Below are 144179 nucleotides of genomic sequence, written 5' to 3' on the forward strand. Positions count from 1 at the left end.
TTGCATCCCCAATAGACAATGCAGTCAGAGCAAGAAAAGAAAATACATAAAATTATGAAAACAGAAAAAAATCATGTAACTCTATGCTCTTATTTAAAAAAAAAAAGCCAAATTTTTACCTTTCAAAAAACCTTTTTGATCCCAATAAAATAAAAGTCTCGTGTATGAATGGTGGAAGAATCAATAACCATTAATTTTTATGATAATCTTCATTATATGTGTTAAAAAAGAGTAGTTTCATTTAAGTTTGCACTGAAGTTTTTAATTAAAATGATTTTTTTTCTTTGATAAAAAAAATTGCGTTCCTAAATGCATTGAACCAATAGAAATAATATCTACAATGGAAAATATGATGTTTTTCTTCAAACCTACTTGTCCTGCTTCTATAACTGTTGGCACTAATTCAAGGGCGCCCATATAGGGGGGGTAAGGGGGGCTCAAGCCCCGCCCCTTTTAGATATTTGAAGTTTCTTGCTTTTAGTGCTTTTTTCTTAGCAAAAATATAAAAACATTTCTGCTCCAGCCATTAATGAATAATTTGTTAAAAATGTCAAACTTTAATAACTCTAATCTGTACTAAAATCGGTTTCTATAGGGAAAATATCCTGCTAAACCATGGGGAAAATATCTGAGCCCCCCCCTTAAAATTTTGCGTATGGGCGCCCATGCACTGATTGGGTAAATAAATTACATGATTTGTAACTTTTTTTAAAAATCTTTAAGCAAAATATGCGTTGATCTTTTGATTTTTAAAGTTATGTTTGTACATCAAACTTCTGATTCATTTGTAGATACAAAATATTTTCCATGCTTAAGAAAGCGTGATTTTAATTTCACTTTTATTTTTTTTATTTATAGTAGATAGCTATGATTATGAGGAAATTAATTTTCAAGAATTTATTCTTGGTTGTTTGTAATTAATAATGTCTGAACTATCACAGTAATTTTTTTCTTTGATTATTTCCACCAAAATCCATTTACGTATTGTATATTTTATAATAGTTAAAGATTTTCAAACAATATTCTCCTATAGAAATCTCAAAGTATAAGAAAATGAAATTACAAGATTTTGCTCTTAATTACTTAATTAATTTCGAAGAAAATAGGTACTAATATGAATATTAAACATTCTATAACAATTAATTCATAAAATCTTCATGACTATCCTAAAATAAAAATGTTTTTCTTGCAAGTAATGTCCAAACCAAATAAACCCGGTTTAAACCAAAAAACCATTTTTTCCAAAAAAAAAAAAACGGTTTTTATATCAACCTTGCCGTCCAATGAGACATCTGCATTGTCCACCACAAATTGAGACGTTTTATTCTTTGGTTAATCTTTTTAATTACCGCAAGGTGGCGTATTCAAGCTCTAGAACTGCGAATTTAGTTATTCATTCCAGCTTAAGTTCAAACGATATTTGATAAGTTTGACAAGTGCATTGATATTTCATCACGTAAAACGAACAATTAAGGATTTTTTTCTTCAAGAAATTAAAACAATGACTTATTCATCTTAATACTAGTTAGTAAACGTAAAGTAAATACTGCGAACGAAAACTGAATGCGAATGCCGGAAATGCAATGAAGGTGTACGAAACATGTCAGGCAGGGATTTTATGGCTTTCATTTATTGATAAGGCATTATTTAAAACTATCCGTTTCGTGAGGAAAACGCGGGAGCTGTACACGATTCCTGAAAAAGGTCAAAGGCCACAAATGACAAGAATGATAAAAGACTTCTTTGTTGCCTTCCTCGTGAGAAAGGAAAGAATGCTTCGAACTCTTGCGGAACATTGCGAAGCGCAAAAGTTTCTAATTCACACCCGGCATTAGTCATTTCTGTAATTTTACATAAACTTGGATCTTCGATGCAAGTGAGAACTTCCCGGCAGTTTGTTTTCATCAAATATCAAAAAATGAGTTGGTAAAGTATCATACAGACGAATAAAGGAAGTAGATTTAGCATTTTTTAAATCATTCATTTGAATGTTCTATTCTGGGTTTTGCTTATTATTTCAAATCGGTTAATTTTTTTTCTTTCAATTTAAATACTTGTTTTTCCGCACCCTCTTTCGAGACTGGAGCCTCCCCCTTCAAAGCACAACTATTTTCTCTTGGATAAAATAAAAATTGGTCAACTAACAGTGAGCAAAAATCAATTTGCTATCAAAAAAAGAGAAAATAAAAGAAAATGAAGCAAAACTGATGTAATTATACATTTTATGAGAAAAGCACAAAATTAATCATTATGGAAAAAGAAAAATATGCAAAAGAAATATGGATGAAATGAAGATTTTTCCCAAATAAAATTGTAATATTTCTCAGTTTAAAAAACTTCAAAGTATTTCACATACAAAACCATCAACCGGCGGCGAGTCATTGTAACAAACTTTTTAGTAGTATTAGTGGGAGTTAAAGAAAGTTCTAAAATTATCGTTTGTACCAAAGGAAACGATGGTTTCACAAGCGAGTTCATGCATCAGTTAAAATGATTTTCCTGTAATGCGCCATATGCTACAGTTCTTAACGATATTATGAATTTCAGAAAATAAATTTGTGCCTAAGTGTTCATTTACTTGTCGGTGTATACCCGATATACGTTTATTTTATTTCAAAGCCGCTCCCGTTTGTAACGAAGACGAAGAGACTCAATATAAATCTCGAGTATCCACAAGTTCGTTATAAAAAATTGATGCATGAACAGTAAAATGTGTATAATAGTAAACCTCAAATATTTTTTTGAAAAAAAAATTGAACAATTTTAGACACTTTTGATTAACCAAGAAAAGTTTGGCATTTTTCGTGTAGCAGAATGCATAATAGTGCGCCTCTCTAGCATGTTGAGTGACCTTTGAAACGTTGATTTTTTTTTGAGGGGGGGGGGAATTTAGTGAAAAAAAGGACGTGTTATAGGCGCAGATTTGAGTGGGAACACTTTTGTGTTCCTAGTTTTTGTTTTTGTTTTTGTTTTTATCGACTGGCACTGAAATGGCCCCGATGGACGCAGATTTTACTTTTACGCCCGGACACAAAGGTAAGACTTTTGATTTTTGCTGGCGGTACGGTGGAGGGACATTATTGATAGCCTTGGCTTCTAATGTCCTAGACGAAACCCCAGTGCTTAGTTTTAGGTTCTTAGTTCTAAAAATCTGCATTCATTTTTCACATGTGGTGCTTTTGCCCAATGTAATCCTGAATGCTGATTTTTTCGGAATGGGACATCCCATTCTTAGTTTTAGTTTTAAAATTTTTGGTCTTTCGACCATAGGATGAAGTTTCCACTGCTGAAGAGTACTGGATTCATCTCTGTCATTTATCTGTGTTGTAACCTTGTCTGTTTATTATTCTATTGATATTTATATTTACCTGGCTTATTTGTTTGGCTGCTTTGCGAATCTTTAGTCTTTTGGTTTATGGTACTTACTCTATTTTTTTCCTATTTAATACGTTTTCAATATATATATATATATATATATATATATATATATATATATATATATATATATATATATATATATGTGTGTGTGTGTGTGTGTGTGTGTGTGTGTGTGTGTGTGTGTGTGTGTATCAATTGAATGATTTTTTTCTACCTTTGTTTAAACCCTTGATTTATTTGTTGAATGCTTTTGCTCCAGACGAAAGCTCTTTGAGCTCCTCCAAGTAAGCATTTGTTCGAATTTTCTCAGAATTTTATAACGTTCATTCTTTTGCTGAGCATGGCGATGCTTCTATCAGAAAAAGAAATTTTTACTTCACTATAATTGAGCAGTTTATTGCAAATATATCTTAAAAACAAGGGGAAATCATTATGTAAAAGCCCAAAAATCGCTGTGCACCAAGTGTTATAAACGGGAGTCACTGTATATGAAAAAAAAAAATAATAATAAAAATAAAAATAACAAAATATAAAGACTCTGGTCTGGTGTTAATGTAGTGTTATACCTGCTCCAAAAAGAAGATGTCGACTTTAAGTTTTAAAGCAAACGTAACTTTTGCTTTGCATGCACGGCAAAAAAGCAACTGCTAATTGCCTGGAAAGCGACTTATTTAATTTTATGAAACACCTTCTGGACAGAAAAAACACGAAAATGACTATTTCGTCAAACCACGGCCGGCATTATCTTCTCACGTCGTATTTCATGAGAACAAATGCAAATAAACGCTGATAGTTGGGAATTTAACAAAGTACTTATCTGTTGTTATCTGTTTTCAAGTGTTTTTACACTGCCCCTCTCTTTGTCCGCCGAAGGATTTCCGCAGAGATGGCATTCTCCGATCATAAACACTTTCAAGTGTTGGAACGATTTTCGAACAATAGAGGCTGCTTGAAGTAATTCCTTTATTCTCAGAGGCTCTATTCGAATTCATCCATAGGCATCGAATGCTATGAATACTTATTTTGTCTCTGTTGATGTTAGATAAATTTTTTCTACATAAATAATTTTAAATTAGGTGTTTTTAGTCTCATCTGGAAACAGTAATTGCAAATGGAAAATATGAAAGAGTATGGAAGAAAAGTTGGAAAGGAATGCAATACAAATAGGTAATTTTCGTTATAAGTCATTGTTGGATTCAAAAGTTATAAACTTGTAGGAATGAGTTTAAAAATTCAAAGAGTTGTTAGTGTTCTTCTTCTTCTTTTTTTTTTTTAAATCATTACCTTCCTTCCAGAAACGAATCCTAAGCAACGAATTTTAGAGTTAACACGAATTCTTCGCCCACAGCACGAAAATTTTCTGCAGAATAATTTCGGCAGAGAGCAGAACACACACACACACACAACTCATAACTCTCTCTTTCTTCTTCTTCCTTTTCTTCTGACAAGTTGGTTCGTGTATTGATGAGCATGCGCTGTCAAGAGAACCCTGATAACAATTTGATCGCGCAGTATAAATCATGATCATCATCTTCATATTTTACGTTATAAATATAATTACTGTGTCTAATACGCTAAAATCATCCTTTTTAAAATGACTGTAAGGTTATCACTTCGTCTTATAAAAAAAAAAAAAATAGACAACGTTTAAGAATATTATTTTGAAAGTTTATCAACTTTTGTTTAATAGACTTTTCTCTCTTATTATGGAGCAAAATTATCGCATAATTTGTTGGAAGAGTGTTTCGAAAAAGAAAAAAAAATAATAATAGAAAGTACAGGTTGCTGTTGTGAAACGATATTTTTTTCGAACTAATACTGCGATTTATTTTTTTGTTTATTTATATATTTATTTTTTATTTATTTATTTTTTTTTCTATGGAAAATCTTTTATAACACGCTTTACGAAACCAGTTCAGTGACTATTGGTGACCAAAATCGCAAATGTGTATCGATTATCGATTTAAAGCCAATCGATATTTTTTAACGAACAACCATGGAAGAATACGGAATGAAGAACCACTTGTTTGTGATAAGATCTTCAGATATTCAAAGATTATGTAATTTGTTATCATAAATGAGACATTATTCATTGGCATTTTTTTCCTTTCATTTTCGATTGGATTCAACATTACTTTGTTTTCTAACATGCAGACCCGGATCTATAAATTTTGGGTTTGGGCCCCCCTGGAACAACATCTGTTGGGCCCCTCCTCAGAGGTCAGCAGTGTACATCTGCAACGTTAAAAAGTCTTAGTGCTAGTTTTTGTTTCAATTTCTTGGACCGTTGGGCCCCTTAAGGACTTCTCATCACGTTATTTTACCACTAAAGTAACCAAGTAATACATGTAGATTCATAAGGAGAATGCAAATGAAGTAATTAACCCAGCCATCACCTTAGGATTAGCAATATATTTCAACAAATCTTAAAATAAAAAACCATTTTACCCTCAGTTGTTGATGAAAAGGGTACATTTTGTGACAATAGTATTCATTGGAACTAATAAACTGGGAAAAAAGGTGGGCGTCATTTCCAAAAAGTGGTGGGTGATGGGGGAAAGCGGTGGTTATATTAGGATTCAGGAGTTCATTTTACATAAGTACCAGCAGAAAAAGTGTCAGAAGCATTTTTTATTCCTCTCAGCGCAATTAATTTGTTTATAATGAAAAATTTAAACTTTTAACTTTATAAAATCCTTGTTTTTGAGTACTATGTAGGGGAGACTTAAATATGGTCTAAGGGCAAAAGTTTTTTTTTTTTTTTTTTTTTAGCAATACTGTTCAACTTCATTGTTTACATCAGTCAGTTTTTTTTTTTTTTTATTTCCTTAAATTTAAAAAGGATATATTGAAAAAAAAAATTTTTGTGTAAAATAATAAAATTTAGCCCTTTTGCAGCACACCTAAATATTTTTTTGATTTGAATTAAAAAAATTTTGTGGAATATGTGGGTCCAAAAGGACGACTTTTTTCAACTTGAAATTTTGAATTTAAAAAAAAAAAAGTTTTTTCGATACTCCCTACTGTTGTACATAGATATGGTCCGATTTAATAGAGCATATTTTGAATTTTACTGTCGGAAAGAAGTGGTATATTACTGATTGACACTGGTCATTTTTTGAATGTAAATGGTCAATAACTAACAAATCTCCTTTTATAAACTATTATTGAAAATAATTTGAATTATAGTAGTAAATAAAACGGAATAACGATTAATGATTATTATTCCTAATATATTTATTTTCAACATTTTCAATTTTTTTCCCCTGTGATTTTATTAGGAAAACTGAATAAAACTTGTAAAAGCTTTCACTAAATGGAAAATTACCGACAGTCCACCTTACAATACATTTGAAGCGTAAAATTATTTAAAAAAATTTCACAATTCCAATCTTGTAGATCACATCTATCTTGATTAAAGTACCGCGTCAGGTGTAAAAATCAATATTCGCTAGATCGTGCAATTTTGGAAAATGAATTTTCCATTAATGAGGAAAAGAACTTCGTGATGATGAGGAATAAATGATTCGTGGTTTTAAAGTGGAAGGTTAATTATAAAGTCCTCAAAGTAGGAGATTTGGGGAAAATAAAATTCACTTTCGAAGAAAAGTATTGTCATACAATTTCGTTTTAGAAAAGAATTATTTAAAGAGTCTAAAGCTCTTTATTACAGAAACTAGAGCCCTAGGCAGCATCAGGGGACGGATTTTAGAGCTTCAGTGGAGTGTAGGATGCACCTGAAGCAGGGGTGTCCACCTAGGGGAATTATGGCGCAGACTGCGCCATTGACATTTTTAGGGTGTGGGGTGTTTTGAGGGGCATTTTTCTCATTTGGAAGGCTCTTTCTTTGGGGGGGGGGGGGGGGGTCTTCAAGATATTTAGGGGGTGCCCTTGCTCTTGGGGGGGGGGGGGCGCACCCCTGCCTGAAAACTGAAATTATAATAAGCAATGTAGAGTCGGAAATGTTTTTTCTGACGCGGTAGATGATGTGAAACGAATATTGTAGAACAGGGACGGACAATATGTCTATCATTAGAATCAACTTTACATGTTGGTAAATATGATGCAATCTTTTGTCGAAATTTGCATTTGATAGGATAGGTGGTTCGTACGAGGTGGCAAGGGGGAAAACGGCCCCCTTAATTTTAAGATTGAAGTGGCTTTGCCTCTTCACTCTTCCGAGTTTAAAATCAAATAATAGATAAAATAGATCTGTACACGTGTTTAAAGTAAGACAAATTGGCTTCATAAATAGTGTTTTATATTTGAGGTAGTAGAAGCAAAGCGATGCAAGTGACAGAATTAAAAATTTGGAGATAATCAGTACAAGTGTTAGATGAACCCTTCCTCTGTCTTGGGGCAAGAGGCAGTACTAGTAGCCCTGGTAGATGCTGCTGTTATGCGTGATTTAGGAAAAAAAATCAATGAAAGCCTACCTAGGACGTAATCTTTATAGAGTAAGTGCTCCAGTAGTCGGACACAAGGACATAAAACTGCTTAGAAATAGAATATGAATAACTCAAAATCGGATATGATGCATTCCCACATTTCTTTATCTGTCCACAATTACCATCCAATAACAGTGAAGTTGTAAATACGTTTTATTAAGTAGTAATGATCATTTTATTTTAAAAGGTGTGCCTATCACCCTAGTTTGCGATTCTGCTTATTTTTTTTCTTAAGAAGACACATCATCTTTAAACGTAAAGTACATTTCTTTTTTCCGTTCTAATGTAAATTTGCTTTTACTTATGTTTTAATGGATTTTATAACACTACGTTTCAATTAAAAAATAAACTTCTTCTTCAACTCAATTATTTTTAGAGGAGTGGCCGACCACTGGTTACTGAATTATTATGCATTTCCAATAGTCGGTCATGGCACATTGACCACTGGTTCTGTACTGTTTGGTTGATCTACCCAGTAGTCGACTGCGTACGTAATATGGATTTTCTAATATTCGTCAAATAATAATTAAAATAAAGTATTGACAGTGGCAATTTAGCTGTTTTGAGTAAAAATTCCCTTTCTAACGTGTTTTCTTCAAACGAAAATGTTTAGATATTGTGCCTTAACTTTTTTTGACAAAAAGAGTCGTTTCATCATTTTACTGCTTCTAATGTTTCAAACACATTCTATCAGAACGCAGAAAAAAAATCACTTTATTTTGGTTTAAAAATTTTAAAATTTTTAACTATGTTTTCACTGCAAAAATCGCGAAAAACCTTTTAGACGTTTTTAATTAATATCTTCGTTAATTAATGTCATAAAAAGATGCAACCTAGCTAAGAAAACTCTCCATCAACTCTCCTTTCAAACATTTTTTTTTTTTTTCAAAATCGGTCCCTCCAAGACGATGGACGAAACTTCGAACACCATTCTTATGATTTCGTTCTCTTCCTTTTTGTTCGTGTAAATTTATCACTAACATGAATAATCACTTGTTTGGCTTTTTTTTTTTTCTTTTCTTTCTTTTTTTCTTTTTTTTTTCTTTTTTTTAATTTTCTTTTTGACGTTGTTTGGTACACTACAGCGATAAGTAGTTGAAAAGGAATCCGTAACGCAAACTGAGCAAATTCTGGTTGTATTCCTTTGGATTTGTTCTTAATCATGTTCTTACCCCTGAAGTCAGAATTTTATATTTCCAAATTTGGTAGGTATGAATTTGCCGAACTTGACCAAAACCAAGCATCATGTTTTTGGCCTTTTGCAGTAAGAATTTATATCTCAGAATGGCCCTCACGCAAAAAAAGATCTACAAGCAAAAATCTCAACCATTCCGAAGGAGTGCAAGTTCACCACTTAAGATGATGAAACTATGAAGCATACAGACCAGTTTCAGCATCAGAAAAAATTTTACTCCGAAGACTATATAAGGTCACTGAAGCTTGAAACGATTTTTCTGAAAATTCTGTTCTTTTTTTTTTTTTTTCAATCGATTACAGATTTAGCTTTAATTAGATACTTCCGTACTAGTTATTCAATTTCAGTTAGCAAGTTTACGCAAATTTACTTTATTTTGAATTTTAAACGTTTCAGAAAGAAAAAAAAAATCATACAAATTTCCTGCGCCTATTCAAAGTACACTAACAAGTGGTTTATTTACAGCGCAGACACTTTTTTTTTAAAATGAATTTACCTTTTAAACGATAGCTTTTGTATTCGAGTTGTTATTTCTGTATAGTTGTTACAACTATACTATACTTAAACTCTTAAACGGCGCAACACCTCTTTTCCTCTTTCTTTCTTTGATAATAAATTTTAAAAAAAAAACAGCATACATAGACATTCCACACAAGTCTGGCTTGCTTCGTCTCTTATGTGCAATTTAGGTACCCACGCAGTGACTACTTTTGTTTCGAAGGCTACCAACAGGAAAAACGAGCTTCATTTTCAAAAAGTTTTTTTTTTTATCAAACATTTTCTTAAAATAAATAATTTAAATTATTAAATAAAATTAGAAAATAAAATGTGAGCAGACGTGGGATTTTTCAAATCAAAATTTTTACTTTTATAAATCTATTTCTCAAATTTAAGTTACTGGTAAATATTACGTACTTCAGTTGTTACTATTCGAAAGAACTATTTCGCAGTAATTTCATGATCTTCACTGTCGCAGCAACACATTTATTTACAAACATAATGCAGCCAGATCATCGTAAGATTACAGATATCATGAATTTAATTCATTCGCTTTAACTTTCTTTTAATATATAAATAGATATTTTCAAGGATTTGTTATTGATTGTTATTAAATGGAATATTTTTAAGCTCTTGCAGGTTTAGGCTTACTTATCTATGAAATAACAAGGAAAGAAGAAAACATGTTTAACAGAATAACTATTAGGATGTATATTACAAAATAGCTCGTAAGCTAGAAGAAATAAACAAACACATTAAAAAAAAAAAAACAATCAATGAAGCAAAGATACAACATTTGTTCGTCCCCCATTTGCCCCCGTGTGCTCATTGTTTAATAGTTGAGCCTGAAGCAATTAAAAGTTACTAAAAAAGTGTTGTGAAATAAGAAAGTAGTGGCATATGTTTTGTTATGCAAGCTACAAATGAGATCAGAAAGGAACCAATACCGTAAAATGGCCCAACTATGGGCCACTTTTCGATGTTTTTATTGAAAATTCTGTGTACATCTTTGATTTACAAATTTGAGGATTTAGCAATGGTAGCTATACATCTCGTTTTTCGAATGAAATACTTAAAAAAAAAAATCTAAGTTGGAAAGAAGAGGAAGGAGAATTTTTCCCCCGTGGCCCATAGTTGTATCCCTACGGGTATAACTATGGGTCATCTTATTTTAACCTAGAAAATACATTGAAAACTTGATCTGGTCTATTGTTGTCTGAGTCTACACGTTGTCCTCTGCTTGAAACTGTTAAAAGAGTTTTTTTAGTCCATCATTTACCTTTTTTTTTTTCAATTTTTTAAAACTTAATCATCACTTGTCGTCTCGAATGATTAATAAAGTTCAACATGGTAAACGTAGGTAACGTTCTTTATTATTTGCCTAGGTTTTGATATAGGAACATTTGAAAACTAGAAAAATCTCACCAACTAAAGGCTTGGTACCTATACTTAGGTCTCAGAAAATACGTAGGTCTGACAAATTTTAAGCGAAATAAAAAAATAATAAAAACGAAAACTAAAATGCGAAATCTCACATTTCTTTTATTCCAAATCTCATTAAAAAAAAATATTTTTTTAAAAATTATCTCAGTTTGTATTTGGTCCGGATTTCAGTCAGCACCTTCTTCAAAAACTCCTATGAGTACAGGCGATAGGGCGACCCCCAAATTTTCTTCTATCTTTTCTTGCCATTATTTACAATAAATAACACAAAATATCGCGAAAGCATTCCTACAGAGAATAAAATAAAGCCCCAAGCCACTAAAAACCGTGAAAAATAGGTGGACTATTGTTGTACCCCAACGTTCCCATTTTCGATAAATGTTGAGAGCTTGTGAAAACTAGGAAGCATTTTAAGTCAACAAGCGGCTTAATTCATAACTGACAAATTAGTAAAGCACATCCGAACTTACCAGACCTTGGAAAACAGTATAAGTGGTCTGCTCAAAAGGAGACTTATGTCTCTTCCACGAATGAGTCGAATCACGCACTAAGAACGACTAAGTTATCTAAGGTTACAAAAACAATGGCAATCTCTGATAAAGCGTCTTTAACTACCTAAATTGTTACACTACCTGGTGTGTTTTTTTTTTTTTTTTGAACACGTAAGTTCGAAAATGATGCCACTAGAGAGCAAAATTATCGGGATAGTAACAGTGGCCCATTGTTGCCCCCTTGGCGCAAAGTTGTACCGTTTTACGGTAATGAATGATGATGGTTAAAACTTGCTGCAGTTGGTTGTTTCAACAAGCTGAAAAACTAAGTATATTAGGAATGCTTGAAATACACCGCCAGCTCAGTCATTTCCAGCCGAGGACTGCAGTTTCGTGCTTATTAGCACTCATCAGCCCGACATAGGAAAGTGACTGAGCTGGAGATGGAAAACCTCTTAAGGAAGCCAAGAGTGCCAAACAAACTGGTAGCTGAACTAGATAGAATTAGCACGGACCCAGACGAGTGACCGAAACAATGGTTCGGTTCAACTCGAAGATTGATGGCAAGGTATGGTATATTTAATAAATTACCGCCCATTAGCATTGTTTCGGTCACTCGTCTGGGTCTGTGCTAATTCTAGTTCAGCTACCAGTTTGTTTGGCACTCTTGGCTTCCTTAAGAAGTTTTCCATCTCCAGCTCAGTCACTTTCCTATGCCGGGCTGATGAGTGCTAATAAGCACGAAATTGCAGTCCTCGGCTGGAAATGACTGAGCTGGCGGTGTATTTCAAGTATTTCTGCTTTAGCCCTGGCTAATGGGCGGTAATTTATTGAATATATTAGGAATGATCTTATTTTAAGAGATAACTCTTTCATTCAAAAACTGTTATTCTCCTTTAAATAATTGAGCATTTAAAACAATTGTATGTCATTATATTATTGAAGAAGTACGTAAAAAGAAGACATAAATTACGCAACAGGAAGTCATAGGATTACGTAGTAGGAATTCGTAATTTACGAATTCCTAATCAAAAAAAAAAAAAGAAAGATTCTGCAAAAGGGCCGTTCCACGAAAAAGTAAACCCTTTGTCCCGCAAGTGTCGGTTGATATATTTCATTAAAAAGTAATAATTTTGAAAGGTAATGACGAAATATTTTTATATTAAGATATCACAGATAAGTTCGCAATTTGTTAAGCAGAAAAAAATGTGTTCATTATTATTTTAAAGTATTATTTTTAATGAAATATATGAGGCGTCACGTGCGGGAGAAAATGGCCGTTTGCCGGAGAATAGCTCGAAAGAGGTTCAATTTAACTTTTAGCAAACTTCTTTGGACGAATTTAAGAATGTGGCTAAACCGTGGCGCCCTTGTTTTCCACCAACAGATGCGAGTTATTTCTGCAGCGGAGATAACAACTAGGGGCATGGTTTGCTCGCCATATACTTGAAAACTTTTCCTGAGGCTTTATTTTTGAAACCATATGCAGAGGTAGAGAATTTCTGTGACGTCAGTGCAAAGCTCAGATCGATGGAATTTTCCCGTTCTACATTTTTATATCAATACCTTAACTTAAACTATAAATTTGACATCCGAAAATGGGGGTATATTAGGATGCAAAATTTGTAGTTTAATAACCTATCTGTCATCTATTATTTACAAGAAACCATAAACCAGATTTCATAAATTTAAAATTAATGACAAAAACTAATTTCAAACTGCTAAGAATCAGTTGCAAAAATACTAATAAAAAGTGATTTATACAGGTGCTCAAACTTTTTTTGCGATAAAGCAATGGCAAAGAAATAAATTATTGATAGCTATTATAGCAGCAAAGAGTATATTGGCAGAATTATAAGTATTATATATCATTTGAAAGTTCGAACGATTTTAGTTCTGTACCAAGTAGTTTTAAGTTATAAATTGTTTTATTAAAAAAAGCCATACGTCTATCTCCTTCTCGGACTTTTTTCTCGGACGTAAGATTTTTCAAACCCTTCTCCTCTATTCTTACGTAAGATTCCATTTCGTTTTTCTATAGTGCCTAGAAAGAGTAGTGTGCCGATCGACGGGGGAAAGTGAGGTCAGATCTGAGGAAAATCCAGATCGCGCTGCGCTCGAGGAGTACGTTATATGTTCCTCAATCAGACAGACTCGTTTTAAATCTGCGATTGCATGCTGATTTCGCAGTAAAAGCCCCGTTTTTCGGATTGAACTTATTTCTGCGCAAAGGACAAATTCTGTATTAAGTGCTATTTATTACATGGGTGTTCATTTATTTTTTGAAGAATATAAAATTACCTTATGCTAATTTATCTTCAATGAAAATAGTAGAATATAAGGGGCCATTCATTAAATACGTAAGGGTCCCGAGGGGGAGGAGGGTTGGAAAAGCCTCTACGTACCTTGGGGGGCGGGGGGTCAAACTCATTTTTACATAATATTTTCCAAGTCGGTATTTCACATTAGAAATTGCGCGGTCAACAAGTGATTTGGCAGAGATTATGTTCCATTTGCGTCTGGAAGGTAAGAAACGTGTTAGGATAAGATGTTTTTTTTATATGTTTTACAAAGAATGAATAGTGTAAAATATACTAAAAGAGTCGCATTGTGTATGACATGTTTTATTTTTAATTAATATTACATCAAAAAAAAAAAAAAAAATGTCGAAAAAAAACAGTTTAGATTCTAACTTTTCAGTAACTATTTCTTTACGCAAAAGGTTTAATTTAATAATGTGAATTTAATAACGATTACAGTGATGTAACGACTCCAAGATTTGTTATTTTATCATTTTGAAAAACAAAATGGAATCTTACGTAAGAATAGGAGGGGGGTTGGTGAAAAATCTTACGTATCCTTACATGGGGGGAGGGGGATCAAAAATTGCCAAAATCATCCTTACGTAATTAATGAATGGCCCCTAAGTATTCCAATAACTGCGCGTCTCTTATTTCTCTACTAATAATAAAGCTGAAAGTCTCTCTGTCTGGATTTCTGTCTGGATCTCTGTGACGCGGACAGCACCTAAACCGTTTGGCCGATTTTCATGAAATTTGATAAAGTTGGTGTGTAGCTCGGGGGTGTGCACCTCGAAGCGATTTTTCGAAAATTCGATTTTGTGTTTTTTTTTTTATTTCAATTTTAAGAACAGTTTCCGGAGCAAAATTACCATAAGAGGGACGAGTTAATTACGAAATTATCATGACGTAGAACCGTAACATGGGAAGAGCGAATGAACATAACCAATTGGCGAGAAATTCGGATTTTAAAAGGCTGAAATTAAAAAAAAGAAAAGAAATTTTAAATATAACTTACGTGCTCGTTGATTCCTTTTGTCCGAAAGTCTTATGGTCGGTCGCTAACAGTTACCAGGCTTAGCGTTGCTGGAGATTTCCAACCTATTCTCCAGACCTATAAACTGTAGAGGTGGTGCTACCATATACCGTGCCCAAGTCGGGCTCTTTCTCATTTAGGGGCCTCATTGACTCAGGAGTCGCTCCTTTCTACTTTAAACTCATGCTGGCTACATGAATAGGGCTTGAGTCTCCCAAGTGGCATTAAAAACAACAACAAACTGCGTCCTTAGTCATCTCGACTGATAATACATTTGCCTTAAAATATAAGCATCAGATTTCCAGTCAATTGTGTAAAATTTTGTTTTGAAAACATCCTTGTCTTTGTGTCTACTTCAATAATGATCTTTTTATCGTTAATATTATTTTCCACATAATTTACATTATATACAAAAACTACAATATTTGGAGATTTTTTAAATTTTATACAAACCCAATATTCGTTAGGCAAATTAATATGAACAATTTCATTTATAATAGACTAGTTGCAAAACCCGGCATTGCTCGGGTTAAAATACATTGCATGTTTAATGGTACATAAAATATTTAAGAATTCTCTTTTTAACATAGATAATATAGATTTCTATTTTAAATATTGAGAGACTTAGTCGACCATTAAACATGCAATGTATAGAGAGTATAACAAATTAATTAACTAATTAATTAATTGAAATTGAAATAATTATAAGTTAAAATACGAAACATCTTAGTAAATTGAAAAGTTATGTTTTATTTTCATAATTATTTACATTCTATATTGAACATACAACATATAACAAATCTTAATATATATATAATGCTAATGTGCGTACGTAAAGACAGGATTTTCTCTATCACCACCAATTTTGACCTTGAACCTTAAAAACCGGACTGAAATTTTCTTCATGGCATATTAATGAAGCTCCAAATGAAGTCAATTGAAAACAACAGTTGTATCGACATATATTTTGTAGAAAATGATTAGAGTCTGGTGTTTTTCCAGTCATATATTCGACTAATTGTGGTGGTAGTGCATCTAATGCCGATAAATTGACTTTACCACTAGAGCAGCACATACCAGCAGTTTCGCCTTTAAATTTCTGAGCATGGCAATACTCACATATCGTATTCATTTTTTCGATGACAATGTTTGGATGTTCACTGTACTGTTTTTTGCAATCATAACTGGAAGCCTGGAGTTCTAAACTGCTTAATTGATGTGTAGCAGCTCGTCGTTAGCGTAAAGCAGACATTCTTTCGTTTTTTCTTCTATTTTTCAGTTCACGTTGATCGGCAGATTAACGATTTCTTAGTGATCTCACTCGAGATCGGGTTTCTTCATTAGTATGTGCTCTTTCCTCTTCAGTTACATTTTCTCTATTTTTTTTACTCCTTTGCGAATAGTCGAAAGACGTTGTTCTCCTGTTTCTGTTTGACGCGCTACTTTTTTCTTTTTGAATCCAGTTTAGGTTTTGAAAATACTTTCATTCGTCTTGGCATTGTAAATATAAACAGTGTAATATGATTACTCAAAACTCATATCTGGATTGGTACACGAAGATAAAGCTACCAAAAAGTCACTGACTTTCGGTTTATATACCATCGAATATTGAAATTTCTAGTACCAGAACAATCTGGAATAACCAAATAGTTTGTTATTTCTCACTTGTCAAAATCACTTGAATTTATATGATCACTGTTCACTCTTGACTCAATTAATCTTTGCGCGACTGTAAGCACGATTCAACTGACGAAAAGTTATTGACTTTTGGTTTATATACTATCGAATATCGAAATTTCTAGTACCAGAACAGTCTAGAAGATTACAAATAGATCTTAGCAGTTGTCCACGTTTTAGAACTACCTAGATCATTCTAAATTTTTTTAGAACGTTCTAGATCATTCTGGATATTTCTAGAACCTTCTAAGTCGATTATAACGTTCATAGACGTTTTGCAACTTTCTAGATCATTCTAGAACCTTTTAGAACTTTCTAGATCATTCTGGAAATTTTTAGAACCTTCTAGAACATTCTAAGTCGATTATAACGTTCACAGACGTTTTGGAACTTTCTAGATCATTCTAGAACCTTTTAGAATTTTCTAGAACATTCTAAGTCGATTATAACGTTCACTGACGTTTTGGAACTTTTTAGATCATTCTAGAACCTTTTAGAACTTTCTAGATCATTCTGGAAATTTCTAGAACTTTCTAGAACATTCTTAGTTGATTGTAGCGTTTGCGCATGTTTTGGAACTTTCTAGATCATTCTAGAAATATTGAGAATCTTCTAGAACAATCTAGATCGATTGTAACAGTTGCACACATTCTGGAGTTTTCTAGACTATTCCTAAAATTTTATGAACTTTCCCGTAGTTCTCATAAGTTAGAAAAGGACAGATATACTTTTTCACATTTTTGCCACCCACAACCACCCACTTCCACCCACAGCGACCAAACTCCCTTATTCCTACCAGGAGACCAAGGGGTGCTTACCACCCCAAGCAGAAGTTGATTGGTATTGGTGGTGATAGAGAAAACCCTGTCTTTACCTACGCACATTAGCATTTTATATATATATATTAAAATAAGATTAAGATTTATACGTGGTTATTTCAGTTTCATCTGCGGAATGATCAAGTTTTATTTTTTTGAAACAGGGAACATTTTTCTTAACTGCATAATTCCTGATGGACCTTTTCTTTGGTAATTTTTTTGTAAAGTATGTTGGCAGATTTGGGAAAATTGTCGGAATGGCCTCATCTTTCAAAAAAGTTTTCCCCGAGGAATCAAAACTTCCTCACCATTTATAATATGCTTAAAATGCGTTTCATTAAAATGTTTTTCGAAATGCAGAGCACAATTGAGCAATATTTATCAAAAACTTTATCTAACCTGGGAATTAACGAGTTCCACTTTAGTTTTTCTTCATCTGCTGGAGCTTTAAAAAGCGTAACTTTTTCCTTATGTGTTTTGTACTCACTTTCAACTTTGATGCCTCTATTAAAAGCCTTGAACGCTTGTTTCATGAAATATTCACGAAATAAAGGTAAAAAAGAGAAACGCGGAACTAAATTGTAACAAAATCCCGCGTCTACTAATGTAAACACCGCGAAATTGAACGTGCACCTCGACTGCACTGCCATCTAACGGTTTCATACAATTCGTCTTCAAGAATCGCAGGGAAAAAAGCGCCGGTCGGCACACTACTCTTTCTAGGCACTATAGTTTTTCAAAATGCTGTTAGAAAAGGATAAGTTACACAAAAACTCCCAGTTTGACATAAATCAAAGTGTATTATTTCTCAAATATATTATATGATGCAATACTAATTAAAAATAAAAAATACCATACAAAGCGCGATTCTTTTATTATACTTTACACTATTCATTCTTTGCAAAACAAGTAAAACGTAATATTTTTTTACCTTCGAGACGAAAATAAAATATGATCCCTGCCAAACCAATTGACCACGCGATTTCTAATAAAAAATATCAACTTGGGAAAATATTGAAAAAAATTGGATTTAACCCCCCCCCCCCCCCACCCTCACCCAGCCAAAGTAAAGGTATGTAGAGATTTTTCTAATCCTCCTCCCCTTCGGGACCCTTACGTAATTAATGAATGGTCCCTTATTTCAAAACAGTAGTGGAAAACATTTTCTACCGACAATGCAGTCAAGGCACAAATTTTTAATCTCACAACTTTAAGGGGAAGGGGGGGGGGGGGACAGAGAAAATTAGGAACGCAGGAAGTGACTATGTTAAAAAATTTTCAATCGAGTTTCTTGTGATCTGCCATATTTTGCAGGAAGAGTAAAGATGATGATGCGGAAAAGGTTAAGGAGAAATTCTTGAAAAGTAAAAGAACTTGTTCAATTATATGAGTGGCCAAGATCTGATGATGTAGAACATGATGATGAACAACTTTGTTTTACCCGACGGCCGCACCTCATCTTAACTAGTCTTTCAGGCCAGAGTACATGCAAAATTTTAATGTTTCAATTTATCTTTTTTCTGCGGAAAACGAAAAAAGATGGAAAAGAGAAGACAATTACAAACAAAGATTTGTTGCTGACATTGCTAAATGCTTATTTTAATACAGTAGGGTCCTGAAAGCCCGACCGAAAGTCAACCAAAAAGTGGCCAAGTTTGTAAATGCCAGGTGATTAAAAATGCGTATGTGGTACTATTTTGTGTCCGACAGGAAGTATATATACTCGTCTTTTTACCTTAAAACTTAATTTCTACTCGTGCTCCTCTTTTTTTTTCTTTTTCTTTTCCATTTTTAATCTTTTAAAATGATCATGACTCCTCTCTGGATGGCATTCATCATTTGATAGTCACGGTGCGGCTGAGCGAGGCATATATTTTCAAGTTCCTAATTCACCAATTTTTTTAGGCAACACTTAACCACCGTTAAAATAACTCGACTCACCGGTGGTTCTCTTCCCCTAACTGCGGGGGCGTTTAAGAAATGGAGCATCTTCGGACGTCATACGGGAAGTTATTTATACGCCTGCGAAGCGGTGCCGTCAACTTTTCGGGAAAATAAAATAATCTTGAGAGTGGGGGTGTTTGCTTAACCTGCCTCATCTGCGAGTAAGATACGAGGGGATCATGTTAACCAGAGAATAAGAACGAGGGGATGCGAGTGGATGAAGCATCAACGACTTGCGCCACAAGCACAGGCTAAATACAAATCCATCGTTTCAGAAACGAGTGAGGTAGAGGAAGTGGTGCAAATATGGAAACCCTGTTTTAATTTTTGGTGTATCTAGTTTTTTCATCAATGAAATTTGTCTAAAATCTGGAAAACACTTCAAAAAAAGACTATAACAATAACCGTCAAGCGCGGATCCAATGGGGGGTCATGGGGGTCATGACCCCCCCCCCCCTTAGCCAGACCAAACATTACACAACAGGGCCTTTTTAATCTTCCTGTTACTGAATTTTTCGAAGGAGAAATTGAGGACCACCCAGTTTGTGAACAAATTTAAATTATATCCAAGCACAAAATTATGGGAAAGGGGGGGGGGGGACAAGTGTGGGTCAAGAGGGAGGTCATGGGGTCATGACCCCCCCCCCCCCTAGCTAGACCAAACATAACCCAACAGAGCCTTTATAATCTTCCAGTTACATATTTTTACGAAAGAGAAATTGAGGATCACCCACTTTATGAACAAATTTAAATTATATCCAAGTGCAAAATTAAGAGGGGGGGGAGGGGCAAGTGTGGATCCAGGGGGGGGCATGGGGATCATGAGCCTACTCCCCTTAACCAGATCAAACACTACCCATCAGATCCTTTTTATTCTTCCAGTTACAGATTTTTTCGAAGGAGAAATTGAGGATCACCCAGTTAGTATAAAAAATTTAATTATATCCAAGCGCAAAATTTACGGAGGGGAAAGGCGTGGGTCCAAGAGGGGGGGGGGATCATGAGGGTCATGACCCCACCCCCCTTAACCAAACCAAACATTACCCACCAGATCCTTTTTAATCTTCCAGTTACAGATTTTTTTCGAAGGAGAAATTGAGGATCACCCAATTTGTGTATAAATTTAAATTTTATCCAAGCGCAAAAATAGGGGGTGGGGGGAAGCGTTTTTGTATTTAAATTAGAAAGATTTTCGTGCTGAGAGCTCTGGCTTTAAGCAGTTTTGAAGCAGCATATTGCAGTTATATATAGACTGCAATGCATATCTCAACACAAAATACTTGGTACCTCTAAAAAACGATGTAGAGGCTTTGCTTGAAAAAAAAAGTAAAGAGGGGGTGGAGCAGGGGTTAAAGTAATTTTTATTGGATATTTATAAACAAATTCTGGCAAATAGGTTTTTCTTTAAAAACCTGGAATTACTTCTTGGATTTTTTTTTAAATTATTTTTTTTTTTTTTAAGTGGAATATATTGTTTGAACAGATCATTGATAAACCTCTATTGCGGTTACATCTATATTTGCACATAAACAATTAAAATATTCGCAAAAGAGTTGTTTTGCGGAAAATAAATTTCTTTAAGTGTGCGTAAAACAGTGAAACCTCGCTTAACGTACACTCCTCATTTCGGACTTTTTTTTTTTTAATTTCCTCCATTTTCTAGGATTAAAACATTAAATTTCCCTTTATTAAAGTGGAGACTCTCAAACTCGGTCACGGATACAACTTTTCTTGTAAAAAGGATTTTTACTCTCATCAAAACGAACACTCTTCGACAATTTTGGCTAAATGTGTTTAGTTTTCTATCTTAAAGCATTTTTGCCGCAAACTCTGCTAGCAGGTAATAATAACGTAGTTTTATACAAAAGTGAGGGATTTTTATAAAGGACTTTTGCCAGTTAATACATCATCGCTGCAAGTTGAATATCAACTGTGGGTCGCGAAGTGGAGACGGGAAAAGAATCAAAATCCAGTTAAAGATTTCCCTCCATGTATCATAAAACTTATCGAAGAATGTGACAAGGACATGTATCCTGGAATAAATTGCCTTCTTCGACTCATAGCTACATTGCCATTTAGTATTGTCACAAGTGAGCGAACCTTCTCGACATTGCGGCGTTTAAAAACCTGGTTAAAAGCCTCAATGTGTGAGGAATGCCTTGTGGGACTTTCTCTCTTAAATATCCACAGAGACATTGATGTAAACATTGACCACATAATCACTAGATTCGCAAAGAAGTCGAAAAGGAAGTTAAACTTTGTCTTGTGAGAAAATGTGTGGAAGAAAACCGTTCAAAAATATTAAAATAATGTTTGGAGGGGACCCCGGAAATTGAAAAGCGCTCACCTTCACCAATGTTATTTTTCATAACAAAATTTTCATGAATTTATTTTTCAATGTTTTTTTAGGATCCCTTAAGGTTAATTAAACTACTTTTTAATGCATAAATATTACACACTAACACACTTTTGATGTGGAGGTAAAATATGTTTAACATTTCAAGCCAATTTAGTAGGGGAATGTGGGGCGAAGTGAAATAGCAGGGCAAAGTGAAATGGTGAAATGTCTACTCCGTTTTTAGCGCTACTTAACTAGTAATATTTTAACTATGTAGTCAGATGTGTCATGTGTAGTCTATTCCAGTCAAGAAAAAATTACAGTGACTTCTCACTTATACGCGACCAAAGGGGACAACGAAATTTTCGCGCATAAGTGAGATTCGCGAATAAGTGAAAAACCCAAAAGTCCACTTAAAAGCAATAAGTTCACATCTGTTATAGTTATACTAATAGTTCACTACTAATACTAATGAATAAACACGCACATAATTTCTGTTTATGCATTGTAATTTAATAAAAAGGAAAAATTTGAAATTGTACGTTTTGACATTTTTTATGCACTGTACAGTACGTAAGCGAATTCCCCAAAAAACCTAAAAAATGTCACGTGATCAGAGCTATAGTCTACGAGGATGTAAAAGATCCTGGATAGGCTACGTCAGGGCTTACCGCTTGACCACAACTTTTAGTGACGTCAACTTTTTCTTATGTAACCCGTTCTCCCCTCTCGATGTCAATTACAAGATTAATTCTACCCCCAATTGCACACTTGTGCCAAAAAGAACGCGTTCTTTGAAGTATCCGAACAATAAAATAAAGGCGTGTGAATGCATTTCAAGAGACAGAACAAGAAGTGTACAGATCTTCCGATAAACAAAGCGTAAATATACGTGATTTAACTAAAGCTTGAAAAAAAATTATCGTGCATAAGGTGAAAGGTGCGTTTTAGGTTTCGTGTATAAATGAACAAGAGTTAACATTGTTTTCCTATATCACTTGCCGGGCCCGTGAGAAAATCGCGCATAACTGAAAAACGTGTATAACAGAGGTCGCGTACAAGCGAGAGATCACTGTACTTCCAAAAATCTAATCGTATGATAATACAAGCAATTTTTAAAAAATCATACTCAAATTGTAATATTTTGTTGTAACTCAAAAATTATTTTGATATTATCGACATGATGAATTGGGACCTTCTAATATTCGGTGCGGTATTTATTTAGTTAATCTTTAGTTTACTTGTGTTTTTAATATTTCTCACAATTAGTCAAAGTCACTCATTCAATCATCTAATAAATCACCCGCGTTTTATTTACTTAGTAATTTGATCAAAAATATTTTTCACAATGGAATAGAACATATTTCATTCGAAAAATATTTCAATTTTCTCTTTGCCCCACGGAAAAAAAAGTGAACATTTTCCACTTTTTTATTTGAAGAAACAATTATACTGCCAAAAATCAAAAATAAGGTTTCAATGCAAGTTTTGTTATAAAATACAATGTTTTTTCTTTATGTACTGTAATTTTCAAAACAAATTTCCAATTTGTTCATTTTGAAAAAGCTTAGTCATGTTAACTATTTCACTTTGCCCCACATTCCCCTACTAAAAACCCTGTATAATTTCACCGAGATGCTATAAAATAAGCGGTTTCAATTAGAAACATTGTCATAATGATTATAACACGAGACTAAGGTTTACCCATACTTCATTTGAGTTTTTATAAATTAATTTATGTGTTAACTATAAAATATTATGTAACTAAGAAAATCATACCTTCATAAAGGGTAAGTTTTATTGTATTTAGTTTATAGTATATTTACATTAGTAGTATTGTATTATATTTAATTTTATGTAGAAATTATTTCTTTCAAAGTAGTTGTCGATTTGTTCTTAATGCCCTGATACAGATGACATACCATTTTGATACTAAATGCCGTTTCTATTAATATTATATGGCTTAGCCAAGAAACTACCATGCGATTTTTTTCATTCTACATTTTTTATAAGCTAAAAAATAAATCTATTGTTTCCAAAATAGCTTCTTGGATAGAAATGACTCTTCTAGGCTACACATTATTTTAAAATGTTAATAGTTGATTCCCTCAAAAAGGAATTAACAGACGAAACGCTGTATTAGGTTCTTCGATGAATTAAATGTATTCTGCCGCTCTGGCCTCTGACTCCTGAAGTACAGTTGACTCTTTTACCTGAATATCCAAATATCCTGAACACATTTTGATGGTCCCGGGAACCACGTATGCATTACTTCCGTCTCCCCCTATACTGAACACCCTCTTAAACTGAAGACTTTCGTTCGGTCCAATGAGTGTTCAGAATTATTGTACTTCCTTAGCAAACAAAATACTTTTAATCAAATATGCTTTCTGTGTTTTGTGTTCTTTTTCATGACTGAAAGTTTTTTATTTATGTAAAAGAGAAGTCAATTAAAAAATTAAATGAAATAGTTGCATTAATTTATTTCTTTGGGGGAGGGGCCTGAACCCCCTGGACTTCCCCTAAAATCTGCTACTGATTATTCAGTATGGTATTTGTACAATTTGAAATTCTTGTTCGTTTTATAATTTTTTCATTTTCATTTTAGTATAATCTAGTGCGTTGACCAACATAAATGACTGCTGCTGCTCCTAGTTCAAATTAGAAAAATCAGGTCTCCACAAAGTTTAAAAATTGTAACATTTAGAATATACATAGTTTTCTTAGAAGCATACTGTATTTTTTGTTTTATGTATGCTAATAATGCAACAACGGTTTGTTGGTAAGTAAGAAACAAGCAAAAGATTTCAATATAAACGTTTTCAGATTCTTCATACATAACGAAATATGGTAAAACTACGATTTAGACTGAAGAACCCCCCTTTTTTTTTGACGAGCATGTCATAACCCCCCCCCACCAAGATACCGTTGTTTGTGGGTACAAGTTTGATGACCCCCCCCCCCTTAACGGAGCCTGGATCCGCCCTTGATAACCGTTTTTGGTTTTATGTAAAACATTACGTTCACATCGTATTAATAATGGTTAATAATAAATTGAATCTTTAACCCGATTTTCAAAATGTGCTGGTAATGTGGAAACATTTGTTTTCTGGATAAAAACACTAACTAAAAAAATTCATACTTAAATGTGTATTTATTATACATAGCGAAACTAATACAAAGGCTTAAAAATTAAACTTTTTAAATAAAAAAATAAAATAAAATAAATAAAATAAAATGTTCACTTGCAAAAGTCACAAATGTAATGATCATTTACACATCCAGCGCACAAAGTATGGCACCAAGACTCGCAAACCAAACATCTGATCCAAAGTTCCCCTTGAACATCATTTGAAAAAGCCTCCCCGCAAAAAATGCAAATGGCTTCCACATTACCAGCATAGCCATATTGAACTATGAAGATAAAACTACGCTATATTTTCAAGCTAGGAATCCACTTAATTGTACCAGATTGTAGAGTATTTTTTGCTTAACCAATAACTGCCTAAGTACTAAGAAATAGCTTAATGGATTGTGTAATTAAACCAACTTTAAAGACTTACCTCGAAAGTTTCAAAAATCAAGAAAAACTGAAAACATCAACTTCACTGATAATAAACCACGACTTGACTATCAACGCTCCTACAGGCTTACTAAACAAACACTGTAACAAGTTTATGCGTTTACCGTAAAAGTGCAACGCCTCACAAACCGTACAAGTTATGTTTCCACATTACCAAACACACTTCCTCTACTAATAGCTCTCCAACTTCTTTATACCGTGCTTCGAGTAATCACGATAAACTTAATTGTGATCAACTCAAGAGCGGACCCAGCCACAAATTCTTCAAGGAGGAGGCGATTCGTTACTTAGCATTACCTGATTTGATTTATGCACACACACACACGCACGCACACACATGCACACATTTATGTATATATACGTTATTATTATTATTATTTAAAGTCTCACTCGTAGGTAGCACAGTGGCAAGTGTACTACAACAAGAAACTCAAAAGAATATTTACAGTGTAAATCAGAGGTGCCCCCCCCCCCAGCTCAATGGCGCAAATTCCACCCCAATTTTTTTCTCGCTTCCGAATCGGGTTAAACATTTTAACCCGATGTTTAATGTTTAATTTCCAGTCAAATTCCGGAAGGGGGGGGGGGGGGGTACCGCTAACAAATACCATTTGAACTCAAATATTGTTGGATTGTTGATCCGCCTCGCCTTCCCAAAATTTACAACTTGAACCTTGAGTAAACAAGCATTGGAGACCCCTGAGTTTTGGTACACCTTTTTCTTTTCTCTTTTTTTTTTTAAACGTATGAATAACTACAGGGAGAATGGATTCAACTTTCCGGTTTTGGATGGAGTTATTACTAGATAGATACAATATGAACCTTGAAACGGAAATACAATAGTCATTTAGCTAGGGAGTCCGGGGGTTTCTCCTCCGGAAAATTTTCGAAATTGTAGCTTTAAAACCAGTTTTTGACGATCTCTGGTGAAGCTAGGGGAATAAAAGGTTCGGCGGCCCCTTCCCAATAATTTTTCAATACTGAAACTTCAAAAACGCAATTGTAGATACAGATAGCCTACCGTTGTGTTAGGGAGAGGGGACGTGTTCGGAGACTCTTCTCCGATAAGTTTTCAAAATTGTATGTATCTAAAAAGGGAGTTTTAGACTATCCGCTAGAGATTCGGGGCCTCTCGCTCCGGAAAATTTACGCGATTAAAGTCTTAAAAACGCTATTTTAGGCTATGGGTTGGGGGAAAGGCAGTTTTCTGAAATTGATCCTCTAAAATTGCAATTGTAACCGAACTAAGTGACGTTAAGAAAAAGGGTTTTCAGAAGCTCTCCCGGAATTTTCTTGAAATTGAAGCCCCGAAAATCAAATTTAAGACGATCTTTACTATTGTTAACGAGAGTGGGAGAAGGGAGAGGGGCGCTCCACTTAAATTTTTGAACTTGTAGCTTTAAAGACGCAGTTTTACTAGATCTTGATAATGTTAGTGAAAGGTGAATTTCGGTGCAATTCGCTCGGAAATTTTTCGAAATTGATACTTCAAAAACGCAATTCTAAGACTGTCTTTGATTTTGTTAAGGAGATGGGGCGGGGGAATCAGGAGCTCTCTCCTACAAAATTTTCAAAATTGCAGATTGGACAAGCAGTTTATATGACTCTTGATGATAAAGAGGGAGTTATTTGGGCATTACAGTGGGGGCGCTCGCCTGGAAGTTTTCCAAAATTAAAGTCGCATAGCCAAAAAAGATGGATCACGCACAGATACCCTGTGACAGATATTTTTCGGCAATCCTCAGAAATGGATTCAGCTATTCAGCATGCATCGAAAATCAATGCTCGAAAATTTTAACGAATCAAACATTCTTCTATGCATATCAGATATAGAAGAAAGTAAAAATGATTTACGAGAAATAATTAAAACACCTTAAGAACTGACTGTACTGCTTCCATCAGCGAAAACCAACATCACTGAAAGTTTTAATAAAAATCATCTAATGATAAATTGAAACAATCAGTTTAAAAATGGTAGAGAAGATGATAGTAAAGTGAAATGAAAAATTCTACATAAACATAAGCTAGTTTATGAAGAAAATATAGTAATTGTCGATTGGAGGGATTAAAAATATGTTATTCGCAAACTTCATAACTAGTTCTTAACGATTGTCAAGGTGCAAACGAATCATTGAAAGACTAAAGCATAGTGGTCAGAATTATTACATACAATAAATAAAGAAGAGGAAAAAACTTTTTATTTTAGTCACTTTCGATCTCTCTCCCTCTCATCACTGTTACACGTATTCATCATGCAGAATTGTGTTACCTTCCAGAAAATTTATGATAAATTAAAAAGGAAGCAAATCACCTGATCCAGCTTTGAAACGGACACTAACTCCATCCCGTCTCTGATGTTCCCTTTATTGAAAAAGAGACACGTCATTAAATTTTGGAAAGAGTACGTGGAAAAAGTATTATTGATGCATCTATTTCTTGTTGAATAAATTTATATATTTTTTCCTTCCAAAAATAAAAAATTACATGTTTTAAAGAAAAAAAAAACTTCTGGAAAAAAATCCCCCCCCCCCTGTGGGCATCCAAGAATGTAAATTGAAAACCATGTAAATATGAAAAGTTGAACAATATGAACATTAAGATAAATAATAGAATGGGCAGTAACTGCTACGTTATCAAAGAGCTGGAGCAGTTGGCATATTATACTAATTTGCAAAGGTTTCTATAGAGGTCGGTAACGCACAAGTCTGTGAGTATTTGCATTTTTATCAAATTAGTAAGAATTTACTTGCTTATTTCAACTGTACCACGCAGTTGACACGCACAAATATGTGTAAAGTTTATTTAACTTGAATTTTTATGTTAAACTCATTTTTTTTCACCGTTTCCGACACTTTCTCGAAAAACCCAAAGTTTTCTTCCCAACTCCCTCCCACCTTTAGCTCACCCCCTAGGGGCGGGGACTTTTAGTATAATTACTTACTAACTACCCCTAACGATATTCTGAAGTCAAAAATTATCGCATATTCCATGCACGCTCCACCCCTGTTTTGAGCACTCATTGACTGGACTAAAAAGTTATTGAAGTTTGACTCATCCGCTGATAACTTTCTGAATTTCTAAGATATTGAACTGGTGTTTTTTTATAAGTTGGGGAACCTAGTTGGGCGGTGAATTATGAAAGTTAAAAATTGCTATCTTTCGCGCATGCGTGGTGAACAATTAATTGCTTTAAACGTTCATATTTCTTGAAATCTTCAACACTTTAATTTCAAATTTTAGTATTAACTCTTGTGTACTATGTGTTTTTTGAATGTTTGGTAAGCTTTGATGGAAAACTTTGCGTCTTATGGGCCAAAAACTTACAAATAAAGTTTGTAGTTATGAAAGAAATACTTATATCTCCGTCAACGTCAGTGATACTTTCTCAAAAGTATGTAAAATAAATGTATATAGTTAGCTAACTAATTTCTGACATTTACAGCTTATTCTCAGCTATTTACGATGAATGATGATCAAAAAACATTTTTTTTTTGCCTCAATCTGTAGCTGATCCCCTAAACGCATGGGGAATATAACTTTTATTCGAAAATGACAAATGGATCATACCTTTTTTTTTTGTGATAAAAATTCCAAAGCAATTGGTCTCTTATTTCTTGAAAAATCCATAAAAATGTGAATTTTTGAAAGTGTCCAGATACTTTTGGTGATATAGTGTGCACGTGTCAAATTGCACTTTCATAATTAAAATCAAACGTGTTTAATATTTACTACACTGAACATCAGTAGGTCTCAATATTTGAAATAGTATTAACAAAAGCTTTTCCGTTACAAAAGCAAAATTTTTTATATTTTTATATTTATTCACACAGTTTGGTAACACCAATTTCAAAACTTAAAAACTCTTTTTTATCATGTACAGTGATCTCTAGAAGTAACTTATTTTTGACTGGAATCTACAACATGTTTAACAGAATAGTTCAAATAGCACCCAATTGGTGGAGCGCAAACAGAGAAAAATATTTTGCCATTTCATTTCCCACAAACTCCCCTACATATGTCTCCTCAAAGAAAATTTTCTGTTCATAAAAAAGTCATTTCTTTTTGAGTGCAGTAGGAAGAACTGCGCTGAAAATATTTTCAAAGGAGTCTGTACTTCCATATCGTGTTTTTGGAGTAGAAAAGAATAAAAACACAAAAATTATACCAGACTATGAATGACGTCAAACTGACACCCGAAAATAGAGCCGCTACAAAAGAACCGCGAATATTCGACTTTATCGGAAGATGCAAGCAGCTGCTTTTGCTCTCGGAAAACAAGCACAGCACATTGAATTTTTCCTCCGAAGCTTTGGAATTTCCTGCGAGGACAGTGGCGAATCTATTTCAGAAGAGTGCGAAGATCACTTCTAGATCAACAGAGGAAGAAGCTCTTCAGCTCTAAGTCGCACACATATCATTCATTTCAGAATAAGAAATGCAATATTTCTTAGTAAGATGGAAGTAATGCATCAGGGATCATAGCTTCAAATAATATGTTTAAATAGCTGTGTTTAGTTGTGGTTACATAAATCTGCGTTTCTCAACCTATTATTTTGACCCTCGCCGCGGCAAAACCTTTTGGGGGGAAAAAAAATCGCCGGTCGATGTTTTTTTTACTTTCTTCTACATCTAATATATAGAAGAAAGTATTGGATTCGTGCAAATTTTCGAATTTAGAGTTTTGACGGATTTGAACGTTTTGAGGTGTGCTGAGTCCATTTCGACCCACTTTTGGAAAATGTCTGTCTGTGTGTGTCACGTATGTGTGTGACCAGGTTTTTGTGGCCGCTCTGCAGCAAAAACTACCGCATGAAATCGAACGAAACTTGGTACACATACGTGAATTTGTGCCATTGATTTTTCGCGCGAATTCCTCCAAGGGGGGTGGAGCAATGGGACGTTTCTTGAGTTATGCGTACTTGCTATTCCTCAAAAAGTAACTGGCGGAATCAAACAAAATTTGGTCCATATATTGTCCCTAACAGGTACAGGTGCTGATTCAATTTTGGTGTCAATAGCTCAAACGGAGGTTGAGCTATAGTACTTTTTTTATCGTCAATTGTGACTGCTGTATCTCAAGAAATAATGGACGGAATCAAACAAAAATTTATCGACAAAGTAGCCCTTAAGGGTATAAGAGCTGAATCTATTTTGGCGACAACAGCTGAAAAGAGAGTGGCGCAACCGAACGTACTTTTTTTTTTCCATTGTGAGTGCCGTATCTCAAGAAGTAATGCTACATTTTGGAAGAAATTTGGAATAAATGCGAATCCATATGTAAATAGGCGTTGGAAAAAGTTTAATTAGGATGGGCTAGATGGTTTTTGCTACTTCTGGAGGCGGCTCAGTAATGGTCTGATCAAAGTTTCGCAACGGACGGAAACTATACCAATATTTTTTTGTGCAAGGCAGAATGAATTCTGTGAGTATGTTGATGTATAACGTGTTTAAAACATTTTTTCTGGAAGTTTGTGGCGGAACACCAATCGGTCCACGGACTAGTTTGCGAAGCCCTGCTTTACATAATCACAAAGGCGGATCCTACTTCTGATTTTGGAGAGGGTAATAAGCGTCAAATTTAAGAGTACAAAACGCAACTTTTAGGCTATCTTTGGTCACGTACAAAAGCAAGGCCTAATCACCGCACAGGCCGGCTGGGCCTGGGGCCTCATCTTCCTAAGAGTTCCCGAGAGATCGTGTTCTTTTAAGAAAATAATAAAAAGGTATTTTATTGATCGGAAAAAAAACCTATTTTGAAACTTATGATTATATTCAATAACCAAATTAAATTCTCAAGAAAATACATTACATTTTTATACTTAACAGTATTTTCCTTATTTAGTTGGTTTTATATGAGAAGAGAGCTTTATTTTTTGAGAATTTCATGCCAAGTTACGTATAGTCACTCCACCCCTCCCCCTGCCCATAAATAAAAGTATTTGTGAGAGGTGGGGGGGGGGGGGTCTCCTCTATTTGAGCTATTCAAGTATTAAGTTATAAAAACGGATATAAAAAACAATGGTGATGTTAGGCCGATGCTGCGTCGTATGCGGAGCAGTGAGATGATGCGGAGGCTAGAAAAAGGCGAAACCCCCAAAGTACACCACACCAACTCGCAGCAGGCGACTAGTGGAGCATTATAATGAACTACTATATACTGCCAAAATATAAAAAGCGCATTAACTTTGGTCTCGAGAATTATAAAGATCTCTGAAACTGTTCAACACCAAGAAATTCATCATTTTCAGTGGCGGCTACTGGGATTTAAAACTGCAGGGGTACACAATTTTTGGAAACTGAATACTTGATTTTCGGCTATCTTTGGGACTTCGGGTGACTTAGGAGGGGGGGGGGGGGGCTTCGGAGACTCTCTTCAGGAAATTCTTCGAAGATGTACTCTTAAAAGAAGCTTTTGGGCTGTATTTCGTAAAGTAAAGATTGGGATATGCTCTTCCTGAAAAAAAAAAGTATCCAAACTGGTATCTTAAAAACGCTAATTCAGGTCATCTTCAGCAAACTTAGAGCAAGGAATTCTGGGATTCTCTTCCGAAAATTTTGCGAAACCTAAAAACCCAATTTTAGTTTCTTTGGTGATTTCCGAGAAAAATTCAGAGAGTAACCCATTCCCCCCCCCCTGAAATGGAGTCTTTCTTGGAGTAACTTTAAAATTGGAGAACTTTGTAAATCTTTGCTGGTGAACGGCGAAGGGGATTGATTCACTTCCTAAAAAATATTCTAAAATTGGGGATCTTTATAAAACAAATTTAGGTCATCTTTGAGGTTGGGGGAAGGAGAGAGTGTGTTTGGGGGTTCTTCCCGAGATATTTTTTGAAATTGAAGTCTTAAAATTACAATTTTAAGCTATCTTGGGCGACGTTAGGGTTTTTGTTATCTTCACTAATTGTTTCGAAATTAAAATTTTAAAAGTGATTAGGCGATCTATGATGATGAAAAAAGGGCGAGTCGGTCCCCCCCCCCCTTCTTCCGAGTCGCCGCGACTGGTCATTAAGGGATTTTCCTATGTATGTAACAGAACTAGAGAGGTAGCTAGGAGGGATGTGTGTGATATATCCCTTCCCAACACTAATAGTTTTTCCTTTAAAAAAAATAATAAATAAATCTCAAGACTATTTCAAAACGCTTGGTTCGTGCTCAAAATAATGAAACAAAATAAGTACATAATTTCTTGATTACAACACTCAAAGATTGCAGTTGATCTTAATGTCTTTATATTAATAATAAAGGAAAGCATTAAATAAGGGAAAGGCTATGCAGAGTAGTTTCATTAGATCTGTCAGGCTGATAGGCATCTTGAGATAAATAGAGGAATAGTGCTTTCAACACAGTCTTCCTAATTAGTTAGTTCATTAATTGGTTCTAAAGTAGCCTTTGAGAAGAAAGAAGTGAGACAAATAGGTCTGAAGGATTTGTCCACATATTATCTTTGCCAACTTGTGGGATGAAGATAACCTTAGTCGGCCTCTAGGTACTCGGAACATTCTCTAAAAAGCCTGCAAAGTATATGGGAGCAAAAACTTTTATTCCCTTCAGATTCCAGAAGATGGGCAGGAACTTGGATATCCACACCAGGAGTTTTGAATGAGTTGATTGCCCAAATACCCCGCTCACAGGCAACAATTCTTTTAGCAGTCCTACTTGCTGCTAGCACACCCGCCTGTTAGTATGGTAATCAACAAGAATGGGCCATCAATGACACTAGAATCTGGGAAGTGCACCTTGATCATATTTGCAAAAGTATCTGCTAGATTCCGAAAAGCTGCCACTTGAAAGGTTGATGAAATTTAAGCCACTGTTTCTGTCCTTGGAATAAATAAAACATCAAGTTCAAACTTGTGCAAACTTGGAAACTACAGGACCAATATCTTGGAGATTTTCAGTTTGTCCAGGTTACTGCTGAGAAAGTTTACACACCATTTCAAAAAAAAAAAAAAAATCGATGAACAGTTCTTTTTTTTTATTCGAAATTTAAATTTTTTTGACCCAAAAATGCTGAAGTCTCTGCTGGATTCTTAAAAGCTGTTTCTGTCCTTGGTCGTGAATTTCATGATTCTTGCTGTAGAAGAAATAAATAATTAATCTTACTACAGAACTGCCTCTAGGGGTAATTTTTTTTTCATGTCCCTATCACAGCTGGTGAGGGCAATTTTGTAAGTTTTTAGAAATGATTAACTTTAACTATAAACAAATTTCCCGTTCCTGGGTTTTCCATGCAGTACCTAAGAATATTAAGATGCTTCTTTGACACTAAGAATATACGTTTTATATTCTTTATGGCATATTAATATCAATTAATGTACATATAGTTACAAAAATTGATAATCAGATGACACAATGAAAAAAACATTCCGACTTGTTTCACTTTTTAAATATTCTGGTTCAAAACTAACTTCATGTTGTACAATATTCACATTATGTGGACAACTTCAGCTCCATGTTTAGTTTACACTGTCATCTTAACTAAAAATTCAAAATATAGATTATGGATTTCTGAAGTATAACTTCTTGCATGTATATGAGTCTTATTTTTTTTATAGGAGAAAGAAAAAAAAAGATCAATTATTTTTTAGAATTTTGTAAAAATGAAGAAGTTGGTTTTTATGTTCATGCACAATTATTAAATGAATACATGACAATATTTAATGCAACAATATTTGCTTTATTAATGTGCAAAATAGTAAAAAATGACAAAATTTCTAAATTGCTATAATTTTTAAACAAATAATAATACTATACATATTCTAAGCAGAACATCAACAAAAAAGGAAATCACAAACATAATTACTTCAAATATAGATGTAAATATATTTTCTTCTTATATCACTTTCTTGAGACCTAGATAGGTCAATGACATTTTGACTCATCTTGGAATCGATCAAATAATTAATGCCCTTTTAATTCAATAAAACTTATGTTAGAATCTTCAAGCACAATTCAACCTTTCTTTCCAGAACTACTGAATCTTAATACATGATGAAACTTTTTTGCCTAGTATCTGCTTTTAATTCATATAAACACTGTTGATATTTTTTAGTTCAATTATCTTTTTATCATAGCTATTCTATGAGTTGAAAGAATCAAAGCTTCCTTTTTTTTTCTTTTTTTTTTTTGCAGTTAGAACTAAGCATAACACAAAGTAGACAAAACGAGCTGATATGTGCATCACATGACTTCCTTTTACGCCAATTTAATAATAATAGTACCTTGGAGTAAGCAAAGAAACTTTAAATATTTTTAACTCAAGTTTGTTGCGAACTGAAGCAAAAAAAAAAAAAGAAAAAACGTTTTATACAGATTAATTTTTCCAATGTTGGTCATTTTAATGTGATTCAATGGTTAACTCTCTAATTGTCACCAATAGTGGCCAAAATAAAACCAGATTTAAAAATTAAAAACGCCAAGTGGGCGAAAAAACTTGGTGACCAAAAGTTTGGCGATGTATTGCCAAGTGTTTGACAAATTATTACACCACTTGAGTTTGCATTGAAATTAACAATGATTTCCCCCCCCCCCAAAAGTGCAAAAGACCCCCTTAGGAACATCCAAATGCAACCAATAAGGGAGGTGCACAACTAGACTTCACTAGGAGTCTACATACCAAATTTCAACTTTCTAGGACATACCGTTTTTGAGTTATGTGAGACACACATACACATATGCACATACATACTTATATACATATGGACCTCACGAGAAAACTCATTGTAATTAACTCGGGGATTGTCAAAATGAATATTTCTGGTGTCTATATGTCTTTAAGCATACATCCACATGTGGTCCGGTTGAAAAAAAAAAAACTCATATTAATTCGGGGGTGAGTGAAATGGAAATAAAGCCCAGTTTTTGAGTGAAAATTTTTTCCCGAATACAATACTTACTTTATTATGTAAAAGGAAGTAATAAAAGCATATTTAATAAAAAAAAATAAAATTGACTTTGTAAAATAACAGAAACAGTTAAAATGTTTTACATTCATTTTGAAGGAAAAAATAGAAAAAACAAAAAAAACCCCAAGATTTTCAAACACAAGAGAAAGCAAACCTAAATATATTGCTCGTGTATGGGTCAATCTCACAGGATGCTACAATTGCAAAATTTGATACCTCAAAAACATATTGGGGAAAGCTCTATTTAAACAGGGCCATAAGTGAACATGGTATGTTTTACTAAAATAACATAATTAGAAGTTAAAAAATCTTGACAAAGTCTCAAGTGATGATATAGTACCAGTCCCACCTCTCTTTGTAAAACTTTTAGAGCGATGAATCATTTTGTGCATCTGTGGTCACAGGTTTAGCAGGTGTGGTAATTTTATCACCGACTTCTATAAATGGAAATAGTTTAAACTAACTAATAAGCTAAACTTAACTGTTGCAAATCATTATACGAACATTCGGATAAGTTGATGACTATATTCAATTCAAATTTCTTAATTTCTGCAAATTGGTCCAAAGGCAAATTAGTCCTGATGAGGCACTTGGTGAAAACACAGCACCAGGAAATTATTTTATTTACTATTTTATTACTATTTTATTCTTAGTTACATAACAGCTAAAAATAAATAGAGAAAAATAGTGGACACATATTTTGAAGGACAGTATTTTGTAATATTATCTGAGAATGACTCATATGCATACACACACTTCTGTCAAAAAACCAAAGTCAAAAAGCGTTAGAAAAAAATACCAGTTGTTTAGTTAGAGAAAAAAAACCAAACTGATCAGCTGTGCATGCAAGTAATTCACATTTAGTTTCAATGACAAATTTTCAACTGTGTACAGAAAACACTAAACTATTAGCAGATATCTTTTTTAAAGGGGACAATTTCATTTTTACTATATGAATAATTTTTGAAATGTTTTGCTTATGCAACAGCAGATTACTCACAAAGGCAGCATAAACATCCCTCAAGGTGATGTCTAGGGCCAATGAGAATTCCAATTCGTGTCTGGAGATTGAAGTAAATGCAATCAAAATTTGATTTTAATATTAAGTAGATATTCAGCCAAACCTAAAAATGCTTTGATGCCAAATATTTTACAAAGTGTGGGAAATATATTCATTTTAATGCAACAATTTAAGATTTTATAGCACACTAAGAGTGGTTCTACCTAGAGATCAACATCACTTTCCCAATGATAATAACTGTACGAGCCTCGGGTATTCAAATTGGCTTTCATAACTGTTTGTCTTAACACAGAACTATTTTGATGACTATACCAACATTAATATATAGTTTTCAGACACACATACACAAGTATAACAATGAAGCATTTCAGTGGACCACTTAATGGAATGCCCCTCGCCCAACTTATGCTATGCTCCATTTGTCATGAATAAAATATAAAACACTCTCGAATTAAAAACATGTTTTCACTTTCCCTGAGTTGATAGAGATCAGTCATTTTGCTCCACTTTATCAGCCCTAGTAACAGGAATGTACTAAAAACATACCCTCCACATCGAACACTTAATATTAATTACATATTTTGACTGACACAACATAAACATCATCCACATCTTTTAAAAAAAAAAAAAAAAAAAAAAAAAAAAAAAAAAAAAAAAAAAAAACCTTTTACAAATACGGATGTCATAAAATTTCAAGTCCTTTTAGTTTTGGTATTTCCTAACTATTTTAAATATTTAATATTTTGAATTTGATTAATTTCAATAGCAACCGTAAAAATTCAATAGCAGTTGGAGGGTATGGATACAAGAGCGCCCATATAGGGGAGCATGGGGGGCTCAACCCCCCCCCCCAGAAATAAGAACTTCCTTGCTTTTAGCGCTTTTTTCTTTGTAAAAACGCATAAAAATTTCTTTTCAAGCCATTAATGCATAAGTTATTAAAAATGTCACGGTTTAACATCTCTAATCTATACTGAAATCGGTTTCCACAGGGAAAATATTCTGCTAAACCATGGGGAAAATTTTTGAGCCCCCCTCTTAAAATTTTGTACATGGGCGCCCTTTGTATGGATACAAAAAAAAATCATGCACATCAATTCTTATTTTACAGCACTTTTCATGGGTTGCACAGAAATAATAGTGTCACAAAGAGCACCTATATGGATGTTGGATTTAAAATTTAAAAAAATGCCAACAACCACTGCACTAAACTTCAAAAATACTTTCTCTCTTATCACTTAGCAAATCAATAATACTTCTTAGGCACAACTGGCTTTCAATAGGAACTCATTTATTAAACTCAACCAATAACGTTTAGTTTTTCTAGAAAAGAAGAATATTTTTCAAATTAAAAAATATACCATTTTTTATTGCTTAATAAATTATGTATTTGGAAATCTCATTTAGAAATATTTTTTAAGCATAAACAGTTCGACATTTTTAAAATTTATATTATCATTTTGGTAATTAACTAAGAGTAATGTTCAGGCTTTTTACAAGCTATAATAATATAAACTGAAGTAAAATTTAAAACTGCACACTTATATATAATTCACATATTGATTGCATATTTCGTAAAATTATTCTGAAGCACAAGTTTAAATTTAACTTAATAGACAACATTAAAAATCATGAAAAATATTGAGACAGTTTAAACATACATAAAGGCATCTTAACTAAACATTTGATAACATTTGAACAAAACAAAATAATTTCTATTACTATCAGAAATATTAGTAATAATAAAAAAGAGCATTATCTAAGATTCATAAAATCGTTTAATAGAAATTACTTTTTAGCTCTAAGTTCTGTGTTTCATAAATATATTTTTAAAACCAATATTCTTTAAACTTTTAATAAAAGCATTAATCACATTGAGAAATACATTGTTATTGGTTTGTAAACACACATTCATGCAATTCATTCATTCCTTTAAAACAAAAACAAAACTACATGAAATACACCGCCAGCTCAGTCATTTCCAGCCGAGGACTGCAGTTTCGTGCTTATTAGCACTCATCAGCCCGGCATAGGAAAGTGACTGAGCTGGAGATGGAAAACCTCTTAAGGAAGCCAAGAGTGCAAAACAAACTGGTAGCTAATATGGAATTAGCAGACCATATGCCTTGCGTTCAATCTTCGAGTTGAACCGAACCATTGCTTCGGTCACTCGTCTGGTCTGCTAATTCCATATTAGCTACCAGTTTATTTCGCACTCTTGGCTTCCTTAAGAGGTTTTCCATCTCCAGCTCAGTCACTTTCCTATGCCGGGCTGATGAGTGCTAATAAGCACGAAACTGCAGTCCTCGGCTGGAAATGACTGAGCTGGCGGTGTATTTCACGTATTTCTGCTTTAGCCCTGGCTAATGGGCGGTAATTTACTGAAAATACAAAACTACTTTCAAAGCAAAAAGTGGCACCCAAGACAAGCAACAATATTTAAAACAGCATTGCAAATTTAACAAGTAATAAATTGTATATTTAACAAGCCTACTCTATTTATACCATAAAAGACACTTCTAACCCGATGCAACATTTGTAAACATTTATGCTAGAAAAATTATCTACAATAGAAGCAAGTCTTTTTAATGTCTTTCAAAAACATTTAAAATGTCATGATTCAGAAAGAAGTTTCACCTAAAGCTACATTTGGCATAGCTTATTAAACATACATAGTTTTCAGAGCACACCAAGAAACTTTTTTGTGCTGTTTCATTTTAGCAAAAGTATGATGAATGCAAAATGCTGAATTTTATATTTAGCATTGACTCAATTAAAAGTATTAGCTGTACTTGTAAACACAATGCATAAAAAATATCACACATAAAAAATAAGTAAATAGTTTTTATTTCTAATAGACATTTGTTCTGGGTATTAGTTCCCCCTAGCACAGGGAATTCCAAAATATATTTTGGGAGAAGGAAGGAGGGGGACAGCTTTTTTTTGACTCAACCTTCAAAAGTTTTGGATTCACAAAGTTGAGTCAAATAGATTTCAAGGACTTGATTTAAAAGCACTTTGCAATAAAATTTTAAAACTAATTCTTTGGCATTGAACACACTTTTTCATATTATACAAGATTTGTTGATAAAATTTCAAGTCATTAGAACACGATGCATAAAGCATTCATAAAATAAGAGCTGTTTTTCATGAAACTTGCTGCAATACAGCTACTATCTGCTGAAATAAATGCATTTTTGTAATTAGGATTATGACCTTAGTTTCAAATGCAATTAAAAAAACTAAAAATTTCCTTTTTCTTCTTAGGTCCCAAATCATTAGTTTGATCCCGTACTAGCATTTACACAATGCACACTTTTGGAATGTAATTAGTAATGGGTGACATAGAAATGGTTGTCTTTTACTAATGATGGTAGTACATTTAACTGACAAGCTCGAGAATCTAATACTGAGCTTATTGCTATGCAAAACAATAAAGCTCTAAAAAAAAAGCACCATAATTTTTTTAGCTGGTTGCAATGCTAGTGATCATGAGTCATACTTTAAAAAAATACAGCATAGTTACAAATAGAACATTTTCTACTTGCTTGAGATTTGAAGTACTTGGTACACAATCTCAAAAATTAAATTCAAATCCAAGTTCAAATAAATTTTTACCTTACACTGTTTAAAACAATTAGCAGGCTACATTTATGCTCGAAGTCTCTTTACTATATATTTTAATATATATATATATTGCATAAAATTCTCTTATCAATACTTTTCACAACGAGAAAAAGATTGATAAGATAAAATTACTAATAAAAGAGCTTTTTATTAATAAACCTTTAACAATTATTTTCCACCACAGAGAAACTTTAAAATTAAATAAGAATGATCAACTTTCAGTTACAGCAATTTACAGTTGAGTTCTGTAAATTTATAAGCATTTCTAGAAATAAGAACAATTAAAGAAATTCAAATAAAATAACCACTTTTCTTAATGAGAGGTTGAAAATCATTTTCCAAAATATCTGTATGTTTATAAAGCTTAAAATTTAACAAAAACGATGAAATTTTTAAATACAAAAATACAATACTCTCATATTGTTTGTGCTAAATTTATACTGTAGCGCCATTAGTGTCTTGAAATTTTCATCAAAGCTTCAAAATTACTTTCTAAAAGGAAGAGCAATGAAAATTATAAGTACAAAAAGCAACCTGCTTAAAACTATATATTTTGCACTTAATGAAAGGTAATTTGAGCAGTACTGAAATCATCTGTTACATATCAGAAACACTATCAGTACGCTGCTTCTTTGAAAGAGAACCAGACATCATGGCTTGCCCTAAAAATCCTTGTGCAGTGTTGAAAAGATTAATTGGAGTATTGCCATCAGTAATGAGTGCAGACTGAATACCCAATCCTTGAAGCAATTTTACCTAAAAAAGAGGTTCCAGTACTTTAGTTTAAAGATAGAATTAGTTTTTAATGCAACTTTAATTAACTTGCGCTTGAAACGATTTTTATGAGTTAGTATCAGTTGAACAGTTTGAAAGATTGGCAAATAAGAGCAGAAGGCTTCTCTAAAACGCACAAGTAATCAGACATTTTTATGATTTACGAAATTTAAGTAATGATTTCCCATCTCTGGTGGGGAAGTTATAAAATTTTAAACTTTTAATTAAGAATTTATCATCTGCTGTTACCACTGGCTGATTATTAAGTGGTTCTTGGCTTGTTTAAATCATTCATATGAGCCATTTGTTTTGAAAGTGGGGCAAGTTCATTGGAGCAAGATAATGGTAATTATAGATAACACTTAGTATGATCCTTTTATATGCAACAATTTAAAAGCAAATAAATAAATTTTCATCCTAAGTTGAAGCTTTAGCTCTTCTGTACTAATAATAAAGCTGAAAGTCTCTCTGTCTCGATCTCTGTGACGGGCATAGGGCCTAGACCGTTCAGCCGATTTTCATGAAATTGGGCACAAAGTTAGGTTGCAGTATGGAAGTGTGCACATCGAAGCGATTTTTCAAAAATTCGATTTTGTTCTTTTTCTATTCCAATTTTAAGAACATTTTCCCAAGCAAAATTATCATAAGATGGACGAGTAAATTGCCACGTTATCATAATGTGGAACCGTAACATGAGCAAGCCATTTGGCAAGAAATTCACCATATCTTATTTGTAAATATACAGGCAAACCAAAAGACCTTTTAATTTTCTGCTACGGGCAAAGCCGTGCGGGTACCACTAGTTACTAATAAAATTGATGACTGAAATGTCTTACTTCTAATATCTCGCAATGACAAAAAATGAATGTCTCACTTTCAAAATTAGGGCTGCCGAGAGCCAAGATAAGTTCCTTGTCAATATGTTTCCCGGTACCCCCCTCCCCCCATACACCTTTAAAATTTCAGCTGCTCTGATTTTGAGTTGGGCACTCCCAAAGAACGGGTCCCTAGTTTTCGAGGAAGCTGACATGACCTCTCATCAGCCCCTGTTCAAAAAAAAAAAAAAAAAAACGCTCATATATAGTTAAAGGAATTTATACTAGATTACACCATTCAAAAAAAAAAAAAAAAAAGAAAGAAAGAAAAAAAAATCCACCTCACTATGTGACTGACTGATAGACTCTGAACAACCGAAGCAAAATTGTAGTAAAAAACAATTTATATAAATAGCACATTGACAATGTAAATAAAAGTTTAAATCAAATAAATGAGCTTGAATAGTTAAGATCAGTGAAAAAATTATTTCTATATTTCTGACATACTACAAAGTGAAAAAGCGTGTAAGAAAAATATGGATCAGCACAGAGATATTCAGATTTATAGAGAGTTTTGAATAACTTAATTTATTAGCAAAAAACTAAACAATATATTACATATGCTTCAATTGCTAAGACTTGACAGCAACAACTAATCTTTGACTATTCTGAGCCATCCTGTTACCACAGCAGTAGTAGGAAACAATATTTAGTGCTCATTGAATTTGAAGAAATACTTAAATTCAATCCCAGTCAGATATGTATAGCCATTTTAAATTCTTATCAAAACTTTCTTACTCATACACCACAAGAATAAAAAAGTCCATGTAGTGAATCTTTTCTAACCATTAATACATTCAATCACTTTAGTATATACCCATGCAAGAAAATTTAAAATGAACTAGACTTAGAGCAAACTAGTATTAAAGGAATTGCAGAACATACAATGTCATCCAGGTTATCCAACTTAAAATAAACAAGGAAAAAAAAAAGATTATTCAAATTACACCATGAAATAAAGAAAATATCACCAAGCATATATTTAAATAAGAGAAAAACAGCATTAATTGCACTTTAAAGGATCGAGTTATTGTCTATAATGAAATGTATAACATAATTTCTTAATAGACAAAAAATGCTTACTTGAAAATCTTGACCAGCTGCAGCTACCGACTTAATAGTATCAGTACCTAAGCTTTGAATCAGACTTGTGCATTTCTTAATTTCAATCTCTGCCAGTTGCTGAGACTTTGCAATTTCAAGTTCATTTTTCTTTGAAAGGTAGTCTAACTCTGCAGTACGTGCTTTTTGCAATCTTTCCAATTCCATTTCCTGAAAGGAAAAAACATTAAAACAACAAATCAAAATCTTCAACCTTGAAGAAATATTAGTTTATTAGTATGATTATATGTTAGAAAGAATATGTTACATGCAGTTACTTGGTTTGTGAACAAGCGTAGCTAGATAGAAAAATATTATGTACACAAAGAATTCAGTTTTCTATTAGTAATTGAGCATTTCACTCACAATGTAAGTGAGTACGCACTACACATTAATATCTATCACAGAATTCAAACAGATAAAAGCTTAAAGATTTACGATTTTCAATAAGAATTTCTCCTCTATGCTTCCTCTATTAAAAAAAACTATACAATGGTTTACGATTAACTGCCAAAGATGTGTGACAGTGGAAAAATTGTCGCATCTCTTTCACCAAAACACAAAACCTAGCAAAATTGCCTTCAAATTTTACAGCAGTGGAGGGGGAGTGGAATATACTCAAAATACATTGTTAAAAACAATGTATTTACATGTACATATATAACAATATACATATTCCTCGGAGTCAGGGACTCCCCCCTCCCCTTAAATGTCAAAATACAAGTGTTTGAACAATTTTCTCACCTACTTTTTCCCGGGTCTGAAATAACTTTTGTGACATGTTTGCTAAGCTCTAAAATTTACACTTAAGTGCTGCAAAGGCACTCATTTTAATCAATATGAAAATCAATTTTAGATCAGTTTTACCTCGGCTTATTTCTGGGGAATCAAGTGCAAATTTTTTTGGGGTCTCTGTATAACTTGACTATACTCTACTTGTCTTACAACAAAAAGGCTAATAGGGTGTAAAAAATTCACGAAAAGGAAATTGATAGAAATTTTTTTTATAACGAAAATGATAATGATATAAGATAATATGTTAGTCTATTATTATGCTTCTGTATTGAACTTCAATATCGCTGGATACCAGGGGTTAAAATTCAGGGTGGAATTGCAGGATTAATCAAATTTTCATAGGTTCCCTCCTTGAAAATTATGCAGTTTCAATTGTTAACTTTTAATTTGCAAGGTTCTGACTGAATTTGAAGTCCCTAAATTTTGTATTTTGAATGCAGGATATTCATTCTCTGCATACCTCCCAAGAATGGGTCTAGTTTTACCTTTTGCAAACCAAGTAACTACGCAAGTAATTAATTATTTTGAGGCATTTTGTGAAGCACAATGTAAGCACCGATGTTAGTTTTTAAAAGACTTTGAAGTATCTTCAAACGGGTAATACAAAGATACCAATCAATATAGAGGGCACTTATTCATAAAAGAAAATATTAGAAAATTTTATTTACCAAGAGACTTGGATCGATCAGAAAATTTTAATGGAAATTCAATGCTTTTTAAAAATATATTTTGCTCAATTAGGGGAAAAATAATAACAACAAACTATTTTTTAACACTTGAAAATGGGGCACTAAACTGATTCAATTTCTAGAATTCTGCTTATGATCCATTATTTACAACTATAATATTTTGAGACTGGAGAAGAAAAAAAAAAGTGAAGCAAAACTGATATTTTTTGCAAAATTGAATCTGTATAACATTGATTTGTCCTGAAAAACAGCAATCATTTCACTTTAGAGGCAAATAAAGTCTATAAACTTTTCTTTGAAGTTTGTGAATAGTTTTTAAAATGAATTATTAATTTTTTGACATTTTTCTTTTCTAGTCTGTTATGAATCTGCAATAATAGTTAAAGGAAGGATAGCAGAACTACTAACTTTTGAATCTGCATTTATTGTTACTTTACTCCCAAAAATATAACCATTTGGAGAGGGGGAAGGAAAGAAATGAAAGCAAAAATCTAAATAAAGATATTAAATTATAATGAAAAGTAAAATCTTAAATATAAATTCAGAATTTTTGCTGAGAGTAAAAAAATTATTGTATTTACTTCATTACTAAAATATACAAAAAACTAGTGAAAATTTCCCTGCCTATCATGGAAAACTTTACCAGATTGGTTTTTCAGGTGATTTTTGGGCATAATTTCAAAGTTTAAGAAGTTGAATAAAATGAAACGATCCTGTTTGAAACTTACAGCCTCTATTTTTAAAGCTTCTGCTTTTGCTTTCGCTTTCTCTACTGCTGCTTCACTCTCAATTCTTTCTGCTTCAGTACGACTAAGAGCTTCTGCCTTTGACTGACCACAGTTTTCAATTGCCATACTGCTAACTTTCAGTTCCAATAAGCTTTTTCTAGATTTTTCAGCTTCGACTTCATCAGATATTCGTTGACGTTCAAGTCGCCCACGAGCTTCTTGCTCTCTTCGTTCAGCTTCATGTCTAAAAACAAAATTTTATACAGTGAAGTTATATTTTTTTTAAATTTCTGAAATGCATAAAAAAGTTAAAGCTCATTCATTAATTTATTTTTCGAATTTTTTAAACGATAGGGAGTTTAAAGTTTTTACATCATCTCACACTAGGAAAAGTGCTATCACTGCAGATAATTATATAAGAGGTATTATATAAGCAATTTCTTTTTCAGCAAGCAAAGGTCACAGTCAAATCAAAGAATAAGCGCATTTTCTGAGGTCTATTCAAGCAAGTTTGAGTAGAACAGTTTGTGAGATTTTATACTCATGCTTGATATTTTAATTTAGCATCTTTTTCTTTAGAGTCTTGTGAAGAAAAAAAAATAAAACGTCACTAGAAAAACAATTACAGAAAATAAGCATAAATGAGGTGTAAAGATAAGTTGCCTGCTTAGATAATGTGATTGGAGGTCAAGAAGTTCCCAAACTTTTAATAGCATCAATAAATAGTTCCAAAAATTCATACTTGCAAATTCTGCAGAATGTGTCTTTCACTAAAATTAAAGATCATATCAATACCAAATGCATTACCCCAATACAACTTCATAAATATTATTTCAAAGAAAACTATTCAATGCAACTCCCAAGTGTGGATACAATGGAGGAGAGATTGAGGTGACTGTCCCTCCTCTCTTGATTGATCCTGCACTCGGCAATGTTTCAGAATTAGAGTCCTAAAAACGCAAATGTGGGCTATCTATCTTTCCACATCTTTGACATCAGACAGTATGATTTGAGTTGTCATGGAAAACTTACGCACAACATGAGGTTTGAGAAAACATCTCATAGGATTAATTTTTGCACACCAGAGTCACAAAAAATCCAGGAAACTTGAAGTAAAATAAAAGTGTCCTAGAAAGCAAATATATACACATTTCATTTTAAGCCTACATTATGATTAGGGGTGGATACAAGGGGAAGGTCATGGGGGTAATGACCCCCTCTAAACCGCTAAAAACCCACATTGGGTTCAAGCAAACACTTTACGAATAAAATGTGAACACTTTTGGTGACCTTTTCAATTGTTAATTATTTTTAAAAGTAAATATTTGAAAAATTACTTCTGTTCATTGCTTTTGAAATTAATTGGCATCATTTATGCTCTACTACATGCTTTATTCCTGGCCAATTTAGTGCGTTTTATTGACATCCAAGCAGTTTTAGAAATTTTTTGTACCGAGAATTGAAACTTTGCTCATTTGTTCCATATGACTCCTAACTAAAATGGCAGTCTGTATCTGCCCATGATGATGATTTATCTTAAAACTCAGAAATTTACCTTGCAGTGGCTTCTTGACTTGATGTTGTTATCTCGATAGCTAATTGAACAGATTTTTGTAGGGAATCTCGAGTTCTTTGATCCACTGGTTCCACACTCTGAATATCTACACTTGTTATATGAAGGTTGTTCGAAGGGAAGCTGAAAGTCTTTCTGACTTTTTTGTTGTCATCTAGCCCAAAAACAGCCGTGCGGATTATTTTTGCGGAATTCTAAAAAAATATTATAAATTTAGTTATCAACAGCAAACATTCATTAAACGTAGGAATTAAAAAAAATCTAAATATTTATATGCTTTTTATTCAAACAATCACTTTTATTTAAATAAAATACGATTCAAGAAATAACTATAAAAAATATATAAGATGTAGAGAGTAAGAAATTATTTCATGAAAATCAACAGCTACCCCAAAAAATTTTAAGTAACAACAAAACATTACCATAAGATTATAAAAGGACACCTAGATTACAAACAGAAATCTACTTAAAAGGGCGATTCCACAAAAAGTGGTCCTGACACACTCAAATATTTTTTTCACATAAGTTGAAAATAAAGCTTTTTTTAGATTAAAAAGTATCTACTGTTTTCAATTTTAGCATCATTTTTGTGATAAAAACGTTTTTTATATCAGATTTTGGCCGCATTTTGTAGCACACAGACAGCTCCAAAAAAATGCATTGTTATAAAGATAAATTCAAAAGCCATATTTTTCTTAATCATCAATTTTTTCTTGAAAAAACAATGAAATAACATTAAAAAAAATGTTCTACTACAACTATGAATGAAAAGTTTAAAATTAAGACCCCTTTTAATAAAATTTCAACCCTAGAAAATACTCAGACCATTTTTTATGGTAACACACGTAACGCGCAATGTAGTCAAGTTTTTCTCCTAACCTTAATTAGCAGGCTAAAAGAAAAATATCTCATGTTATAAATTAACTTGATATGTTAGTCATATACCTGAATTTTCAAATTTCTACATTTGGTAGAAAATATTTATTAGAGCTTTATAAAGGAGATAACACACAAAACGTTTTTGTACGATTTTCTTCAAATGTTGCATCTTTACATTTCAGTGTTAAGGTGAGGCTGTTTCAAATGATTCCTCTAAAAATATTGTGTGCTGATTCTAAAACTATGCCTCAGTGAAAAAAATCAAATAAAGTTTAAAGTATGAATATGAGTGTAAAAAGCATTGTACTTGAAGAAAGAGAATAGAACTAAAGAAAAAATTATTTCCATACCTAAACAAAAATTTCAATTAAATATTTGTTTTCTACATGCATGGCAAAGAGGTTAGTGACAGAGTGAAAGAAAAGGCAAGATCTTTGGTTTAGGCAGAAAAGTATCAGTAAATTGAGAAACATAAAAGTTCAGTAATCAACTGGTTTCCTTAATATAATAAAGGATCCTACACATTCAACCTAAGTATTTTTATTCAATCAAGTTGATATTGACTAGACGATAACCTGTGTAAAAATGTAAAATATTCTCCAAGTATCAAAGGAATGAAGGTTAAGTCAGCTATGAAGAGCAAAATTATGGGATACAGATGCAGATGATGTGCTCCAGATTTGATAGTGATTTTTGATGATTGATCAAATAAAACAAAGGCTGTTACTGAGCTACAAGTATGTGACTGGTGTTATGCGGATAGGAAAAATCTAAATCACATAACTTACCACAAAGGTTACCATTCCCCCAAAGAACATGGCCCAACCCCCTGGAATTCTATAGAGCAACTCTCTGTCCCCCAAATGGCATAAAAAAACTATATAAAATGAATTCCTCCAAATTATTCAATGGCACAGTCTGCACCATAACCCCTTCTCTCTTGGGCGCCCCAAGTTAACAATATTGGGGGCTTTTAGTCCCTGTGATTTGAAATTTAAATCATATTTTAGTACTAAAATGACTTTTGAATGAAACATGTTTCACACGGCCGCACTCATAACACTCTTCAGGCACATTTGTTCAGAGTGTATTCATTTTATACTGTCAACGTAAGAGCTTCTGAAAAATATATTTGCAAATAATATTAACCCATATAACACACAATACACATGTAAAAAACAAAGAGGTTCATTTTATACTCAAAGCTTCAGTTCATTCCATTTCTTTCATTTTCTGAGTCACAAACGTAATGTTTTAAACTTTTATGAGAAAAATTACAATTATCCACAATAAAAACATTGCCATTAAAATAATCCCAAATATTCTTCATTATCATACTAAAAGAAAATAAAAAATATTTTAAAAACTTCATTGAAATTTTTATTGCTGTTTGCAAAGAAACCGCGTCAGAAAGTCACACATGTCACGGTGGAAAAGTCTGCTAAAATTTTCTTACCAAACCATAATCTAATTCAATTGTTAAAATAAATTGGTTTTCTTTAGTCAATGTTAAGAAATTAAATGTTTCTGTGCAGTATTTGCGACTCTTCAGTTGTAATATTCACAAAGGGTAACACATGTAATGCACCAATATCACCAAATCAAAAACATATTTACTGCTTAAAATTTTTTCTTTAAATCTCTAAACACACCTTTGATGATGTATCTCTCTATAAAAAATCAATTCTTGATTTTACTAATTCATACTTCATAGAATTAAACATATATATATACAAATTATTATATTACGAGGGCTATCCAGAAAGTAGATTACGTTTTCGTCTGTGTCCGCTAGGGGCGGGGCTAGCGCGGCCATCTTGGGGTCAAAGCGTTGCGCAGCTCAGTCTGCATCTAGCCGTGCTAGTGAGAGGTTCGTGCTGTGTTCGTTCAGATACTGTGACGGTTTGAAATGTCTGCGTTAATTGAAAATCCCGCGAGCTGCGAGGTGCGCGCAGTAATAAGGTTTCTGACTGCAAAAAACTGTAAACCGATAGAAATCTATCGGCAGCTTTGTGAAGTGTATGGGGACAACATTATCACTGAAGGTGGAGTGCGTCAGTGGGTCATAAGATTTAAAAATGGCCGAACCAATGTTCACGACGAAGATCGAAGTGGGAGACCCAGCATAGTGAACGCCGAACTTCTCAAAAAAGTCGATGCTAAAGTCCGGGAAAATCGAAATTTCACAATAACGGAACTTTCTTTAAGTTTTCTACAAATTTCGCGAAGTTTGGTGCACGAAATCATCAGCGAAAAGCTTGGTTACCACAAGTTTTGTGCAAGATGGATTCCAAAAATCTTGACAGAGGACCACAAAAATCAGCGAATGGCTGCAGCGTTGAACTTTTTGGATGCTTACCATAAGGATGGTGACTTTTTACTCGATCGCATCGTTACTGGTGACGAAACATGGGTGAAACACGTGAACTGTGAAACGAAATTGCAATCAATGCAGTGGGGGCACACAAGTTCTCCCCAAAAACCCAAGAAATGCATGCAAACAATGTCGGCAAGGAAGATCATGGCGACTGTTTTTTGGGACAGAAAAGGTGTGATTTTGGTGGACTTCCTGGAAAGAGGCACTACAATAAACTCTCAAAGGTATTGCCAAACTCTCCAAAAACTCAGAAGAGCAATTCAAAACAAGCGCAGAGGAATGTTGAGCTCTAAGATCTTGTTGTTTCACGACAACGCCCGGCCCCACACGGCAAATGTCACTCGTAAAGTTCTTGAATCTTTTAAGTGGGAGTTGTTTCCTCATCCACCGTACAGTCCCGACCTGGCACCGAGCGACTTCCACCTATTCCCAGCAATGAAGAAGTGGCTGGCTATGCAGCGTTTTGATGACGACGCACAGCTGCAAGAAGAGGTAACGGAGTGGTTGAAGGCGCAGGCGGCCGAATTTTTCGACGAAGGAATTTCCAAGCTCGTACATCGCTACGATAAATGCCTTAATTTGTATGGTGACTATGTCGAAAAGTAGTATTTGAGTGTGGCTTTCATCTGTATATAATAAAAAAAATTTCCTATACTTTGTTTATTTTTTATTCCAAAACGTAATCTACTTTCTGGATAGCCCTCGTATATAGACAAAGTTTCAAATATCTAACTTTATAAAGGGCAATATACGTAACGAAATTTCAGAAAAAAATTTTTACAACAAAAAATTAATATGAACCTTCAACTTTTTTTTACATACTTAAAACATATGAAGGTTTAACAACTAGTTGAGAAAACTATGAAAAGTTTCAAGTAAGTTTTGTTATAAAGGGCATTAAAGTTGGGAGGGGAGTGGGGCAAGGGTACATATTCAATGAATAATATACAGAAAGAATGCAAAAACCACGCCCACTTTAATGTAAGAACATTAATTTCCCAAAGATGGGGGGTGGGATGCGAGGCAATTGACCTCCTCCCCCTCTGATCCCTAAATGACAGGCCTGCAGTTAAGTTATAATAGCAATTTTCCTTTTGTAGAAAATGTTTCTTACCAATGTGGCAGAAGAGAGGTTTAAGCAAAACACTCTTACTTCTTTAAATCTAAATTAAAATTACGTGTCTAGATTTTTTAATCAAGGTAGTCAAAGTCAATAATTATTGTCACCAGTAGACTACCATAGACTTCACCCCCCGCCCCCCCCCGCCGCGCGGGTGCTATGATAGGGTGTAATCTAGACACTACTGATCTTGTCCTTAACCTGTTCAAGACAAACGCCGCAAATATGTGTCAACGCTAAAGCCGAACAACACTTCCTTGCATTAAGGCGAATCCTACACAGTGGGCCGATCAAGGCACTTTTGTGTTGCTCTTATGGAATGAAATATTTACTATGAGATGGCATCGCTTATCCATGTTCCAGTCAAAAGACTGCTTTTGTTCAATAGTATTTCTCTCTTTGATGTCAGAATGGGGTCCGTCAAGTGCCTGTGATTCTTTGGATTTCGTGAAAGAAAATATAAACATGTGCTAGCAAGTGAAAAGTGAAACACATACTCATATTTAGGTGGTTGTTTCTAGTTTCAATTCCATTTCAGGAAGGAATTTCACAGGAGATATTCTAGCAAGGGTTTTACTTTAAGATTCATTTGTGTAGCCATGGCTAAAAGAACAGGTTATCTTTTTGAGGAGAAAATATTTAAAGTTATGAATAATACATTGATGGATCTTTTGGATGATGACAGTGAAACAACTACAAATTATTAGAGTTTGTCATACATTAGTTACTTTCCACGTTATGCTGAAAAAGATGGCAAAGAACCTAGAAGGAGATGTTTAGTTTGCTCAAAGCTTAAGTCAAGTCACAGTCTCATGTATTGCAGATTGACGTTTTCTAGGTTCATCTCTTCCCTTCTCAATAAAAAGAAACTATAAAGCATGGTATAAAAAATTACCTTATGAAAATCATCAAAATTAGTTCCAGCAACAGTTCCACGGATCCTAGAAGCCACAGCTTTGCACAAATCTCCTACAAAATCTGGAACACTGAATAATTTTATAGCTGCATCAGGACTTCTGTCAGTAGTATCAAAATACCTAGAAATAAAAGGGGAAAATATCAGGCAATCAGTACTATATTTAAACAAAAAAAAAATATATATATATATATATACAGTCAAACCTCGATATAACGACACCCGGATTTAAAGACACTCCGGATGTCACGTCACCTTCCTAAAGTCCCAAACTTAGGACACATAGTTCTAATGTTAGTTAACTCCGGATTTCACGACGGGAGTCGCACTTTGAAACTCTGGTTATCCCGACGCTTTATGCCATTCAGACAGGATGGAATCTTTCTTTATAAATGAAATTCTTGCAATAAAATACTGAAAACATATGGAGAGGTTTATTGTATCCTTTTCTGCAAAGCGATAAGACACATTTTTTTACACCCATGCACTCAAGGCTATCCCCTACCCCCCTCGAGAAGTGGAAATCGCGAATCAGCAGGGCGCTTGTCTTGAAATCACCCGGAAGATTTGAAAGCCTTTGACATTTGGGACAGTAGAAAGGAATGTAAAGCTACCTAGTAGCATTGTTTGAATACAGCTTTAGATGGACACCAGAAAGGAGTGATAAGCTTCCGTGGAGCTGCTCACAGGATTAGAAATCTGCTGTACGCATACAGAACAAAGACAAAAATAGAAGAATGCATATGGCCATATGGGTATTGAAATTTGACTGTGGAAGCAGCACGAAAGGAGAAATACCATGAGTTGAAGCTGTGAATGATCATAGTAAGCTTCTAACATTAGTGACAAAAAGAAAATTGCACCCATCAAATTGACAGGGGAAGAGTTTCTCAGAAGAATTAGAAAGTGTTTCTTAAAGTTCAAAAGGTGGAAATTGGCTGTCAGGAAAGAGGATCAAGCCAGACTGGTCAAAAGTGAAAATTCCTTCAACTGGAAATTTATTGCTGATAATGTGATACAGTAGATCACCCCGTTTTATTTTTCAACTGAAAATCAACTTGTTGGTTAGTGTTAATCATTCAGTACGCCAAATGCAGAACTGAAACAGAAGAAAAACTTCCTACAAAATCGGAAGCTTTACATTGTATTGATGTTTTGGAGAAATACCTTTCTTCTATTGAAGAAGCTGAACAAGCAGATTTTGACTTTCTTGATGAAGTGCAAAAAAATTTTTTTAATTGTACTTCAAGGAGCAAACAAATGGTAATTGAAAAGTATTTTAAAAGTAACAAAAAAAAAAGTAAGTGATTATTTTCCTGTGATTTTTGCCTTGTCTTAATTACATAGTTCAAAATTGTGTTAATTAAATACAATATCTAATTAATTTCTTTTTGAAATCCGTACTTGTATTATAATTATCGAAAGAGTATGCATTTTATAGCTATTCCGGTTATGACGTCGCTCCGCTTATGACGACCCTTTGCGGAGATTCCCCAGGGTGTCGTGATAACGAGGTTCGACAGTATATATATATTTTAAAAATGTGTAGGGTCTATTTGCACATTTGCACTCACAAAAATATTTCCGAAAAGCTAAATCTTAATAGTTTGAGACTTCTGTGAGTATTTGCTTCAATGTCATTACAATGCTAGAAATGCCGACAGGTACAAAAAATTTAAATAACAAAAAGATGATTATTCAGGGATGAGAGTGGTCAGAGAGCAAAAAGGAGGAAATCCAAAAAATTTCGTAAAAGGGATGATATCCAAAACCGCATCAAAATAGAACCTAAAAGCCATGATTTTCAAAAATTCAATAAAAAATGGCTAATTTACCAGTTTTAAAGGTAATACGTATTTAGTTAAGTATAAGTAATAATTTTGTACAGTTTGCTGCATTGTACCATTTCTAGCAAGAGTGTTTATTAATAAATAAATCTAAATTTTGAAAAAGAGGCAACAATTTCAAACCCCTGAGCTAACAAAGGGTTGGGGGAGTCAGAGGTCAATCTTGGCTGTATCACATAATAGTGTCAACTTTTCATAGTTTTTAGGGAAAAATACATTTTTTTCATTAAAACCATTTGAGTTTATAGTGTTAAATGAGTGAGAACATAAATTTCAAAATTGGGGTCTGTTTGTAAAGAAAAAATTTACAATGGAGAGAAGAATCTAAAATTTCTTTATGTGGTAGAACATACTTTTCATTGTAAGAATTGAAAATAAATAAATATATATGTATATAAACGATTGGTTATCTTTTTCCTTGCACTGGACCCCAAAATTTATCTTTAAAAACTTCCTAATACGATTTCGGAATCAAAAGAACAACTTGCAGCCGCCTCATTTAATCATGAAATCTCAAAACTTTTAACAGGCTGTAAAGCCTAAACGGTTTGAGATTCCCCATAAATATTTTTTACACTTCATTAAATACACAAAAAAAGTAACCATGCAAAGTTTCAATAAAATTCGAGACTGTGGGTGCTATGCCACATTTTTTGATTGACTTTTGTATTTTTTCCAAAATAAATAAAAGAGATAAAAATATTATTGAAATGATGAATAAAATAAGTAGATATAAGGTAGTATATAGTGAAAAACCACCCAACATTAAAAATAATTGAAATACTTGCAGGATGCAAAAAGATTGAAATCTCAAACAAGGCATGCAAATTTCGGGGCAGCACGTGTTTGACATCGTTGGCATGATTCCAAAACACACGTTTTTGGCAGATATCGCGGAGGATAAAGATTCGCGGGAGAAAAGTAGAAAAAATAAGAAATCGGGGATCAAAAATTTGAAAAAATCGTATTTTTCCCGATTTTTGAGAAAAATAAGGCTTGAAAGAAGCAAAAAAAGGAGGAAAGGTTCTAAAAGTGAACAGAAAAAGCCGGAAAAATCTCATCCCTGATTATTAAAAGATGATGAAACTAGAATCAATGAACTGACAAAGTAGCCAAATAATAGCCATAGAAACCATAATTTGAATTGAACATTAGTTTTTTATCCCAAAAGAGCTTTACTCTAGAAAAATCTGAAGCTATTGCCAAACTTCATTGAATTATTCTATAAAATTATTAAAGACATTCAACAAATTCTTTTTCATAAAATAGAATACAGTGCAATTCAAATAAAATCTCATTACAGCAAACAGCAATAGAATGATATCTATTTCAACAAAATTAATATTGTCCCAAAATAACTGCCAGTAAATTTTCTGAATTCCATTATAATGAAATTTCTAACACAACGATCAAACTTAACAGTCCCTTGAAGTTTGCTGTAACAGAATTTGACAGCATTTAAGTAAGAAATTTTAACAATTTTTTTTTTCTTTTTACTTCTACCCCAATTCTTTTACGCATTCCTACAAAGTTCAATGAATAAAAGTATAAAGTGGTTTTGCAAAAAAATAAATGATGCATGCTGTGGTGGAAAGCATACAGAAAAACTAGACTTTAGAGGACTACAAATAAAGCTATTTTTTAGTGTCATAAAATTTTTAAAAACTGTTTATAAAAATATTGATGCTCAAATGCAGCATCAACAGACTTTTTAGGACATGTTGTTAATGATTGATCTTGTTTTTGTTAGAAAATAGATTCTTTTCCGAACATGAAACATGCTATTACACTTTACTGGTTCTTTCTAAGTTTTTGAAATTATTTTTCAGGATTCTTTTTACTACATAGAATCAAGATAGCAATAGCAATACAAAACCATAAAATGAAGCACATCTCAAGCTTTCTGTGATAAATATAGGAGCTTTTAGCAATGTAGTACAGTCTCCAATAACTAACACCTTAAAGTTTCAGACACCTTGAAGGGAGAGTCACTATTTCTACTCTTAAAACATATGAAAAAGTAACTTACTGATATACTTAAACTACATTTGCCTGTATGTGACAGGTGTAAAAGTTACTAGCAAATTTGCACAGGTTCATATGTCTTATAAGGGAAGTCTTGTATTTATAGCGTTATTCCATGTTTTATGCCTGTTTGAAACTCATTCTAGTACAAATAGGCTTATATAATAGGCTTATATATAAAAATAGGCTTATATTTAAACTTATTCAACATAGTTGTCACCATTTAGTAGCATTCTTCTTTGGTAAACCAAATGGTGTATTTTGAAGATTAGCTATGCCTTTTGATATTCTTTAAATTATTGTGCAGTTGTTTGGTGTGGAAATGCAAAACTTTTATCACATTAAATAACATAAAAATGAACTGCCAAATATAAATTAATTGTTACTAAGTGATTTGTAACTTGTTCAGAAAAAGTTATGTGATAATCAGCAACTCTGATGATTTTGAATATGACAATTTATTTTTGGTCAAACGTTTATGGACTCCCCCCCACACATCTAGTCACCCTCCTCCTACTAAAAATTTCAAAGAATAACTTACACTATACCTATATGTTCATTTTCTGCAAAAAAAAAAACTCGATCAGTTTTACCAGTTTCACCGCTCCCCCCCCCTTTTCCTCTGTATTTCAAGGCATTTAGAGTTAGGGTTTTTTTTCTAAAGTAAAGTTACAAGATTACTTCATCAGAATAAATGACAAAAAAGTAAAATTGTTTCATATGAGATTTAGTAGCATACCTACCAATTATAGGAGAGTTGCAAAGAAAGTCTTGCATGGTCAGCTGTTTCTACAGTTATAATATCTGTGCAAAAATCAGGACCCAAGAGTAAGCAAAGTGTACGAATCACATTTGGTCTTTTCGGTTTATCTCCAGATAGACTGAGCTGGGTAAACTGTTCATCAGGAGCCAGCATAACCAAATCAGGACCAAAAACAACCCTTAAAATACAATAATTCTTTAGTAAAATGATTCTTTGGTTTATATATAGAATGTACTTGTAATAGTAAATTAGAAACAGTTCTTTTCATGTTTTAATTTTCACTGAATTATACACTTTAGTAAAACATGATTGCCTAATTTGAAAGACATAAAATTTCTAAAATAAAATGTTTTTTACATCTAATTAATTTTTCTAGGACAAATTTATTTTAATTATTATACAAATAATTATTAATGAGTTTTTTTTGTAATAAAGGTATATTAAAAATACTAAAAATATTCTGTATATGAAACATATGAATGCTAGCTTATATGGAATAAAAATCAGAATATAAAGTACAAAAAGTAGAATAGAATCATAAGTGAAATAGAATTGCGTGAGATTCTTTTATTTTCAACATGAAGGCATATGTAAAACACGTTCACTAACTTTAATATTTAATAAGAGAACAAAGATATTTTACACTGAAATGCAGAAAAAATATCTTGGAAGGAAAAAACTGTTAAATATATAGTGCAAAAGCTGGAGCACAAACTCATTTTTAAAACTAAAACTGTGTAATAAAATACTACCCTATAAACACAATGTTTAAAGGCAAAATAATAATAAGTGCAGCTATTAATTCAATAAATGAAAAAACCAGCACTTAAGTTAGGCAAAAGCATTTTTTTTATGCATTCTGCTATAATGTGAAATGTCTGCAGTGTAATTTAAATACTAGATGGCTAGAAAAAAAATTCTTAAAAATTTCCAAGCAAATTCAAGAACTTTTGAAACAAAAGTATACATTTCACAGAAACTATATAAAGCATTCTTTATAATTTTTCATAGTAAAAAGTTTAGAAAAGATAGTTTTTTAAAATACCTTGATTGTTTTTTCTTATAATCATATACTTGAACAGCAGCATTATGCGGCACACGTAAGGTAATAGCTTTGGCCCCATCCTCTTCTGATTTGTGAGTCTTGGTCTGCACAGCTGGTGCATTTGCTGATCGCATCCTCCATGTACCACGATCACTTAAAGGGTCAGTTCCTTGAGTTAGAAGTTCTTGTACTTGAGCTGGCAATTCTTTAATCCACAATTCTTCATCTTGAGTCAACATGTATGTTGAGCCAGACACTAGGCGAACCTAAAAAACACAAAAACATGTTACTGAGAAAGTTGCCGCCCTTCAGGCAGTGCTGGTGCAGAACTACGTGCCAACCAATATACCAATAGCCTGGTTATGCCATCCAGAGACTACAGTTTCATTCTTGTTATCGACTCATCAGTCTGGCTTAGCTGTCACAAGATGACATCTGCCTTCAGCTTGGTTATAGTCTATTCCAGACTGACAAGTCCATAACAAATATGAAACTGCAGTTCTTGGATGGTAAAACCATGTTGTTAAAGCTCAAGATTAGTGCCAACTGGCGACCATTTCATAGAAAACAGGTGCCCAAAAAAAAAAAAAAAATCCCACTACTCGTCAAAAGTGGTGAACAAGTCTATGAACACTTTCGTCTTACATACTTATTATCTCAGGAAAAAAAAACATGCATAAAAAAGAGATTATACTTACATGCCCAGATTTAATATTTCGAACATAAATTCCTTCACTTTCATCTAAAGCTATAGCGTAGCGCTTTGTAACAATTTCTACTTCAACAGGTGGAATATACTCCGCTGGACCTTTTATCATCCAACGATCTCCAGGGCTTCGAGCAACTGCCTTTCAAAAGAGTGAGAAAAATTAATTAAAGCTTAGTTTTATCAACTAATAAAACCACAATTAGCATAAAAACTAACAAATTAAAGGAAAATAAATGTGCTGCACTAATTTTTTTCCCCCAGGACAAATTGGAAATGGAGGAAAAATGGAATTTTTACCAATTAAAATGCAATTTAATAATTATATTTTCTTACAAAATTAAAAAAAAATGTTTAGTATTTAAAAATACATGCTATATATTTTCTTCCTTAGAAATATGCATAACACTTTTACTGTTAAAAAAAGGCTTTCTGTTTTTTTAACCGACTTCAAAAAGGAGGCGGTTATCAGTTCATACCGTATGTATGTTTTTTTTTTTGTTTGTCCACTCATAGCGTCTCACCTAGTGAACCGATTTTGATGATTCTTTTTTTAATGGATAGAGGATGGCTCAACTTAGGTCCCATTACTTTCTTTGACCATATTTGTTCTTTAGAAAAAAAGTTATGGGCAAAAAACAGTAAATTTCCCTATTAAATGATTAAAATGATATTGTAGCAAAGTTCGCACTTCGTCATCCATGGATAACGGTGGCTCAGTGGTAGAATTCTCGTCTCCCACACGAGCAACTTGGGTTCAAATCCCGACTAGGACAAAGTGAATTTTACTAAAATTTCGTTTCTACTGTTTTCCGTATTTTCTCGAATGTTCTATTAATTTCTGTATCTTTTCAAGTCTGGAAAGTTCCAGCACTTTTTCAAGTTGTATATAAGGAGATGTAACGTTCATTCGTGGCTCTGAATAAAGATCTCGAGTTGAGACTAACGAGTATTCGCTTCATTTGGCTTTCACATTGTCTTCGCTATCTTCATCTACGCGACAATATGAAACTCATTGTTATAAAAGTTTGGTGCCATATAACTGTAACATTAATAGTAATTGTAATGATAATTTTGAATAAAGGCTTTTCTAAAGCAATATAGTGATATAGAGCCGCACTTCTTACTAGGTAACTTCTTACTTTTACTGAAATATCTACATTTACACTAAAAAGAATGAAATAAAAAAAATTTTGAAAAAAAAATAGAACCGACTTCAAAATTGCTCTAAAAAGTGAAAAATAATTTTATTCTTTAAACATCATCGATAATACTTTTAAACATAATTTTTGAAGTTGGCGCAAAAACAAAAAGTAAAATCCATTGTAACCATGCTTCGTTCATATTTTTATCAAAAAATCATCCAAACTTAGGAACGAAACATTTATATCGTTACTCAAATATGCTGTCATCAATGCGTAATGCATGTGGTAGTGAAGAAACTGGACGTGGTTAAATTTATACTTGTAGTTGAGTTATGGCTGTGAATGGTTTTATCGATCGTTTTTGCGCCAACTTCAAAAATTATGTTTAAAAGTATTATCGATGGTGTTTAAAGAATAAAATTATTTTTCACTTTTTAGAGCAATTTTGAAGTCGGTTCTATTTTTTTTTCAAAATTTTTTTTTTCTAACTTCCTATAACTTCAAAAATGGCTGAAATTGATGTTATTAAGAATTCAGTTTCAGAATCTTTTCTAGGAAAAGAACCCCTTTACCCTCACATCAGCAAAGATAAAGCATAAAGTTCCATTTTAAAGACTTCAATTAAGAAAAATTCATTTGTAGTCCCTTGAAACTTCCTCTGAAGTCATTATAGAAAGTCTTAAACTGAGTTTTCAAAACTTCATCAATTTAAAAAAAATTACAACGGACAACCACCAAATCCCTTTTTCCTCCTGTAGTCACCCAAAGATGCACTGAAATAACGCTTTTAAAGCTTCAAGGTCCAAAAATTTCAGGAGAAAACCCTCAACTCTGTAAAATTGCAAAAGAGGACCAAAACTTTCTCTTTTAATACAACAGTTGCAGAATATTTTCGGCAAGAGCCCCTTAGCGTCATCAAAGATAACTTCAACTTTTTTTTTCTTTAAATTTTTTTAAAAAGATTTCATTTTTGAAGAATTACCAAGGGACAGTCTTGATTCCTCCACACCATTCTCTAAACGTTGACACAACAATTGTTTTAAATTGCACTTTTAGAACTATCACTTATGGGGATAAGCCTTAGAAGTCTCTCCACCTCGCACAGATGGCCTAAAATAGTCTTCAGCCTCAAAAAAAAAAAAGTGCCCCTGTACTTATCCCAAAACCAGGGGGATCAACTGTCCCCTTTTGAACCCCATAAATGACAAGCTTTGCACCTACTTATCATGAACTAAACAGAAAATTCAAAATAAAATATTAATGTAATAAATTAACAGCTGTAGAAGCATTTAGCAAATGAACAACATTAAAATATTAAATAGAAATTACAGGTGTTTCACTGCTATCTTGAAATGCTTCTCTGGCTCGTAATATAAGGCCTTCATTTTCACCAAGAACATAGACATCTTGAATTCCAGCTTCCAGTCTTTCACCAGGAAGTAAGAAAAAGGACTTTTCACCCTAGTAATCAAGAAACTTAATTTTCAGATTTTTTAAAATATAGCAAAGATATTCTAAAAAACAAAGGGAAACATTTTTTTTATGGTAACCTACACTTTAAGAGAAAGAATGATACATTCTTATGATAGAAAATTATTTGTAATACAGGAATTGTAAACTGAGCTTTAATTTTTCAGCAGTAAGAAAAGTAAGTTTGTTTGTACAGTGACAATTTTGCAATGAAATATATTGTTGAGTTTCTGTTGTGATAATACTGGAGTTTTGAAACACAGTAAACTCCCTATTAGCTGCAGATGGCTTATCCAGTGTGGATTATTCGTGGTCTAAAATACTTTATTTTTTTTATTTTTTGTCAATGATTAACTGAATGTAGATAAATGCACCAACTTTAACAAGTGCAAAATCTATTTCTATGCATTCTTATTTCTTTCTTTCTCCTCTCTTCCAATGATATCAAACCTTCCAAAGTCACTAAAGTTAGACTAGTTAAACCTGATTTTGATTAAAAATTCGAAGTATTGCAGCATATTAGGAAATTTTATGTAGAATTCTCAAAATTTAGGCCTCTTGCCAGAGCAGAAAAAAATTAACTCAGAGGCTTGAAATTTTATGCAGTAATTTGTGTTAGGAAGTCAAAAAATTACCATACTAAGACTTAAAGTTCAGAGGAATTTAAAATATTTTGTAAATTTTCTCCTTATTTGATGTTTTTCTAAAAATCTCAAAAATTCAAGTTTTTTGTCAGAGCAGAAACATTAACTCAGAGTCACGAAAATTTTCCCAGTTGTTAGTGTTGGGGAGTCATAATTTTTTCGCACTAGGGGGTTAAGTGCTCTGCAGAATTTTTATTTTTTCAGCCCACCCTACTGCAAACTTCTCTGAATTGGAAAGAGTTCCCCTTTTCTTTGCTGTCTTCATGAAATTCTAAAATTTAGAGCAGAGAAATACAGTTCAAAAAGATATAGAAAAAATCTAAAAACAAAAAAAGGCACCTAAATCTATGTAAGAGTCCTCAGTGGCTAAGAGGTCAAAATCACTTGCTCCCGCAGCTGCTTGTGCCTCAGCTTTCTATTTTATTTTGAAGCTTTTTTGCAGGGTTGCGGAGTCTGAAGAAAATTGGCCGACTCCGACTCCAGGATTTTGAAACGTCCGACTCCGACCGTGACTTTATCATTATTTTTTTTCAAATTACGCACCCCTCCCCTCATGGGAAGGGGAAAACCCCTGAAAGAGATTGAAATACAGTGAAGCACTGTTTATATGTTTTTGAAATGACTGTATGAAAAAAGCGTACAAACGAAAAAACGTATAATAGATATAGGTTGATATGTATTGGACTTTGCAGGGACCAATTTTAAAAATGTATAATTGATAAAAACGTATAAAAGAGAAACGTATAAACGATGCTTCACTGTATCAATTCTTTTTTATGAAATTTTCGCGCTGTTTTATTCTAAACCTAAAATGCATACAACGTTAGAAATTCAATTTGAAAATCTAATTATGTAATAGTTGCGATTTCTAAAGTGAGATTACTTAAAAATCCCATTTTTAAAAAAACTGAAAAGGATTAATTTGCATCCCTGTAATGTTTAACAAATAGGGTAAGTGCTCCAGTAGTCAGCCGGTATCCAGTAATCGACCACAAGGACATAAATCTGCTTATAAATAGAACATGTACAGCTCAAAATCTGATGTGATGCATTCCCACATTCCTTTAACTATCCCCAATTATCATCCAATAACAGTGAAGCTGTAAGTCCTTTTTATTAAATAGTAATGAGTCATTTTATTTTAAATGGTGTACATATCATCCTAGTTTGCGATTCTGCTTATTTTTTTGTTAAGAAGACACATAATCTTTAAACGTTAAGCAACCTTCTTTTTTTCTTTCTACTGTAAATTTGCTTTTTCTTATGTTTTAATGGGTTGTATAACATAACGTTTCAATTAAAAAATATTTTTCTTAGACTCAATTATTTTTAGAGGGGTGGCTGACCACTGGGTACTGAATTCTTATATATTTCTAATAGTCGGCCATGGCACATTGACCACTGGTCCTATACTGTTTGGTTGATCTACCCAGTAGTCGACTGCTTACTTAATATGGATTTTCTAATGTTTATCAAATAGTAACTAAAATAAAGTATTGACACAGCAGCAATTTAGCTGTTTTGAGTAAAAATACCTTTTTTAATGTCATTTCTTCAAGAGAAAATGTTTAAATTTTGTCTTAACTTTTTTTGACAAAAAGTATCGTTTCATCATTTTGCTGTTTCTAATGTTGATTTCAGTTAAGAATTCTCAAAAACAGGGTTGAAAACAGGCTGTAAATCCAGTCCGTCGTTGCATTTAGAATATAAGTTCTAATACTCAACTTGTCATTACCAAATGGTACATGGACGTCCATATACAAAATTGCAAGAGGGTTGGGCTCAGGTATTTTGACCATGGTTTAGCAGGATATTTTCCAAAAGGGAGCCGATTTCAGGACAGATTAGAGTCATTAAAATTTGACATTCTTAATAACTTATTCATTAATGGCTGGAGAAGAAATGTTTTTACATTTTTGCAAAGAAAAAAGTACTAAAAGCAAGGAAGTTCTAGTTTCTATAAGGGGTGCTCAAGCCCCCAATTACCCCCCTATATGGGTGCCCTTCAAATGATAATTTATCGGGGGGGGGGGGAGATTAATCAAACTATGATGGGTTGATGAAATTGATAAAACAAATGATCCAATTGCAGTTAGTATTCAATCGGCAATAAATAAACATTTCCATTGTAAGGTTCAAGATGTAATACTTCAATAGTTACGCTAGCTCAAATTATTTCAATGAGCTTTAACCCTGTGAATATTCTTTCTATTGCTCATTTTGCTAAACTATTTGCTTCACCAAAGGTGCAAGAAATCTGTATTCTATTAAGACTAATTATTCTAAATGTTGGTACTATTTTTTATTACTGCTTATAACTAAATTATGTTTTCTTCACAAGGAAATCAAAATTCACTTCTTGTTTAAAATTATGCTGAATTTGTTTTAAAATAATATGATTTCAGAGTTGCATTACGCTGCTACCCACTCCATTTTAGTTTATTCATTGTATACTAATGTTCTTGTTGTAAGGTGTAATGTTATCTTCGTGACGTCCCCCATTTCTAAATTTCAATTTACCCATATACAGGCTGTGATTCAGGCAATCGGGACGGGGGGGGGGGGGGGCATTTTTGCTAGTATTTTGATTGTTTCCTTTTAAATGAATTGTATTCATACGCTAAATATTCTTACCCCAAGTTTGTTGCGAAACGAAGTAAAAAAAAAATGTTTTATACAGATTATATTTCCTAATATAGGACATTCTAATGTGATTCAATCGTAAACTCTCTAAATATTACCAATAGAGGCCAAAATAAAACCAGATTTTAAAAAAAAACGCCAAATTTGTAACCAAGTTGGCGACATAACTTCGCGACCAAAAGCTCGGCGATATATCACCAAGTGCTTGACAAATTATAACACAACTTGAGTTTGCATTGAAATTAACAATGATTTCCCCCCAAAAAGGTGTAAAAAGACCCCCTTTGGAACATACAAATGCAACCAAAAGGGGAGGTGCACAACTAGACCCCACTAGGAGTCTACGTACCAAATTTCAACTTTCAAAGACATACCATTTTCGAGTTATGGGAGATACATATACACATACGTACATACATACCTACATATGGACGTCACGAGAAAACTCGTAATTAACTCGAGCATCCTCAAAATGGATATTTCGGGTTTCTATACGTTCTTAAGCATGCATGTATCTATGTGTGGTCGGGTTGGAAAAAAACTCAATATTCATTCAGGGGCGAGCAAAATGGAAATTAAGGCTGACTTTTGGGTGAAATTTTTTTTGCGAATACAATACTTCCTTTACTTTGTAAAAGGAAGTAAAAAAAACACAAAAATTTGTTGCCAAGTTGGCGAAGAAACTTGGCGGCCAAAAGCTTAGCGATATATCGCCAAGTGTTTGCCAAATTATAACACCACTTGAGTTTGCATTGAAATTAACAATGATTTCCCCCCAAAAAGGTGCAAAAGACCCCCCTTTGGAACATTTGAATGAAACCAAAACAGGAGGTGCATAACTAGACCGTACTATGAGTCTACGAACTAAATTTCAACTTTCTAAGACATACCGTTTTTGAATTATGCGAGATACATACACACATACATACAGACATCATGAGAAAATTCATTGTAATTCATTCAGGGATTGTCAAAATGGATATTTCGGGTGTCTATACGTTCTTAGGCATATATTCACGTGTGGTCGGGTTGAAAAAAAAAACTCAATATTCATTCGGGGGCTAGCAAAATGGAAATTAAGCCTGATTTTTTGGTGAAAATTTTTTCGTGAATACAATACTTCCTTTACTTTATAAAAGGAAGTAAAATATATAAACATTTTTTACCCCTAAATCAGTTTGACTCCGACTCCACAGCCCCGCTTTTTAGCCCTTATTTTTCCTGTAACTTTTAAATTTAGCATTTTATTTTCAATCATTTCTTCTTGCTGATCCATAGTAAGTGTTATGACTAATCTAATGCTGGGCTATCTTGCAGACTACTTTGGGGTTTTTTAATCTCCAATGCCGAATACTGAAAAATGTTCTGCTACCTTAATAACAGCTTAACAGCCCAATTGCATAAGTAACTACAGGGATTCTTATCAACATTGATCATAGTTCAACTTATAAGATATGAAATCATTCAATTATTTATTTTTATCTTTCTGGTGAGCAAAGAATGTAATTCTTCACTGTTAGGTACGAAATGTGTACAGAAAAGAATCCTTTTACATTCAGTTCAGTAAAAAAAATCAGTGTTTAAATACAAATAGAAATTTTTTTTTCTTTCTACCTTTATCAGTTTCTTTCGCCCAAACTGTGGTTTCCCATCAGTGCCAATTGGATCAAGAATCACGCAATATTGACGATTAGAGAGAGTAGTAATATTGACTAAACCTAACACATTTTCATAGACTCCGGGAATATAGGTTTCAGTATCTTTGATAGTGACTAACCACTCTTCTCCATTTTTCCTTGTTTTGCCAAAATCATCAACAAAAGTTTTTTGAGCTTTGACATGAACTGCTTCCTATAAAACAGAAAAAAAAATGAGGACAGTAAAAATAACTAATGAAACTTAAGATTCTAAAAATGTTTAGTCACCCCCCCCCCTCTTTTTTTTTTTTTTTTTTTGAGTTACTCAATTTAAAAACCAGTGCTTTAATCAATGGTTGAATATCCGCAATTTTAGTTTTTGTATTATTCAATTGCAAAATAAAAAAGTGTCCTAAAGTTGTTGCTATTATTTTGTATTGGTGTTTTTCAGTTATTTTGATTTAATAATTTTTCATTTTCATTTTTTGATCAACGTACAGTATTAGTATATGTTTTCTCTACTGCAGTTGACTCTCCAGAGTCTTGTAACTCGAATTTTCCTTCATCTTGAAGATTTAATTCAGTCCCGAAATAATTTAGATTTTTCAATAAAGTTGTCTCTATGTCTGAAATGTACTCATTTTAAGTTGAAGTTTTTAAAAAAAGTTTTGTTTTTATTTTATGCACAAAAATGCAGCTAAAATGAGAGAAAAAAAAAAACATTTTCCCCTCTTTAACACATTGCTTAGCTTATTAGCTTGTATGAGGGTGTGCAGTGTTGCAAGATTGCATGAGAAGTAGCTCCACCTAATCAGAAAGTATCAAATTTTGCAAACATTTTATTGCTGTACCTGGAAAATTCGAAAAACCTGGATTAGTCAAATTGTGTTTTGCTAACTTAACGGCCTTTTGAGAGGCACTAAAAAAAACATGTAAGCAATCAACAATTTCTTTTTTTCTTTTTTTTTTTTTTAAGTGATTTAATAAAATTTATTCTTTGTAAAGATATTTTATTTGTAGTACTAACAATCAATTTTATAACAATAAGTATTATAGTCTATCTTTTATGCACCATTCTTAAAAAAGAAAATAAAAATTATTCTTTAGAAGGCTGGGAAAGGAATTTCTTATAACCCAAACTACCGATTACTCAAAGGTTTTAACCAGATCTTTGAGACTTCGAGTTATTGAGAGTTGACTGTATGTATCTTTTAATTATTTATACAAGTTTCATTTTGTACATCTCTCTGGGTAAGAATTTCAAATAATCTACAAATTGAAAATATGTAAGAATGTCTTCCATTTCAGCTTAAGAAACCGAATGACAGCTAAAAGCAAAATTTAAAAGGATCAAATTTTAGAAAATCATTTCTAAGCAAACATCATATAACATCTGAACTATACTAAAAATAATCTTGTCTAAAAAGGCAAAAAGATGAGAATGTACGGATCAATTTCATATTAGTATAAAAATTAAAACTTACACATAAAATGTTATATACTTACTTTCTCAGTTAATACATATGCATTCACTACATCTATAACTTCTTCATAGGCTCCTGGTAAATAGGCTCCACTTTTTTTAACAATCCATTCTTCCCCAGTTACCCTTAGCTTACCATCACGGTCTTTAGTTTCAGCACGAGCACGGAGTTTTAAAGCTTGGTTTGGATTAATAACCTCTGCTGAAACTGTTTCCACAACTTCAACTTCCTTTCTTGGCACAAAGGTTCCTTTAATTATAAAGAAATTCAAGTGGATAAAAATGTCATTTTTACTACTAAATTATTTTAGACGTATTTATACATCTAAAATTGATAACTGAAACATTGTACAAATAGCCTTACAACAAACTTCAAGGGAGGAAAGTTTTTTTTTTTTTTTTGTAGTAACGGGAATTTTGTTGCAATGGAATTCAAGCAATAAAACAGCAATAAATTTGGGACTAAAAATTCATTTTGACTAAACGGAAATTTTTTGTATTTGTTGTAACGGTATTTCACTGCATTTCCATATAAAAATCATTTGAAAATTCAGTAAAATTTCATACTCTTGTTTAAAAAACATAGCAATACACTTGGCTTTTGAAAAATAAATGGGAATTATAAAATTCATTAATTAGCTTAAAGTTAACACTAATTTTAAAATTCATATTTAAGCTTAAATTTTAAGTTTAACTTTCAAAAGGTTTAAAATGTTTCACTATAACACCCATGAAAAAGAAAAAAAAACAGAGCAAACACTTAGCATAACAAACTTAAGTGGTGGAAAGCAACTCCTTGCACATGTCACGACCAGTTTTATAGTTACAAACGTGATCAAAAAATGTAAATTTAAGTATCGCCACAGAATCTCTCATTTAGGATTTTCAAACCATTATTTAGTAAAAGAATTTTAAATATGGCTAGTAGAATTTTATTTCTTTAAGCATTCTTTTTGTACTTAAAAATAACTAAATCTTAATTCCAAACTTTGTTATTGGCAAGGAGAACAAGAAATTTCTTCAGTCGCAAAATCAGTCCAATTCTGACTCCGTGAGCACTGGCAGAGTTACAGACAATGAGGGAAAATGACTGACTACGACTTCATCTCTTGAAATTTTAAATCTTTGACTCCTGACTCCGATTTCTTTACCCCATAACCAGTCTGACTTCAACTCCACAGCTTGGTTTCAACCCATCTTCTGAAGATAAAGAAGTTCAAACACAATTGCTATCCCATCCTTAGCTCAAGAGGTTAAGCTTAGATTAAAACAATACTCAGATATTTTAAAAGGATTATGGACAAACAACATAAGCATTTAAAGTAGCCAATTCCTGATAGCTTGAAGCCTTAAAACTCAAATATTCCTGTGTCTCAAACTTTTTGTTGGGTCCCAAACTCCAGAGCAGGCTGAGGGAACTTTCCTTAACTCAAACTACCAATATTTCGAAAATTTTCAAATGGTCCCTTGGGACTTCCAAGTTATTGGGAGTTGACTGTATAGTTGATTAACACTTTTTTTCAGTATTTTATATGCCTGAAATACTCAAGGCTTCAAAACCTAAATTAAGAAAAAGAATTGGTTCCACAAGACCTCACACCACAAATTTAAGAACTGCAAAAAATTTTTTTTCTAAAATTACCAGGGCCTTCAAAAAGCCATTCATCTCCCGCTACATGTTTTACATCCCCATCTTCAAAATCTCGAACAGCTTTTAGTCTCAGAGCACTGTTTGAAGGAACAACAGTTAAGGGTGTGACATCCTGAAAAGAAAAGGTGAACTAGATTTACAAAACTGTTAAAGTTTTAAAAGATTTATTATGGACTAGCAAAAATACCCGGCATTGCCTGGGTCTGTAATGATTATGAGAAACAACCGCCACTTTTATTCATTTTCTGCTTTAACAGAAATAACTCAAAACACATCGCTTTGACATGATTGAAAATCGAGCTTCCTCCCCACCCATAAAAGTAAAATGACAATAATATGAAAAACAAAATAGTATCCTTTTATAAACGAAAAAACGACACTTAAGCATCTACAAATTTGAAGAATTTCCAAAGTATGAAATTAAACTTCATTTGTTTCAAAAGATTTATCAGTTTTTTTTTAACATAGTCTAAAACCTTCTCTATATTGCCATTGAAGTACAAACAGTTTTTCAAAAATGTAGCCGCTCGTAATCTCTAACTGTGATTAAAAATGTTACCAAATTTGCGGTAATCATTTCGGGATACCTTGGATAAGACTCTCCCTCCCTACTTTGTAAAACTGTGTGTTACTAATTTGCATCGAAGAGATATTGTCGCTAAATACTGAGATACTTCTGATGACTATTAACTGATGCTACCAGAAATTTTTCCAAAATAATTAGTAAAATTTGGCAATTGTTTGAAATTGTGTGCAAAGACAAATTAATGGACATTTTTGTGCTGTTTATGGATTTGATTAATTTAATTGGCGGATTACATTTTAACAAAAGTTTTAAAGATTCTTTTAAAGGCCACATTTTGGTTTACGTGGTGAAAACTAAGAAACAGTATTGTGTAGTCTTTAGCTTCAAAAACAGCGACAGTTGAAAAAATTGCCAAATGCCTTAACTATTGAAATCTTTCCGCAAAAAAAGTTTGGCGAAATTCCTGCTGGTCTTGAACAATTAGATGAAGAGCAAAAATATTCAACCATTATCAACAGAGCTGAGATGATACACTAAATACTAAATTGGGTAGGTGAAAGCCTTTATTTTACTTAGAAATTTCGAACAGGTGCCATCTTCAGCAGAAAAATCAGAGCTTTCAATGGACATATAATGTTCATGCGCTAGTATTTCTCCCCCTCTCAAATTAGGGAATTTATACGAAAATTGCCCCCTATGGGGGGTTTTGCCCCCCATTACGGGAAAAAAGTACCCTATGTGTTATTCTGATGCAATTGAGGTACCAGTAATGGTCTAAATCAGCGTTTGGAAACTAGAAGAAAGGGGTCCAGATCCGGATTGCAGATTGTCAAAAACTAGACTGTCAAAAATGTTTTTAAAGCAACTGTATAAGAAAAATTTGTGTGTATGCAACAATACCTTTATGCCTCACTTTTGTCACTTCTTCTAGTGTTTGAGGCAATTGCATGACTTTTTAAAGTTTTTAATGGTTAGCATAGAATATGATGGTTTTTCCTGGACCAGGATAAAAATTTTCAAAAGTATTCAGAAACCCAACTAAAATTACTTGCAGATCCCTGGTCTAAATATACCAGTAATGGGCTATTTAATGATAATCAGTCAATTGGAAAAATAAATTTTAAAGAATTTTATCATGACATTATTCATTAACAAAAACCTCATAAGTATACCTTAATTTAAAGTAAAAACCTACAAGTCTTAACTTCCACTAGGCTCCAGTAATGAGTATACTAAATTTCAGATGAACCAAATGGCCTACCTAATTGTGCAACTTAATATATATGGTTTATCACAAAAAAAGCTAATTTTTCAAAGTATATTTTTTAAAAAACCATCAAAATCGTTATAAAGCAGTTCTTAAGGTTAACCACTTAGTTTCATTAGTAATAAGCCAAAAATCTGTCTAATGGGCTAAAAGGGTATTAATAATGGATCTGATGGTTGATTACTGCTTCTGATTATCAAATAAATTAAACCAAAAGCATGCAAAAAGTCACATCTAAGTACAAACTAAAGAGCAAACCAGCAAACTCAAAACAAGCTTGCATTCTAAAAAGAGGTCAACATTCTTAATAATGGAAAAATTGAGTAACATAGGACATCAAGTCAGGAATTCAACTCTAAGGATTTTGAAGAAAATACTTCTTTTTCAAGAAGTACAATTTAAAAGAAAATGTATCTGTTCCATAAAAACAAATATTTAAAGCATTATAGCCATACTTCTGATCAATATTGGAGAAAAATCAATATCTTTACTTAAGGGGACCGTGGACCTTCCAAATAGCTCAAATCGGTCAAAAATATGATTTTTTTATTCCGTGGAAGTAACAATATATGAAGTGTGCTGAATCGTATGAAAAAACCTCTTGTTGATCTGACGTTTTATCGCGAAGTTATATGCGTTTAAAAAAAAGTAAACAAAGCGTATTTTCCATTAAAATGACTGTAAAACATGTAAACAAAGTCGAAAAACTAAGTAAAACTAAGTGTCAAAAATGTAAACTTAGTTTTAATAAATTCTATCATTGGTATTAATGTCAAATATTTAGTCATCGTGAAAATATCTTTCGGGAGGTATTAAAATACGAAGAACATGAAATGTAGTTGAAATTAGACTTTAACGTCATTTATCTCGGACTGGAAAATTCGATGCGACACAGATTGGAAAAAGCTCCATGCGACTTAATATTTGTTCGATATGCTTCAAATTTCAGAATATGATACTTTGGTAGTAGTTTGATAAAACTGGGTATGCATTAAGGTTTAAGAGAATTTTATGTTGCTTAAAAATATTAAAGTTTTGATTTTTATGTAATATTCGCAACAAAAACTATTGCTTTACGCGAAAAAAAATACTGTGCAGTTAATAATGGACCAATCCTTAACTGTTTAACCGCCGAACTACTGTTGGAAGATCAAATTTGAGTAATTTTTTGAAATTATGTCTATTTATGTCTAGTAAATACAGAAATAAAATAAAACTTCCAGAAAATTTTTTTTTACTATGTTTTTCAGTGTGTTCCATTTTTGAAACATTGGCGCTTTGCATGAAGTTTTTTTTTTTCAGAGAATTTTTTTAAACTAAGAGGTTTTGAATGCAGTTTTTATCTTAGCATACTTTATTACGGAAAAAATAATATTTTATATTGCATTTATGTACATACCAGAATTCAGAAAATCCAATACAGAAATATCTAATGCCCATGATATGAAAAGAAGCATTGCTGGTGAAGTCATTTGTCGCAATGGAAACATTTCTTAGTCGTATTTTTTTTGCACACCGCACAACGTCCCTGGGATGCAGATACAATGAAATGTCCGTCAGACATTCTTGATTTTTTATGTAAATGACAACGAGGCCCTGGATGACTTTCCACTCGTACTTTTCTTCTTAGAAGGTGAGTTGTTATTTCTCTTCGGAACTCTAAATGCTTCATCTTGACTTCGTGTAACTCACAATGAAGTAACCAACTAGCTACAACTGAAATATTCAGAGCATTACTAAAAAGATTCCACTACCATTTTTTACTCCTCAAATGAGGTCTGTAGCTCCCTAAAAGTTTATCCAAGACGTCCACGCCCCCCATTCCTTCATTGTATCTCTTGATAAGATGAGGTTGTGGCACATCTATCTTGCATTTCTGCGCATATGAGTAACATTTTACAGATGCAAGTGGCTCATGTGTATAACAATTAGATGCTACTGTAACCACTGCATTATCATTCCAGCCGCACATGTACATTGATCCATCAGATCGATAGTCAAAATTTCCTCGATCTTCTTTAGAAAGGGCTTTTTTGGATTTCAGTGGACAATGAGCAGTTCGGTTTTCACGAATTGTTCCTGTTGCTCATACACCTTTTTTTGATAGCTGAGAAATTAAGTCATATGATGTAAAAAAAGTTATCAAAGTATACTTCATGCTTAGACGTGTCAGTCAAAACTGATAATAGATCATTTACAAATCTGGATCCTAACTGCACACCAGGGGATCCTTCTTTTTTGCTTGAATAAATCTCCATGGAATATGGGTATCCACTTGAAGGGCACAGCATCCAAATTTTGAAACCGAATCTTATTGGTTTTCCTCTAATAAACATTTTACATGAATGCTGACCGTAGTAGGGATCCCTAGATTCTATGCTCAATTTTTCATGAAATACACCAAATTGTTGAAGGTTTTTACACAATTCTTCGTAAATAGGGTATACTTTTCCAAGTTTGTCATTTTGTTTTAATTCATGATTGTCCATCAAATGAAAGTTGTTTTTTATTTTTCAAAAAAGATTTCGAGGTATAACTGTTGGTACAATTGGCACAGATGTATCTTCTGCATTGCTCCAATACATATCTTCAGAAGGAACAGAATGGTATCCACTCAATAGCAGCAAACCAAAAAATTGTAGGATTTCATTTCTGTCAACATCTATTGATTCTCCTTTTTGCAATGCATACAAGTTTGTCACATTTGCTAAGTGTTCAACATACTGCAAAGGTAAAATTTTAAAAAATAAATCAATTGGAGATAAATCCACTATATTCGGAAATGCGTGTTTAAGCGATTCAATACTTTTTGACGAAATCAGTTTCTGAAAGTTAGCTTTCTTCTCCCAAGTTAAATCCATTTTCATTCTTTTTCTACTTTTATTTCCTGATAATTCCAACTTTTTCTTTTTTTCCGTTTTCATTCGCTTTTTTACTTTTATTATCTAATGATTTCAGACTTTGTTCTTCCTCCGATTTTTTTGTTAATTTTCACGAGAGTTGGCGGAAAAAATGTCCACCTGTCCACATACATCAATTGGTGTAATATGTTGTAACTCGTCTTCTAGAATGTCTTCTTCCTCAGTGATATTGCCTGGTTCATCACGGGGTAATTGGCATATATCTACATCTGACAAATTCGAATCTGACAATGTCTCTAAATAAGCCACAGCTTGTTCTACAGTAAGAAATCTTGTAGACATTTTTTAACATTTATGAACAGTTGGTATACGTCAAACAGAATTTCGTTTCACTCGAAAACAAAGCTAGCGAAATATTGAACTGCATTTAAAATATGAAGAATAAAACGCTCACTAATATTGTTTTTTATTATCATGTGACAATGCAGCTGTCTGAGCAGGTGTGGATTAGGAGCCATATAGTTCGTTAAACAGTAGACTATTATTTTCTTTGCTAACGAAACATCATATCCTTTCAAAATATAAACTTACTTAGTTTTGCCAACATCTACATCAGAGTACATTCAAAATGAGAAGAAAAAAGAAACATATATTACGAAAAATGAAATTTCCCCTTTAAAGTCGAATAATTTACTTCTTGGAAATTTGACTCCCTAAAAGCGCCAATGTTCCAAAATTGGAACATGTTATTTTGAAGGGGTACACCTTTTGGAAATATCATTGTACATTTCTACAAGCCTTTTAAAATCATACGTTGAAGTATTTTTCACAACTATAATAAATATCATCACATTTTCTGAAAAAGCCAATTTTTGGTAAGTTTTATAAGAAAAAGTTGGAAAAAGCTAAAAAAACACTCATCTTTGAAAAATCGCAATAAATAATTAAAAATATATAAACAATCAAGTAGGAAATCAAAAAATACTTTGAAATAAGACTAAACTGTGTTAAAAAAAAACTTGTTTATTTTAACGTTATTTCTTGGGAAAATTTTCAGTTAAATATGATGTTCCATTTTTGGAACATTGGCGGGTAAACGGTGGATACCCAAAGCTCTTGGCAATGTTCTGTTCTTTTATAAAATGCAAATTTTTTGAGAAAACAGCAAAAATTGAGTCGCATGGAGCATTTTAAAATTTTTATTTTAAATTTCAAAATTTTTGATTTTAATTAAATTTTTATATTGTTGCATTTTTTTTTGCTTGATATTTTGCATGCTAATAAACTCACTAACTTTTATGCCCAGTTTCATATTTCAAAATTAATAAACAAAAGAAAAAGCTTTCAAGGTCCACGATCCCCTTAAAAAAAAAAATAATAATTGAAAAATTATTGCTGTTTCAACTTCCTCAGAACTCAATAGTGTGTACTCGTTGTGCACAAATTAGCAAAAAAAAAAAAGCATAGTTCAAAAAAACTATGGGATTATAAGAAACCCCTTTTTAGTGCAAACAGATATGAGCTTATGATAATAAGTATGTATAGCGGTTCATTTATTAGGAGAAATTCATTAGAAGTTTCAGGTTTTACTTTCTCAATGGATACATTGAATGGATCGAATATGAACATAACAGAACATGAACATAGGGAGTGATCCTCAATTCGTATATGATTTTAAAAAATAAAGAGCTTAATATAACAATGTTCAAAAAAATTTGTAAAAAAAAAATTCATTAAAATAAAGCATATCAATTTCGAAAATTAAAAACAGCAATATCTAATTGTTAGAAAAAATGGACGAACATCCAAAACAATAATGAAATTACTTTTTTTAAGCAAACTACATACTTACAGAGTGTATAATTTCACCAGGATACAATGGAAATGGATCTTGCTCTAACCTTACTTCAAAATCAGCATGCTTTAGTTTAATCTGACCTGTTTTATCAATTATCAAAGCATTTTCTTCACTTCGCATAACAGGATTGCGTATTACACAAAAGTGGCATGGTGGAATTATGATCATTTTTTGAGGTCCAAGGATTACACTAAAGGAGATGAAAGATTTTGATGAATGTTTAAAGTGATAAAAAATGAGTTACGTAATTGCTGAAAAATTAATAGTTTCTATAGGAACAAATAAAAATAAATTAATAATTAATAAAAAAGGAAAGATGTCAAGATTTTGCTACACAACATTGCAGCCAGGTATGCTCCGGTAGGAAGTATCTGTGACCTCTCCATGTTTGGCAACTTTGGAGACAGTACTGCAATAGTACCTTTTTTTTTTCTTTCAAACTATGCCTAATATCTCATTAGATGTAGGAGGTATGTGCATTCTCAGTGGTTGAAAGTATCAAAGTAGCATGCTACAAGCAGAAAAACTATGGTAGTTCAGAAACTGAAACTTTCATTATGATGATGTCCAAAATCTGTTACCTACAGACCAATCATTAAATTTGCTATTTATTAATTTTTATAAATACCTGCTGTCTTTTTATGTTTGTGCATGATGTTCTAGGTGTACATACAATGCAATAAAAGCAAAATTGATGTCAAATATCAAAATTTTAAAAATGTCTCAGAGTTAACTTTTTTGTTCCCACCTTTTGAGAACTACCCAGTGATCTCTTGCTTATACGCGATCTCTGTTATACGCTTTTTTCACGTATGCGCGTTTTCCTCAGGGGTCCGGCCTGCGATATAGGAAAACAATGTTAACTCCTGTTCATTTATATGCAAAACCTAAAATGCACCTTTCACTTATGCATAATCAATTTTTTCAAGTTTTATTGAAATCGTGTATTTACGCTTTGCTTATAGGAAGATTCGTACCTTTCTTGCTCTGTCTCTTGGAATGCATTCACACGCCTGTATTCCATTGTTCGAATTCTTCCAAGAACGCGTTCTTATTTGCACAAGTGGGCAATTGGGGGTGTAATTAGTCATGTGATTGAAATCGAGAGGGGAGAACAGGTTACATACAAAAAGGTTGACGTCACTGAAAGTTGTGGTCAAGCGGCAAGGATTGAGGGTGCCTATCCAGGATCTTTTGCAGCCTTGTAGACTATAGCTTCGGTCACGTGACATTTTTTAACTTTTGGGGCGCTTACGTACTGTACAGTGCATAAAAATGACAAAACCTACAGCTTCAAATTTTACATTTTTATTAAAATACAATGCATAAACGGAAATTATGTGCATATTTATTCATTAGTATTAGTAGGGTATTATTAGTATTACTATAACTGGTGTTTACTTATTGCATTTAAGCTTATTTTTGGGTTTTTCACTTATGCGCGAATCTCACTTGTGAGCGAAAATTTCGTTGTCCTCTTTGGTTGCGTATAAGTAAGAGATCACTGCATACAAAAAATACATGTATTTTAAAAAATAATTAAAAGAAATTAATGACCTGTTAATAGGAAAAAAACCTTCCTTAAAAGAGAACTTTTATTCATTCTGTCAGAAGTGAATTTACCATGTAAAAATTATGAGGGACACTGAAGGGGATTCATAAATGCACATGATAAATGATTTACATAGTTCTGTGATCGGCAAAGAGGCCCCCAAAAATGCATTCCTACGAGACTCAAACTTGTAAATCAGCTACTGTATTCCGCTATCGAATCTTCAGAAGACCTCCAAATTATTTTGGGCCTAGGGCCTCAATTTTAGTTAGTCGAACTCTGCTTTTCTGGGGCTATTTGATTATGCAATCTCGGAGTGACACAAAATGGTCTTTAAGAGTTAAAATCATAAATAACCTTCTTTAAATTTTAGAGTAGTGATTTGACGCCTGGAAGAATTATGGGGAAATGACTCTTTCAATGGTGAAAAGACTGATGCCCTTTAACATGCAGGGTAGGATATCAATCCATATGATGATGTCAAGTCATAACATTGAATTAATATTTTATATAAAATAAGATTCAGTTTTGAATGAAATTAACACACGATTTGATAATAAAAAATTTTGCTTGGGAGATTTTGAAGAGTGGAACGTGATAGGTTTTCTTACGTAAATTAATTACTTCAATTATTTTTTAACTAAATTCCAAACAGATTGGCTAGTAGAGAAAGATCATTATCGTATCTTAGGAGATTAGAGAATTATTTTTGAAGCACAATGGGCCAAAAAAAAAAAAAAAAAACGCTTTCACCTTTAGCTGTACTAGCAAAAAAGCATGACACTGAGCATTGATGGATTAGTGATGAGCTTTTGTGTTCTTCCAAATTCCAAAAATCATACATTAATAAATACCAAAAGGTAAAATCTGTAGTATCAAGATATTTTAGAATGTGATAACTTATATTGAAATAAAAAAAAAAACTTTAATCACAAAAGTAAAAATTGTTCTTAAACCCTAATTTTCATTAATATTAAGCTACTTTTATGATCCCTTCCCACTAGCCAATATGTGTTTTGCTCCACACTGAGGTAACTCATTTTTAAGAAACTCGACCCAAAATGAAATGTTAAAATGCCGCCTCTGGATACTGATGAAAATAATTTTACCCCCCCCCCCCCCCCCCAGCTGCTGAAGATAGCAGTCTTGGCATGAACAGGTGAATAATATAAAACGCAAATTGAGCAAAACAAATTGCACAACCATCTAGACATCAAAGGCGGCTAGTAGCTGTGTTTATGTGTAGCCCGCTTCCGGGGAAAACAATAAGGCCTAGATTTTCACTCTTATAAAGATAGATAGGTAAATATAGATAGATAGAAAAATGTAGGCTTATAGAAGCAGAAAATATGGTCTTGAAATTAATAGAAGATTTAGATTTAAAAAAACTGTAGAAGGATAAATATAGACGTATATGGATATGTTGCGAGGTCGATTGGCCGCGAACATAAGAACATATAAGGAATACTTGGATATAAAATAAAAATCTTTTATTTACAATTTAAAAACATAGATGTCCTACATCCTGCAACCAGCAGGCATGCAAGTAGGAGACAGAATCTAGCAAATAAGCGACTCGCTTATAAATAAATGTTTTTGCTGTTACCACTCACTCGGTGGCTAAACTTTTCAGGATAAAGTAAAATTACATGCAAATTCGACTGAATATGCAAAAATAATAAGTCCTCCACAGATACAAATACAAAAGTGACGACCAGCAACAGGCTCTGTGCCCAGCTAGGCTGGTCCTAGTCAATTTACAATCCTCAGTGAAGATCAATGGCCCTCTTAAAACTATCTACTCCCTTACTCATTACCACCTCTTCCGGTAAGCTGTTCCAAGGTTCCGCTACCCTGCTAAAATAATCATTTTTCCTAATATCCATGTTAGCCTGAGATTTAAATAGCTTAAAACAATGATCCCTTGTCCTGTTTTCAGTGCTAAACTTCAGCCCCGTAACATCTTTCATTTTAATAAATTTAAACAACTGAATCATGTCCCCTCGGTCTCTTCTTTACTCAAGACTATACATTTTTAGCCTTCTAAGCCTGGAATTATAGTCTAAATGAGAAAGTCCATTTATTAGCCTTGTAGCCTGCCTTTGAACCTTTTCCAATACACTAATATCTTTCTTAAGATAAAGAGACCAAAACTGAACAGCATACCAGGGGCGTAGCTAGACCCGACTTTCGGGGGGGGGGGTTCTTCTTTTACATATATATATATATATATATATATATATATATATATATATATATATTTATATATATATATATATATATACATTTTTTTAGTATTAAAGAAATGAGAGGGAGGTGTATCTTACATACTTTGGAAAGGGGTGACCCTATTCCGATACTTGTGTCAAACAAAACAAAAGCAAGGAATTTTTTATTTTTTTTAATGTTGTGGAAAATTCAACTTTTTTTCCTTTTTCCTTTAATTTAAAGTGAAATTTTCTAGCATTCTCTTGTCAAAACCAGTCTTTCCAAATCAAGGGGAAGTCAAATATCTGATGAGCGTGTTCCGTTCACTTCAGTGTGACTGCTTAATTTAGAGGCTAACACACATCTACAAAAGCTGGCATCCCTGAAAGCTAATAGATACTTCCATTTCTGCCTGTAAATTGGATGTTTGACTTTCAATCTCATCGGTGGTCAGACTATAAAGACTATTTTTACTAACTTGGTTTGCACTAAAAGTATGAAATAAAATAAAAAAAGACTTCTTGAATTATAACCCACAAAAAATAAAATTGCTTTTCATATCGTTATATTTATATGTTGCTTTTTATGTATTTACATTTATGCTAAATCTAAAGCAGTTAATAAAATTTGAGTAAAAAAAGTTAGGGAAGAAATATAGGCGGTAGAAAGTTATTCGCTCAAATGCATACCATCTGTTCTCCTCTCAAGTCTTTATTTTTAATTTTATTAGCCGCTTTAGAATTTACATAAATATCTATTTGAGAGTGCAACAGCAATTTTCGGGTATTATAAACAGAAGTCTTTTTTTTTTTCTACTTTTTAATCCGAACCAAGCTAATAGAAATAATCTAGATTCATCTCGTTTTTAAACATTTTATTCATGTAATGCTATGCAGTTTTTCATTGAATTAAAATAAAATTACCTTCAGAAGGGTTCGATGGGACTGATGTTGCTTTGCAGACTGTACTTCGTTTTCTTCAGACGACGTTAACTTTCTCTTTATAGAGCAATCCTTTTCGTCATTTTAATTTTTTTTTTTTTTTTTTTGGTTGAAAAAAGCTTGTTATCGGTCTTGCTCGCTTCATTATGCAACAACTTTCACTTAGAATGTACTATTTTAAACAGACTGTACGTTTCCAAAAGAATATGCAGTAAATACTGGATGAAAAATCAATGTGATTGCAAAGGATACTCTGGTTAGCAAAGGTCGTTTTGACTATGACCTATGACACACACGAAATCAGACCAACAAAAACCTCTATCGTCTCGAATTCCGGTTAAGCTATCATTTTCGGATTCAAAGCAAAATGATCTTTAAAGCAGCAAACAAAAACATTTTCTTCAACTCAGAAACAGAGGAAATGTCTTCAAGAGCTGAGGAGGCAGTGGAAAAAAGGGAGAAATGCGTTCCACGAATAGGCTTTCCAGGAAGATTAACCAAAGGACAGTCGTTTCGCGCACTTTCTTGGAAGAAAAGTAAAGGGGTGAAATTCACAGGTTTGAAATGTTAAGATGAACATTTCAATTTCATGTTTAAAGATCATTCAAGTTAAAAACCATTTCGCTCTGTTATCCGGATTAGTACTGTTCTTTGGTAGCTCTCTTTCTTAAAATTGAGATTCCTTAGAAAACCGAAATGATAGGAGTGAAAAGAAAGTATAAGTTTTTTTCAAGTGATGAAAAAAGGAAAATTGTAGAATACTGACCAAGTTAGATTTGCTGCAATTGCTAACCTCAAGAGCATAAATAATGAATCCAAAAAAAAAAAAAAAAAAAAAAAATCAGGGACCAAAAAGCAATAAAAGACTTCTTCTTGAAAAAGATATGCTTAAAGTTTCTTTTACTGTCAAAATGATTCCTTAAACTCTCAATAAAGCACTAAATAATGTAATAATAGAATAAATACCTAACAAAACTAATAAAGAGGAATTTTAATCAAGAGCCCACGTTGTCTTTAGTATCGATTTCAAATTTTCACCATCATATTTCAAATTTCTATAAAAAGTCTCTTAAAGCCCCCGTATTTCAAAACGTCTTTATCTCGATTTTTTTCTTTAATGTGAAATTCGAAATATACAGATACGACTGTATGCAATATTCCCACTGTGCGGCTCATAAAATTAAACATATTTAACAATTTGCAGAATCAATGACAAACAAAGGCTGCATATACGTGGATTTAACAAATCAATCTCATTTCTAAAGCGAAGTGTCAACTTTCACTCAATTATCAAAAAATTGTCGCAGCAGAGGAAGGCGTCTTTATGCTTGAGGGTCACACATGGAGCAGATTTTCAATGGCATTGGGGGGGGGGGGGAGCGAAATGAATTTTTGACCTTTGTTACTCAGTAAAAAGTCGTTTTGAATTTTTTTCTTTTTCTTCTTTTTTTTCTTTCTCTTCCCTCTTTTTCTCTTTTTTTTTTTTTTTTGACTAACGTTTCGGGGGGGGGGGTTGTCCCCAAAACCCCCCCCTTAGCTACGCCCCTGCAGCATACTCCAAATGAGGTCTTACCAAACTTCTATATAAAGGCAGAAGAACTTCTTCAGATTTGTTTGAAATAGATCTATTGATAAACACAAGCATCTTATTGACTTTGTTACTAGCTATGCTGCACTGTAGGCTAAACTTTAAATCCTGACTTATTAAGATGATTAAGACCCAGATCAGTAACTTTTTCTGCCTGACTAATGACTGAACCTTGCAAATAATAACTTGTACACTTATTTCCATGCCCTAAATGTAGCACTTGACATTTCCTAACATTAACAGCCCACTCCCTAATACGATCTAGATCCTCTTGCAGCTGATTTGCTCGTTCTTCATTTTCTACACTCCCCATAACTTTGACATCATCAGCAAAACAAGTCATGTTTCCAGGAATATTTTTATGAATATCGTTCATAAAAACAATTAACAAAACAGGCTCTACCACTGATCCTTAAGGAACCCCGATTAAAATCTCACTCCAATTAGAATAATTTTTCCTTACAACTACCTTCTGTTTCCCTCTGGTCAGCCAGTTTTTTACTCAAATGAAAGATTTCCCTCCTATTCCTATATCAGCAAATTTGCTAAGTAGAGCAACATACAGTACCTTATCGAAAGCTTTTTGAAAATCAATGTAAACAACATCTACAGGCTTCTTATTGTACAGATAGACGTAGATACAAAGAGAGATATAGCAGATAGATAAATAGAAGTAGATGTTGAGTTAAATAGTTTTATGCTGCTGCCAAATTTAACTAAGCAGCAGTCCGAGGCAATCTTGGCATTCAATAGTTAATGGCACAAGAAAGTGAACCATCTAGCCACAGAAGGGAACTAGTTAAAAGATTTAAAAATAAAAAAAGCATTAATAACGCAAAAAAAAAAAAAAAATGATGAATCACTGCAATGAATTTGAGTTATTTCCTGATCTAAACCAATTATTTAATTCAAAAGTTATATGAATAAATCCACCGTAAGTGTTAGATGTCTTTAAAAGGCTTTTTGCTATTTTTTAGAGTGATTTGAAAGTTTAAATCAATAGTGTCTTAAAACTGGTGTCTTGAACTTAGTGACTTTTTACATTGTCTGAATACTACAGTAGGATACAAGTTGTCAAATACCCAACAAAACAACAAGGTTAAGCAATAATCTATAGACAAACAATGGATGAAAATTTAACAAAATGCTTCAAGAATGGTAAATACTGGAAATATACATACTGTTCATTTTCCTGTCGAATATAAGTTTTTGGACCAGTTTCTACACGAGTTACATTAGTAGTTTGATCAAGAACATGCAAGTAGTAATATGGCGGTATACGATAAATACTTTGCTTCTCAATATTTGTTGAAGCTTCACCAGAACCTTTGCCTTGAGCCATATCTAAACAAAATACAGATAATTTTATAGTGAAAGCAAAATTGACATTTTTAAGAACTTCCAACTTTTTTTGAAGATTTGAATTCAACTGTACAAAAGTCTTACAAATAATAAATCTATTTGAGACATAAAAATATTGTAGTGGCTACGAATATATTGAAACATTACCAGCTTACTCAAATGTTTATATATATATATATATATATATATATATATATATATATATATATATATATATATATATATATATTGTTAGGCCAATATATATATATATATATATAATGTTAGGCCATAAATTAGTAAGATGTTCATGTTTATTTACACAGACGTGTGTTTATTATATATAAGCCCTTGAAAGCAAAGATAATGTGAATCAATATCAAAAATGCTATTCTTCAATTTTTCAAGGAATGATGCATGGTGAAGCAGAAATGCCATAAAATGATATCTTACAATTTACATTTACTTTTAAAATACTGAACCACTGAACATAAGCCGGTTCACTCATGGGCTCTACAGTACTTTTTAACAATGTCCTGATATTGTGATAGCAAAACACAAATTCCTAAATGTTCAAAAGACAGTGGTGTTTGGAGTCACAAAAACAATGAAATGGATGTATAAGTTGTAAAAGGGCATGAAAACTCCCATTCTACTTTCTCTGACAGAATTAATAAATATCAGTTATACATTTTATGTTACAAATAACTAAATATTTTTTTCCAATACACAAGAAGCAATATTTATCAAGGATTAGAATCATTTAAAAGAATTAAGTGGGCAAATTTTAAACGCTAAATAACATTGTAACATCACAAAATAAAATAAATAAAAACAGATATTTATATATAAAAACCTATTAAATCATAAAATAAAGTAACAATATCACAATAGCAGCTCTTCTTACGGTATTTTAGTGATTTTTTCAAAATGCAAACATACTTTGAGCACAAAGCACTTAAATTTTGAATTTATGATTGCAATATGCCAAAGCAAATTTGTTTTAAACAGAAATTTAAAACTTCCAATATAATTTGCATGGAAAACAATAGCATGGATATGTAAAATAAAAACGTTATCAATTTTCTTTTCAAAGAATATTATTATTTTTTAAATCAATTGTCTGAATAACCATTTAAGCATTTGTAATGGAAAAAAACCCTTCAATGACCAAAATATAAAAAAATACCCTTCTCAATCATACTTCTATTTTTCCAAGCAGACATGCACGAAGAGAAAGATACAATCAGCAGCCGCAATATATATGAATCTTGTGCAACCGCCTACTAATAACTTTATCTTTTTTTTATTTTTGATAGCAGACAGGATTTTGGTAACTTACCGGTTGTTTCGTTTGTTTGCGTTGATTGCCTCGAAATGACGCAATCGAATTATTAATGCCACCGTCAACCTAACAATAAAATTTATAAGTAGTTTAAAATTCAAAACTCTTATTAATCACCTTTGAAACTAGATTCAAAACAGCTGAAAACTTTCGGAAAACTAATTTCTTTAGTGCCTTAAGTTCAAAATTGCAAGTTTTTTGAGGTTTAATAAAATGAAGGAAACCATGGAGGAAGAAGTTGTGCCTCTAGTCTACCCCGCCTCTTACTCCCCTCACCCTACCAATGACATGTAAATAAATAGATTTAAAAGGAGCGCGATTTCTTGTTTATGAAACTAATGTTTTATTAAAAAAACATTTTCCGATATGTCTGAAATCGATGATGAAGTTCTTTCGTTAGTAAGTCTTTTCAGTTTCATTTTTACAATAAAATATTCAGAATTCTACTCTTTGAAATGGGAGAGTGTTATGCTTTATATACCCCCTGAAGTATACAAATTTTAAATAATGCCTTTCATAAGTTGCATTAAAACTAACGGGGATTATTCGATAAAGGTGCTTTTCCAAATGTCGCCAAATTTTGGCGATAAATTGGGACGCCTTTTAAATAAATCGGTTACTAATTTGTGCAGTGTTAGAAATTAATGATCTTTTGATCGAATGATGGCTTTTTAATGTTTAATATTGCCCTTTTTAATGAGCTCAAATACTCAGAGGCGCTCTGGGTGCTGCTGAGTTAGTTTTAGTAAATGTATTGTATCGATTCACAATGCATAGCCTTCACGTTTTTTGTAACGCCAATTCATACCACGGTCTGCCTTCGACCCTTTTTCAAACTTTAAAATATAGAGGAAGATAGTGTACCTTTCAATCAATTTTGAAAGCACTAAAGTTCATTTTATGAAACTATGTTTTGTGACCCCAGGTGCTCCAAAGTATTGTACCTAAGCCACAGGCCATGTTGGAATAAAGTAACAGTTTGAATAAAATGAGAGAAAGGGGGTTCAACCGAAGCAAGCACTGCGACCAGAAGTCTATTGTACTAGTCCCCAAACAGAAGTCTTAAAACAGACCAATAGCTGAAGCAAAATTTAACGAACACCTAATAGGAATGTTATGAATCACCTATGATTCAAGCAAATGAGGACCAAGGCATTCGAACCTATAGGCCAGTGGTTCCCAACCAGCGAGAAGTTTTCAAGGGGTTCGCAAAAAAAAAAAAATATTGTAATGGCAGATTTATCATGCCTGTTTCTGATAAAGTTTCATGTTCAAGCAGTTTTAAGCAAATTTTGCTCTTTTTTATTCATTTGGCTCTCACACATTCAATACTCTTAGCATGAAAATATTTCATACTTCCTGACATATTTTACATTTAAATAATTTAGTTTGTTGTTGCAAACTGCCAGTTTTAGCGCTTCCATTGAGAATGATAGCCCTGAAGCCATGCTAAAAAAGCTCTACTTATGAATACAATGCCTGCAGATGAAAGAATTTGAAAGCGTTCGTTTCTTCAGAAGCGTTTTATCGGAAAGATTGATTAAAGTTGATGAAAACATCACATGGAGCATATGCGAGCATCTAAAATTATTTTGTTTTTTAGTTTCTTTACCATTTGAGTCTGGTGAAGAGCTATCCCTTTTCTCTTGTGTTGAGTCAATGCATATAAGTGAGATTTCGCTGTTATTAGTTGCTATAATTTTCTACATAGACTACAATTTACTTCGAGCTGTATTGTTGAAAAAGGAAAAGTTTGGCTAGCAACTAAAAAACACCACAGGAAGTGTGAAAAATTAATTGAGCGCTATAGAAAATTTTGTGGTTGAAAGTTTGGCATTATGAGGTTTACTCAGTAAAAAAAATATAATTAACCATGCAACATAATTTCTGCTTATATGTAAATAAAGAATTAATGAAATTTGTATAGAAAATTACTCTTGTAGTAAGTGAGCTTAAAAATATTTATTTTGATAAAAATTACCTTTTGTGTAAAAATTAGAGTAAATGTGTATATTGAAAATAGACTCTTCTATTATTTTCAATGTACGCATTCTTCACAATTACAAGAAAATTCTCCAACAATCAGACGATTAATGTGCAGGGTATATTTTTATCAAACAGCTAGGCACATAGTTCTTTTCAGGAAGACTTAAACATAAAGATATTTCTCATTTTACTGTAAGAAAAAAGTTCATTTAGTTAATCTGAGACAGTTCCCTGAAAGGTATTTTGAAGGTCATTCTTTAATTGACTTCTTATTTAGTTAAAATATTTATGAATGTACCCTTGTGTCAGGAAAATTTCAGATAATCTTTGAATCTCTTTGTTCCACAAATATCACATTTTAAAAATTTTTTCAAAGTTGATTGAAGCTCAACATGGAATAATCAATGCGTTTATTTTTTGGTGAATTTATTTTGCATTTTATTTTTTAGCAATCATTTTAAGTTTGTAGCAATATTTGTAATTCTATATTTTGCAATTATGTTTTCGTTCTACTTATAAATTATGTAACAACATCAAACTAAAAAAGATCTCCCAAATTTTACTGTCTGTGTGTGTGTGCGCACATTTTTTCTTTTTACTTGTTACTAAATACCTAGTCCCCAAGGGGTTTGCTGACGTCTTTCAGAGTTTGGAAGGGGTTTGCATTTTGCAGGAAAGAAAAGGTTGGGAACCTCTGTTAGGCAAAAAACACTTCAGAATCACACATGATGTGAGTAACAGTTTCCTCAAAAAAGAGGCAACCCCAGAAAGTTGGATCCTTATTGACACCCATTAAAGCAAGGTGCAATGACAAATAAGAAGACTAAAAGTCTTCCTAATACTATTTTTACTAAGCAGCCTTTTGCATTTTCGGCATGTGATCCCCGGAAAGAATCAGGACTGTCCTTCTTAGGATGACCAGCTGAATATGTTCAATGTCATTGTGAGATAACTTCTCCGAGGGTTGGTTTCTCTCACAACATCCATCATAAGCATATTCCATACTTGAGCATAGGACTGTGGTTGATCTGTTCTTACTCTTAAAGATGCAGCGGTTTGTGCAGGCGAAGGAGTTGAAACCTCCAACCAAAAATTTTTGGTTTCTCTTACCTTCTCATGAAAGACCGGCTCAGTGATTTTCACCTCCTCTGAAATCCACTCCCTCTCCCGCCTGCACTTGTTACATTTTTGTGCAAAATTGAGTACTCCCTGTCCCCTTACTCTCTGCTTCGGTGGATTGCAAACTTGCACCCTCACCTCCTCAAGCAGCAAGGTTGCTGGTTTTCTCCTTCAAGCCAGCTTCCAACTCCATGAGAGCTGGGAACTGTGAGGTGGTAAACGGTCAACACCCGCTCAACCACCCTGTACGAGTTTAAGGCAAAGTGCAACAAGGTTTCGCCCGGTTCCTCTATGGGACCATTTAAGACATCATACAACCCAGATACCATCCATCCATTAGCCTCACACCTTAGATTAGGTGTCTATTTTAGTCGCCTCTTACGACACGCATGGACTACGTTGGGACTATTCTGCTCCCGGTCACCACACGGAGAAGCAACAGGTTAACCTAGTCTCACTACCAGTCACTAGCCAAAAGCCTCCTAAATAGAGTCTCCGGTTAGCTGTTCTTATATTAAAACATTTTAGGAATACCAACCACTGATGTCATCAACCAGCGTGAGATCAACTTCTGTTTTTACCTGACAACTGTGAAGTGAACCTTGAGATCCAAGCCAGTTTGTATGTGGAGAAGGGGGGGGGGATGGGCTACTATCACTCACTTCCAAAAATAAAGGGACCTTGTCTCCCCCCCCCCCTTCCATAGTAATTGTTCAACATATTTTACATTAAAAACATTAGATGATAATGGAAACCTTTCAACCAAAGCAAAAATAAAATCTTATATTTTCTAAACACTACAGCATATTTATAAATCTAAAAATGTATTGAATGTTTAGGGGAACTTATCCTAATTTTAAGAGCAAGCTGAATGGGTTCATTAGTTCAGATTGCATTGTTATCTAGGGTTTTTGCCTTCTTTTTTCCAATCAAATAATTGAATATATTTCAGAACTTTTGTTGACTCTTAGCTGATAAACATAGAAAACTGCCAATGATAATTCTAGGAAATAGGGGTATACCACTGTTTTCTAGAATTATATGGTTGAAGGATTGGTTATTGTAGATTTGAAAAAAAAAAAAAATCTGCTTTAAACCAAAGAAAGCTAATTTAAATTTTAAAAATCTGGCTTTTTTATTTATTAATCTTTTTAAATAAAAAAAATCACAAAACCTGGATTTGAGGTAATTTTTATGTTTAGAGTTAGAATAAAAGCAGTATATGTCTAAGAGGTACACAGTACTGTTAAAATAAATTCTTGTTACATGTGACTTTGTATGCTTTTATTGGAAATTTTTATTACAATGGAGCACAGGTTAAACTTATTTTTATGGACTGTTTTTTAAACAGGTATAATATTTAAGCCTTAAGTATAATATTTAAGTCATAAAATAAGTAAAAATCAAATGCAACAAAAACCGACTTAAACCGTCGCTTGTATCTCTCAGATATAAACAGCAGCTGTGCAAAATGCTATTGATACTAGAAAATTTCCAATGATGACTAAAAGTAGGTCTAAGGGAGGTTAAAGAATTATAAAACCAAATGTTAATAGAATTATATGACCTTAAGATAGAAAATAAAACTACTTCTTAGTGTATTTCTCAATTACTCACATCTGCTGCAAGATTAAAAGACTGAAATTTTGAAATTATGTATTGCATTTTGTAAAGAAATTTTATCACATTTGTTTTATATTCATACAGCATCAAGAATTTGATTGGCTTCTTCAGGAAGAAGTTACTGTAATTTTGGAGGAATTACAAGGCATTATAGTTGTAAGTTCATCATACATATGAGGCCCCTAGTTTCAAAACCAGATACTTGCAAAAAATTCGATTTTCTTTTTTTTTTTTTGTTAATCTTGAAGAGAATCATAAGGCCTATTTGCCTGCTCAATATTAGGTTCAAAAACTGCTTCTTTCCCCCTTGAAATGGGGCGGACTTTTACGTCTCCTGTAAAATTTGGTTTTCTACAAGTATCCGGTTTTGAAACTAGGGGCCTCATATAGAAAATTAAAAATGTGAGTTAGCTTATGTGTTCTTGTATGTATCAAATAGTGTTTCCCCCTGACCAAAAAAGGGGCTGGGTGCTTGCATCAGATAAAAGGTCACTTTAATAAATTTAAAAGGGCAGTTTTTGATTGATGTTTTATAGTAGAAAAGTTTTTTTATTTTATTTTTTTTTTCAATTTTGGTGTACTATATGCACATAAAATGCATGTATTCTTTATATATATATATATATATATATATATATATATATATATATATATATATATATATATATATATATATATATATATATATATATTTAATGAAAAGATTTTCAATGCTTGGTTTAAAAATTATGCCAAAAACATTCAGATTTGTATACGAGGTGTGGCTAGAAAAAAACCGAACTGATGCTATAAAAAAAATTTATTTTCCATTATTTACAATTTGATGTTATCTCCTTCAATGTACTCTCCTCCTCGGTCTATACACCGCTCCATACGAATTTTCCACTGTTCATAGCAATGCTGCAGATCATTTTCGGTAAGTCCATACATTACTTCCGTCGCTTTTTCTTTTACTGCTTCAACACTCTCAAATCTAGTTCCTTTCAAAGCTGATTTGACTTTAGGGAAAAGAAAATAATCACAGGGGCCAAATCAGGTGAGTAGGGTGGATAGTCTAAGATGGGAATGTTGTGATTGGCTAAAAACGTCTTCACTGACAACGCATTGTGAGCTGGGGCATTGTCTTGGTGCAGGATCCATGTCTTTTTTTTTCCACAAATCATTCCGTTTTCTCCGTACTCGCTCACGTAGGGTAGTCAGGACGCTAATGTAGTAATGCTGATTCACTGTTTGTCCCTCTGGTACCCAATCAATGTGTACAATCCCTTTGACATCAAAAAAAACAATCATCATTGCCTTGAATTTAGATTTTGACATTCGTGCTTTTTTTTGTCGTGGAGAATCAGGAGATTTCCAATGCATCGACTGGCGTTTGGTTTCAGGATCGTAGGTAAAAAACCACGATTCATCACAAGTAATAACATTTTGTAAAAAGGTGGGATTTCTTTCAATGTTTTCTAGGATGTCAGAACAAATCATTCTTCGGCGTTCCTTCTGTTCAATTGTGAGACACTTTGGAACCATTTTTGCACACACTTTGTTCATGTCGAAACTTTCATGAAGATTCTGCCTAACTCTTTCCTTGTCAATTCCTGTCAACTCAGACATTGCTCTGATTGTTAAACGGCGATCTTCTCGAACAAGTTTACCGATTTTTTCAATGTTTGCATCAGTTTTTGCTGACAATGGTCTGCCAGTGCGAGCGTCATCACTTGTGTCTTCGCGGCCATCTTTAAATCGTTTAAACCACTCAAACACTTGTGTTCGCGATAAACAATCATTGCCATAAACTTGTTGCAACATTACAAACGTTTCACTTGCTGATTTTCCAAGTTTGAAAAGAAATTTGATGTTAACACGCTGTTCTTTCTGTACACTCAACATTTTTCCGACACACAGACAAAACGTCAACTACTTAGAACAGACGCCACAGGCAGACTGAGTGCAGGAGGCAGATGAAACTCGAGCAGTAGGTGGAGCAAGAGTCACGTCACAGGCCAGGCGACTTTCAGCCTTATTGCATTCGTTTTATTGTTTCACCTGTGCTAGTTCGGTTTTTTTCTAGCCGCACCTTGTATTCTAACCAGATTCTACTGGATTATTGAAATGAGGGAGTTATGTTTCAACACCAGACTTGTGTGAATATTTAGCTTTTGAAAAAATAATTGCTCTTGTGATTAAGATTTATCATAATTTCTAAGGAGCAAGGAGGGCACATCAAACGTTAATTTAAAAGGGGCAGGGCGCAGTGCCCTCCTAAAAAGGTCTGGGGGAAACTAATCAAAGGAAGAGAAATAAGTAAATTCTTGTATTTTATTTAATTCTGAAAAGAATAGTTTTAAAATTTAAACTGTATACATACTCGCTAAAAAAGAAGTTATGTTGCTCACTATAGACCTGAAAATATCCACTATCCACTTGCTATGATTGAAAAAAAACGGCAACTTTTTTTCCTGCATTTTTTCTCTTTTATTACTTTCTTTTCACAATATGAGTTTTTTTTTTCACTCACATTTTTCAGTTTATGAAATGTATCAGAATTATTGCTAAGCAGAGCTTTTCAACCCATAATTCACTAGTAGTACATTTTGTCTTAATATGACACATCATACAACATGCTGCTATTGCAATTAAATAAGCACATAATGTACCAGACAGCCTGGTTATCACATCCATAGACTGCCATTTCATTCTTACCAGAACTCATCAGTCTGGAATGGTGAATAACCAAGCTGGAGGCAGATGTCATCTCATTCAAGCTGAGAGTTCCAACAATAGCTCATTATAAGAAGTATCCTTAACCAAAAAATTGCTGAAAAATTATGGAAAACTAATTTATATTGTTATCCATAATGGTTCTTTACATTGAAATATATCACAACTAAATTCCAAAGTTTAAAATTATGAAAATAAAGTGCAAATACAGGCATAAGAATTTCTAATTTGTACAAATGGATTGAGCAAAGTATGAAAGATAATTGAAGTAAGGTTTTCATACTGACTCAAAAATTTTCAAGTGTTATACCGTATTACCCTGCATTATCCGGCATGCCGCAAAATTCGGAGGTCACCAGATTTTCAATAACACTCTTCTGGTCCTTTCCGGCATGCAAGAAAAATCGAGGTGAGAGAAAAAAAAATAATATTATAAAAAAAAATATGTTCAGCTTAAAAATGAATGTAAGGTCTGTACATATAAGTATTAACAGTTTAATTTTGTAAAAATATTAACAAACATTTTCATTTGTTATTTTAACAAGAAAAATATTGTTTAATAACAAATAATTTATAAAAATTAAATAAACATATACCATGTCTATTCAATAAATAAAAATTAAACTTGCTCTCTAAAAAAAAAACCTAAAATAATTTATTTAAAAAAATCATGAACAAATTGCTGTATCGATGATTGCTTCTTGATTGATTACTTTATTGGCATAAATAACAAGCAGATATTATATGCAACACATATTTTTTTTTTGAAAGAAGGTTACTTTTGAAATCTAATTTTTTTTCTTACAGTAGTTTGCTTTCTGATTTACTTTTGTTTTGTTGCAAAATAAACCTTGAATTATCCAGCATGCTGCAAAATTCAAATTTTCCGGCATGCTGGTCAACCTCGCTTTTTTCTGGCATGCCCGATAATACGGGGTAATACAACATTCAGTTTACTCACTGTTGTGATTTTACAAATATTTAATCAGTGCTGTGCTGCTTTTATGTTCTATGTTATGGACTCTCATTGTAAAATATGCTTCAAATGACCTCACCCTCTTCTCTCTTTTTTTTTTCTTTGATGATTCTATTTTTAAAATTTGATTTATAGCTTCATAGACTCCTCTCAAAATTCTGATTGATTTAATTTAAAGTCCATTATAATTCATGGTTTTCTCATTCATGTATAAAAAGATGTATAAATATCTCATAAATTGATACTTTTCTAGGAATGTGCAAGGAGATTTTCCACTCCAGTTTCACATGATCCTGAATCTCTTGTCAAAAATGAAAAATTTCTCCTTACTAATACAAGGTTAGCAGTTATATTATGTATGTTCGCAATAGTTTTACATTTAATATGTGAGAGTAAAATATTATACTTTTACTCAAAGAAACATAAGTGACTTTTTCGTATCTATCCAGGAAGTCCTTATTTTTTAGTTGAGAGATCCTAGATTTTCTAGTCAATCCAATTGGTGTGTCCCAAATTTTCAGTTATAAAACGAATTTTTATAATTTGTTACAACTTGTTCACAGACATCCAAAGCGGCCAGTTTGAAAATTCTTTCAAAACCTACTGTAAAAGGTCAGACAAGGAATTGGAAGAAAAAAAGAAGCAAATTAAAGATAAGAAGCTTTCTCTTAACATCTCAGTTTCACCTTGAGTAATTATTTCATTATTCATCACCAATTTTAGGAAGTTTCAAATTTTCAGTTTTTTAAAAACTTTTAAGTATTGGTGACTTTAATACTCCAAGACTCCAACTTAAAAAAAGAGTTTATAAAAATTTACTTATGTTTTTGAAAAGTATGTCATTGATCTTGGTCAAGTAGTATTTTCCTTCAAATACCAGTCAATTCATTTTGGGAAAAAAAGGTACTTCTGTTTATTTATTTATTTTTTAGTTTACAAGTGATTGGATAAAATTGTTTTATTATATACAGTTTAATTCAAATTAAAATTAGACATTTATATGTTCAATAATATTGATGTTCAATAGTACCAACTTATGAATTTTTCAAGAAATAGGGGGGAGGGTGATACGTGGCAGTTAACCTCGAGAGGTGGTCGACAAACCCATAAAGATTGGGAATCATTATTCTGTATCAAATTAAATGCAGTGGCTCTTCGTCAGGTAGCAAAGATTAGGGATGGGTTAAGGGGAACTAGGATAAATAAAGAATTTCTCTCTTTTTTTTTAATTGTAAAATACCTTTGAGACTATCTTGACCACTACAGTATTTTTAGGTCTGAGGTTCAATAGTTATGCTGCATTGAGAATAATTCATGAATTAGCACTGAAAGAGCTTCATATTATGAAAAGTCAGAAAACTTCATTTGGTCAATTTCATTATTATGCAAATTGCTGAACAATAAACGAGAAAGGCCACACAAGCATTTTCTATTGTTAACTAAAGTGAATTTCGTTATTTTTTTTAATTAAATTTTTTAAGCCCTTTTTATCAAGTATTTATTGTTTTTTCTTAGCTCATATTGCAACTGTTCTGTTGTTTAAAGCTTTGTTGATAAGAAATACTTATTTGTTTCTATGCTTAATATTGCAGCTCTACACCCAGTGGACCTGCTTCTGATCAGATTCAAGCTGTAGTGACCCTTGTTGGTGATAATATTAGTCATGCCGTAAGAGATTTTTGTATAATCTTTTTTTTTATTTTTATGTGTACAGCAAGTTTAGAAGTACTGCATTTTGTAAAAATTAAAATTTTCTTATATTTCATTCCTTAGAAACACATTATATTCCAAAATTCAGCAAATGTTTCCTGCATATTTTCAGAATATTTCGGTACCTATTCCAAATAAACATTTGATCATAATTAATGTGTGATTTTTTTTAATATCTGTACAGTGTATGTTACTGTTTTGTGTGTAGTTACCTAACAAAATTTTTTTTTATGTATTGTGCATTGATACATAAATTTATTCATCTTTTTCAGGACATACACTTAAAATTACATAAACATGCAATACCATCTCATCGAACTTTAGTACAAAATGATTGTCAATGGAAACTTCAGCAGGTATTTGTTTTGATTTTTCTGATTCTTATGCATAAAATATTATGCAGTTTTATCAATTCTAAATTTCAACTGTGCAATTGAGGCAATGAGACGCAAAGGAATGCTAGTGGACTATTTTAAGTTTCGAGTAAAACATGTTCATAAATCAGATCCTATGTAGGCTTTCATTGAAATTTTTTTCTAAATCATGCTATACGGCAGCACCTACCAGGGCTACTAGTACAATCTCTTGCCCCAAGACAGAGGAGGGATTCACCTACCATTTGTACTGGTTATCTACAAATTTTTAATTTTGCCACATTAGTCTCATTTTTAGCCTACTTTCCCAGTAAAAGTCAGAGAAAGAAGAAAAAAGTATGAAAGAAGGCTTAATGCATCTTAAAAATATCCCGAAAAAAACAAAAAAAAAGTCAAAAATAAATAAAATAGTTAGATAAATATTGAAAAATTAAAAATTGGAAAGTAGGGTATTGAGATGGGGGAAAATGTCTGTCGGTCTGTGTCCCCCTAATAACTTTTGAATGAATAGTCCAATTCGAACAAACTTTTTCTTGTTCGAAAGATCTCGGCGAGGATACCTCATTCCCATATTTCACTTTTTGATTTGAACTATTTTTTGTTCAATTTTGAACAGTTAAAAAAAACTTAACATTAGCGCTTACGGGGAAATTCAAGGCAATTCCGAACTGTGAAGCGAATTTGCTTCAAACAAACTTTGTAGAAAAAAACTTTTGATGAAAAACTTGTATATAAAATATCTTTTTGATTTGAACAATTTTCCGTTCAATTTTGAACAGTTCAAACTCCTTAACATTAGCGCCTAGGGGGAAACTGAAAGTCAATTTAGATTCTGTGTTTGAAGGCGGATTTACTTCAAAACAATTTTGTTGGAAAAAGCTCTTGACGCCAAACTCCAGACTCTGATTCCGAGAATTTAGGGGCACCTGACTCCGACTTCGTTCTTATGCCCGATAATTAATCGGGCTCCGACTCCCCGACTTTGACTCTGATTTCTTAGCTTTGGCAAACATTTATACACGGAGGACAGATGACTGAGACTGACTCCGATTCTTGGCTATTTGACTCCGACTACTTTATCCCAAAATGAGATTGACTCCAACTCCACAGCTATGGTTTTAACTATGAAATAATTATTGTTGATATGACTTGTTTTTATTTTCACGCTAAAGTTTTAATTTAGGTATTCAGTTTTTGGCGAATAAACTCGAAGTCATTCATGTTTCTACATAAAGGTATGCACAGATGTTTTTTTTTTTTGACAATGAAAATTATTTCTTTAAGTTGACCAGGGTTCGTACGCTCCTTCAAAACTCCTTCATTTGGGATTTTTTTTTGAAGGGCCCTTCAAACTCCTTCATTTTCGTTTGAACTCCTTCAAAACTCCTTTTTTAGTTCAAGACCATATAATCTCCCTCTATGACAGTAACTTATAACACTTTGACCAACAATTAACTTTGTCACAAGGGCGATTTTAATGTAGTAATTTCGTACATTTATTTTTTTCATAAAGATGTGATTTACAAATTGATCAGTTTTAAGTCGTAAAAGTTGAAGGCGAAAATTTTTTTAGAGGACTAAAACATTTCATAAGTGAAGTAAAACATGCTTAAATGGTGCTTTTCTAATTTTTCAAGTTTTATGATTATTGTTTTTTCCTCCACCACATTCTCAGCAGCAAAAGTCAGGTTGTCTAATTATTATTTAAATATTCAAAACTACATAGTTAGATGTCCTACATTAACTGATTGTGTTAAAAAACAAATTGTTTAGTAAATTGCAGTTATGATATAATAAAAAGGGTCATCCACAAGTGATGTCATGCCTAGAGGATGAGACGGGCTCCTGAAATTCAGACGTGACAAAAAGTGACATCACATCATGGGCGGATTTATGAAGGGTCAGAGGGGGGGCAATGCCCCCCCAGTTTTGGAAGGACTTTATGTAGTAACAACACATCTTCCAAAAATTAAAAAAAAAATCATTATTTTTTCGTTTTTGAATAGTTTAGAAGAGCATGGGTGAATTTATAGGGGGGAGGGGACAATGCCTCCCTCCCCAATTTTGGGAGGGGTTTATATAGTAACAACTTATCTTCCAAAATCTTATAACAAAAAAAAAAAATCATGATTTTTTTCTTTTTTGAATTGGAAATTAAAGTTTATTTTTTCTTTTAAACTTAAAATAGCCGTTTCTTACAAAGTTTGAACAATACTGCACAAGTGTATAATCTACTACTCAATTTCAGAGACTGGAAAGTGCAAATTATTGATAGGTTCTAAAATCCCTGAAAAGAATTGGCGTAGTATATCCTACAAGGGCTCTTGAACCAAAAACCCAATCTAACCAACCAAACCTTGAAAATAATTAGACAAGTCTTTGAAACTCCTAAGCAAAGTGTGCTTCAATTTCATTTCTTATCAAGTGTATATAAATTAAGAATTGTTCAAATGGGTAGTATGTTACTCTCTTGATACCTATTCTCTAAATCTGTGCACCATTTCTTTTAAAGTATTAACTTTTATCACAAAGCACTTTTAAAGCGTAAAACTTAAAAAAAAATATTTGCCTATTATTACCAATTAACCCTTATAAGACTTAAAAATGCAGAATTTTATATCCATTTTAGATCATTTCCTCCGGGGGGGAGTAACCCCCAGGACCCCTAAAACTGGAGATATTCTATATCCCACTTAAAAGGGAGCACTGCATTACTTTATTAATACCAGCCCCCTCTCTTTTAAGGTCAATTTAAAAAGGACAGCATGATTACACACAGTAATGAAAACGACACATAAAAAAGAAAAGAATGGCCTTACGCATCACAGAAAACAGACAAAAACATGGGGGGGGGGGGGGGGGCAATTAAAAATGTTGCTCTAAAAAAAAATCCTACCACCCCAGGAACTCAGTCCTAAATCCGCCTATGCATCACATAGTTATTGTAACAATATGTTTATAATAAATACGACATGTGTCAAGAGGAGGAGTTAGCTGAAGTGTGACACTTTGTGATAATGGGGAAGGGGGTCAAATATGTTGAAAAAAAGTGCGACATCATTTAATGACAGCCCATTAGTACTCCTTCAAAACCTCATATCACTCCTTCAAAACTCCTCCAAAACTCCTTCATTTTATTTCTGAAATTGAGTACGAACCCTGGTTGACATTTTATTGTTTTTGTTTATTTTGGTAATTGCATTAATTCATTTAAAAAATTATTTTTGGCAACAGGGAAAAAGAAACGATTTTTTTTGATATGATGTATTTATTTTAATAAACTTATTAATTTTAATTATTATTTTTCCGTTTTGAAAGCTGTTAAAGAATTTTTTTAATGGAAAAAAGTGTATAAGCTGCTTTGTTTAAAAAATGCTGCTTTTTTTTTTTTTTTAAAGATGAGTGAGGAATATTTTATTTCTAGAAATCAGCTTAAAATATTAAAAAAATATTTTTGAAACAATTTGCAATTTTAGCTATTTTTGAGAATATTGATCAGGTACTAGAAAGTAGTATGGGTATAAGGGAAAGTAGGCTCGTTTAATTCTAGACAGAACTTCTTGTAAAGTTTACATTAGTAGATATATTTTACAGTAAATAAAATGTGGGGTCAATCAAATTTTTTGAAGGAAAAAAAAGTAAGGCTGTCTACCTGTAGATGTACACTGCCCTGCTAACCACAAAAGTCATATCTACACTTTTTGTCAAAATTGAGTTATGGTCACCATGTGGTTTTTTGTCACATACATCACCTAACTACAATGTTTTATGGTCATTTGAAGCAGTGAGAAGCAAAGGGATGTAAGTGGCAAAATTACAAAATTGGAGATAACTAGTACAAATAGTAGGGGAACATTTTCTCTGTCTTTGGGCAAGAGATGGTATTAGTAGCCCTGGTAGGTGCTGCTGTACAACATGATTTAGAAAAAAAAAATCTAGGAAAGCCTACCTAGGACATTATCTTTTTATGCATTTTACTCAAAACTTGAAAATGTCCACTTACATCCCTTTGCTTCTCACTGTCTCATTTGTGAATGGTAAATATTTTTAAAAAATTCAGAAACAGTTGCATAAAACTTTAAACGGCAATTACTAATTTTGAACTCAGCTGCAGATACGACTTTTGTGCTTAGCATGGCAGTATACTCAAACCTGTAATTTGATGAATTGAGAGTTAAATAAACTGGGAAACAAATGGAACAATAGCTTTAGTTAACCTAATCAAGTCAATTCGCAACGTTAAGGTCGAAGTGTTTATAGCACTATTGTAATGCACTTGACACAGAACTAGAAGGTTTAGACTTCTAATAGTAGCTTTTAATCCTTATTTTGAAAATATTTTAATTCCCAATAATTAATTCCAAATGAAGCCACTGCGAAGCGTCATAGGCTTTAGCTTGTATGTGTACTTATGTGCATTTTCCCTGTGCTATATATCTCTCATTGTTTTTTGCTTTTTTTTTAAATGTGTCTTAGAAAGTCTTTCAGAATATTTTATGAAGTTCCGAAAACTTTGTTTGTCACTGAATTACCCCTTGTGACATGTTGCCTAAAATCAATTACATTATTTCAAAGTAAGCTCTCAATTTTTATGTGGATAATATCCGAGTAAAATCACATCCAATGAATGCTCCTTGCCAGAATATTCACATCTGAGTGTTTAGTGTTATTTCAGACAATATTGAAGAAGCCATGAGCAAAACTAATCTCTATTCGCCTATTAGAGTACTGTAGAAGCGGGTGACTATGGTACAATTTTATTACATTTTTAACCATAATTACTCAATAATTTTTCGAAAAAAAAAATGAAAGTGCATTATTATTATAGTTTAGGACATTGGATTTCGATTCAGATCCTAAAATAATTTTGAAACTTTACCCACACCCCCTCCAGAGCAATTTTTTCTTTGTACTTTTCTCACCCTCTCATTGCGGGTGAGAATGGTACAGCACATGTTTCAACGTTTTCATATAGGTTTTGGTGGTTTGTACCACCCTCTACCTCTCTTATATTTTGACGGGAGAGTTGTAGATGTAAGTTATGCTGAAAATTGAACTTTGAAGAGTCAGGTACATCATAAAATCGAGATAAAACAAAGGCTTTATTTTCTTCATAATTTTTGAAGATAGATGCCAAATCATATCATCTTTTTCTGGCCACTGGCAAAATTTACCTCGTTTTTACATTGTTGAAACTTCCAACTCACTTTCATCTACCCCCGAGATTTTTCCTGGGTAATTTTTCCCCTGATAACCCAACGCACCCTCCAAAATTTCGACTAATTACTGTACCACACTCACTCTCCAAATTGTAAACTTTACACATTTGTAACTGTAGCAACATCAAAATGTTTTAGTTTTGAATGAAAATTGTAGATAACTTTCTTTATGTAATATGAAAGCGAAAGGTACTTACAAAAGTGCGATTCCTCCTGCACTAAAAGTCCACCAACATGAATTTCCGGGCTACCTACAAGCGCGTAGCACCAGTTGCTCACAATAAATAAATTCACAATCACTCGGTTATTCATCTAGCGGGCCGTTTTGACAGTTATAACAGCTCTCTCATGACCAGAGACGGTTGCACAATAGTTCCTATTGAAACTGAGCTAGGACAGAATGCACTACAAGCGCTTATTACCTCAAAACTGAGGTTTGTATCATTCTCACCCTCTAAACCATTCTCACCGGCTTTTATGGTAAGTAATTTTAAAACGAATCAATCCTGTGAATCCTTATTATGTCATAAAAAGTTTATAATAAAAAAATTTAATTATTCTTTTATTTATTTATTTATTTATTTTTTGGCTGAAATCAATACGCTTGACCAGGATATTGATGTATTTTCTGGTACCACATCATTTCTAAACAAATGTATATTACTGTTTACCTAATTTCATGCTTATAGTATTTGGTTCTCTTTAGATTTATAACAAGAGTTTCCTTCATGTGTTTGTCCAGTTAATTTAAACTTAAAACTTATTGGTTACTGCATTATGAAACAAATCATGTGATCATTTTCTATTTAGATTCAAGATGCTGGAAACCACCTGTCTCAAGCTTTGCAAATATTTTCTTCACTGCCAGAGATAACTGCAAGTGGTAAACTAGATTTTCATTCTGCAGATGAAGTAGTTCATGTAAGAAATCTCAAACCTTTCATTTTGTATTTCTGATGATAGTTCTTAATAAATTTCAGACATTTTAATATGTTAGCAATTGTCCTTTAATTATGAATAAATTATATTGCATTATAATTTCATTATTAATTCCTTTTTTAGGGGGGGAATTACAGATAACCAGAACATAAATATACAGTGATTTTTTTTAAAATTTATTTTAAAGTCCTGTATATTACTCAGTTCATTTTGATATGGAAAAAAGAAATCCTGCTTCATTTATTTATGAAGTACATTCCGATTTTGGCAGGACAGTCCTGCTGACCAAATGTCCTGCCAAAATGTTTTGTTTTTCCTTTAAAGTACCGCTCAAGTCCTGATTTTGTGTTAAAGTACCACAAAAAATGTAAATAAATTAAATCATTCAATACTTTTAGAAAGTATTCATCATTTTAATGAAGTTTAGTTTTTTAAGTGAAATTACGGCTATAGCATAATTTTTCTTTTATTTTTATTTTGTCCCTTTGACTTCACTGTAAACAAGAGCAACTGTGTGTGTATGTTACATGCACATTTGAAGTAAATTGAAGGGCTGTTAGACTCTGTCCCCCTTTCAGTTTTCGACCTTGCACCGGCCCTAAAGAGAAGCAGATATCTTAAGAACAACATCATTTGATATAATATGGCATAAAATAAATTCGGTGCTTTCATCTAATTTCTACCTGACCATTCACAAAAAATATGCCTGTATACAGTCAATTATTATATTTTAAATAACTACATAAGATATTTTTAATTATTATTAAAAAATGCACATGCTAGTGTACCCCATCATTTCTAATGCCTATGGGCCTATTAATATTTACTCCGATCCTGTATAAATATTTTGAGCTTACAAATAACTGAATCACTGCAAAATGCAATAGGTGTTTTACCAAATGTGAATCTTGCCACTGGAGTTAGAATCTTGTGATACAATTCAACCATAGGCATTAGAGATTTGACGCCATGGAAACAGAGGCACAGAGGTGAGAGGTTCCTTTCATACAGTAAATCTGTATCTTAAAACCAGATCAACGCAAATCACATTATCACTACTTTGCAGGAGAGCTTAAAAATGTTTGTTTGGTGCATGCGTACAAAGGTTTGGACTAGTGCTGTTGTAACACTAGTAAATAATGTCAAAGGATTTTTTTTTAGCAGAATTATGTTATTATAACTCAATGCAGAAAATTTTCGACATATTATGCAGTAATAACCTGAAAATCACTATTTTCGGACTTACATTAGTCTGGCCTTAGGGTATAGAAATATGAATTGATGCTTCCAATCTGATGGAGATTTTTCTTATGAGCAGTCTCATTGGAATGGTGAGCTCCTTGCAGGGCTGGCAAGTTTCTGCCAGGGCGGTTAAAACCACTGGTAGAAACCGGTTAAAACCGGCATGGCAAAAACCACTTTCTGCCACATTTTCGACCAAAACTGGCAAAAACTCTCAAAATGACAAAAAAAAAAAAAAACTATTGACAGACAGTAGAAAATGCATGGAAAAAATAATTAATTGTTAACCAAAGCACAGTTTAATTCACAATATTATCACAATTCAGAATCAAATGGTACATTGTTTGGACCCTTCAGTTGCTTCATGGAAAAGGTGGTTCCAAAAATCTAAATAGTTTCTCAATTTAATATGCACGAATGAGAAACTTTAGAATATTCTTGCAACAAAAGAGCTAGCAGGCTCTTTTGTTGCAAGAATAGTCTAAACTATCAAGTATCTATTGTATCAAGGAACAAGCAATATTCATAAAACATTCAAATTGTATTTATATTTTTTAAACTGGTCCATCATGTAGTAACTAGGGTAGTGGTAAAAATTCGACTGGAAAAATGAGTTTCGAGAAGTGGGGCCAATTTGTTTTGCAAAGCTGTGACATTAAGTAGAAAATCTAGATTAATATTGGCAAGTAAAATTTGACACTTTCTTCTGGAAGCACATGATAATTTCAATCCCAAGCAATTTAGATGAAGCTTATTTGTGAGCAAATTACAAACAGTAATGCCAGTTTAATTTTTTATGTCACTCCTCTATCCTAAGAACCCTAGGATTTTCGTCCTTTGTTAGATTAATCCAAATAATACGAACATCAGCAATTGAAAAGTTCCCTTTCTGAACTAAATCAAGGGCACTAGCATAACATTTTATTTTTTATTTTTTAAATGAAGTTAAATTTTTTTGTTTATCTAAACAAATATCATTTAGTAATTACTTTAGTTTTTTAAGAAGATTTTAAGTTTTTGCCAGTTTCTGCTGGTTTTAACCGGTTATAACCAGTTTCTGCCACTGGCACGGCAAAAACTAGTTTCTGCCGGCAGAAAGCCAACCCTGGCTCCTTGTGGAGAATAAGACAGTGACTGCTTTGGAATCAAACTGTGAATTCTTCTGAATTTAATTGTTTTTTTCTTTTTATTTAATAATTATCTGCTTTTGTAGACTCAATCTTTTGATGGACTTAACTCAGTAACATTTTCTTCCATAGGTCATGAATAACCTTATGGGGTGCTTGCAAAGAGGAAGAGCTTGTCTATTGATTCCAAAGAAGCGCACCATTAATGAGCTTCAGCATAGTCGCAACATGGTTAGTAACTGTCCCTTTTAAAAATTCTTAACCCAATATCCCCCCCCACCCCTTTTTTTTGTAAGGAGTATTTTTACAAAATTTTTATTAGTAGAAATTTTGAAAGAAAGTTTAAAGAATGTTGTCTGAGATAAATGAACATTTTGATCAAGTCTTTTGATGTTTGGTTGAAATGTTTCACAAAATCTATGCTCTGTTTGAACTTATTTTCCCCCTAATGAATTTTTTTAAATTAAAACATTTTGATTCTTCCATTTTGATCTCTGAACCACCTTATAATCATTAATATAACTGTCATGTAATCTAATGTTCATGATGTTTTTAATTAAATATTGCAAATTGCTTTTTGAAGAAAGTTTTTACATCTATGAGCCATTACAGGTGTCGAATTGAAGTTGATTTTAATATTTATTTTAAAAAGACTTTTAAGGTTTGATGCATTGAAAAGAGATAAAATGGAGGGAGTGAAGACTTTCATTCTAGAAGGAAAGACCTCAAGTTACGTGATAATTTTAAAGCAAAGCATTGGAAGAAATCAGGTTTCCTTCGCTAGTTTCATGCAAAACATGTCAACCATTCATCGTTTATTGAGTCACGTGACTTGAGCTCTTTGCCCAATCTTTTGCTTAGCCAATGATTGGACTAGCTCCCTCCATTTACAATTCCTGCTCTTCGATTTGAAGGCAACCAAATTTTGAATTTTAGAAAAGGAAAAAAAAGTTTTTGATGGTGAACTCACTTAACCGTTTACCCGCCAATGTTCCAAAAATGGAACATCATATTTAAGTGAAAATTTTCCCAAGAAATAACGTTAAAATAAACAAGTTTTTTTTAACACAGTTTAGTCTTATTTCAAAGTATTTTTTGATTTCCTGCTTGATTGTTTATATGTTTTCAATTATTTATTGCGATTTTTCAAAGATGAGTGTTTTTTTAGCTTTTTGCAACTTTTTCTTATAAAATTTACCAAAAATTGACTTTTTCAGAAAATGTGATGATCATTATTATAGTTGAGAAAAATACTTCAATGTACGATTTTAAAATGCTTGTCGAAATGTACATTGATATTTCCGAAAAGTGTGCCCCTTCAAAATAGCATGTTCCAATTTTGGAACATTGGCGCTTTTAGGGAGTCAAATTTCCAAGAAGTAAATCGTTCGACTTCCAAGGGGAAATTTCATTTTTCGTAATATATGTTTCTTTTTTTTTCTCATTTTGAATGTACTCTGATGTAGATGTTGGCAAAACCAAGTTTATATTTTGAAAGGATATGACGTTTCGTTAGCAAAGAAAATAATAACAGTCTTCTGTTTGACGGACTATATGGCTCCGAATCCACACCTGCTCGGACAGCTGCATTGTCACGTGATAATAAAAAATAATATAAGTGAGCGTTTTATTCTTCATATTTTAAATGCAGTTCAATAATTCGCTAGCTTTGCTTTCGAGCGAAACGAAATTCTGTTTGACGTATACCAACTGTTCATAAATTGATTCGGCGATATTCTAAGTGGACTGTAAGTTTTGTTTTCAGTGATGACTAATTGCTTTAAGAACATGATTCCAGTAATCATTTCCAGCTAACCAATATAGCTGTTCAAAATTTAGGGACGAATACCCTGTTGCAAAAGAAAGCTATGCTCCGTAGCAGGAGCTCTACAAAAACACAACCATATTCGAGCAAGTCGGCGAACAAGCTGAAACCAAAAACAGAGCTAGGCGCGCAGGCTGCGTTGAATTGTTCTTCGGAGGCTCGCAGACGATTTCTAGAGTCCGTTAAACAATCAAGGCTTGTCTGTAGCGTAATGACGCAACATACCGGCCCCCGTTGAGATGTCTCAACATGCAATGAGATTACAATCTGGACTAAATATATAAACTAAGATAAATTCAAGTATGCAAAATAATATAAGACAAAAATACAAAATAATAAGAAAATTTGAAATTTCCATGAATACTAATTATTCGTTCCCTTCTAGGGGAAGAGGGCAAATTTTCGATATTGCTCTTTTTACTACACCTGATAGTGTTTTAATTTCTAGCACTCTAACCTTTCCATCAGAACCAGCAATGATCTTAAGGATTCGACCTAGAGACCATTTACAAGGGGGTAAATTTTCATCTTTAATGATCACCATGGTTCCTTCTTTAAGATTTTTCTTTTCAATGAACCATTTATTTCGTTGTTGAAGGTGGTTAAGATAATCGTGCTGCCATCTTTTCCATAGATTTTGTGACATTTTAGTGATTTTTTGCCAACTAGACAGCTTGTTATCACTAATACTACTGATATCTGGTTCCACTATCGACGTTATTGGACGACCTATCAAGAAATGAGCTGGCGTTAAGACTTCAATTTCGTTAGGGTCCGACGACAAAGGGAGTAAAGGGCGAGAGTTTAAAATGCCTTCTATTTGGACAATCAAGGTCCAAAATTCCTCTAAAGTTAAAGGGGAACTACCTACTGATCTTTTGAGGTGGTGTTTAAAAGATTTCACCCCAGCCTCCCATAATCCACCAAAATTGGGTGAGCGGGGAGGGATGAATTTCCAGTTAATAGCCTCAGAAGCCAAATAATCACTTAAAGTGTCGTCAGGATTTTTAACTAAGGCATGCAATTTTTTAAGCTCAGTATTTGCACCAACAAAAGTAGTGCCATTATCCGTTAAAATTGTGGAACTTTTACCTCTGCGAGCGAAGAATCTTTTAAGGGTAGCAATGAATGATTCTGATTTTAAATCAGTTACTATATCTAAATGTATTGCCTTGGTTGCGAGGCAAACGAATAATGCTACAAAAATTTTATTGAGAGTCCCTTTTCTTTGATTTTTGTATTTAATGGAGAAAGGACCACAAAAATCAATTCCACACTCCTTAAAAGAGGGACTAGGGTTTACTCTTTCTGAGGGTAAATTTCCCATTATTTGATTGATTCCTCTAGGTTTATTTCTAAAACAGACAAAACACTTATGAACAATTTTACGAGCTAGTGATCTTCCATTAATTATCCAATAACTTTGCCGGACATGATGCAATAAAGCTTGTGGTCCAACATGAAAAAACTTCTTGTGAAAATATTCAAAGATAATTTCACTCAATTTGTGGTCGTGGGGCAATACAATTGGGTGTTTTTTCTCATAGCTAAGATTAGAATGGTCCAAGCGACCTCCTACTCGAAGTACACCTTCTGGATCTAAAAAAGGGTTCAAATACTTTAATTTACTCTTACCTGAAAGACAACTCTCATTTTTCAGATTTTGGATATCTTCAGCAAAACAAATCGTTTGTACCTGTTTAACCAAACAGGTTTCACTACTTTTAAGCTCTATTGCTGTCAGTGGTCCTGACCTTCTGCTATTTAAATTTCGACAGTTATAAACAAATCTAAAAATAAAACTAAAATTTCTAATTAGTTTCATAAAATTATTGCTTATAGAAAAAAGATCATTTCTAAAGTCATTAGGTGTTGGTGAAACAGCTAACTTTGTAAGTCCACACAGGCTGGTAGTTTCTTTAGTGGAAGTATCAGTAGAAATGTCCTTCATTTCTTTCAATATTATTACCTGGTCCTCTGAGGATAGATGAGGGCTTGCTGGTTCAGGGAAACTATTAGGACGAGTGAGAAAGTCCGGGCCATACCACCAAAGGGAATTGTCCACCAAGTCTGTAGCATCTAAGCCGCGCGATATTAAATCACTGGGATTATCTCCAGACGCAATGTGGTGCCAATGAAAGTTCTGAGTATGGTGCTGAATTTTAGCCACCCGATTGCTCACAAATGTCTTTAGTTTCCATGGCGGGGTTTCGATCCATGCTAAGGCTATTTTAGAATCAGTATATAAATAGATACTTCCAATGTCCAGTTTTAAAGATTTCAAAACTTTGACGACTAACTTGCTTAATAGCAGGCATGCTGAAAGCTCTAGTCTAGGTATAGTTAAGGTTTTCAAAGGAGCTACTTGAGATTTGCTACTTATTAAGTGGCAAGACGTTTTGGAAGGAGATGAAGATTGGAGGTAGACAGTGGCTCCAAAGGCAATAGATGAGGCATCTGCAAATCCATGCAACGCTATAAGTTTTGCACACGGGGTCAAAATGTAACGACTAATGGTCAAACTTTCTAAAGATTTCAAAGAGTTTGTGAAACGTATCCAGGAATTCGCTATAAAATCTGGAACCGGGTCGTTCCAGTCTAATTTTAGTTTCCAAAGTTCTTGCATGAAGGTTTTGGCTCTGGTTATCACGGGTCCAATTAGACCAAGGGGATCGAAGAGTCGCACAATGTCCGAGAGTATAGTCCTTTTAGTTAATTTTTCACGGTGTTCAATTTTTACCTTGAAAGTGAAGACATCCGGTGTGGGTTTCCAAGTCACTTCTAATGCTTTAGTTTCATTCTCTAAGAAAGAATGATTTTCCGAAGATCCATTATTGACACAATCAAGTAATTTGGAATCATTTGCTTTCCACTTATGAAGGTGCATTCCAGCAGACTTCAAAAGTTCTATTAGTTGGCATTGAAGTTCTTGTGTAGCTTCAATACTGTCTTCTCCACTTAAGACATCATCCATGTAACAATCATTCTTAAGGACTTCAGATGCTTTGCTAAATTTTTCTATTTCTTCTTCAGCCAGCTGTTTCAAAGTTCGTATTGCTAAGAACGGTGCGCACGATGTGCCGTAAGTAACGGTGTTTAACTCAAAGGTGTCTACCGGGCCTTTAGGATCGGATTTCCATAAAATTCTCAATAATTTTCTTTGTTCTGGATTTATCAATATTTGTCTGTACATCTTTTCGATGTCAGCGAGAAACACGAACCTATGTTTTCTAAAACGAATCATTATTTCGTAAAGCTCTTCCTTAACTTGACCCTTAAAAAGAATATCATTCAATGATTTACCATTCGTTGAAGGGCTTGAAGCATTAAATACTACACGGAGCTTGGTTGTAGGATTTTCAGAACGGTAAACTCCATGATGTGGAAGATAGTAACAACCTGCATCTTCTTTGTTAACCTTGATTTTTGTCATGTGACCAAGAGTTTCGTACTCATCAATAAACTTATAATAAAGTTCTCGCATTAGGGGAGTTTTCTCCAGACGATTCCACAACTGCTGCAAACTTTTCTCAGCAACTAATTTTGAATCCCCTAAAACTGTCGGATCTTCTTTTAGCGGCATAGTAACTACGAATCTTCCTGTGTTCTCTCTGTGATATGTTTCTAAAAAATGATTTTCGCATTTTTTTTCTTCGTCACTGAGAGGAATAAATTCGTCCTCAACACTTTCTATTTTCCAAAATTTTTGAAGATTTTCTTCTAATACATCAGTTTGTTTTGTTAAACCGCAAAATGTCTGCAAACCTTGATTCCCTAGTGATCCGGAAACTATGTACCCGAAGACGGTGTTTTGAAATATTAAGCTAGAAACTTTTTGTTTTTCAAATTTTAGGATTTCGAAAAAAAGTTCAGCTCCAATAAGCACGTCTATTCTAGCAGATTTTCCAAAGTTAGGATCGGCTAGTTCTATATCTTTTGGTATTTCTAAATTGGTTGTATCCAGATCATTTGAAGGTACCCAAGTTGTTATTTTTGGAACAATGTAGAATTCAATTGTTTTACTAAAAGAATTATCTTTATTTGAGATCCGTATTTGCATTTTGGATTTTATACTAGAAACGGTTCCGTTGATCCCCGAAACTAATACTTTAGCTTTCTTCTTCTTCCCTGATAAAGACTGAGCTAATCTATTCGTGGTCAGACTTAATTGACTTCCACAATCTAAAATTCCACGAACTGGAATTCTAACGCCGTTTAAATCTTCCACATAAATAACAGAAGTTGCTAACAACACCTTATTTGAAATATGTTCTGATCGAGAAATCTCGCTGCATAACGATTGCGAAATTTCAGACGATACGTCATTCCTAGTGCCGGGATCCTTTGAAGCGGAAGGAATATCCTTTTTATTTATGAGGCTATTACTGTCGCTATTTAGACTACGATTCCTAATTGGCGCCAAGGACTCCTTTCGATGAAGCAAACTATGATGTTTTTTCGAACAGATGGAACAAAGGAATGTTGATGGGCACTGCACAATTTTATGTTTAGTACTCAAACAATTCAAACAAAGATTAAGTTTTTTAGCTGTTAAATATCTATCATATCCTTCTAATTTTAAGAATTTATCACACTTGAAAATAGAATGATTAGGTGATTGACAAACACTACAACTTGTATTTCTTTCACCGGCATTATTCTTCACCATCAAATTCTTAAATTTTTGGTTCTTTTCGTATGTTAAATTCTTAGATTTTACGGTTGCATTGCTATGTAAATTTTCTAGAACTAAGCATCGTTTTTGCAAAAAGGCTATAAATTCTTCCCAAGCGGGTAATTCCGTGGAGGTCAATGAAAGTTCAAACTGCTTTCTCGTTTCTTTATCTAATTTTTTGAGAATGTTATTGATTAACATTACTTCGGAAAATTTATTAAGTTCCAAACCTATCGTTTTGAGAGCCCGAATGTGCTTAAGACATCCGTCAACTACCGATCTTAGACTTTTTGCTGGATCTTGATTTGACACTTCCATTAATAATATTTCATTCATGTGAGAATTTACAATGAATCTTTTATTTTCAAACCGATCTTCTAAAGCCTTAAAGAGGGATGTATAAGAATCATCTTTACTAACTACCTCTAATGCACTATGACTTAAAGTCGATTTCAAATAATATAATTTCTGCGTGTCATTTAAGCTGTCATTAGAATCTATTAATGTGAGAAACTGCTCCCTGAATGTGTACCACTCCTGATAACTTCCAGAAAATTTTGGCAATGGCATTTCAGGCAATTTAAAATTAACATTCGAACTAAATATTTTGTAATTATTCAAATCATTTCGATTTTCAATTTGATTACTACTAGTATTAGAAAGTAAGAATTTTCTCAGTCTTACCTCTAAGTTTTCAGAGAGTTCTTCAATTTCTGTGAAGACGGCTAGGTCCTTTTCTAAGTCTGATTCATCAATTACCACTTCAAAATATTTTAATTTTAATTCATCCAAATTTGAAACGAGCTTGTGCAGATTATCCAATTTCACTTGATATTCCAAGGAATCCTTTGTTCTTCCATCCTCAAGGAATGTTGCTATTCTTGTTATTTGTCCTTTGTAAGCACCTCTTTGGCGATTAAGAGTCACTAATTGTTCTTTACTCTGACGAGTAACTATACTATCTTTTTCCGTCATGATTAGTAACAAAGTTCTTCAACTAGAAATATTTTCAATAAAAATTCAGGTTCAATTTACCTGCGGCTGACGTGACCAATGATTCGGCGATATTCTAAGTGGACTGTAAGTTTTGTTTTCAGTGATGACTAATTGCTTTAAGAAAAAAGACTTTATAAACTATTTACACATATTTACAACATGATTCCAGTAATCATTTCCAGCTAACCAATATAGCTGTTCAAAATTTAGGGACGAATACCCTGTTGCAAAAGAAAGCTATGCTCCGTAGCAGGAGCTCTACAAAAACACAACCATATTCGAGCAAGTCGGCGAACAAGCTGAAACCAAAAACAGAGCTAGGCGCGCAGGCTGCGTTGAGTTGTTCTTCGGAGGCTCGCAGACGATTTCTAGAGTCCGTTAAACAATCAAGGCTTGTCTGTAGCGTAATGACGCAACATAAATGTTAAAAAATGTCTACAAGATTTCTTACTGTAGAACAAGCTGTGGCTTATTTAGAGACATTGTCAGATTCGGATTTGTCAGATGTAGATATATGCCAATTACCCCTGATGAACTAGGCAATATCACTGAGGAAGAATAGATGTTGACAAAGATAAAATCCTACAATTTTTTGGTTTGTTGCTTTTCAGTGGGTACCATTCTGTTCCTTCTGAAGATATGTATTGGAGCAGTTTAGAAGATACATCTGTGCCAATTGTACCAACAGTTATGCCTCAAAATCGTTTTCGAAAAATAAAAAACAACTTTCATTTGATGGACAACCATGAATTAAAACAAAATGATAAACTAAGAAAAGTTTTCCCTATTTGCGAAGAATTGTGTAAAAACCCTCAACAATTTGGTGTATTTTATGAAAAATCGAGCATAGATGAATCTATGGTTTCCTATTACGGACGGCATTCATGTAAAATGTTTATTAGATGAAAACCAATAAGATTCGGCTTCAAAATTTGGATGCTGTGCTCTTCAAGTGGATACCCATATTCCATGGAGATTTATTCAGGCAAAAAAGAAGGATCCCCTGATGTGCAATTAGGATCCAGAGTTGTAAATGATCTATTATCAGTTTTGACTGACACGTCTAAGCATGAAGTATACTTTGATAACTTTTTTACATCATATGACTTATTTTCTCAGCTATCAAAAAAAAAAAAAAAAAAAGTGTACGAGCAACAGGAACAATTCGTGAAAACCGAACTGGCCATTGTCCACGGAAATTCAAAAAAGCCCTTTCTCAAGAAGATCGAGGAAATTTTGACTATCGATCTGATGGATCAGTGTACATGTGCAGCTGGAATGATAATGCAGTGGTTACAGTAGCATCTAATTGTTATACACATGAGCCACTTGCATCTGTAAAATGTTACTCAAATGCGCAGAAATGCAAGATAGATGTGCCACAACCTCATCTTATCAAGAGATACAATGAAGGAATGGGGGGTGTGGACATTTAGGATAAACTTTTAGGCTGCTACAGACGTCATTTGAGGAGTAAAAAATGGTGGTGGAATCGAGTAATTTTTAGTGATGTTCTGAATGTTTCAGTTGTAGCTAGTTGATTACTTCATTGTGAGTTACACGAAGTCATGATGAAGCATTTAGAGTTCCGAAGAGGAATAACAACTGACCTCTTAAAAAGAGAAGTACTAGTAGAAAGTCATCCAGGGCCTCGTTGTCATTTACATAAACGATCAAGAATGTCTGACGGACATTATATTGTATCTGCATCCCAAGGACGTTGCGCGGTGTGCAAAAAGATACGACTAAGAAATGTGACAAACGACTTCACCAGCAATGCTTCCTTTCATATCATGGGCATTAGATATTTCTGTATTGGATTTTCTGAATTCTGATATGTACATAAATGCAACTTAAAATATTATTTTTTCCGTAATAATGTATGCTAAGATAAAAACCGCATTCAAAACCTCTTAGTTTAAAAAAATTCTCTGAAAAAAAAAAACTTCATGCAAAGCGCCAATGTTCCAAAAATGGAACACACTGAAAAACATAGTAAAAATTTTTTTTTCTGGAAATTTTATTTTATTTCTGTATTTACTAGACATAAATAGACATAATTTCAAAAAATTACTCAAATTTGATCATCCGTCAATAGTTCGGCGGTTAAACGGTTAAGAAGAAATTTATTAAGAATTCACTCAAAAATCAGGCAGGGCCCCCACACTGGCCCCTTTAGTTTTTTCTTAGTATAATACTAGTGGTACCCGCACGGCTTTACCCAGCAGAATATTAAAAGGTCATCTGGTTCTCCTGACAGGGTCCGTACGGGTCGTGGGAAAACCTGGAAAGTCATGGGAAAAAATAAACAAGTTTCAGACCTGGAAAAATCATGGAAAATTGATATTTTCATTAAAAGTCATGGAAATTTATTTTAAATCATGGAAAAATGTCTTGGGCAATATGAAAGTAACAATAGCTAAAAGAGCCCTAGAAATATTGAGTGATTTAGTAATATTGCATATAAAATGAACAATCTCAAAAACAAATCTGAGTTTTGATATCCAATTTCATCTGCTTCTGCAACAGCCGCTCGCCTTTTTTTGTAATGTAATTTTACTACTGGGGCATCGCTTAGCTGACACAAGCTCGTCTACGTAGCCACAACGTGTGAAATTTAAAGTTTCTGAGATTTCTCTGGGACCCCCTCATCAGATCACAAGACAAAATTATCATGGGACCATTTGGGAAGTCTACCCTTTCAAACAAAAAAATAATTTCTCAAATCAGTCCAGGGGTTTAGGAGCAATTGGAAAACATACATAAAATGCCGCAAGACAAAATCATAACCTCCTTTTTTGAAGTCGGTTAAAAAGAAAAGTCAGGTTAATGATTAGAGCATTGCCTTTCAAGAGTTCTATAATTGTGACAAATGTGCATTAACAAGATTCTAGAAACATAAATGTATCTGTATAAATTCTACACATGTTAATTTTTTACAAAATATATTGGGAAATCTCCTTCCCCCCCCCCCCCCCAAAAAAAATCTGTTTAATTGTGCACTCTATTTATGCACATTTTTTTTTGTGTTTGCTTTGAAAGTTATAAAGAACCAACTTACTGCACTGAAAAATAAATATTTATGATTTACTTATGATTTTAGAAATCTCTTCAACCACCATTACCTGGAGATCTAGCTGTAAGTTTTTATGTGCAATCCCACAAATTAGTCTTTGCTGTCTACCACATATATTCTAAAGAAGCCAAGGGATCACCTAAATTTGATGTATTCCAGGTATAAAATCACACATTTTTTTTAAAGCCTTTTTAAAAAACTGTTTTCTTTTATTTATTTGCTTTTTATCTTGGTTAGCTATTTTGTAGTTAAATATTTAATGTCACTTCTAGGTTAAGTCCAACATTTTTCCTACTGTTAATATTGAATCCAAAATGCATTTCTTCAAATATCTTGAAAACTTATTTCTGCAGACACAGCCATTTACTTGCCCATGGCAGTATAAATGCAAACAAATCAAGTATAAAAAGGCTATATTTTATTTAAAAGCATATGTTTCAAAAGATGATTTCTTATTATAAGTTTTACCAGTTGTGAAAGATCAAAACTTATGAGTTTATAAGGTGGTGGTATCTAGTTGAAAAGGGGAAAAAATGTGAGAGAGAGTTCTCTGTCATCTAAAATTGTCCAAATCAACCCTTTGTAAGGCCACATTCATCCATTAGTGCTACATTAAAATTGGTTTTTGCATAAAGATAGTTAAAGAACATTAATTCATCTATGCCAGTGATGGTGGATCTATGACACGCAATCCCAATTGGAGTAATATGCCTCATACTATTCCGAAGTTACTGGCAGAGACAAAATCTCAAAGAATAAAATTAAACTTGTATTGACTTATTTTTCTGTAATATTTGAGTCATGTTAAATTGTGAAAAGACATATTGTTTTCTATAAAAGAGTTAAACTCCCTGAACAAAATGTGTTTTGCTTTTTTGAAACTAACATGTCTACTGATTTTTTTTTTTTTTTTTTTTTTAACATAATGCTGCTGCAATTTTACTCTAGTATCAGTCATTTATCATTGTTTTTCTAGTTTTTCTAATATTAATTAATATAGAAATATCAAATACAACTATCAGAAATCAAAAGATCAAAAGTAAATACTATAGAGCTGCAAATATCAAAAATTTATTTCTATATATGGCATTGCATCAGAGTTGAATTAGGATTTTTCTGATTTCTGGCATATCGAGCTCAAAAGGTTTGCCATTACTTATGCCTGTAGTTTGTTGAAAGTATTTAACTTCACTTTTAACCTTACTCTTTTCTGATCGTAAGGAGGGACATTTTAGCTAAATTTAAGCATCAATGTATTAGATGTCCTTTAAAAAGTGTTTAACAATCAAAGATGGTCAAACAATTTATTTTAGTCTCTAACATTGGTTGAAATTGTAGGAAAATTTTGCCCCCCTCTGCCTGATAAATAGTTAAGCTCTGGTACATAAACATATAGGTTACATTCGCATAGAGCTACTGATCGACCTCATTCAAACGGTGACCAACCAGTAATGTTCCAGTAGAGCTACCAGTTGACCAGTTGTTGCCAAAGTCGTTCCAATGGCTTCAGCAGAAGTTCCACTGGTTGACCACAATTTAAGCTGGTTGATTGAACCACATGACATTTTTGACCAATAATGAATATTTTTCACCTGCGCGGTATTTGTCTGTGCAAGTAACCGCATTACCAAGGAAAAGCGTTCGATTCAGCATCAGTTGGTGAACAACAATTTAGTAACCACTGACTTCATTAGCTGTCATGTGATCAACCAACCGCGGTCAACTGGTAGCTCTATGTAAACATAACCATAGATACTAATTTCTTTTTTTTTTCCCTTTTTTTCCCTCTTGTGTTCGTGAAAATAAAATATTTCACACTTACATGTAGTTAGAGAATAAAAAGTTTTAAATGATATAAACGTATTTATTATGCATTTTTTTCATGTTTAAATTAAATTTTTTTCCCTTTTTTCTTTTTACAAAACATGAAAATAAATTTTAAAAAACTCAAATGTAACCATAATTTTAGTAAATAGATTTTGACCTAATGCCGATTAGTATTTGTCTTCTTTTTCAATAGGCTGAGTCATCCGTTCCCTGGCTCAGCGAAGCTTTAGTCCTCTTCACTGTGTCTTTGCAACTGTGTCAGCAATTAAAAGATAAGGTAATACATTATTTTTCATTCCTCTGAATTTTTATTACTATTTCCATTCGAAGACTATGCTTGATCTATGTATACATTTCTCTTGTAGGTTGCTGTATTTGCTCAGTACAAAGAAATGAATGATGTATAATTCTTTTTTTCTCTGTAATTAACTTTCTTTGTTTAAGAAGGTAAAAGTTATAGTTTTGAGTCTGAATGAAGGGGGGGGGAAATATTTTGTTGTTTCCACTATTTTTCTCTGAATGGCGTTAAGTTTAAGATGTTATTGAATAGATTGATGTAACTTCTTAATATTTTTAAGTTGTTTTGTTTTCATTTAACTTTATAGGAATTTCATTTGTGCCTGAGATATTTTAGTCTTTTATATTGTTTTGTATTACTATTTCCAATGATCTGAGTGAGAGTATTGTGAAAACATTCTATTCATTACTTATATGTCTAGTGCAATATGTAAATTTCTTTTCTGATGCATTAGCAGCTGTTTAATTGTTGAAATCTCATGTAAAATATCAGGAATGCTCATCTCCTAAACTATATTTTAGGAACGATGGCATGTCCCCTCAAATGCTATAGCTGATTCCCCCAACCCCCCAAAATAAATAAGTAAAAAACCCTAAACATTTCACCCTAAAAATTTCAAAGGGGCACTGTACAAAATGGACCCCTGTTTGGCTTCCCCAAAAGTATACAAGTGCGCAATGCAGTTTAGTATTCTTTCATCCAACTTATCGTCACTACTGAGCAGATATTATTTTCATTTTAAAGAAAATATTTATAAATTTATAATAACATGGGAAACGGTTTTCTAATGAGGGGTTGTGACCTAACTCTCTAAATCTAATAAACAATTTAAATGATTTTTTTTTTCCACTGCAGATTGAGATTGTTATATTTCAAAATAAATTAAAAATACCTTTTGTATTTTTTCAACATACATAAAGTCACCAAAAGAATATTTAACTTATTTTTTTCAATCTTAGCACAATATTTGCTTTGTACTACAAAATTAATTTTAAGTGGTCAAATTTTGTTAACAATACACTAAATGGGTGGTAATGCTCTTCTCATAAATATTTCTTTTGTTATAGTGAAATATTTATTGTATTTTATTGATCCATTTATTATTATTACAATTATACAGTAAAATAATAAATTTTTAAAACTATTTTGGAATTCAATTTCTTTTCTCATAATTATATCCCAGAATATATGCATTAAATACTAAAATATTACAAAAATATACATTAAAAATTCCTAAAATATGCACTAAAGATAAAAAGTATACCCTTATATCCTTTTTTTTTACTTACATAGATGTTACATCTGAATAAAAAAAATGTTGCCGCCCCCGCCTTCTTATTTTATTTATTTATTTTTTTTTTATTTGAATTTTGATACTATTGGTGATAAATATATTAAAACAATTATTCACAAGAAAAATTTCATGCATATTAGTTATTTGTATGCCAATAAATCTCAATATTTTCTTCAAAGTTTTCTCCAATTAGTCATTGCCTTGTGACCTTTAATTTTGCTTTTCAAAATGAAAATACTGTTTCTAATTCTGCGGATGTTATTGAGAAATGTTTGCAATTTTTAACATTGTTCTCAATTTTCTCAAAATTAAATCACATTTTCATCTTCATCATTGAAAATTCCAACTTTTGAGTACACATTTGCTTCTTTAAATATATTCATGTGGGAGTATTCGAATAACTGTTCTATATATAGAGAATGGTAATATGAGTTTTTAAACTTTCAGTCCCTCTGACCCATAAGATGTGTGCGGAATAAACACTCTTAACTTAGTACACTGAGTTACTGAAAATCAACAATAATTACCCCAAGGGGTAATTATTGTTGAAGGCGTAGTGTTGAATTTCCATGAAATGGCTTTAACTGGTTTATCCATATTCAGTTCTGTCATTTCAAAATTTTCCAATTAAGGGCTGCAAAGGGAAAAAACTCAATGTAAATTATCCCCAAAAAGCCATAAAACTACACCCACTTACATGCAAGTGCATTTCCCAAAGCTAACAGGGTAATTGCTCCCCCCCCCCTCCAACTCCCTAAATAATGAGCCTGTTTGTAATTCATTTAAATTTCTTAAATTTTGAAAAAAATCTTTTAGGTTTTTTTTTCGGAGTAAAAAGAGCAATGGTGAGCAATTATTTTAAAATTTCCGTTTTTGGCTATTTCCATGCTTGACTTACACTACATTTGGAAAACTTTCAAACACTGTATGGTTGATTTAAAAAAAATTTAGTGTTTTATAAAATATCTGTGGCTTTGGTTTTCTCGACACATGTACTATTTTTAGCAGTGCATAAAGTTTGTTTACATATTTTACTTTAATATTTACAAATGAAATTGCGATGATGTGACTTACACTAACGGAAAAAAAGTCGTTTTTCGGCTATCATTTCAACTTATGTTTTCTTCCTCATACATTGCCTAAACAAAATTCTATTAATGCAGTCTTATTACTAAGGTTCTGAATATCAACAGGTGGAAAACAAAAAGATTCTAGATTATATAATTTTTTTAATGAATATTATTCTGTATGACTTACACTACCACTGTAGTGTGACTTACACTACATTAACATAAACGGTACAGTTAAAATGTGAAACATAATTAAACTAACCTATCACACATTTTTAAAAATCAAAATTAGGAAAAGTATAGGGGGTTTAAGTAATTTTATTATGTCCTTTAGTCAAATCAATATCTGAAAGTCTTCCTTCTCAGGCCATATGAAGAAAAAAAATCCTTTCCATTGCAGACATTTTCTTTCCTAACAATTTATGCAGTAAAATGCTTAACAACCCTTTTTCGCACGAATGGGACTAATGGTATAGATTTGCATGTTTCTGCATCAAGAAAGTAAGCCATTGCAGTGATTTGAAAAATTTTTTGAAACCCAATGGGCTGATTAAATTTCATCTTGAAAACAAAAGTTATAATTTTCACTAAAATCGAAAAAAAAAAAAGTTTGGGGGATGAGGGGGGGGGGGGGAGGCTGTATCCCTTTTACTTCCAAGAAAAGGTTTCTTGTTGGCTTTTAATATAAACATGTTGTAGGAACTGTGGCTTTTTTTTTTTTCAACATTTTCTTCCAACGTTGAAAAAATGCTTTGCCTTGAGACTTTTTGTCTCATCTGCTATCCACTGGAAATATTTGATCTCCTCTTCTAGTTCTTTTTCAGCTAAAATCTTGAGTAATATTGTGCAGATTTTTTAAGTTTCCACAGTGAACCACAATTTTGGTAGAAGCAGTCTTCACAACTTTCCTCACACATGAATTGGTCAAAGTTCACAAAATTTAGACAGACCAATGTTGAAATCAGAGCATTTTCATTTTTGAAATTTGCACATTTTTCTCCTAAAGTCATGAATAGATATATATTTTATGTGCTTTTGCTTTCTTGACATCTTTATGTCTGATGTTTGCTAAATCTTTTACTTCAGGTTCCTGAAAAGATATGCTATCTTTTTCAGAAAAACCTTTTTGCTTGCTATTTACTTGCACTTTTATTTTGTCACTTATTTTTGTGACTCTTGATTGTTGAGGGGTGGTGATGACAACATGTACGGTACTAACAGGTGAGCCATTTTTTAAAAAAGAACTTTGCTTTCATTTGTTCTTCAGTCCAGGCTTCTCTTAACTTTAGCAATGACTTTTTCAAATGAACTTGGACTTCTGCATGCTTTTCTAGGAGAATCCAAATTTGAATTAAAAGACTTACTAGCTTTACTGGCTTTTTAAGCTTTCTTTGCTTTTTACAATTTTCTTATTGTTTTCTCTTTTCTTTGCATTTTTCAGCTCTTTTTTCATCAATAGTCATCGTTTTTCCTCTTTTATCTGTGTCGATTCTTTGGACTTTTTTGATTCATCATTATCTTTAAAAGCTTGAAAATTTTCCACTCGCTTTTAATCTTTCTTTGTTCTTTTTTTCCTTCAGATGCTGTTTTTGCCATCTACAGAAAAAAAAAATGAACAAACATAATAATTTTGGTGGCAAAATTACTTCAGACAACGAAGAAATGGCAGTGACTTACACTACATTGTGACTTACACTACAAAACCAAAATGATTAAAATTCGAGGGAAAAGATTTATTCTAATAAATGAAAACTTATGTTTATGAGGAGGTTAGAATAGAGGGGGAGATATTTAAAACATTTTGAAAATCCAATTTAATTTATGAAATTTAAGCAAACTTTAGTATTTTTTTTTTGTGACTTACACTACAAGCTAAAACGTGTAATTTCATATGTATGCTTGCTAAGCCATAATTGCATTAAAGTAATCTTTTGAAAAGTTCATTTATAATAGTATAGATAGTGTATTTCAGGAATTCATGCTTGAAAATCTCAAAAAAAATTAACTTACCTTTTGTATCAGCTATTCAAAATGGACCAAAAATAAGCAACCACTTTTCTAAAACACAGCAGCCATTTTGAAACAATAGTGTTCATACTAAATAACTTCAAAATTGCTGTTAATTGCAAAATTTAATAACTTCAGATATCCCTATAAGATATATCATAATATGAACTCTGGAAAAAAAATGTTTTTTAAATACACTTTGGTATATATTTGCATAGAATTAGCCTTTTATGAATCTTCATACACTTTGGTCAAACAAAATAAAATATACTATTACTTATACACATATGAATTTTTTTATAATCTGAACTCTCGGCAAATAATTCGAATCAGTAACTAACTTTTTAGTAACTTACTCAGTGCTAGTACAGTGAAACCTCCCTTAACGAACACTCCCGAATAACGGACACCTCTAATTAACGGACAATTTTGCAAGTCCCAGTCCCTCAGTATAGGCCATTCCATGTAATTCACTCTGAATAACGGACACTCCGAATAACGGACAGTTATTTCACAAAAAATTTCCCTTGCGATCGTAGCACTTCCGTTTTTTTTCTTTTCACAGAATATCTTAGTAACTGCTTGCCTTACAAAGCTTTTCATCCTCCACAGCTGATATTCTCCACCCCCCCCCCCCCCCCCCCCCGTCATTTCCTTATCACTGTTTCTTGGAATTAAAAGGGTGGTAATGGGCAGAGGCAGCGATTGGGGCTTAAAAGTGGGGGTCAGAAAAAAAAACTAAAAGACATGGTACTTTTTGCGAGCAGCGAAAAATAAAAAAGAAAAAAAAAGTCATAATTTTGTTACGGCTAGTTTTGAGAGTGTTGAAGCAGATAAGTGAAAGCTGATGTCAGTCTAACAATTAACATACGTTTTTCTTAAGATTTTAATGAATTTTGTACACAATAACTATTCAAAAGTTAAGATAAAAAAGAGGAAACTGGGTGTTTTTTCTAACTGGGGCTCTCGGGAGATGCAATTGAGCAGACCAGCGCCGGTAGTAGTCGGCTTTATGGCGCCGTGGTTTCGTTGGGTTGTTTAATTTTTAGACAAGAAAAAGATTTGCTCATATTCAAGGTCATTTTGCCAACTGTCAATCATGCAATAGTGATACTCGAGATAAAATAAATAAATTAACCATAAAAAATTTGCACAAGTAGAGAATTTTCGGAAGCACTGAAATACAGTATAGAATTGAAAAACTTTTTCCTGAGCAAAGGGGACACTGAAGGACTTGCTAAGGTAAATGATTTAAATATTTATATTGAGAAACAGTCTTGTAATGCAAAAAAGAGATGTCAAACTGTTTTAACTGATTACTTTAATTGATTAAATGCTTTTTAAGACAAGTGTGTGCTGTCAGTATACTTTTATTAAGAAAAAACAGATTAATTACTCTTGACGTAAAATGTAGTAAACCTTTCGCAATTGTTTCGATTGTGTTCTACAAAGGGTACAACAGCCCATTTTGTAAAAAGGTAAATTAAGTAGTTCCTCCTAATAGCAGACACCTCCCAATAACGGACAAAACTTCTAGTCCCTTGACTGTCCGCTATTCGGAGGTTTCACTGTATAATGTTCTCTACCAGCAGCTAAATCACAATTTTATGGCTCAGATGCTGATCAACTACGAAGCCATTAAAATAACAAAACATGCTATCTGCTTTGAGTTTCATCCAGGGGCGGATACAGAAAAATACTTGGAGAAGGCTCGGGAAATTGACTAGCCCCCCCCCCCACACACACACATTTGATGTTTCATAACATAGTTTTCACGACTTTATTAAAAAAATTTTTTTATTAATTAATTTTTTTTAGGAATCCTTTAAGTCAAATGACTCTTCTTCTAAGTACTACATAAGTAATATGCTGCACTAATATACCTTGAACGACGAAAAACGTCTTTAATGTTTCAAGCCAATTAAATACTAAACCCAACATAATGTTACCGAGATGTTATACAATAAGCAGGGTTTTAATTAAGAACATTGTCATAATGTTTATAACACGAGGGCTAGGTTATTAAATAAACCCATACCTCATTTGAGTTTTTATAAATTAATTTATATTTTAACTAAAAAATATTATTTGATGAAAAAAAAATCATAACTTCATAACATATAAGTTTTATTGAAAAATTCTTAAACTATTTATGTGAATTTCAAAGCAGTTGCTGATTTGTTCTTAAAGCTATAATACAGTTGAGATAACATATTGATACTGCTGGCGTTTCCATTATTAATGGTTTTTTCCAGAAACTACCATATGATTTCTTTCATTTTATATTTTTGATAAGCTGAAATATAAATCTATTATTTTGCAAATAGACTCCTGGATCAAAATGACTCTTTTAGGTGTGCCTACACATGTTTTGAAAAAATTTTAATTATTGATTCCATCAAAGAAAAATTAGTGAACGAATTGAACAATACGTTCCCTTGAATTCGAAACCAGTGAGTTAGTTAAATGTATTCTGCAACTCTAGGCCTCTGACTCCAGTATTACTTCTTTAGTAAACAAAAATGCTTTTATTTAAAATATGCTGTGTGTGTTTTGTGTTCTTTTTAATTAACAACATATATTTTAAAAATGCAAAAGAGAAGTCATTTAAAAAATAATAAATAAAATAGTTAAACTATTCATCCTTGGGGGGGAGTCACTGCCCGCCTGACCCCTTTCCACTAAAATCCACTACTGGTTTCATCTGATCATACTTAGCAACAAAATTGGCAAATGAAGTAAATGTACAAGTTTAATTAAGGACGCTACTAATATGCATGCCTAACTATATTCTGTTTGATAGAATTGTGTTTAAGCAGCATCATAGTTTATTAATATTAGTTGAAACATTAGAAGCAAATTTAAATTGAATTTTCTTAGCCTGGTTTGGAATAAATTACAAATATTTATCACTTTTGCTTTGCCTATATACTTTCTGTGTAATATGTTTGTATTTTATATGGTGCTGTTTTTCTTTTGAGTCAGCTCTTAAATTTTATCATATTATTGGTGCTATTGAATTTTTCCAAAGGTTTTTAAAATTATTTTGGCATACTTCTTTATACATATATTTTTTTAATTTGAAATACTACCTAGCATTTTGGTTATTGAAGTTCTTTTTTTTCTTGCAACTATCATTTTAATTATGCAATATTTTCTGTACATGAAGCAACAAGGCATAGCATCAATATTAATTCTTAAACTACCAGAAAGTATCATATCAAAACTAGATTTAAAATTGAAAACTCCACAATCATAATGAAAAAGGACTTGAACTAATATTTGATTACTCCTGTTGTTTACAACATGTTCTTTTAGTTAATGATTTGTTTGACAATAATCATGTATGAAAAAATCCAGAAATGTAAGTACTGAGTCATTCAACTCTTAACATCTGCAATGGACCACAGCCTGCATACCAGAAAAGTAGTTACATTATCTACTCAGAAATGAACTCATTTTATAATCCTTTTTCTTACTTTTCATTTTAGATATGACTTAAATTTTGTTTACTTAGCAAGCTGTTTAGAACCAGCTTTATGACTATTTTCTATAAATCACTTGTGTCACAACCCATTTGCTTCATATCTAAGCTTTCCATTGTGTTATGTTGAATTACAGTTCAATATTTATTTATTGTGATATTTCTCAAACAGTACTGTTGAATATTGTTTCACTTAAACTTTCAGTTCTGTTATGTGAAGAACATGTTGAGTATAACTTTATAAATAGTTCAATATTTATTTTATTAATTGCTTTTTTTATCAAACAGTACAGTTAAGTATTGTTCCACAAAAAGGCTGAATGAATTTTTCATAAGTTCCTATTTATGTTTGGGGAAAATACTATAAAAAGTTTCATGCAGTATGTTTTGTAACTAAAAGAATTCATATCTCGCTCGCTATTATTTTATTTTTAAGAATGCTAATAACTAAGCTTTTATGTAATTTCTTAAAAGTCAAAGGTGTTAGTAAACATTTTGTACACTAGAATGAATGTATTTCACATCTCTAATTAAATGTTAGTCTGTTTAGTGTCAATTTGGAGCTGTTTGAGATACAAGATGTTAGTGTAAAAATCAATGCATATTAAACATGTTAACTCTCAGGGGCAGATAAAACTTGCAATCTAAAATATATTGTATGTCAAGTGAGGATTAAACCAGGTGCATCTTCTCTAGTTTGTTTTAGACATTCCATTGTTTTAGACATTCGTTTTAAGTGGACTTAATATTTTCTTTATTGATTGAGTCTCAATGTTCGATTTTTTTTTTTTTTTCAACTATCACTTGTATTCCTTATTGAATTTTGAGAATAATACATACATCATGATGAATATGAATTTTGAATTAAACTCGAGTGCCCAATTTTTGAAAATCGGGCACAGGCTTTAAGCCCAAATTCGGATAAGAGAGGGCAGGGAGAAATAGGTTTACGTTCTTCAAATTAGTTCTCATAAAAATTTGCTGAAATGAGTTCTTTTTACTTTAAAAGAGTACCTGACGAGAAAACATTAGGAATTTTTCATCTTTGAATTGGGTGAAATTGTTCAAAAAAAGGAAGTAATGCCAATTATATGTATATTTTGAGTACAAATAATTTATTTAAGCAGTTTCCTGATTATTATTATTATTATTATTATTATTATTATTATTATTTAAGTTTCTTAATTGTTTCCAAAACATAAATTGTTCACATTGTATCATAGTACCATATGGAGTAGTTCTACTGGCATGAAAGTTGTATTGCTTGCACTTTTAATCTACCCCTGGTTACTATCACTATGTTATTGTGGCAATCTACAGTGTCTTCCATCATTTTTTGTGTCTGCTAATACTAAGAGGCTTGAAGGATACTAGCAAACAAAGTTGCCTTTCATGTAAGTTGTCCAGATGCACTATTCACAAAAAAACTTGTTGCATCACATACACTGGACATTAGTGTGTGTCTATTTCTTTGGTAGTTGATGTTGATTTTTGAGTGAACTGTGATAATATCCGTAATAAGTGGATTTCAAAACCGTCTCACTGGTAGATTTTTAGTCGTTATCTTGTAGAAGGTGAGGAAATAGTTATTTGAAATAGCAATAAAATGCATGAAATAGTTTAAATATCACTCAGAACTATATTATGCATTAATACTGCTTTTTACCTTGATCTCTTCATGAACTTGCTGTGTATACAATGCAAGAAAATCTTTTTTTTATTGTTGGCATTGTGCAGAGAAAAATTAAAGAATGAGGATTTGAAGTGTTTCAAGTGACTTATGTTTTCTTTTTCTACTAAATAGTAACTGTTTATTAAAATTTGTATTTTATTGTGTTCAAATATTGGTACTACATATAGAACTTTTTCTCAATGTGAGACACATTTAAGGGTACACCTTGAATTTTTATTAGCTACAAAGCGACTCTGTGTTGATTAGCAATGCCGTAATAGAACTAAGTTCTTCTTATTCAGTAAGTTACTGCCCTATAGCCAGGGCTAAGGCAGAAATACATGAAATACACCGCCAGCTGAGTCAATTCTAGCCGAGGACTGCAGTTTCGTGCTAATTAGCACGAATCTGCTAATTAGCACGAAAAAGAGAAGACTAGCACTAGAATCAAAATTGATTCTTCAAATTTTTCGGTATGGAGCTGATTTTTTTTTTTTTTTTTTTTTTTTTTTTTTTTTGAACACTTATTATTTTAATGTTTTATGATTTTTACACAAAAATTAGCAAGTAATCAAACACTTTTCTACCTCAGTGCAATGAGTTTCAACTGCAATGCTATGTTATTTTTTTATTGTAAAATAGTTAATTTTTAAAAACGTGTTTAAACTTACTTATAAACAATATCTTGTTTAATGCATTGTGTAACTTTCAAATGACTATTTTAAATGAAATATTAGATGTTTTAATTGACATAGTTCCTTGTGTATTACCTTGATATACATTTTAAAGCATTTAGTCCTTCAAACATAAAATGTCTTTTTAATTTTATATAAGTTTAAAATTATGTTAAAATCGAAAATTAAAATGAAAAAAATGTTGAATATCAACCAAAACTTTGCTAATTGACAAATATTTATCATTGTCTTTGTCTGAACTGTTAAAAGTCAATGTGATAAGCTAGGTAATTATGGAAGATTTTAGTTATATCCAATGTAATTCAAAAACTGATTAAAGTAATTGTTATGATACAGTTTTCTATGCAGACAGTTTGTATGTACCCTTCATAAAAAATAGTTTGATGTTTTCTCAAAATACTCTTACCTAATCTGAAAAAATATTCTTGTTAACTAACACATTTATTTTGGAAATTTTCAGTTATATACCTTTCTGCATTTTGTCATTTGTGTTTCTATAGTATTCCGAAAGCTTAATCATTGTATATAAACTAAATTTTTATACTTTTAAAAATTCTAACATTCTTAGCATAGTTCTAAATTGAAGTAAAGTGATTTTTTAAGTCCAAATTTATATGTCTGAATAAAATTTTAAAGACTTAATTTTATTGCTCTTTTTTAATTTACAAAACTTTCTTATAAATTATGACTGCAAATATCAATATTTGCTGAAAAGATTTAATTATTTTTCTCAGTTTATCAGAACAAAATTTTAAAAGTTATTTGTTTTAATCTTTATCCAATACAAATTCAGGAATCAGATTAGAGTCTTGATTTGTGCATTGTTTCATTTAAATAAATCAGAAAACAATTCACATCTGTGAACTTTCTCTTTTATAGTTTCATTTCAACTTAAACTTTTAAAATGAACCTCTACGAATTGGAAATTATGTGAAAAAGAGAGAGGAAGAGGACAAGTTTCTGATACTGTGAGGTTTTCGACAGTTAAAAACATTTTTACTTAAATGTTGTTTTTTTTTACTAGTTTTCATATTGCAAAAAAGCTTTTACGATAGTTTTTTCTCTTAATTTTTAGGTAGTTCATAGTTTAAGTTTTTACTCATAGTTTTCATTAGAATAAAAAGTATTTCAATTATAGTAATCTGCTTCACATTTGCTTCTTTCTAACTGTAGAACAAATGGATTATTTCCGAATTCTATCCAAGATAATATGGAAGAATGTGTTGACCGTTTTTAAACCCTATTTTAAAGATTTAAGATAGCTTGATTCCCCCTCCCCCCATTTTACTGACTTAGAATATCTAAAGTCTCAGAAACTATGCTCAATTTATGACCTGTACATTTCTCCAATATCTCACTAAAGGAAGCTACACACAAATATAAACACATTTCTAATACATAAATATTCATATATTTCATTCATTTATTTGCTGAATATGGTTTTTTAGATGAATCCTAATTCAACACTGACTTGTTTTTATATTACTTCTTCTTGTTTTCTTCTAGTGGTATAGAATAACTCTTTTATTAGATGAAAAACTAAACTTTCAAAGCATTAGTCTTGGTTTGCTGAGAAATAAAAACGGCTAAATGTGCGATAAGATATCACAGATTTCATAATTTTATAAGCATCTTTCGAAGTCAAAAATTAAATCATTCTCTTCAAATAGTTACCTCCAGATTCAGAGTTTCCATTAATTTTGCACAAAGAGAGCAGCTCCTATTACAATGCTTGAAAGAAAAATTAGAATAAAAGTGGGATTCCCCCCCCCCTCTATTCATAAACAAAATATAATAATACAATGTGAACTGCATCTGAAAATTTCGGATTATATGTTCCTAGACAAGATAAAAAAAAAAGGTAATTTTTCTATCAATAGGGCATAAAATGTTCAAATAATTATTAACTGATGAATTAATCAAATGCTTTGCACTGTTCTAAATAGAAAGTAAATTTTATATTCAATAATAAAGAGAAAGAGTTCATAAATCAAAATCTATGTATTTAAAAAATACCTTCTTCACAAATGTATAAAAAGAAAAAAAAACATTGACTGCATTTTTGTTTTCTTTAAAATTTAACAATATGTAAAATTCAATAACTTGGTGTGACTTTTCTTTTTGATTGAGCCCAGCAAAAGCTCAGTTTTGCTGGACAACCAACAGGAATAGCAAACAGACCAAAACTATTGTCTCACCTTAGAGTTTCCATTTTTATTCCATTTCATCTTTTTCCTTAGTTTTTCTTTTTTTTTCTTTGTATCTTTATGGAGAGCAAACCTATTTTTTTTCACAATCTTTGTTTTTGATGTTCATGTTCCTTTTAGCTTGTATATTTTTCTTTTGGCTGAACTAAAATGGGTTTAATTTTAAAATGGCTTTTGATATTGCATAGCAAAACACACAAATTTAGTTTTACTAATTCAACGATAATTTTTAGAAAAATAGTATTGAATATATACTCAAAATATGAAAAAGCAGAAAAATAAGAGAAAGCTTGTCCCTAATTAAGAAGTTTCCCTTAAACATTTTCAATACTATCCCTCCCAATTAAATAAACATTTATTCATAAAATCATTGTTTTTTCTTCCAATTTCTTTACTTAAAATTTATCTATTTTATGTTTGTGATATTGTGCACTGTTGTATGTTGATATATAAGAATTTAAAATGTATTTTATTCTGTTCTGTAAAAACTCTGAAATTATTTTGCTCTTTACAGTCGGTTCAAAACGTATTTTAAATCATATTTTAGAAATGTTCAGTCATAAAATAATGTGTGAAGAGGTATGAAATTAGTTTTTAAAACACAAATAGTTTGGGATAGGAAAAAAAGTTTTTAGTGCCTAGAATTTGATGATACAATTTAAAAGTAGTCAATGTCTGTAGGGACCAGTTGTTCTCAAAATACTGTTATAAGTGCTGTGAATTATAGAAATTGAATTTATGCAGAATAGTTAAGCAAAAGCATTAGTCACGTTTGTTATTAAATATGAAAATGATGTGTTCTTGAAAGAGCAGAAAAAGAAAATTTTTATATGCATTTTATTTGAGAATGTAAATCCTTGTGAGAAATTGAAATTCAAATTAATGATTACTTGCAGTATTTTGTGATTTTTATGTAGAATTAATGTCTATAATGTACAAGTAAAATAAATTAATTGAGATTTTTCTTTCGTGTCATTTTTCACTGGTTGTTGTCCTTGGATTTTTTTAATTATAGCTATCAAAATAATTTTAAAAGGAGTAATTAGATTAAATGCTTTTAAATCACAAAAATTTTTTTTGAAACTTACTATCTATCTATCCAGGACCGATCCTAGCAGGTGTGCGCCGCACAAGGGCGGCCGCAGGCCGCATCATATAGTTCTTATAATCAAGCAAAATTCCTTAAGAATTTCTCACAAAATAACTTATAATAAGTAGAATAAACATGCTGATTTTTAAATGTTCAATTGTCAAAGTATGTGTCGATTTCCCGACAGCATAGCATACATAGTTTAAGAAAAATAGAATGTTAGGGAACATTATGTTGGTTTATTGTCCATTAATATCTTCTCTTAACACACATGCTTCATTTGGTTGAAAAGTTTGTGACAGAACCGGTAATCAGGCATGGATACAGGGGAGGGGAAAGGCCCCCTTTTGAAGCATGAAATGGTGCCGTCTAAAAGGAGCACTGAGGGCGGCCGCTAATGTCCCCCCCCCCCCCCAAGTTTTTATAGACCTAAACAATTAAGACATATTTTATTTATTAAAAAAAAAAGCTATACTGATTAGATACTCTCGCAAGCATTTCAAACAACAAACTATGTAACAAACTCTGTGTTTAACAATCGTGGATGCCTGGAGAGAAAGTGGAAAATTACGACTCCCTTGAGAGTAACATATATGAATGACGAACTAAAATGTTGTACTTTTCCCCCTTTATGACAATTTTTCTGATTAAAATCTTGAATGAACTGCCCGGTTTCAGATCAGGTAGGAGGACAGGCCCCTTGCCCCGGGAAGCAAATTTAAATGTGGCTCCAAAACGAAGATCCTAAAGGATGCCATGACAGCCTTGACGAAACTAAAGAAGGCTTAAAATTGAGTTTCTAGGACTTTACTTTCGGAAAATTTCGCTGGTTGAACCATTGATCTTAAGGACTCAATTAAGTCTCTAATTCACCTCTTCCATCTTAACTTAATCAAACATAGCCTAAAAATGTTGGCTCCAAAATCAAAACGTGTTTTTAGACGACAGCCCTTCCTATCATCAAACGTCATATAAAATTGCTTTGGCGTTTTTCGAAATTTTTGCAATGGAGGACCCCGAAATCCATTCGCAAACATTACTACTAAAAACAGCCCCCTTTTCTCCAACGCAATCACTATACCTGAAAATTTCGTTTTTAGACGGTTCCGTGGAGCTACAGCTTCCTGCCTAAACTAGCCTGAAATTGACTTCAGTTTCAAAAACACAGTTCGTGAGGGCACACTGAACCCCCGCCCATTCTTAATCCCATCGTTATCAAACAATGCTTAAAGTACGATTTTGGGACTTATATTTCTTAACCCAGTAAGCAAAATATCTTGCCTCTGCATTGCATAAAGGTTGACATGCAAGAAAAATCATCTTGCATTAATGCTGCCTCAATATTGTTATGTTACTCCATTTATGCTGTCAGCAGGCTGCCACAATATTGACTGACAAGGTGCATGCAGCATAATATCAGGAAAATATCAAGGTATGCTGTTTTTGTAATATTGCATACGTATTGATCATGGGCGGATTTATGGGGGGGCGGAGGGGGGCAATGCCCCCCCAGTCTAGGGAGGACTTTATTCATAGTAACCATAAACCTTCCAAAATCTTAAAAGAAAAAAATCATGATTTTTTTTCTTTTTTGAATAGTTCAGACGCGAAAATGAAGAGAATAGTGACTGTCCTTTTCTGGGGGGGGGGAGAGAAATCCATACAATATATTACAAGTAGTAAAGCGGTCACTGGGATACTGAAATGTGTTGAAAACGACTACTTTCAACTGAAAGCTATTAGGGCAAGTATATAAGTGAAAATATCGACTGAACGAGCTATGTATTCAGCTGCAATACTTAAAATAATCAAGGATTATTTCAACAAATTAGAAACTGAAACAAAGATTTTAAAAAAGCGAATTTTCCTATAAACTAAACAAGCTATACAGCTTAGGACACCCGCTTTGTTGAAGGCCTCCAACTCCAGAAATTTTCATGTTTTGTTCCTTATCCAAAAAAAAAAAAAAAGGAAGAACTTGAAAAAATAAATTTTATTTTAAAGTGCTTGAAAATTTTGGGAAAATACGTATACAAACAATAAATTTAAACATTTATAACAAATGGGAGGGGATAGACGATAGAAGAATAAATGCCGAAATATGTTAAATTCAGTTCTTTGCCTCATCTTGCATCAAAAATGAAAAAAATCATGGTTCTCATGTTTTTGTAACACAGTACTTGATATAAATTTTTGTGATTCACATGTTTCACATCTTGCTGTTTATTTAATCCCAAATGCAGTGCAATATTTTGGAAATTCTTTTGTACTGCTTGCTTCTATCTTACTTCTACTGCATATTGTTAATCTGTTCAGCACACGGAAAAAAACACCACCTCTATTCCTTTTCATTTTCTGCACTGCTTGTAATTAAATAATTTTAATTTTTCTCAAGTCCTTGAAACGGATTAGATGAGTCTTTGAAATTCCCATAGGCGTCGGAACCGGGGGAGCTGAGGGAGCTTGAGCTCCCCCTGGAATATTTCAGACCGGCTTAGCTCCCCCGGAAAAATTCTTGCACTGCTGCTTTTTGCCGTACAGTGTTTACCTCAAACCTGATTTCAAAAATGTGATCTGCCTTTTTTGGGAATTTCGGAATTTCTACCCAATGAACAACAAATGTAGTGCAGATGGAGTGGTCAGTGCACTTGAATTCACCTTCACCTTTTTTTTCACTGTTTAGACACTCCTGATTGCCGAAATGCGGGAAAGTGGACTCTACTCCGCGGCCTGCGAAAATTAGTACCAGTCAGAGGCGTAGCATAACCGAACATTTTGGGGGGGGGGGGCGCCATAGCCATCACCAAGAAGGCCTTTGCTACCCCCCGCCCTGTTTTTCTGAAATGGCGTCACCAATTTCATATTAGAAATGAAAAAAAAAAGCAGAAAGGAAACCTTTACGATCTTAAGAACATGTAATAGAAATGATAAATGAACAAATAGAATAAAAGTGTCAAAAAGAGTTTTTCTGCAAAATTTGAAACAAAATGCAATTTCTGAATATTATTTAGGAACATCCAAGCAAGGTTATGCATTATGATTTACCTCTGAGGAGCGCTGAAACGTACGTTTCGAGCATATTTTAACGAAAAGAAAGTATTCACTGTTTAGTACAAATCTATGACAAGCGTCAGTCAAGTAAAAAATGAATACGTAAATAAACATAACTTCATAGGGGCTGCCGGTATTTTTAAATTTTGTTTTCTTTTTCTTTTTTTTGGTAAAAATATCATCATGAAAATAGTGATTAAGTAGAGAAAAATATATGTGCCACCAAAATACATTTTAATTAGAGAAAAAGTTGAAACAGAGTAAGGCGAGATTTAAAAATGTTATGACTAGTCACACCACTGCTAGTGTGCTAGTTCTAAGTGTTTAAATACAAAAGGCGAAATTAAACAAAAATTTTATAGCGATGTTCTGGAGACATGACATCTAAAACAAAAGAAAGTGTGAAAACTAAGAAGTCTGAACTACCAAAAAATTCAAAATATTATTATTATTTTTTTTTTTTTTTTTTTTTTTTGACGGAGGCCGCAAACGCTTGTATTTTAAACAAATAAAAATATAAGGCTAGAAATTGAAAATTTCATTATGAAAAAACCAAACCACTCAAATAATTTTGGAAATGAATAGCAGCGGAGAGCGAAGACACATTGGCTTGGTTGGATAAAGCAGCGTGCTAATGAGGGAAAGGGTGGGAGTTCAAATCTGGGCCGAAAAATATCGTTTTAATGGGTTTTTGTTTGTTTCCACTAATATGCAAAATTCTAAGCTGTATATCTGTTGTTAAAATCAAGAAACAAAACATTGATTTTAAGAGGGTAAATCGAAGTTTGACTTTGCAGAAGGATAAATTTCAATTTATTTTGCTGCTTTACTACGCATTGCTTTGGTCTATAGCATCTCGAGGTTGCATTGAAATCAGAAAATTCTTCCTTTGAACTCGAATAATTCGCGTGGGTCAACTAGTCATCTAAAATTCCGTTTCTGGAATTTTACTATTGGAAAATTGCTGAAGATGGATCCCGAACCTCTCCTCCAGTAACATAGCCAACTATCACCTAAAACTGCGTTTTGACAACTAACTTCGAAAATTTAATTAATGAGTTTCAGCCCCCCCCCCCCCCTCCCTCCACCTCCGCCAATATAATTTAAAATAATCTTAAATTTCGTTTAAGACCTTACCTTTCAAATAATTACTGGGGTAAAGCACCCGAAAACTCACCCCTAACATCATTAAAAGTCAAATAAAATTGTTTTTCTAGCTCCAATTTGCAAAAATTTCCAGTCTTCATAACAATATCAAAGATGGCACACAGCTGCGTTTCTTAGATTGTTCATTTTCGACAAATTTCTGGGAGGGGGGCCCCGGATTTCTCCTCTAATTAACATCTCCGAATAATGTCTAAAACTGCGTTTTCAGAGCAACAATTTTGAAAAAATTTCCAGGAAGAACCCTAAAATAGTAACTCCTTAACGTAATTAGAGAAAAAATATAAAATTTTTCAAGTTTAATTTTCGAAAAATGCCGAGGAAAACGCTCCCAGGCCACTTTTCCACCCTAGCATTAACAAAGATCATCTAGAATACATTTTTAAGACCACACAAATTAGAAAAAGCATCCTATTTTTGATTTTTGAGCTAATTTCTTTATAATTCTAGAACAAAAGATTAAGTGTCTAGCAAGCTGGGAGTGATGAGTCAGTTTGGCATTTAAATATGAATAGCATGGGTGCTCCAGATATAACTAAAAAAGATTGCTAAGGTTGTTTGTACTTGTTCAAATAATTTCAACTTTCCAAAAACTTATTTCATTTTAAGTTATCTGACCCCTCAGATTATACTTTACGAAGTTACAGTTATTCTTGTTTTTTTGCTTTCTAAATTACGATTTTTTTCGTCACTTACAGATATATTTTCATGACAAAATTGTTACTTTTCATCTGCTATTGCAGAAAAAAACCCCAACAATATTATTATATTAATATTTTATAGTTTCTATCAAAGACTTTTACAAAAACTTATCTGAACAATATAATATATAACGAACACTTCATTTTAACACATTTCCAACGTTCTGTTTCTCCGCCCTCCTGTTTCATCTATTCGCCTTTTTCTAGTTCTCAGAAAATAAGAAATTCTTCTAAATGCTACACTGTCGAAGCCTCCCCTTTCCTCCGAAATTATTACAGAGCACCTCAAATTTTGTTTTCAAGGCTCCAATTCCCTGAAAATTGCCGGAAGAGAGTCCCTGGATACCTTGCCCTCCAATAACATGGGAGATTATGTAATGTTCCGTTTTTGGGACTTCAATTTAAAAAAATTGCTGGGCCCCTAACGCCAACGAATATGATCCACAGTCGCGTGTTTTAGCGACTACAATTTCGAAAAAATTAACGAGAAGGAACCTCTGAACCTTTTCTGATAACATCATTGAAAAACGCTCTCTAGTAGGACTTCAAGTTTAAAAGTTTCCAAAGTAGAGCCCTAGTACAATCTTTTCCTCTGACATCATTGAAGGTTGTCTACAATTATGTTTAAGACTCCAAAATCGAAATATTGGGCGGGAGATGTAAATCGATTCGAAAAATCGATCGACAATCCTTCGAGTCATATTTTCACTAAAGTCAACAAATATGGTATACAATCGCGTTTTTAAGACATTAATTTCGAAAAATTTTCAGGGAAGGTATTCAAACCTTTTCTCCCCTTAACATTACCAAAGATCGCCTAAAAATTCGTTTTTAGAACAAGAATTCTGAAAATTTTCCGGGGGAGGATCCCCAAAACTCCTATATTTCTACGTGCTCATCATCGAGTACTGACTGACCATCTTTCAAAACCAGAAGTTCTATCACCTCATTCTCTCCACAAAGAATTGATACAAGATAAAAAAGAGATGGAAGCTTCGAAGCTAATTTCATATGTGGAAAAAAAATTTAAAGTCCCCCCCCCCACCAATTATTTAAAGGGGCCACTGCTTCTGCCCCTTACATAACAGACACTTCTCATAATGTGTCCCAGCTCCCCCTACTTCTACAAAGTTCCTACGCCTCTGGAAATTCCTAAGCAAATTGTGCTTCAACTTAATTTCTTATCAAGTGTATAAATTACGAATTGTCCAAATGGGCAGCATGGTACTCTCCTGTTATCTATTTTCGAAATCTGTACACCATTTTTTTAAAAGCATTTTTTACTCTTGATCATTTTGTATTTAATTCATTGTTGTATTTGTGGGTGGGTAAAGGCTTGACCAAAAACTAATTGTGAATTCATATGTGTGTACTCATATTCCAGTCACTTTTGAAGTACACAACGTGTTTTACGTTTACGTTAAGTAAATATTTTCAAACCAATAAATATTGAAGTGTCATTTTTCCCTTTACATTATAAAGATTATCAGGTATTCATATCCGTAGTTTCATATAATATATCACGAAAACGCTGTGAAAATATTCTAATCACATTCATTAATTTGTTGGGACTCTAGCTTAACCAAAATATAAACAAGTAACACAAAATCTTAAAACAGAAAGCACAAAAAGCTAAGTCCGCGCGCAAGCGCAGTTGAAATGGCAAATTTGTGATAACCGGGATTTAACGTCTACTCTTTTTTTGCTACCGAGAGAAAAGTTGTCCGGGTCTACAAAACATACCAAAAAGCTGAAACAGCTTAGGGCCACATTAAGTCTATATTATAAATCCAGTCTTGATTTCAATTAATATTGCTCAAAAAAAAAAAAAAAAAAAAAAATCCTGCCCCCCCAGAGACCCAGTCCTAAATCCGCCTATGGTATTGATATGACAGGATAATATCAAGATGTTGTCATGACGGCATGAAATCAAGGTCTAGGCAAGATGATCTTGCTTTTGTAATCTTGCATACGTATTGATATGACAGGACAGTATGAAATCAGTACGTTTGCAAGGTGTTTTATCCATTATCCAGGTGTATTATTTATTTGTATTATTTTCACTTTAAACTCGAGAGTTAAATTTCATTCTTTAATTATTTCTGTTATTCTTCAAGATAGTTTTCTAGTCTAAGAATATTTTCTTAAAGCTGACATCTGATCGGAAATTCATATAAAGATATTAATAGTACTCGCAATTTAATTCAAAAAATGAAACTTTCTTCGTTTTGCGTAATGCCAGTGGCGGATCATCGCATAGGCGCATGAGCCGCTAGCTGGGGCCTCCAGCTAAGCAGGGGGCCTCCGAGCCGCGAAGTGTCACATACTCAAAGCCAAAATTTTTTTTTTGTTTTAGGATTTGCCATGGAAAGTTATAGTTTTTTGTACAAAATGCTCAAAACTCATGGAAATTGACAGTTAGTCATGGGTTTTAGGCGCGGGCTGATTGCTCCCAATAGGGCCGTGTCTATGGGGGCCCCTGCTTTAGGTGCCTTTGTTTGGATTTTTTCCAGGAGAAAAAATTGCTTGTTTAAAGAATTTGCAACAGAAAGTTATAGTTTTGAGTGGGAAATACTCAAAACTCATGGCATCGCCCAGTTAATCATGGATTTTAGGCGCGGGCTGACTGCTCCCAATAGGGGCCCCTGCCTCTAAAGGGGCCCCAGGCTTCAAGTGCGTTTATTTGGATCTTTCCAGGAGAAAAAAAATGTTTTTTTAGAGGATTCGCAATAGAAAGTCATAATTTTGAGTGGAAAATGCTCAAAAGTCGTGGAATCGACAGTTATTAGTCATGGATTTTAGACGCGGGTTGACTGCTCCCAATAGGGCCCCCCTGCGTCTAAAGGGGCCCGATGCTTCAGGTGCCTTTTTTTTTTTTTGGATTTTTTCCAGAAGAGAAAATTGGGACATTAGAAAAAAAAAGTATGTTTTTTTGTACGTACAGGTGCAAATTTCAAAATATATTTGTTTCTTTCCTCCGGAATGCTTCATCAAAACAAGCAGCAGATTTCGTGCTCCCCCTTGCCATCACTTTTTCTGAGATCGGAGAGTTCCCGCTTTTTTGTTCAAGGTCGTGTGTCCCCTAGAGAAAGTGTCGTGTTAGATAAGAAGTGACGAAAGGAAAGGCATTACTATGGCTCAAGTTCAACGCTAAATGGAATCACAAACAGGGGAGTTGACCTTGGGAAAATGACCGGGAGCACCGTTCTTCTGCCCTGTACATTCCAATCCGATTCAGTAGTGCAATGTTATCTTGTCTTGCAACAGTGGTCAGAATCTTGCTAGTTTAATGAAAGAAAAAATACCTTCTAACTAATAATACAGTCCTGGAATTTAGGTGATCAATGAAACTTTTTCTCTAATGCCTTAACTTACTTTTTAGTCCTAAGTTTAAAAACGAAATTGTCTCTCAAAAGAGTCGAAAAAGAAGGGAAATGTGGGGCAAAGTGAAAAAAAATGGTTAAGATCACTTACTTTTTCCCAATATAAACAAATTGGAATTTTGTTCTAAAATATACGGCTCATAAAGTAGGAGCAATATAATAAAAAAAAAAAAAACCGCTTAAACATTATTTTTAGTTTTTGGCTATAACTTTGTACATCCAAAGAACGTGGAAAATTTTCACTTTCTTTCTCTATGGGTTTGCACCATATGAAAAAAAAAAAAAAGAAATTTTTTTCGAATGAAATTTTTTTATTTGATTAAAAGATATCGTTGATCAAATGAATGAGTAAATAAAAGGAAAAGGAAAAAATAAACAAATAAAAAATAAATTAATCAATTAATATACGAGAAAAATTAAAGGATGAGAATACGAGTGAATAAAATAGTGAATGAATATGAAAATAAATGAATGAATCAATAAAAAAAGAATTATTAAATGAAAGAATGTAAATGAGAGAAATAATTAATAAACAAATGAAGCAAGTGATTTTATAAAGTATTAAACAAGTAAATGAAATGAGCTATTTCACTTGGCCCAGCATGCACTTGAATAACTGTACAAATTATTTGAAACAACAAATAAGCTTAATATTAAACAAATAAATACTTCGCCGGATATTAGTTAATCTCAATTAATATTTAAAACGTTAATAACAGGAACTTTATCCTCTAGTAAGAACAAAAATAATTTTTGACTTGCAGCAAAATATTACAACATATAATATATATTTTTGATATTTATTCGTAATTACAACAGTGGCGCAACCAGAGGGGGGAGTGAGATCACAGCCTTCCCCTCAGATTGCTGAGTTGAAAATTTTTTTAAACTATTCTTTATTATTGAAGCAAAGAAAAGAACACGTCTTGGGAAAACACAGTGATTGTTAAAAAAATAATAATAATAATGATAGGAATTTTTTAAAATTTCTCTTTAAAAGAAATCTTTGAATTAAAAATAATTCAACAGTATAGCTTACTGTTCTTATTGCCCGCCTCCCATCTTATTTCGTTCTTATCTTCTCTTTTTAAGTTTAAAATTGCCACTTCTCTAAAGCCCCCCCCCCCCCCCCCCACACACACCGAAATCATTATGGAGAGAAGAGCAAGCATCTGAAATTCCGTTTTTGAAGATCTTCAATTTTACCAAAGTGCGAGGGGAAAGCCTCCAAACACCTAAAACCATCGAAAATCGCTTAAAACTGCGTTTTTGGAACTTTAATTTCGAAAAATTACTTTCCCTAATGTTACAAAATATGGTCTTAATAATTGCGTTTTTAAGACTTGAATTTCAGAAATTATTCGAGCAATGGTCCCTGAACCACCTTCCTCTAATATCATTAAAAAAAAAAAAAAAGAACCTAGAATCTGTTTTCTGTATAAAATTGTTTATCCCTTAACACTTGTCTACAATTGCGTTTTTGAAACTTCAGTTTCGGAAATTGGAAAGGTGGGAGGAGTAATTGATTTTGATCTATTTAAAAAAAAAACTCGATTAAAGGCAGTCCCTGGGCTCTATCCCTTACCCTAACGTTAATAAATACAGTGGCCCCCAAAAGTGTTCGTACACTTTGAAATTTTTTAGTAAAACCAAAATAACTCGAAACTGAATTCGAATATGAAGTCCAATATTTTTTCACATCATTCCTATATCATTCTAAATACAACCTATTGGTTTTTTCAAAATATTGACGGATCTTCTTTTTGAAATGGGTCAGAAAACGAAGATACAGAGAAATAACACTCCACAAAAGTCATCGTACACTCAAATATTTTCGAATAAATTCATGATTAAAATTATCATATGCCGTTTTATTAATATTTTTGTATTGTGTTGACCCTTTTAAGTCATTTGGCTTAAATTTTTTGTTTATTTATTCCTTAATATTGTGCTTATTAGTGTAAAATGGCTGGTATTCGTAAAAAACAGAAAACACCATTCAAAATTTGAATTTTTTCCCCACAGTAGTGGTAAATTGGTTTGAAATGTCTCTAAATTAGTTAATTTATTTGTTTGTATAGTAAAGTGCTTGATAAAATGCTTCAAAGAAAGGAATCGGACCGAAAACAAGGTAAGAAAAGGTCAACCGGCAAAGTTGACAAAACGTGATCGGAGATTTAAAGTTAAAAAAATTATGAAAAATACACATTTGAGTGCTGTAAACGTTTCTGCAGAGTTAAATGAAACATATAACATTTAATTTTCAACTAAAATTGTTCGCCAAGTTCTCTGATTAGCTGCATTAAATAAGACCTCTTCCCGCAGAAATTTTCTTGGTCGTGCGAAAAACAGAAAGCTTACGCTTTTCGTCGCAAAATCAATTATAAATAAGTTAAAAACGTTTTAGAATCACGTCTTACTTACACATAAAAATTAATTTAACATTTTTGGTTAAATTGTTGTATAACTGCAAGTAGAGGAAAAAATTAGGCACTTAATCTTAAGAACTTATTTGGATCAGTTAATCAGGACGGTGGAGGTGCTCCAGTGTGAGGGTGCATATCAGCATCAGGATTTGGTAGTTTGTAATTTTTTGATGAAATAATGAATCATGCTGTTCCTTTAAATATTTTAAAAACCAATTTTGAACTCTTAGCCAAAAATTTGGTTATTGGAAACATCTTTGTTTTTTATCAAGATAACGATAAGAAGCACACGGTTTTCAACATTTGCGTCTAGTGTCACGAAAATTGTCCTAAAATTTCAAAAATACCCCCTAAATCTCCAGGTTTTAACTTAATGTAACGTATTTAAAGTTATCTGGAGGCTAGATTACGAAAATAGGGCTTTAAAACGAAAATAGAGCTAGAAACAGCAAGACTCGAACTGTGGTAGAACACTTACTCAGAAATTACGCAAAAAAAGAAAGAAAAAGAATGAAATCTTTTCCCAGACGTTTAAAAGGTGTTATGAATATTGTATGATATTCTACTAATTAATAACTTAATCAAAAGTTAGATTATTCAATAATATATAGACATTTTAGAAAGTGTACGAAGACTTTTGTGAGATAAAATTTCCCACACTTTTTGGTTTTTGATTTTTAAAAAATTAAGTTTTAATATTTCTTAAAAACTTTTCATGTAGTTTTGTTAAAAATTGATCAAAGATCTTATAATTAAATACCTATATCGAAATATTAATTCTAACCAATTGATTGGGGCCTATTTCGTTGAAAGTCGCAACTGTACGAAGACTTTTGGGAGCCACTGTATGGCCTATAATCGCGTTTTTAAGGCAACAACTTTCCGCTGAGACCCCTGCACCTTTTGCCCCTTTATGCTGATGTTAGCATCAGCAAAGAAAGACTAAAATTGCGTTTTTGAAACTTCAGTTTCGAAAATTGGGAAGGTGGGAGGAGTAATTGATTTCGATCTTTTTTTTTTTTTAATCGATTAGAGGCAGTCCCTGAGCTCTATCCCTTACCCTAATGTTAATAAATATGGCCTATAATCGCGTTTTTAAGGCAACAACTTTCTGCTGAGACCCCTGCACCTTTTGCCCCCTAACATCAGCAAAGAAAGACTAAAATTGCGTTTTTAAAACTACAAAGTTTTAAAATTCTCCCGGGGATAACCCCCGGACCCCCCCTTTCTTATCTCCCCTATCCGATTACAGGTTCTCTCTCTCTCTCTTTTTGCCAAGTCCCCCCCCCCTCGAAAAAAAAAAAAAAGAAAAGAAAAATAAACACTTTTCTCTGGTTGCGCCACTGAATTACGCGCATTGGAAAACTGGGTAATGCTGGAATTTTGCTAGATGCCAGAAATCGGGGATCTCACCCCCTGCACTAACTAAATTACAAAAAAATAAAAAAGACAAAATTTTTAACTAAAATTTTATTTTTTGTTTTGTCGGAAATGTCGTTTTTCTCCTTTTAGATAAGGATGTAACCACCTCCCAAGCTTGTTGATTCAAAAATAAAAAAAGTTATGATTTTCTGCATCGTTAATATTAGTAAACTATATAATTTTTGTTGTGTCAATTAGAGGGCCTTTGGATCAGGTTGCGCCTGGGGCCTCAAAATCGTATGATCCGCCACTGCGTAATGCTTGACTTATTTTTTAAATTCATGCTTCTAATTGTACTATAAAGACATAAAATGCCTAGTTAGGAATAATTGCGGAAGGTTTTATAGCACATTTAAGAGTAAAGATAGCAAAATAATAAATAAATAAATACAATAAAGTACATTTTCAAATCGATGTCACATGTCAGCATTGAAAATATCCCATAGACAAAACATATGAATTTATCTTAAAGAATAACATAAATAACCATTGAATAAAATTAATCTTACTCGTGAGATTGAAGTGATAATACGAAATTCTGGGCTTCCATGTCCTTTGTTTCGAAGTCTAGGGGAAAAAGTTATTTTCGGCCATTTCTAACATTGATCGCACATCGTCTGCGATATGACTTGTTTAGTACTGTATTAATAAACAAATACAAATATCAGTCATTCATAAGTTATTCCTAAAACAATACTATTCCATACTAATAACTAAGCAACCAACTTAACGAAGCCTAAAAAAAGCAACGCCACGTGCAGCTCCTCTGAACCGACTGAATCGATGTGCCAGCAATGAAAGGGACGCTGGGTAGAAAGAACTGTGCGCATGCGCAAGTATCAACGAAGGTCCACCTGTTCTATTGTGTACTAATTACCTTGACGGCGACAGCATGAAATCAATATCATCTTTTGACGGCGTCAACATGTATGCAATGTTGTTATTGTAAGGTAATATTGATATTTTAAGATGAATGCAATGTTGCATACGTGTTATTATTGTAATATTGCCTTTTAATCTTTATGCAAGCTTTATGCAGTATGAAACACGTCAATATTGACGCCGTCAGTATGATATCAAGATCTGTCAAGGTTGATGCAAGAAATTTTGCTAGTAGGGAAGAATTCCGGAGGAGAACCGCCAGGCTTATGTAACTTTTTACGGCGCTAGGGCATATCCATCAATCGCCGAGGTGAGGTAGACAAAAGTCTATAGTTATATTTTTCAGATATTAATGTTGAAAAATATCCGAAAGATCCGTAGAAGCTTCCCAGTTTTGTTAACGTCGCCAAAGATAATATAAAACTGCGATTTTAGAAATATCCGCTTAAGAGCCCCAAAATCTTTCCTTCTCAAAAATAGCATATAATGGATTTCAGTTCCGAAAAATATTTTGGTTCGGAATACTTTCACGTTTCCCCTATTGTTTTCAAATCTAGCCAAAAACGGGTTTTTGAAAAAATAGTGCCGAGAAATTACCAGAGGATAACCGCCAGATCGCCTACCGTCACCAAAGACGGCTTAAATTTGCGTTTTAAACTTATATTTCGAAATCTTTCGATGGGAGACGATTGAATCACCCTCTCTCTTGCAACGTCAACAAAGGTAACCCAAAATTGCGAGTTTAAAATTTCAGTTTCGGAGATTTTTCGGGAAGAACACCGATCCTTCCTAAGCTACGGTCTTAAAAAATAACTTCAAATTGATTTCAAATTTGAAAGAACTTTAGGAAAGAATTGCATCATAGTGCTTTCACCTAAAGTCTCGAAAAAGCTCCTAAAATTGCGATATTTGACGTCAATTTTGAAAATTTCTCCATGCGTCTTGAATATACTTGACTCTTTTGTCCTTTCAACCAAACACAACTAAAGATTAACTAAAAATATTTTTCATGCGCCAATTTCGATAATTTTCTTGGAGCAGTCCTCCTCCCCTGAATCCTTGACACCTCCCCCCACGCTTCCCCTTCCTCCGTCCCTTCTCTGATGTCAGCGAAGAAAAACTATAAAATGCGTTTTTACGACTAGTAAATTTTGGCATCTATTACTTTCTTCAAAGATATAAGTTGTACCTAAAGAGTTTCTTACTATAAAAAATGTCTTCCTTTTTATAAGATAATTCTTCTGTCCCCCCCCCCCCTCCTTTTTTTTATTTCAAACTTGGCATAGAAATTTAAAGAAAGATTTATATAGACGTTAAAGATTTGTCAAAACATGCAAATTACTCTTGAGGGGCGGCACATTAGGTCTTTGCACACGGGCGGCCGACACCCTAGTTATCTCACTTTCATATTTGTTAAACTAAGAAATTGTATAGTTTGCTGTTAAAATCTAGAAATTGTACATTTTTTTAAGTAGCAGTAATGGGAAATCATGGTTGTATATATTGAAATATAGTTTTTAGAAACTCCTAATTTCGTGCTTGGATAATCATGTTTGCTTGAAAAAGCAAACATGAAAGAATGGGGTCGTTTTCAAAATTTTAAAAGTATTTTTTTTTTTTCGGACAGAGCATGCTTAAAAATATAGAATCTGGCCATTTTTAAATAATTTGTTTAAATTTCATATTTGAAAAAAATTATTTAAATCGGTGCGCTTTCATTGTTTACCATAGACTAATAATAAGAGTAGACCAAGCTTTCCCAGACTTGCTGATGAAAAAATTGGTTCATGGATACATCATGTGACTGGTGGAAGGCTTGGCGAAAACTT

General features: G+C 32.8%; 2 protein-coding genes across 3 annotated transcripts; one reads left to right on the forward strand and one right to left on the reverse strand.

Moving 5' to 3' along the window:
• Nucleotides 1-39329: 39329 nt before the first annotated feature.
• Nucleotides 39330-84087, reverse strand: LOC129221500 (major vault protein-like). Of its 2 annotated transcripts, none has more exons than XM_054855997.1 (15): nucleotides 84073-84087; nucleotides 82571-82733; nucleotides 75095-75290; nucleotides 68580-68700; nucleotides 66961-67187; nucleotides 65432-65668; nucleotides 60390-60521; nucleotides 57908-58057; nucleotides 57210-57475; nucleotides 56145-56342; nucleotides 51509-51650; nucleotides 46220-46431; nucleotides 44665-44908; nucleotides 42435-42623; nucleotides 39330-40458 (listed from the first exon to the last, which is right to left on the reverse strand). In XM_054855997.1, the coding sequence occupies exons 2-15, from the start codon at nucleotides 82729-82731 to the stop codon at nucleotides 40300-40302; spliced, it is 2634 nt and encodes an 877-aa protein (XP_054711972.1). In that variant the 5' UTR covers nucleotides 82732-82733; nucleotides 84073-84087; the 3' UTR covers nucleotides 39330-40299. The 2 variants fall into 2 exon arrangements, with proteins under 2 accessions (XP_054711972.1, XP_054711966.1); XM_054855991.1 differs by lacking the exon at nucleotides 84073-84087 and adding an exon at nucleotides 83935-83984.
• Nucleotides 84088-84352: 265 nt separating this feature from the next.
• On the forward strand, nucleotides 84353-115976 carry LOC129221514 (protein rogdi-like). The gene is made up of 10 exons (XM_054856009.1): nucleotides 84353-84474; nucleotides 88888-88959; nucleotides 92748-92833; nucleotides 94087-94162; nucleotides 94477-94560; nucleotides 100608-100718; nucleotides 103238-103336; nucleotides 113705-113836; nucleotides 115698-115781; nucleotides 115870-115976. Exons 1-10 carry the CDS (start codon nucleotides 84442-84444, stop codon nucleotides 115909-115911), a joined length of 819 nt encoding a protein of 272 aa, XP_054711984.1. The 5' UTR covers nucleotides 84353-84441; the 3' UTR covers nucleotides 115912-115976.
• Nucleotides 115977-144179: the final 28203 nt, after the last annotated feature.

The sequence above is a fragment of the Uloborus diversus genome, chromosome 1 (genome assembly GCF_026930045.1).
Source record: "Uloborus diversus isolate 005 chromosome 1, Udiv.v.3.1, whole genome shotgun sequence".
In the NCBI taxonomy this organism is placed as follows: domain Eukaryota; kingdom Metazoa; phylum Arthropoda; class Arachnida; order Araneae; family Uloboridae; genus Uloborus; species Uloborus diversus.

Bases quoted from the DNA above. Each gene is read 5' to 3' on its own strand.
- LOC129221500 (XM_054855991.1), bottom strand. From the start codon at position 83,956: ATGTCTGCTTGGAAAAATAGAA. The intron at 57,476-57,907 runs GTAAGTATAATC...TGTGTTTTTTAG, and splicing joins GAAATATTAAATCTGGGCAT to GTTCGCCTAGTGTCTGGCTC. The intron at 40,459-42,434 runs GTAAGCATTTTT...CCTCTTTTTTAG, and splicing joins CAGCTGGTCAAGATTTTCAA to GTAAAATTGCTTCAAGGATT.
- LOC129221514 (XM_054856009.1), top strand. From the start codon at position 84,442: ATGTCTGAAATCGATGATGAAGTTCTTTCGTTA. The intron at 103,337-113,704 runs GTTAGTAACTGT...TTATGATTTTAG, and splicing joins TTCAGCATAGTCGCAACATG to AAATCTCTTCAACCACCATT. The intron at 115,782-115,869 runs GTAATACATTAT...TTTCTCTTGTAG, and splicing joins GTCAGCAATTAAAAGATAAG to GTTGCTGTATTTGCTCAGTA.